The sequence below is a fragment of the Hyperoodon ampullatus genome (genome assembly GCF_949752795.1).
Source record: "Hyperoodon ampullatus genome assembly, chromosome: 13".
Taxonomy (NCBI): domain Eukaryota; kingdom Metazoa; phylum Chordata; class Mammalia; order Artiodactyla; family Ziphiidae; genus Hyperoodon; species Hyperoodon ampullatus.
The window spans coordinates 15,477,787-15,619,140 of NC_136926.1; the positions used below are offsets into that span (position 1 = coordinate 15,477,787).

Below are 141,354 nucleotides of genomic sequence, written 5' to 3' on the forward strand. Positions count from 1 at the left end.
CAGATCCCGATGCCAGTCCCATTTTATAGGTGAAGAAACTGAGGCTTTGGTCACTTGCCTAGAGTCACACAGCCAGTGAGTGGTACGGCTGGGACCAAACCCAAGTCTATGTGACTCTGTAGCATGAACATCACACTTCCTTGCATGAAAAGTCCAATATTAATCATTTATTGGGTTCCTCTGTGGCAGGGTTTTACACACCTCACTAATTTACCAACCATTTACTGAGCCCCTAATATGTGCAAGACACTGGCTGATCCTGGGGAGACAGTGGTGAATAAACACAGCTCCTGCTCCCAAGGAGTTCTTATCCCAGCCCCAAACCTTTGACAGATGGTGTTTGATTAGGATTAGGTTTGGCCACATTATACAGGAGCCCAAAATAACAATGCCTTAAACAAAATTGAACTTTATTTCCTCTCGTATATATAAAAAAATATCTGGAGGTAGTCAGTCCAGGGGCAACTCCACGAAGCCAGGGGCCCAGGATCCTTGAGTTTGTTCTCCATAATCCTTATCATGTAGACTTATGGCCCAAAATAGTTGCTTAAGTGCCAGCTATCACACTCATACTCCATCAAGCAGGAAGAAGTCAGGGCAGAAGCTATGCCCCCTCCCTTTAAAGACACGATACTTCCATTTACCTCTCATTGGCCAGAAGATAGTCACGTGGTCTGCCTCCCTCCTCTCTCCTATCTCTTCCCCCCTTCTCCATCCTTGCCTCTCCCAGTGTTGCCAAAGCCCTGGGCGTGACCACTGTGACAGCACAGGCTATGAAGGTGTTTCAGGAACACCCCATTTTCTCTGAAGTTGTCTCGGACCAGGAGGCTGTGGCCGCTGTTGAGAAGTTTGTGGGTATGTGCCAAGTCCTTTCAAGACCCAACCTGCTGATTCAGGACCTAAGTGGCTGTCCACTTGGCGTGCCAAGGGATCCCATTCACAGTTCTGTCTCCCGTCCCTCCCTGGAATTTCCCATTAATGGAAGTTAATGCAATGCGGTGGTAAAAATAGAAAGACCAAAGGGACAAATGAAGAAGTAAGTCTGATAACGTAACAGCAAGGAAAAATAACAGAGTATTTAAAATGTTGGCTCTGAGTTTCCTGGTAGCCAGGGTAACAAAGGAAACTATGTGCCTCAGTGTTGGATTCAGAGGTGGGTCTGTAACTGAGTTGGACTCTTACTGCATTCATCCTGGGACAGAGATGACAAACATAGACACACACATACACACACACTTAAGCTGCCACTTAATTCTCCTATACTCACAGTTAGTTTGGCTAATCAACCCTGGCGCTCTTGCTCAGATGATTCCTCAGAATCCTCAACATGGTGCTCAGGAAATTACTATCATTTTATCAGTGTTAGCACTGATGATGAAACTCAGCCCTGGCTCAGAACTTGGAAGTTCAATGTAGGGTAATGATGGCGGGGTGGGGTTGGTCCTGGACCAGAGTCTGTGCCCAGGGCTGAGAGCTGATTGGCTCATGCTTTACCAGTGGCCCAACTGTTCCCTCACACCCTGCGGAACTCTGGCTCTACCCTCCCCATCCCCCTCCTCTGGCAGATGACGAGAAGATCCTGGTGGAGCCCGCCTGTGGGGCAGCCCTGGCCGCCATCTACAGCAACGTGGTCCAGAAGCTGCAGGCAGAGGGGAAGCTCTGTACCCCGCTGTCCTCCCTCGTGGTCATCGTTTGTGGGGGCAGCAACATCAGCCTGGCCCAGCTGCCGGCACTCAAGACACAGCTGGGCATGAAGAGCGGGCTGCCCCAGTGAGGTCGCCTCCCCTACGCAGGAGACCCCTGGAAGGGCTGGAGTTTTATCCAGTGACTTGTTAAATATTATTCTTGTGTCTTTTGGGAGCCTGTGGCCCGGGCCAGCCGGTAACCTCATTCTCACGAGAACACTGTGCAGAGGGCCGGGACGGGAAGCAGCCAGCAAGGCTGTGAACTGAACTCTTTGGTGTCTGTGTGACTGCTCTGTGGTTCCTCCCCGCACCGCCCCCGCTGCTCTTATCCACCCCTGCTAGGGTGACAACCGCCCACATGGAATAGACCAGGTACCCAGAGCAGGGTGGGCAGGAGGGACATGAACCACAGCAGCGGGGCCTCCTCAAGATGAGATGTCCCCGACCCAGGCTTTCTCCCTGGGAAGGTGGACAGGGCCACCGTCCAGGGTGGAAGAACCATCTTGTCTCTCTTCCCAGAAAGCCCAAAGTCCATCCTTACTCACTTTTCTAATGTGCAAACTTTCATTGAAGAAGAAAAGCATTATTTATTGAAATGAAGCTCCTTTGAGTTTTTCCATCATGGCTGTCTTCCTCCCTCCCTCCCTCCCTTCCACCCCACCGTGCCTGCTGTCACCCCCAGCTCTCAACACTGAGTACCGTTCCATCCTCCACCCCACCCCCACCCCTGGGAACCCCGGGCTCCCACTTGGAGGCCAGGATCCCAACTCCTGCTGGGCTTGTGTGCCGGGAGGGGGCATCCCTGCATGGCAGGGAGCAGGTAAGGGGGAGGTGTGCTGGACACGAGGGGTTTGGGATGGGATGCGGGCCGCCAGTGGAGGCAGAAGAGTCCAACCTCATTCTGATCGGAAGTCCTTCCTGATGACAGAATGATTTTATCACAGAACCACTGGGAGCGGAGTAGTGAGCCCCCCATTCGTGGGGGTGTGTAAACTGACACTGGACACCCATCTCTGGTCAACGTCAAGCAAACCCTCTCAAACACAAACCCTCTCTTCCAAGGACAGCACATGACTGAAGCCAGCCTATAAACCAGACAGAAGAGGAACTGCCGGGGCTGCCTGGAGGTCCTGAAGGGAGCCCCCCATGGCCACTCAAGAACACCCCTGCACTACCTATAGCAGCCCCTGGGACACTAGTGGGTCCCCAAGTTCAAAGTGAAGTTTGAGAACCAACCTAACCCTTCGGGATACCACACAGATCCACATGGGCTTGCAGTCCCCCACCCACCTCAACAAAGAGCAGGTGCTGTGAAATTTCAGGGAAAACCCATCCCAGCAACAGGCCTACATGCTGATTTCCAGCCAGGAGGGACAGCACATGTACCTTAAAAACCCAGGAGAGAGGACAGCAGGAAAGGGCAGGCAGGGATGGAAATCATCAGCCCCTTGGCCCCAGAATTGTTCCCAGGGGGACAGGGCCTAAAACAGCATTCAGTTCAGGGGAACCTGCCCAGAACAGGAGTCTCCAGCTTCCACTGTCCTGCCTGAATCAGGCACAAAACCCCCAAAGAAGGGAGGCAGACATCTCTGCCCACTAAAGGAGGAGCCGCTGTGGGCCAGGGCCGACCAGCTGCCCAGACCCTTGTCCTGCAGGGGAGGGCAGAAGTCACAGAGGAGCCTGCGGCTGCCATCTTGAAGCTGAGGATTGTGGGAAACTCCCAGGACAAAGGTGCTGAGGGAAACTGCCTTTCAGGCTGCCCCTGCAAAGGTGGGTCCTGCCTTTACTGGATCAGCTGAAGCTCCAGTGGGGGACCATCTGCATGACCCCCCACTCTCTGTTCAGTCACCTTAGCTTCACACCTACCCTTAACTCCTGAAAAGCTGAAAGAGGGACCAGAATCATTCTAGGGAAGAGACAAGAGTTGCCCCTTCCTACAGAGTGGCCCTGTTTGAGTTCCACCAGCCTGAGCCTCTGATTGCTCATCTGCCAAATGGGTCTCATAAAAGCCTCAGCCTCAAGAGTGGTTGGGAAGATCCAGTGGCTGGTGCACAGTGGTGGGGGGTGGTGATCTTTGTTCTGCTGGGGCCTGCGCCATCACAAGGAGATGGGGAGGGAGAGCTGTGTCCCATGGGAGAGTCTGCAGACCTGGGCCCCCCTCCTAGTTCTGAAGGGCCCAAGACTTGAGACTTCAGGCACATCATTTCCCTTCTCCAAGTCTGCAACCTCACCTTTTAACCACATGTGAACATCCCGGCCTACCCCACCTAACAGGGCTGTTCTGAGCTCAAGAGACCTGGGAAAGACAACACTCTTAAGGGAGCTGGGAAATGTACCGGCAGAAAAGTTAATTTTTAGAACCACAAGTTGTCAATTCCCAGATAACAAGAATTGTAAAGCTATGGTGAGAAACAGCAAACTTCCCTGGTGGTCCAGTGGTTAGGGCTCCGTGCTTCCACTGCAGGGGGCACAGGTTAGATCCCTGGTCAGGGAACTAAGATCCCACAAGCCACACAGCGAGGCCAAAAAAAAAAAAAAAAAAAGAAATAGCAAATCCATCCCCAGCCCTCAACTGTGCTTTAGTTTCTCCAGAGCATTTACCAGCATCTTACACACTGTATGTCTATTTTCACTATCTACCTCCCCAATGTAAATGTCACAAGAGCAGGGATTTTTTTTGGGGGGGATACCTGTTGTTCTGAGGTATCCCCAGGACCTTATTAACAGTGCCTGGAATGTTCTAAGCATTCTATAAATTCTCGCTAATGAATGAATGTTGCGTGTGTGAGGCCCCGTGTGGGCTACGTCACAGCCACCTTTGCAGCAAATCCTCACCCTCCTCCCACCAAATGTGCACACACATGTGCGAGGAAATGCTGCTCACATGGTTATACCTATTTTACAGATGAGGTAACCGAGGCTCAGAGAGATTAAGTCCCATAACTAGTAGGAGGTGGAGACAGGATTCGAACCCAGGCCTCGGACTCCCGGGTTGTGTGCTTTCCTCTCCCTAAGTACATCGCATTGTGCGAGTCTCCACTGTAGGCTTTGGGTAAGATCAGGTGGGGAGGGACACTGTGTTGTGTTGATCTGTCCCCCCGCCACCCCCCAGTAGGATTTGGGAAGGTCTTGGTGGTTAAGAGAGCCCTAGAACAGGACCCAGAACAAAGTAGGTGTTCAATAAACATATGGATAGACGGACGGTCGGATAGATATGGATGGATGGATGAACGGGTAGATGGGTCAGTATCTGGATGACGGACGGACGGATGGATGATTGGAAAATGGAAGGATGGATGGACGGATGACTGTGAAGATGGACAAGGGGTGAGTGGGTTGGCAGGCGAATCAAGGTACAGATGGACAGACAGAAGGATGCAGAGGAGGATGCATAGGTGAATGGTCAGAACCCAAACCTGAGAAGAGACAGGGCGCCGACCCAGCCTGCCCCACTGCCCCAAGAAGCACAGCACGGGGGCCATGGCCTCTCTTTTTAATGGCGGCACAGCCTGCGATTTGGTTCCTGTAGCAGGGGACCTGTGGGCAATGCCCTGAGGCCAGGGGCAGGCCTGGGTTTGGGGGGGGCACGGGCCGAGGCTGGAGCAGGGGGCTGACACGCTTGCATGCCCCCGGAGAGAGGACACTCGGGCCCTTCCAGCCACAAGTGGCCAGAAACTTTGGTTCTTGTTTGGTTTCAAGTTCCTGTCCTCAAGGAGCCGTCCAGGAGGAGAAACAGGGGAGCTAGTTCCCGGACGGCGCAGAGTCGGGCTGGGGTCGGGAGCTGGGAGGAGAGATGCCAACCGGAGGCAACGCCCGGGTCTCGGGGGCTGAAGCTCCAGAGCCGCCGGCAGGAACAGCACTGGGAATCAGGCACTGGAACAGGCCTCTCCTGCCGGCCCCACTAGGGGCCCTGGAACCTGGTCCCAGGATCCGGCTCCCGCCCTCAGGAAGGGGCGGCCTGAGGAGGGGGCCCAAGGCTGGAAGAGAGAGAAAAGCAGGGGGAGAGAGAGAGACGCAGAGAGGCAGAGGGAGACGGGGATGGCATCACCCACTTAGGGGACAGAGTCAGGCCTGGGTCCCATCGCGTTCCGTTCCCCACCCACGAGGCCACTCAGATGAGAGTGAACCTGGGCACAGTGGCGGGGGGGCAACGCTCACATGGGGGACCGGGGCGGGGGCACAGGCAGTCGGGTGGCCCCGCTGGGGTCAGCAGAGCAGAGATGGAGCCTCAGTCCCACCAGACCTCGATGGGTGAGAACTTCCAGAGGTCAGGCTGGCCCATGTGCAGCAGACTGCTGAAGGGCGAGGTGCTCCACTGGAACGGGGGCAGCTGGTCCCACGTGGGGCCGCTGGCCGCCAGGAGACGCAAGGCCTTGGCCAGTGCCGTGCTGGTCACCTGGGGGCAGAGGGGAGGGCAGGTCGTTGAGTTGTCCCAACCTGGGAGGCTCTGCTGCTCCCCGCCCCAACTTTGACCCCATCCACAGCCCCAGGCCCGGCACCTTCACGTCGATGCCCCCATGGGAGCGCTGGTGCAGGGCCTGGAAGGGGTAGGAGCCGTTGGCTGGGTTGAGGTCAGAGCGGGCCGAGACGGCATTCTCCCCGTTGGGCTTGGGGTTGCAAGCTTTGCACAATGACAGGGGGTCATGCAGGAAGTCGTTGTACCTGGAGGCGGAAAGAGAGGAAACACCAGTCGTTCGGGGGAGCGGGGGAGGCCAGACTGCTGGCGGCAGCCCCTAGCTCAGCCGCCTGCTTTCAATGTGCCCGGCTCCCTCCCGCCGCCTGGGCTTCAGCCACCACCTCCCCCTTCAGCTGGTCACTCCACAGGCATCACTCAGCCTCGGCTCTGGCTCTGCCATCCCTCCCTCGGGGAATCCCTCTGGGCCCCCATCCCAGGCCAGGCCAGAGACCCCGTTTTGTCCCTTCACAGCATTTCCTGGAGCTCAGACGGTCCTAGTTACACGTCCACATCAGTGTGAGTCCGGGAGGGATTTCTGCATCCCCCAAAGGACAGGGGGGACACGTTCTGTGCCCGTTTCCCAGTCCCAAGCACGGAGCCCGGCACAGGGCGGTCACTCCACAGCTGTTCGTCATCCTCGCCCATGACATGAGGACAGCAACAGGGCTCAGCTGAGCGCTGCCTCGGTCCTGCTGTCCTGGTTGCTACACAGTTGCACCACCCTCCTGCCGCACCCCCACCCCGGGCTTGTTGGGAGGTTGAAATGAGTTACAACAAAGCCCCACCACATGACTCTGGCCTCATGGTCCCCCGCGTACCTCATAAGCCGGATCATGGAGTTCAGGTCGTTTACCAGCGACTGGTTCCGCCGGAAGATCTGGGCCCGGGGGCTCCCGTCGTAGGAGAACCAGTCCCCAAAGTGGGCCACCAGGGCCGGAAGCCCACTGGCGTTGAACACAGACTCAAAGGACCTGCTGGGAACGAGGATGGTCACTCACGACCCCCACTGACTTCACCCGGCCGTGACCGTGGCCAGGGAGGTGAAGGGGGCGGTCGTGCCACGACATTAACACCAACAACCACGACAGTCAGGATAGCAATAATCGTGTCTTTTGTTTGTGCTGTGGGGTGGCTTGGTGGGGTGGCCAAGCTAGGGCTCTGGGGTCCAAGAGGCACCGGTTCAAATCCTGACTTCACTGTTGGCCACCTATGGAACCTTAGGAGAGTTAGGTACTTTCTCAAGGCCTCAGTTTCATCATCTGTGAAATGGGAATAGGAGCAGTGGCTACCACGCACAGTGGCTGTACGGATCAAAGGGGATAACCCAGGTAAAGCACAGTGAGGGTCAAGAGGTGCTGCCTGTGCAGCCCAGTTAAAGCAGCTCCAGCTGGAGAGCCACGGCAGGGGTCGGCACCTGAGCCAGGCCGCCCCCTACCACCCTGCGGTGGGTGGGTGCAGACTGGGAGGCCGAACGGATGCCGACCTCACAACTGTACCCTAAAACCGTCAGGGCTTTCCTGGAGAAAAAGGGGGTAGGGTGGGTTTCTTTGTGGAGGTAAAGAATCACCTGGGAAGCACCCCTCCCCAGCATGGAGAGCTGAGCAAAGGGTGGGGAATACCAGGAAGGGGGGACATACGGGATATTGTAGCTGGCCCAGTAGGTCTTCTGGTAGAGTTCCGAGGTCCTGTCGGCCACCACCACCATGTCCCTGCAACCGGGAAGGGACAAGGGGCAGGAGTGGTGAGAAAGGGGGCTCCTGTGGGCGCTGCCCTGCTCAAGGACCCTCGCTGGCTCCCCATTGCCTGGAGCTAGATTATGTCCCCAATCTTTAGCCCCAATCAGGGGCTGCCTTCTCCTCCAGTATTGCCTTCTTGAGGTTTCCCCTCCCGCACACGATTCAGCTACCTGCAGGCCTCTGCCTTGGCAGTTCCCTCTGCTGGAATGCCCTGCCCCTTTCCGGGTACTCACGGGATCTGCTCCAGGATGGTGAGCACCCTTCTCCCAGGGCTGGGCCCGCCGGGGACAAATGCCTTGTAGTCCACGATCATCCACTGGTTGTTGTACCTGCCATGCCCAAGGAAGGAGGGCTGAACAGGCCCTGGGGTCACTGCCCCAGCCTCCCCCTGCCCCCAGGGCCACACACAGTCAGGAATCATGGGGCCGGGGTGGTCTGGGCGCGTCCGGCCATCCGACCGTCACCCGGACACTTTAGCTTGACCAGGTGTCCTCAGACTTTTCTCTCATCATGCTGCTTACCTGCTCCAGAAGAGTCTATGGCTCCCTAGTGCTTACTGGAACAAAGGTCAATTCTGCGCAATGTTCTAAGACCCTGCCCTATCCAGTTCCCATGTCTCTGGCTCATGGGGCCCCATCCACCCATGTCCATCTCCTCGGATGACCCTCTCCACTGTCCCCAGAGCTCTCAAGTTCCAAGTGTCTTGCTGTCCTTCCTCTGGGAGCCTTTCCCTGGGTGGAGAAGCCTGCAAGAGGGGGGCAAATCCTTTCCTTCCCTGTGCCTCAGTTTCCCCACGTATAAAACAAGGAGAGGACTCTGCAGAGGGTGTGGGGTGTGTGGCCCCGGTGCCACATCAGGTCTCCCAGGGTCTGAGCATTAGTGGGGAGGTTCGCTGCAGTGCCAGAAGCCCACTCACGTGCCACTGTTGAACCTCTTGAAGATATCAGCCCAGGAGTCCCCGTCCAAGGCCAGGCGATTGGCCACAACATTTCGCATCCACTCCAGCACACAGCCCTCGGGCTGCACGTACTTCCACAGGGCGGAGTTCCGGTTGCCGATGGTGGTCTCCAGGGTCACCTGTGGGAGAGCCGAGGGGGCGCTGCACGAAAGGGCCCCCTAACTCACAACCGGGGCATGGTGCCACCAAGTGGCAGCGCTGCATCAATCGTGGTTCAAATCTGTTGACCCGTTTTTTAAAACTTCATGTCCTGGCTTAGGTGCATGTTCCTCACTAGTTCTTTGGATGAGCATTGAGGGGGTTCATGATCAAGATCGTGCATCCACCTTTGCCCTGGGGAACAGCCCCTAAGAGAGCCCAGGGTGCTGCTCCTACAGGACCCACTGCCCCTACCAAGTGGGTCAACTCTTTCCCCAGAGAGATAGCATCCCATCTCTACCCCTTCCCTGCAGTTCCGCAGGGAAAGCTGGGAGGCTTGGGGTTGGTAGCCTGGTGGACTACTACAATCTCCATGAACTCTTACAGCCCTCCGGGGGAAAACACAGCAGGCTATTAAGCCCCCTTCTTCTTGAAAGGTAAACTGAGGTCTGGAGAAGCTAAAAGACTTGCCAAAAGGTCATGGCCACTACGTGGATGGGCCAAGATTTGACCCTCAGACTTCCAACTCTTAAATCGGGGCGTGGGAAGAGATATGGGAACATATGTATATGTATAACTGAGTCACTTTGTTATACAGCAGAAACTAACACACCATTGTAAAGCAATTATACTCCAATAAAGATGTAAAAAAAAAAAAATCGGGGCTTGCTCCCCTCCAGCAGGATATTAGCATGCTTCCTCCTTTTTTATACGAAGCTGGAAAACAACTAAGAGATAGCAATAGCCGTAAATATGATGTTTCAAAGAGGAATCTGCAAAGCAAGCCTCTCAACAGCGATGCCCAGGTAGGAAGAGCTTCTCTACTCCCTCCACACTGTACCCTCCTCATCACTCTAGTGTCCCACGTCATCGCCAGGATTCAGACCCGCATGGCCTCAGAAGCCCTGGAGGGCAGTTTCCTCTCTCTGCGCCAGGGGTTGTTCTCAACCTGGGGCAGTGCTCAGGGAGTCTGCAGACTTGGGTGGGGAAACATTACATCTTTATTTCCACTAATGTCAAACCGAAATGCAGCATCTCCTTCCACTGCTAATGAGGTGACACGACAGTGTTATTAGCGGTACCTGAGATCGTCACCAACAGAAATCACAGATGTTTTCCCACCATAGGACAGGATTGCACACATCTCAAGATATCGTTTACACTCCTCATACTTGTAAATTATGGCAGGTAACCCACCTGCGACTGGAGTTTCTTTCTTTTTTTTTTTTTTTTGGCCACATCTTGTGGCATGAGGGATTTTAGTTCCCCGACCAGGGATCGAACCCGTGCCCCCTCCATTGGGAGCATGGAATCTTAACCACTGGACCACCAGGGAAGTTCCTGGAGTTTCTTATTTAACGTGCTAATAAAGCAGCACATACAGGCGGACCCGAGAGATATCGCGGGTTCTGTTCCGGACTGCTGCAATAAAGTGAATACCACAAGAAACCAAGTCACATGGATTTTTTGATTTCCCAGTGCATATAAGAGTTACGATTCCACTATACTATAGTCTATTAAGTGTGCAATAGTATTATATCTTAAAACCCAATGTACATACCTTAATTTAAAAATAGAAAAAAAATACAAAACAAAAAACCAATTATAATAGTCACATCAAAGATCACTGATCACAGATGACCATAATGAATATAATAATAATGAAAACCTTAACATATTGTGAGAATTACCAGAGTGTGACACAGAGACACAAAATGAGCAAATGTTGTTAGAAAAATGGCGCTGACAGACTTGCCCGATGCAGGGTTGTTACAAACCTTCAATTTGTAAAAACTGCAATATCTGCAAAGTTCAATAAAACGAGGTATACTTGTATATTACATTAAAAGTTTACTTATATAATATTTCGATACATGCATGTCGATATAATTGGTTTCCTTTATGATCTCATATATGTTGGCTTGTGCATTTAAAAGCATTATTCTGAGAAGGGGTTCACGGCTCCCCAGACTGCCAAAGGAGTCTGTGGCACAAAAACAGTTAAGCACCCAGATGGAAGGTAAATTTCCTTCCCGGACACGTTCCGTAACTGGATGAAACCACTTCAACTGTCCTTCCCCAGGCTTCGCTCCTGCTTTCCCCACCCCAGACCGCAGCAAGGGGGTCCCCTCACCCCCTGCCTGGCCCCTTTCATGCTTCTTCCCACATTTAAGGGAACTAAATCCCACGGTCCTCTCACAAAGTAATAGAAGAAAAAGAGACCCTTCCTCTCCCCTCCCCAGAATTGGCATCTTCTGCATCTAGGATTTTTCTTTTTTAAGTGATGTTTTTTCTCCTCTGCAGTGTTACCCTGGCGACTACAGAGCTTGCTGTGTCCTCGAGGGGTGCCAGGAACGGATTTCTAAATGAGTTTGGAGCCCAGCCAGGAAAACCGATAAAAACAACACATTGTAAACAACATTTATTCAGAAAACCCAGCCAGGTTTAGAGGGGGTTTTGTGGAAAGCAAAAGGGAAGGCGGAAGGAGAAAGAGCAGAGTCATGGTAGGGAGAGAGATGGCTTGTCCTAAATACAGAAACACAAAATGAGGTCACTGGGGCCACGGATATTTCAAAAGGGCCCAAACCAGGGATTTCTGAGGAGCTGCAGGACAATAGAGAGTCCCAGGCCAGCTGCAGGGTCTGGAGGCCCAGGCGTGACCTGGGGAGTGACATTTTACAAGCGTTTCCTGGTAGAGGACGGCCTCGACCCTGGGGTGGTGGTGATGCGGGAATGTGGGGTCTGCGTCCCCCTGCTGTGCCTAAGCTGCTGGGTGCGAAGCTGCCCGGGGAGAAAAGTGACACCAGAGGATGACTCACCAGCCCGCTGCCCAGGATGTAGAAGTCATCACAGGAGAAAATGGTACCAGGGTAGGATGAGAAGATCACCCTGTTGCCGGGAGCCCGGGTAGATTGCTCTGCAGGCGGGAGAGTGAGCCCGGGGTGGGGGGGTGGGCAGGGGAGGGGGCCTGGTCAGACAAGCGCATACGGAGAACCCCACTCCCCCTCCCAGCAAGACTTGGGAGTCTCCAGGTGGAACAGCAGGCTTCAGAGGAAGCCCCTACTCCATTCTTTCTGCGTCAGCAAACCAGGCCATTTGTGTAAAAGCTAGTAGCAATATATATATATCCATATATATATATATATATAACTGTTTTGATTACTGTACCTTTTTTTGGCTTTCCCTTTTTTTTTTTTTAATTGCAAAAACCTATTGTGAAAAAGATAATTCACAGAGCAAATACCCAGAAGTCTGAGAGCACGGACTTTGTTTTTTTGGGGGTTTTGGGGGGGTGGAGGGAGGGTTTATCCCCTGCTTTACTGAGGTATAATTGACAAATAAAAATTGTCTGTGTTTAAGGTGCACACTGTGATGTCTGGATAGGCGTAGACGCTGTGAAAGGATGGCCACAGTCAAGCTAATTTACACATCCATCACTTCACATGGTTACCTGTGCTGTGTGTGTGGTGAGAACACTGAAGTTCTACTCTCTTGGCAAGTTTCAAGTATACAATACGGTGTTGTTAACTACAGTCACCATGCTGTGCTTTAGACTCCAGCATTCATTTATCTTCTAACTGGGAGATGGTACTCTCTGACCAGCATCTCCCCATTTCCCCTTCCCCCCAGCCGCCTGCAACTACCATTCTACTCTCTGCTTATATCAGTTCAACTTTTTTTTTTTTGGCCGTACCACGCAGCTTGCGGGATCGTAATTCTCCAACCAGGGACTGAACCCGGGCCCGCAGCAGTGAAAGCACAGAGTCCTAACCACCAGACCGCCAGGGAATTCCCTCGAGTTCAACTTTTTTAGATTCCACATGAAAGTGAGATCATACGGTATTTGTCTTTCTCTGACTTATTTCACTTAGCATAATGGCCTCCAGGTTCACCCATGTTGTCGCAAAGGGCAGAGTTTCCTGCTTTTTTCAGTTGAATAATACTCCATTGTATGTTTGTGTATGTGTGTGTGTATGTGTGTGTGTACGTGTACATTTTCTTTATCCATTTGTCTGCCTATGGACATTTAGGTTGTTTCCATATCTCAGCTATTGTGAATACTGCAATGAATATAGGAGTGCAGACACTTCCTCAAGATTTTATTTCCTGGAAGTGAGATGGATGGATCATATGAGAACACAGGCTTTGTGGGGAGGAGACCTGGGCAGAGTCCCGGTTCAGGCCCTTATCAACTGTTTGATTTATGTCGAGTTACTTAGCCTTTCTGAGCCTCAGTTTCCTTATCTGCAAACTGGGAATAATAATCCTTCATCCCACACAGGGCAGTTGTAAAGATTTAATTTATAAGATCGTGGAGGTAGTTTCTAGCACAACAGTGGGTACCCAGTAGGCCTACAATCAAGGTTACTGCATAACCACACCAGCACTTGTCAAGAGATGGACTTTCAGTACGAAGTGTTCTGGGGTGGGGATGAGGGCCACTAGGGATGAGAGGATGGACCAAAGGAACTATTTCTATATAACTAATGAATAGAAAAAGTAAAAAGGGCAAAGTCATCAATGAACAGCTAAAACTGGAAGGGAAAACAACCAACACCAATGGTGGTTTTTCAGGGGCTGGTGGCAGGGTGGGTTACAAGTGATTTTTATTGCTTCTTTGTGCTCTATCTTCTAACTTCCTACAGTGAACATATATGACTTGATTAATTTGTTTTAATTATTGAAAATTAGTGTAGAATACAAAAAGAAATAACACAAATATCCATCAATAGATGGATGGATAAACAAACTGTAGTGTCTCCATGCGGCAAAATATTAGGCAGTCAGAAAAAGGAATTAAGTGCTAACACCTGCTATGACATGGAGAAGACTTGAAATTATGATGCTGAGTGAAATAAGCCAGTCGTAAGAAAACCACCACTGTATGTTTCCGTTTTTATGGGATGTCCAGAGCAGGTAAATCTACAGAGATAGAAAGTAGATTAGTGGTTGCCAGGGGCTGGGAGGATGGGGAAAAGGGAGTGATTACTCAGTGGGTACAGGGTTTCCTCTCTTGGTGATGAAAACGTTTTGGAACTAGACTGAGGTGGCAGTTGCACAACACTGTGAATGTATTAAATGCCACTGAATTGTTCAGTGAATTAACTGAATTAACTTTAAAATAGTTAATTTTGTTATGTGAACTTCACCTCAATTAAATAAATAAATAAAACTAGAAAAAAACCCGTTTTTTTTGGCTGCACTGTGAGGCATGCAGGATCTTAGTTCCCTGACCAGGGATCAAACCTGTGCCCCCTGCAGTGGAAGTGCAGAGTCCTAACCACTGGACCGCCAGGGAATTCCCTTAGAAAATTTTTAAAAATTAGTGCAGGTTTATATGAAGTTCTAGAACAGGCAAATCTAACCTCATGGGAAAGAAATCAGAAGAGCGGCTGCCTGGGGAGAGGGGTGGAGGCTAACTGCAAAGGTCACAGGGAACTTTCTAGGGTGGTGGAAATGTTCTATATCTTTATGGAATGGTGTTTACATGACTGCATATGTTTGTCCAAACCCATCAAATTATATGCTCTAAATGTGTATTTAAGCTATCCATCAATAAGGTGAATTAAAAAAAAAAAAAAAACAGAACAAACTTAGTCCGGGACATCATTTATCACCCAGCAGAATGGCAAAAAAATTTGAAATGAACCATAAAACCCAGTGCTAGCAAGGCTGTGGGGAAAGACAACATATTCACAGAATGGCGGTGGAAGTGTAAATTGGCCCAACCATTTTTTGAAGCAATTTGGCCGTTATCTATCTAGAAACTAAAATTTTAATTATACTCATCTTTTAACCCAGCGTGTCCACCAGGAAAACACATCTGGGGGCCCACTTGCTTGCTGTAGTACTGTTTGAAACAGCGAAGACCTGGGAATTCCCTGGCAGTCCAGTGGTTGGGACTCCTTGCTCTCACTGGATGAGCCTCACGGTGCGGCCAAATAAAGAAATAAATATTTTTTAAAAAGAAAGAAGGGAGGGAGGGAGGAAGAGCAAAGACCTGGAAATGGCCCATATCCTCAACTGGGGACTAATTAAAATTTAACATCCAGGGCTTCCCTGGTGGCGCAGTGATTGGGAGTCCACCTGCCGATGCAGGGGACACGGGTTCATGCCCCGGTCCAGGAAGATCCCACATGCCGTGGAGCGGCTGGGCCCGTGAGCCATGGCCGCTGAGCCTGCGCGTCCGGAGCCTGTGCTCCACAACGGGAGAGGCCACAACAGTGAGAGGCCAGCGTACCGCAAAAAAAAAAAAAAAAATTTAACGTCCAGCTGTTAAAAGGTGGACCGAACATGGCAATATCAAAAGCTCTCCAAGGCCGGCTGTGGAGCAAGAGGAACAAGTAGCAAACAACCCATATAGCATGATCTCATTTATGTTTTTTTTAAAAACCCAGAAAGCAAACTTTTTAGGGCTGTGCAACTATTCTGTAGAATACTGTAATGGCGGATACATGTCATTGAGCATTCATCAAAAATCCATAAAACTCTACAAAGAGTGAATTCAAATGTAAACCATGGACTTCAGTTGACAATAATGTATAAATACTGGTTCATCAATTGTAACAAATGAACCACACTAATGCAAGAGGCTAGTAACAGGGGAAAGTGGGAAGGGAGATATATGGGAACGCTCTGTACCGTCTACTCAATTTATGTCCATGTAAAATTTTTCTAAGAAATAAAGTCTATTAATTTTTAAAAGGTCCATATATACACACATATAAATGCATCCCCCAAAATCTAGATAGATCCAAACCAAAATGGCATCAGTGCTTTCCTCTTAGGAGAGACCTGGAATTTGGGACGAAGGTATCAAGGGACATGTATTTCGTCATCTCTATTGCTGGAATCTGTGACAGTGAGGATGTATTTACGTATACATAGCATAATAAAAATATTGATAAGTTAAAACAAATGGGAAAGTGAGGTACGTTTTTTAAAAGTCTGAAAAAACATAACCAAGTGTTTGCAGAAATGACCTCTTGTGGGATGTGGGGTGTTCCAGTGACTTGCATTGTGTGTATGTGTGTTTTGCCACATTTTCCAATTTTCCATAACATACGTGTATGACTTATGTAGGTTTTTCAGATATTAAGACGATAGTGGATACACAGCCATGGGAACGACAGATCTGCAGCTACAGAGGACAACGTGGATGAAACTCACAGACGTTACACTGAGTGAAAGAAGCCAGATGCCAACAAGCCCATGCTGCATGATTCCATTTGCAAAACATTCCAAATCCATCAAACCTAATCCAGGCTGTGAGAAGTCACTATGGGCTGGGGACAGTGCCTGGAAAGGGACAGGAAGGAAGCTTCTGGGGGCTGGGAATATTGTTCCTCTGTCTGGATGTTACACACACAGGTGTGTGTTCAACGTGCAAAAATTCCAGCTGTACACTTATGATGCACACACTTTTCTGTACAAATGTCAATTTAGAAGTTTAAATTTAAGTTAATGGGCATTAGGTTGTTTCCAAACCACTAATGCAGCTGACAGCCACGTACACAATCCCCTTGCAGAAATAGAAATGTTTCTCCAGGGACAGATCTGAGCCAGAGGGTTGCTGCATCACAGGCGAGACAGATTTTAAATTTTGTTTGACGCCAGCTGGGCTCCTCTTCAAAGTGGCCGTGCCAGCTCCCACTCCCGTTAGCAGTGAATGAGGGTATACATTTCCCCACCCTCTCGCCACCTCCTGGCAACATTAATTTTTTTAAGTTTGTCCAAGAAGGAGGCACTGCAAACATTTGGCAGTGGCTACCTCTAGACTTAACACTAGGGCCAGGAATGACGGGCACACTGTCTGGCACTTGGACCTTAGTGGCAAGGTTTTCACATTTGACAGGAAGAACGTATTCATCCATTCCTGTGTAGCTGTTTGCAAAAATGGCTGTAACTCTCCCCATACTTGTATCCACGTCATCTGCAATGTGACTCTGCAGTTCCTTATATCACATGGTCGGGTCTATTTCCCCACTTCTTGAATCTGCATGGGTCACTTGACTTGCTTTGAGCAACAGAATGCTGTGCCAGTTTCAATCAGCCTTCGAGAGGCCTTCCACACTTGCCTGCCCAGATGTCACATGAACAAGCCTGAGCTAGCCTGTGGGAGGATGAAAGACCACGTAGCCCAGCTGTCACATCATCCCAGCTGACAGCCAACCCCTAGACGTGCAGACGAGGCCATCCTAGGTCAGCCAGCTCACCCCAGCTGACTACAGAAGCATCAGTGAGGCCAGCCACAATCAGCAGGCTTGTCCCAGAATAACAAAACCACCCAGCAGACCCATGGACATGTGAGCAAAAATAAATGGCTATGTTTTAAACCTTTGTTGTTTTAAATTTGGGGTGATTTGTTACGCAGCAGTAGCTTACTGATACGCCTTGTGAGATAAAAATTAAAAGGAAATAAACATGTTAAAAATAACATGAACTCTTAGAGTGGCCTTATGGTGACCCCAGTGTATACGGGGCTGAGGCCCACACCTCCCAGTACTATGCCCACTGTGTACCCACATACATGCTCACACACAGACCCACCCACATCTACCCACCTTGGGGCCCTTCTCTGAACTGGAACCAGTACTTTTTCATGATGCGCAGCATGTACTGGTAGGAGTGCCAGGTGTTGTGGGCAACCAGGAGGTCACTCTGGCCAGGCAGCAGCTTGATGAGGGCAGAGCAGGAGCCAGAGCCCGTAGCACGCTTGGTCTTGGTCTTATTCAGGGCCAGCTCTAAGTCTTCGAGGTCTCCAGAGATCTGCAACAGGCTGAGGAGGGTCAGAGTGCCAGAGGGTTACCACGCCTGCTGGGAGTGCCATTACATACCCATTTCACAGAAGAGAAAGCTGAGGCACTGGGAGGTTGGGCGACCGGTCCGAGGCCATGTAGCCAGGAAGTGGCAGGGCTGGTATTGGAACCCAGGTCTGTCTGACTATAAGGTGTGTGGCACTTTCCCCTGCCCTGTCCACTCTGGGGGTGGCACTTACAGGAACCCCAAGGGTTTGATGGTGAACTTCCCAGTTGGAAAGGTCACACTGCCTTCATAGCTGTCCTCTAGGCCTTTCAGCTGCAGGAGGGTCAGCCGCACCTAGGGGGAGGGGGAGGGGGCAGGGGGCAGAGGGAGGGTGAGGCCTCTCCCCCAGGCTCATGCCTTCTGCAATGGGAGGGGCTCCAGCAAGGGAGGCTCAGATGCACCCTCCAGGCTCCAGCCAACCCTGACCCCCCACTTAACCACCACCCACCCCTCCATGCCAAGCACCCTCCTGCCATCATTTAACTATATGTCTCCATCCTGTGGCAACCCCAAATCACCCCACTTAAGAACCCAACTCAAATCCACCTCCTCCAGGAAGCCTCCCAGCCTGCCCTGGCCCACTGTTGACTGCTCCCTGTTCTGAGTTTTACTGGCTGTGCTGCTAGCTCAGCGCACTTGTCTCATGTGGCTGACTTCTCCCCACTGTCACTGTCATTGTTCTGTAACCATGGAGTATATCACTGTGTCCCCCACCGGGCCTTGGACTGTGCTGGGCATACACCAGGCACTTAGCAAGCATCCGTAAGATGGATAGACAAAAGGACAGATGGATGGATGGATGGATGATGGCTACTGAGTTACATGAGAGAAGGACAGAGAGAAAGGCAATCATCTAGATGGACAAGAGGGTGAAGAGAAGGACAGATGTTCAGGCAGGTGCTGAAGTAGATGGACGGGACCAGATGGATTCACTCCTTCATCTGTAAATACTCAACAAACCTTCACTTATAAAGCGCCTACTATGTGCCAGCCCCTGTGCTAGGTACTGGGGATACCACAGTGGACAAGGCAGATGTGGTCCTTGCCTTGTCCTCATGGGGCCCAAGTCCAGTTGAAGACAGAATCTGAATGCCTCACAAGAGGGCTACGAAGAACTGCAGGGAGGGGACGTGGAGGTGAGGAAGGGTGGAGGTGAGCCAGGCAGATGGGGAGAAGGAAAAGTGTTCCAGGCAGAAGGAACAGCACATTTTAAAGCCCTGAGTGAAGAGGTAACATCTTGTTCAAGGAACTGGGAGGAGGCCAGGGAGGCTGGAGCACAGATTGAGAAGGTCAGTAGATGAGGCTGGGGAGGGATAGGGTGCAGGGGGGTGTGGAGGCCACATTAAAGAGTATGGGCATCACCCTGGAGAACTGGGCAGCCCCTGGCGAGATGTACGACCAGCAGCAACACAGCAGAGGGGATGCACCAACAGATGGACAGACTGAGAGGTGCCTAGGCTCTGGCCAGAAGGAAGAGGTGGAATGAAGCAGGGAACGTGGTCCGTCAGAAAGATGGCTAGGCAGGTAGATAGGAGGGTAGATGGACAGACAGGTAGATGATGAACAGAGAGAGAGACAGGCAACCAAATGGGGTATATCAACAAGGCGGGTGGATAGAATATCTGACAACTAGGCTAAGATGGGCAGGTTGGTGACAGATGAATAAATGGGAAGAAGAGAGTGAAAGATGGATGGACTTGTGGGTGCGTGGACGAATGTGCTGAAAAACTGGATGGATGGATGGATGGAAGAATAGATGGAAGGATGAACAGATGGACGAATGAACGGGTAGATGGATGCAGGGGTGGGTGGGTGGATGGATAGACGGATGGATGGGAGGGAGAAAGGGAAGGATGGGCATGGAGGGAGGGAAGGAGGGAAGACTGGATGGATCTGTGGATGGATGAGGAGATGGATGGAAGGATGGGGAGGTAGATGGGTGGATGGATGAGGGAGGGAGGGAGAAAGGGCTGGCGAAGAGGAGCAGGGGACAGACAGGTTGGCCAGCTGGGACAGTCGCCGCCGCAGTGGTAGCAGGTCCCCCGAGCAGACCCAGCCTGCTGCCCCAGCCCTCTGAGCGTGGAGGCCGTGCCCACCTGGTGCCAGTAAGCAGAGCCATTGTTCAACTCCATCTCCTTCTGCATCCACTCCAGGTTGGCCTCCAGGAACTTCTTGAGCCTCTCGCAGTAACTGACTTCGTACTCGAAGGGGCCGCAGTAATTCACCACCGTGTTCATCCAGTGCATATAGATGAGCTGTAGGGTGGACGAGGACAGGGGCGGGGCAGCAGGGCTGCGCTCTCCCCTGAGGGCCCCACCGGCCCCCACTCGGGCTCAGAGTCCTCACTCCCATCCAGGTCTCCAAAGAGTCGAGGAGCTCTGGTGAGGACACCTCCGCACCTCTGCCCACGCTGGCTTCTCTCACCCAGCCGGCTCTCACCCCCACCAGGGCCCAGTGCCTCTGGATGCCTCCCTCCTCTGAAAGCCGTCAGCACTCACAGTCTGTCCTAGATGACGCCTCCTCTGTTACTGGGGACCGCCCCCCCCATCTATACAGGTATTCGGTCACTCGACTACCTTTTTTTGTTTTTTGAGCACCTACTATGTCCTGTCCTGAGCACTGAGGACCCAGCAGTGAACCTGGCTAGAGAATCCTGTGCCACTTCCACCAGCCCTCAAGAGGCCTTCCCCACCTCCCCACCCCGATGTCACATGAACAAGCTGGGCCAGCCTGCTGGGGGGTGAAAGACCATATGAGCCCATCGTCCCCGTCACCGCAACAGACAGAGAGCCTCCCTCGGGGGCTGGTGTGCAAGCTCAGAGAGGTAACGTGGGCAAAGCCCCTGGCACGTGTGTCTGGGGTTCCTCACGTGAGAACCACTTCGGGCCTTGCCTCAGTGTTCCTGGCTCAGGCTACGGGGCCCTTGAGAGATGGAATCTTGCCTCCAATACCACCAAGCACCCAAAACAGCGTGGCCTGACCCAGTGTCTGACACCTCCCCAGACACCGAGGTCCCAGGAGGGCATCTCAAACTGCAGCTGGATGTCAGAATGAGGAGAGGGAGTTTATTAAACGCTGTCACACTGTACACCGTCTCCTGGGACGTGCTCTGTCCTTCTCACCACCATGCATCTCACACCCATCCACCCTGCTCGTTCATTTTCACTGCTCTATGATCCTGCACTGTGTGACACTACTGCAATCCGGTTACCCGTGCATCCACCGGTGGCGTTTGAGTGTGTTTGCCTTGGGGCTGCTTTGAACCCCTTAAGTACACACCTAAGGAGTGGGGCCCCTGGGTCCTAAGGCATGTGTGTATTCAACTCTACAAGTTAACGCCAAATTGCATTCCAACGTGGGTGTCACACCTTCACGCACAGTGTGGGAGCATGGCCAGCCCACCACGGCCTCACCCACTCCTGATGCGGTCTGCCTTCGGAAATCTGTGATTATCACTTTTAAAAAGCCCAAAAGCAGGTAAAGCAAAATAATATGTTGTTTAAGGTTTCATCACATGTAGTAAAACTAGTTTAACCAAAGGAAGGGAGTGGAAATAACTCAAATGTCCACCCACTGATGAAAGGATAAATAAAATAGTCTATCGCTACAATGCAATATTATTCGGCCATAAAAAGGAATAACGTCCTAACATACACTAAAACATGGAGGAACCCTGGAAACAAGTTAAAGAAGCCAGCCACAAAAGACCACATACTGGATGATTCCTTTCATAGGAACTGTTCAGAATAAGCAAATCCGTAGAGACAGAAAGTAGATTAGCGGCTGCCGGGGGCTGGGTGGAGTGGGGAAAAAGGGAGGTGACTGCTCACAGGTATGGGGTTTCTCTCTGGGGTGATGAGAATGTTCTGGAATTAGATAGTGGTAGTGGTTGTCCAACCTTATGAATATACTAAAAACCACTGAACTGTACATTATAAAATGGTGAATTTTATGGCATGTGAATTCTATCTCGATATAAATGAAAGAATGAATGAAAGGGAATGACAGCCACCACAAGTAGTGTGGTGGGTGTCTCTGGGGTAGGAGAGGCAGGGGAACGGAGTCGAGAGTCAATGGTTTTCGTAACATTCCAGGGTTTAGTTTGGGCGTTCATTTTATTACTAAGCTTCGTAACTTGGAATGTGCTGTGTATTTTTTATATGCATCGAATAGCACCCAGCGTAAATTTTTAACAAATACATGTGAGCCTTTTCTCCCCAACTAGATGGAAGGCGGGGGGTGGGAGAGCCCCCTCTACACACATCTCAGAAGCCTCCAAAGCTCCCTGGGGAACACACCTGATGGGCGGGGGAAACCCCGGGGTCCCGCGGTTGGTCCTTACCTCCTCGGACACGGCGGCCTCCACCACGCCCGCTGCGTAGGCCTGCAGGCTATCGTTGTAGTGGCCGTTCGTGTGCAGCTCCAGAAAGGCCCACCTGCAGGCGTAGGAGAGGGGACACTTGGTCAGCGAGGGGGCGAGCGTGAAGCGGGCCCTCAGCTCGGCATGCACCTGTCTGCAGTTTTAAACCATAGAAAACAACGCAGTGACGAACTGCCATTCACATGAATGTCTGTCGGTCTGTCTCTGTGCACGTGTCAGGCTAAATCCCTAAAAGAGGACCTGCTAGGTCAAAGGACACATGCATTTTTAATTTTAATAGATACTGACAAACAGCCTCCCCCAGGGCTGTACTAACCTTCATTCTCCGCCCCTCCCCCACGATAATACCAGCTAATATCTACTGAGGGTTTCTTCTGAGCCAGGCACTGTTCTAGTCACTTCCGTATCTATTAACTCATGTACTAGTCCTCATGACAATCCCACAGTCCTGCAAGGCAGGCACCGTTACTGTCTCCATCGTACAGAACGGGAGGAAGTTCAAGCACAGAGTTACGTACCTGCTGTGGTAGACGGCATCGCAGCCTCTTCCCCCCACGTCCATGCCTTTTGCTGTGTGGCTTTACATCCCTCCCACCACTGGCCAAATGTCCTTCCCTGTCCCCTTGATTTGGGCTCAGTCATGTCATATGACTTGCTCTGGCCGATGGAATGCGGTAGAAGTGACTTGTCTCAGTTATGAGATTAGCCTTCAAAGGGCCTCCCGTGTTTCCACTTGTGTCCCTGCTATGGCCACGAGAAAAACATGCCCGGCCAGCTCACTGGTCCCAAGAATATGAGAGACACGTGTTGCTGACCAGGTCTGCAGAGCTACAGCATGAAGCAGAGCTGCCCCAACTGCTCCAAGGATCCATGAGCATAAACGGTTGTCGTTCCAAGCTGCTGAGTTTGGGGGCAGTTTGTTATACAACACTGTTGCCCAATACTAGCTGATAACACACACCAAAGGTCACAGAGCTAAGAAGGGCAAAGCTAGGATTCAATTCCAGGCAGGCTGGCTCCCAGGAAGCAGATTCTGATCAGGAGGTCTGGGGTAAAGCCCAAGACTCTGTATTTCTAACTAGCTCCCAGGTGATGCCTGGGGTATATACTGCATTTCTACAACATACAAACTCCTGTCTGTGCACTTCCCTGCTTAAAATCAATCTTTTTCATCCTTACTAAGGTGACAGTTGAAAAATTCAATCACGTAATTATAATCCTTTAATGAGTTAAGCTACATATATTTTCTTATTTCTTATTGGTCATTTATAGTTCTTTGGTTCATGTCCTTTACTCATTTTTTCTCTAACGTGGTTTTTTTTCATCTTTATTATTATTATTTTTCGGCTGCACCATGGCTTGTGGGATCTCAGTTCCCCAACCAGGGATTGAACCTTGGCCACGGCTGTGAAAGCACCAAATCCTAACCACTAGACCACCAGGGAATTCCCATCGCCTTTTCTTATTGGTTGGTGAAATTCTCTATATACATATTAGCCCTTGGCTTGTCACTAATATTGAAAGTACCTGTATTTTAATTTATTTTTGCTTTTGTTTTTGCCATATGGTAGTTTTCAGTTTTGTCCTATCAGCCTTTCCTTTATGGGTCTGGATTTCATCCTTGCTCCAAGTACACAAAGAATATTCACCCAAGTGACTTCTGTAACTAAGGAAAACACTTGTGAAGTCAATTTCTATTAAGAAAATGAGGGCAACAGAAGACACTAATGAGACCTTGAAGAGGCTACACAACACGGAGAGCCAGGCTCAGCCAGGACTGTCGCACAGGAATTTGGCTAAAAAGTCACCAAAGAGCTCCAGGACAGGCACAGCTCTGCCCTAGAGAAGACACAGGAGAGGAAATGACTATCAAAATACTCACACCCAATAGTTTTGGCACTCAAGCTTCTTTGAGCACCTACTGGGTGCCAGACACCGAGGGTATACAAGAATGAATATATGTAACTGCTATGACGAGAAAAGGAATAAAGTACCCTGAGGAGGTACGCTCCTGCTGCTACTGAGTAAAATCTAGGAAGGCTTCACAGAAGAGGTGACAGCTGCTCCAGGTTTTGAAGTTTAAGTAGGAGCTTGCAGGGAGAAGGGGGGTGGGGGGGGAGGAGAGGGAAAGTAAAAGAAGGACGCCTGAGCTCTGAGAGTTCCAAAGCAAAGAACTTGAGCTACAAGATAAAATGGACCTGTGGGGACTGGTAATGAGGCCCTGCTATGGTGGATAACAATAGCCCCCAGTGCTAAGCACATCACATGTCTACTTTTCTCTCTAAATTCTCCCAAAGACCCTATGACATGAGTTTGATTCTCCCAATTTACAGCTGTGGGACCCGAGGCTCAGAGAGGTGAAGTCACTTGCCCAACAGAGCTGAGACTAACATCACAGAGCGTGATGTGCTCTGAGCCTCTACCTTAACTGAGTTTTGTGGGGGATTGTTTTGTCCTTGAAGGTGAAGGAGTTAGTTCTTATCAAACAAATCTAAGAGCCATGAATTTCCGGCTAATGACTCACATATAACCACAGATATGGACAGAAAAACACAAGAGACTAGAATAAAGGTTTTAAATTTCAAGGAGAGTGGAAGACAAAGAGAGTCTGGGATTGTGGGTCCCTCAGGCATCGTTTGAATCCCCAGGTCTCTCTCTTATCAACTGTGTACCTTTGGGCAAATTGCTTAACCTCTCTGGGCCTCAGTTTCCTCACCTGTAAAATGGGCAAAGCGATTCCCATTTCAGAGGGTTGCCATGGCAGGTGCCAGAAGAGAACTCATGTTTTATACTCACTAAATATGTGTCTCATCATGAACCTGAGAGGGGAGGTTTGGAGCAATCCAGTAGACTTGGTGATGGGAAGAAATTTAAAACAGGGTACAGAATGTAGTTCCCCTTGTGATTTAAAAAAAAAAAAAAAAGCGGGGGAATCAAGGGAGAACATACACAACTTACATAAAACCAAAAAGGCTGTTCAGATGCCAAGTCCTGGTTATAACTGAGAGGCCAGTGGCCTTCTTCCAGACAGCGCCTGCTTAAAAGCTCTCCTTCTGCAGAGAGCAGGCTCAGTCAAGGCCACAGTGCTGAGGCCCTGAAGACAGGCAGCAGCTAGGAACTCACCCTGTGACTGGTGCTCACACAGCCCTCACGGATGTGTATGAGCATCCTTGTTCACAGCAGCATTTTTTATCTTTAACATCTTTATTAGAGTATAATTGCTTTACAATGGTGTGTTAGTTTCTGCTTTATAACAAAGTGAATCAGTTATACATATACATATGTTCCCATATCTCTTCCCTCTTGCATCTCCCGCCCTCCCACCCCCCCATCCCACCCCTCTAGGTGGTCACAAAGCACCGAGCTGATCTCCCTGTGCTATGCGGCTGCTTCCCACTAGCTATCTGTTTTACATTTGGTAGCGTATATATGTCCATGCCACTCTCTCACTTCATCCCAGCTTACCCTTCCCCCTCCCCGTGTCCTCAAGTCCATTCTCTAGTAAGTCTGCATCTTTATTCCCATCTTGCCCCTAGGTTCTTCATGACCCTTTCTTTTTTTAGATTCCATATATATGTGTTAGCATACGGTATTTGTTTTTCTCTTTCTGACTTACTTCACTGTGTATGACAGCCTCTAGGTCCAACCACCTCACTACAAATAACTCAGTTTTGTTCCTTTTTATGGCTGAGTAATATTCCGTTGTATATATGTGCCACATCTTCTTTATCCATTCATCTGTTGATGGACATTTCGGTTGCTTCCATGTCCTGGCTATTGTAAATAGAGCTCACAGCAGCATTTTTGACAAGAGCTGAGGAAAACAGGACCCTCCCAAAACATCCAGTGTTAGGGGCCTGATACAATCATCTGTCCATATATGCGGTGGGTTTCTAGAACCATGTGGCAGACCGCCATGTGCTGATGAGATGTCAGACACAACGTTTTTTTTAAAAAAAATAAGATTAGAGAAGGACAAACGGTGGACTCAGGATAACCTCAAATACAAACACATTACACGCACACACATACCAGTACATATACACATGTATGTATGTATGTATGTTTAGGCCTGTTTATGCATAGAAAATTCTAGAAGAAAGAACAGTGGTTATATATAAAAAGAAACAGTGGGGAGTGCAGTTTACCTTCCACATTCCACCTCACCTTTCTAAACTGCTAGAATTTTTTTACCATGGAAAGTTGTGTAATTCTTGTGTAATAATGACAAAGATTTAAAAGAGAGCAGTGTGACTCTTTCAAGCTGGACAGAAAGGAAAAGGATGAGTGGAGAGTGACAATTCCCCCCCCAACCCCCCCAGCCAGGCCACAGTACTGTAAATATGGAATTAGGCACTGCCCTTGTTGGAGAGAGTGCCTTCTGCATTCCTCTCTGAACCGCCTCATTCCAAAGGGCAACTAGGGTGATTCAGTTTGGATGGGGTTTGTGCACTTTGCTCGAGTTCTCAGAAAACCTGGCTACGCACGTGTCTGCCTATCTTTCCAGAATACCTTGGAAAGAGAGTGATTCCCATTCATGAGGGAATTTCAGTGCTAGAGCCCCTCTGGCTGATCTCTGAGGATCCCTCTGTTCCCTCGGGCCCTAAGCCCTAATCAAATGATTTTCTTCCAGGCCCCAACAAGGCTGGTGCCATCCTCATCTCAGGGCGTGAGGCAGCTGCCGACAGCCACCTGTAGGAAGTGTCCGGGCAGAGATCTGAACCTGGATCTCTCTGATGTTAAGCCTGAAACCCTGTCTCTACCACATCTCCACACTCTCCCAGCCTCAGCTTCCCCATCTGTCAAACGGGAAGGCTTGGACATCAGCAAATGGATTCTGGAATCCCTCACTGCTGTGCTGGCTGACAACTTTGGGGGACTCTACCCCAGTCCCTGGCCAAAACAAAACAAAAAAACAAACCACTGGAAAGAATGTGTTTCTAAAGCAAAATGTCCCCATTAGACTGTTCTTGATTCAGAGATCATGTCCTTCCTGCTTGTTTGGTTCTAAAATAGCTGATCTTTTATTAGATGAAATGGGCAGAGATCAATAAATATTGTTCTGGTTTGTTTTTAATGCACTTGTCTGGCAAAAATAAAAAGTTGGCTGCACTGAATCTATTTCCCCAATCTTTTTTTTTTTTTTCTGGAAAGTGTATGGGCCACACTGTGGTTTTATGTCAGGGACAGCTAATACCTCTGAGATGACTCCAGGATCTAATGAAGAGGCCACGTTTGGGAAAAGCCAGACCATTCTTGTGAGATAAGCAAGGGGTCACAAATCCCCCCTCACCATCATTGTCCCTTCAGTGTATAGTGTGCCCTGGACACCCGCTACTATGTGGGATGTACCACCTCATCTGTGGCTATCACTCCTTTTCCATTCTTGATGGTGTAAGTTTATCTTTTGTGGCTTTTCAAAGAAACAGTTGGATAACTAATAAGAACCTGCTGTATAGCACAGGGAACTCTACTCAGTACTCTGTAATGGGCTACGTGGGAGAAGAATCTAAAAAAAAAAATGTAGATATATGTATAACTGATTCACTTTGCTGTACACCTGAAACTAATACAACATTGTAAATCAGCTATACGCCAATAAAAATTTTTTTAAAAAATTAAAGAGAGAAGAGAAGAGCTAACACCCATCCTTCTCAAACTCTTCCAAAAAATTGCAGAGGAAGGAACACTCCCAAACTCATTCTATGAGGCCACCATCGCCCTGATTCCAAAACCAGACAAAGATACTACAAAAAAAGAAAATTACAGACCAATATCACTGATGAATATAGATGCAAAAATCCCCAACAAAATATTAGCAAACAGAATCCAACAACACATTAAAAGGATCATACACCATGATCAAGTGGGATTTATCCCAAGGATGCAAGGATTCTTCAACATAGGCAAATCAATCAATGTGATACATCCTATTAACAAACTGAAGAATAAAAACCATATGATCATCTCAATAGGTGCAGAAAAAGCTTTTGATAAAATTCAACACCCATTTATGATAAAAACTCTCCAGAAAGTGGGCATAGAGGGAACCTACCTCAACATAATAAAGGCCATATACGACAAACCCACAGCAAACATCATTCTCAATGGTGAAAAACTGAAAGCATTTCCTCTAAGATCAGGAACAAGACAAGGATGTCCACTCTCACCACTATTATTCAACATAATTTTGGAAGTCCTAGCCACGGCAATCAGAGAAGAAAAAGAAATAAAAGGAATACAAATTGGAAAAGAAGAAGTAAAACTGTCACTGTTTGCAGATGACATGATACTATACATAGAGAACGCTAAAGATGCCACCAGAAAACTACTAGAGCTAATCAGTGAATTTGGTAAAGTTGCAGGATACAAAATTAATGCACAGATATCTCCTGCATTCCTATATACTAATGATGAAAAATCTGAAAGAGAAATTATGGAAACACTCCCATTTACCATTGCAACAAAAAGAATAAAATACCTAGGAATAAACCTACCTAGGGAAACAAAAGACCTGTATGCAGAAAACTATAAGACACTGATGAAAGAAATTAAAGATGATACCAACAGATGGAGAGATATACCATGTTCTTGGATTAGAAGAATCAATATTGTGAAAATGACTATACTACCCAAAGCAATCTACAGATCCAATGCAATCCCTATCAAATTACCAATGGCATTTTTTACAGAACTAGAACAAAAAAAATCCTAAAATTTATATGGAGACACAAAAGACCCCAAATAGCCAAAGCAGTCTTGAGGGAAAAAAGCAGAGCTGGAGGAATCAGACTCCCTGACTTCAGACTATACTACAAAGCTACAGTCATCAAGACAATATGGTACTGGCATAAAAATAGAAATATAGATCAATGGAACAAGATAGAAAGCCCAGAGATAAACCCACACACCTATGGTCAACTAGTCTATGACAAAGGAGGCAAGGATATACAATGGAGAAAAGACAGTCTCCTTAATAAGTGGTGCTGGGAAAACTGGATAGCTACATGTAAAAGAATGAAATTAGAACACTCCCTAACACCATACACAAAAATAAACTCAAAATGGATTCGAGACCTAAATGTAAGACTGGACACTATAAAACTCTTAGAGGAAAACATAGGAAGAACACTCTTTGACATAAATCACAGCAAGAACTTTTTTGATCCACCTCCTAGAGTAATGGAAATAGAAACAAAAGTAAACAAACGGGACCTAATGAAACTTCAAAGCTTTTGCACAGCAAAGGAAACCATAAACAAGACGAAAAGACAACCCTCAGAATGGGAGAAAATATTTGCAAACGAATCAACGGACAAAGGATTAATCTCCAAAATATAAAAACAGCTCATGCAGCTCAGTATTAAAAAAACAAACAACCCAATCCAAAAATGGGCAGAAGACCTAAATAGACATTTCTCCAAAGGAGGCATACAGATGGCCAAGAAGCACATGAAAAGCTGTACAACATCACTAATTATTAGAGAAATGCACATCAAAACTACAATGAGGTATCACCTCACACCAGTCAGAATGGCCATCATCAGAAAATCTACAAACAACAAATGCTGGAGAGGGTGTGGAGAAAAGGGAACCCTCTTGCACTGTTGGTGGGAATGTAAATTGATATAGCCACTATGGAGAACAGTATGGAGGTTCCTTAAAAAACTAAAAATAGAACTACCATATGACCCAGCAATCCCACTACTGGGCATATACCCAGAGAAAACCATAATTCAAAAAGACACATGCACCCCAATGTTCACTGCAGCACTATTTACAACAGCCAGGTCATGGAAGCAACCTAAATGCCCATAGACAGACGACTGGATAAAGAAGATGTGGTACATATATACAATGGAATATTACTCAGCCATAAAAAGAAATGAAATTGGGTCATTTGTAGAGACGTGGATGGATCTAGAGACTGTCATACAGAGTGAAGTAAGTCAGAAAGAGAAAAACAAATATCGTATATTAATGCATATATGTGGAACCTAGAAAAATGGTACAGATGAACCGTTTTGCAGGGCAGAAATTGAGACACAGATGTAGAGAAGAAACGTATGGACACCAAGGGGGGAAAGCGGCAGGGGGGTGGGGGGCTGGGATGAACTGTGAGATTGGGATTGAGATGTATACACTGATGTGTATAAAATGGATGACTAATAAGAACCTGCTGTATAAAAAAATAAATTAAATAAAATACAAAAAAAATAGATTAAAAAAAAAAAAAGAAACCGTTGGGTGATATTTATCCATTTTACTGGGCTGGGTTTCTGCCTGTTGGTGGTAGATTTGGGTTGTTTCCCAGTTTCCTAATAGGTTAGTTCCATTGGTATTCACTTCCTCTCCCAACTTGAAGGCTATTTAGGTCAATCAGCTGGTTGGGGGGCATCAGGTCAGAAAAGGAGGAAAAGGTAAGGTTGGAGGGTTCGGTCTCCCCAGGACCAAGACCAGAGCCAGGCTGGCGCAGGCGCTGCTTCTGGGTGCATCTCTGATCCCCTAGCATTAAATCCTAAATGTTTCAGGCTCCATGGGGAGTGTCAGTCCAGAGTCAGATACAGCACGAGTAAGAGGAAAGATTATGGGGGAAGGAAACGTGCAAGTTATCCTGACAATCCCAGGATCTGGTGAAATCTGGGAGCCAGAAAGGAGGAAGGATCCCAATTCTAGGTGAACAGAAGAGTCAAACCATGATTTCCACCCTCCAAAAAATAAGACAGTCACCTGCAAATCAGCAATTTTGCTGCTCGGGCGCCAGGACACCCCAGATGTCTTTCTTACATCTCACTCCTGAGTTCTCAACAGGGTGTCTTTGAGGGCCTCCGTATCCCTGCTTATAAATTGGGGGCTTCCCATACGGTTTCCCCTACATCATAGTCCCAAGTGCTGTCAAACCCACAGGGAAAGGGGCAGACTGGACAGAAAAGATGCTGGAACAGTGAAGTGAGAGCAAGAAGTGTGGAAGAGACCAGGCTCACTTCTCAGTTTCCCCACCTGCAAAGTGGGGGCAGAAGACACGCGCCCCTTTCTCTTTCATTCACTCCTTCCTTTAGTAAATAAACAGAGGTGCTTTCTGTGATCCCCCGAATTTCACTTCGAGCCCCACCTTCAGGAAGGAAACAGGCTCAGAGAGATGAAGTGATTTGCCCAAGGTCACACAGCGCCAGAGCTGAGCCTGGAAGAACTTTCCATCCAGCACAAGCAGGGGAGCCCTCTCCCCACTTCTCTGTTTTCCATAATTGACAGCAACACAGCCTAGCGGGGAACTGCTGGGGCCAAAGCCCCCTCCCCATGCTGAGCCTTACCTCTGTGCCTGCTCACTAGCATCCAGAGATTGTCATCTCTCTTAGCTCTGCTAAGCAGGGGCCCAAAACATATGAGTCAGCAGAGACTGGGTCACCAGATTCCAGAGTCACGTCGCCACAGAGCTCTGATTCCCTCCACAGACGCCAGCCCACTCTGTGGCTTCCTCTCCCTGGGAGCCTTCCCAGATTAGCCGCACCCAGCTCCTGTGTCTGCAGCAAGTCCTCTCCCCACAATCTCTGGTCTATCTAATATACTCCCAAGTGCCACAAAGCACCAGAACGGGGGTGTCCACAGTGTCCTATGTCTCCCCAACACCTGCAGAAATGAATGCAAGCCAGCCAAATGGATGGGGGCAGCAGTGGGAGAAGCCATGCCTGCTGGAGGGGGTAACGTATTCTAAGCACTCGGATGACTCCAGGATGGGATAGTTCAGGTGGGGGAGGAGGTGGAGGGGACACAGGGTTCCCCAAGATTCCCCAGCACAGCGTGGATCCAGGGTCTGGGCCTTGCTGACAAGGCTTTGAGGCAGATGTTCCCCACTCCCAGGATTTTCCCTCCTGGCACCGTCTCCCTGACTGAATGGGGACCCCCTCAGCTCTGTGTCCCCATAGCCAAGAGCACCAGGTGAGTGAATGAATGAATGGGCACCAGCCCTGGTACAAGGCCTGAGAGGGGCACCACCCAACTACCCAGCCAGAGCACATCATCAAAATCCAAGCCACAGATGGGGAAATGAGAGCCCAGACAGGCAGAGGAGTTAGGTAAGAGCCATACAACAGAATGACAGCCTGGGTCCCGGTGATAAGGATAGTGACGGTGACTGCCAAAGATGGAGTGCTTGGCTCCATACTAAGTATCTGGCCAAGCGACTTTCCCCTGGACCAGGAGAGAGGAGGGAAGCAAGGAGCAGAAGCCAAGCAATGATACAGTCTGGGTCTTTGTGAATTTAGGGACCCTCTGTTTTCAGACTGGCCTGGAATCCAAGCTCAGTCCGGCTGCTCTGGTTCTGGAAAGAAGGCAGGGGGGCTGGCACCCATGGGGTAAGCTAAAACCAAGGAAGTGAGAATTTCTCCTCCCCGTGAGCTGAGGGATGCTGCATCAGCCCCACCCAACTACGGTGCAGCAGCCTCAGAGGTGGGACACTGACCCCCAGGGAGACAAGGATGGGACTCTGTCACCGCAAGAGGCTGGTCCTAGGGGCAGGCGAGGTCCGGCGCCCACGCAACTCCCTCCCCCGGCTGGTCCGCGCGAGATGAGGCCAACCCTTACCCGGTCTCGCGGATGGCGTTGGTAAGGTTGGCCCAGGCCACGGCGTCAGGGTGGCGGCCATCTACCAGGCGCAGCTGGCCCGTCTCAGGGTCCAGGAGCACCGAACGGCAGCGGGAGGCGGGTGGGACCGGCCTCCCCGGTCCCCGGTGACCCCTCGGGGTCGGGATCGCGCCGGTCAGGCCGCTCAGGAACAGCCCGACCAGCAGAGCCAGCACCAGGGCCAGCGCCAGCGCCCGCGTCAGCGCCCGGGCCAGGCGGCCGTCCGGGGATCCATACATGGGGTCCACCATGACGGTGCGGAGCGGGGCGCCGCAGCCCGGCTCACGTGACTACACTCCGCTGCGGAGGGCCGGGCCAGGGCTGGCTGGAAAAGGAGGTAGACGGTGGAGGGGCGGGGCTTGGGCCGAGCCCTTCCGGGTGGGCGGGGCCTGGGGGCGGGACGTAAGGGACGGGGCCATCTTAAAGGGGCCCGGCGCCCTCGTCAGCCTGCTCAAACCTTGCAGTGGCACTCTACCTCCGGGCTTTTTATTTTTCAAAAGTTTGAACCTCAAGAAAAGTTGCAAGAATAGTAAAGTATAATAAATATCCATATGCCTGTCATCAATTGCTAATATTTTGTCACATTTTATTAAGTCTCTTCATACTTATATGTAATTTTGCTCAACCATTTGAGAGTTAATTGAAGACATAGTGACGCATCAACCCTAAAAACTGCAGGTGGTCACATAAGAGAAAAGACACTATCCTTCATAACCACAGTACCACTCAGGAAATTTACCATTTACTTAATACTGTTGTCTAATACAGGGTCTTTATTCGAATTTTACCAGTTGTCCCAAAAATACTTTCTCTGTTTTTCTTTTCTTTTGACCCAGTATCCACTGCTCACACAACACAGAAGAATAAACTCCTGGGACTTCCCTGGGTGGTGCAGTGGTTAAGAATCCGCCTGCCAATGCAGGGGACATGGTTTCGAGCCCTAGTCTAGGAAGATCCCACGTGCCGCAGAGCAACTTAAGCCCGTGCGCCACAACTACTGAGCCTGTGCTCTAGAGCCTGCGAGCCACAACTACTGAAGCCCACGCACATAGAGCCAGTGCTCCACAACAAGAGAAGCCACCGCAATGAGAAGCCCGCGCACCACAACGAAGAATAGTCCCCACTCCCCGCAACTAGAGAAAGCCCGCGTGCAGCAACGAAAACCCAACGCAGCAAAAAATAAATAAATAAATTTATTTTAAAAAAAAGAATAAACTCCTAAATGATGAGCATCTAGATGTAAAAAATGAAACTGCAATTCCTAGAAGTATATGTATGGGTGAATTCCTCCATAACTTGTGTGTGGGGAAAAAAGGCCTCTAGGGGCTTCCCTGGTGGCGCAGTGGTTGAGAGTCCGCCTGCCGATGCAGGGGACACGGGTTCGTGCCCCGGTCTGGGAAGATGCCACATGCTGCGGAGCAGCTGGGCCCGTGAGCCATGGCCGCTGAACCTGCGCGTCCGGAGCCTGTGCTCCGCAACGGGAGAGGCCACAACAGTGAGAGGCCCGCGTACCGCAAAAAAAAAAAAAAAGGCCTCTAACTATGACTCAAAACCCAAATGCAATAAAAGATTAGTACATTTGACTACATAAAACTTGCGAAGTCAAAAGACAAGTGACAAACTGGGAGAAGATATTTATAACATGTATCATGGATAAAGGGCCATTCTCACTAATATATGAATAACCCTTTAAATTTGAGGGGAAAATGTGAAAACCAGATAGAAAAATGGACGAAAACTATGAACGGACAATTCATGAAAAAAGATGTTAAAATGATCTTTAGGGGCTTCCCTGGTGGCGCAGTGGTTGAGAGTCCGCCTGTGGATGCAGGGGGCACGGGCTCGTGCCCCGGTCCGGGAGGATCCCACATGCCGCGGAGCGGCTGGGTCCGTGAGCCATGGCCGCTGAGCCTGCGCGTCCGGAGCCTGTGCTCCGCAACGGGAGAGGCCACAACAGTGAGAGGCCTGCGTACCGCAAAAAAAAAAAAAGATCTTTAAACATGGAAAATGCTCACTTCGTTTACCATAAGAGAAAAGGACAGTGGTGTTGGGCTGGGGGCAGGGAAGTGGGTTTGGTGGCCATAGCACTGGGAGGAGAAAGGCCTTGATTTGGGGGGCAGTAGTTTGTGGGAGATGGGAAGGATGTTGAGAGATAAGTGTCTTGTCTCCTTCAAGCCTCAAAAGGGCCTGCAGCAAGTAAGTAGGCTGATGGGATTCTACCCTGGGCCTCTTTGCCTCTGAATTCTAAGCATTTAATTTCTTAGCTATATGGACTCCTATAAACCTGGCTTTGGAAGCTAGTGAACCATTGTGGATCTCAGCCTGCGTGGAGAAAATGTTCAAATGGCCGTGGGTCATCAAGAACAAAAAGATTCTCCTTGAGTGATGAGAAACCTCCAGAATACTCCCAGCTGAGCCCTGAACCCGAGCAGCAGCCCCCTACCCCAACTTGGGCCAGGTGACCCTCACTGCAGCTGTAATGATCCCAGTCCCAGAGAAAGAGCCTCACCATCAGGGGTTACAATCCCACCCGAGAGCCTGGCAGACATAGAAACCCCTCAGCTACAGCCCCCAAGGTCCCCATTGATTAGCCCAGCCCTTGGGCCTTGGCTGAAATGAAGACTCCAGTCTAATAACTATCATGATTTCAAAGTAGTGATAAGTCAAAGATTAGTGTGTTTAGCCACTGTGATTCCAGGTTTGTCTGTTGCAGCGGCTGGCATTAAATACCCTGACACCTTCAGACCCCAAAGTTAGAAGAGAGCAAATCACACTGGTAGAGAGTAAATGATGGGCTGTCATGCCTTCAATTAAAAACAAAAAAGCAAGCTAACATGTACTGAAGTTATTATGAACCAGACATTGTTCTGAGCACTCAACGTTCATTAAATCATTTAATCCTCATACTCCACACCTAGGGGACAGGTATCTATTATTCATCATCCCCATTTTACAGATGAGAAAGCAGAGCTACAAAAAAGTAAAGTAACTTGCCCAACATCACACAACTAGGAAGAGTAGAAGCTAGGATTTCAACTCAGACAACCAGACTCCAGGGCCCATGTGTTCATTCCTTACCTAAAAATGGCAAATGCAGGATCCACTGAAATGCTGCCACTGGGGTGTGCAAGGCACAAACAGGATCTGTCAGTGACTGCAGCCACAGTGAAACTGCTGAGGAGAAGGGCAAAGGAGCAATGTAGGGGCTCAGAAGTTCTCAGCTGGGTAACTACGATAGGTTGAATAATGTCTTTCCAAAGATGTCCACATCCTGATCTCCACAAGTGACAAATATGTTACCGCACATGGCAAAAAGAACTTTGCAGATGTGATTAAGTTAAGGACCTTGACATGAGGAGATTGTCCTGGATTATCCAGATGGTGGGCCCAATGTAATCGCAAGCATCCTTAGAAGAGGGAGGCAGGAAGTCAGAGTGAGGAAAGGCGGTGTGATTGGAAGATGCTACGCTGCTGGCCTTGAAGATGGAGGAAGGGGCCACAAGCCAAGGAACACAGTGGCCTTTAGAAGCTGGAAAATGCACAGAAACAGACTCTCCCTTGAAGACTTCAGAATGAATGCAGTCCTGCCAACACCTTGACTTTAGGATTTCTGACCTTCTGAACTGTAAGATAATAAATTTGTATTGTTTAAAGCCACTAAGTCTGCGGTCATTTGTTACAGCAGCAATAGGAAATGCATACAGTGGCCTTGGGCAAGGCTTTTTGACTTTCTGGACCTCCAGAGCCTCATCCATATAATGAGAAGAATGATATCTGTCTCCCTTGCCTGTGGGGATACTTAAACAAGACGATAAATGTGAAAAGGCTTGGAAAGTATCCTATAAATGAGGATTGAATTTTCCAACCCATTTCAGGATACCCTTGACCTCTCTCTCTTTTTTTTTTTTTTTTTTAGCTGTATGTGGGCCTCTCACTGTTGTGGCCTCTCCCGTTACGGAGCACAGGCTCCGGACACGCAGGCTCAGCGGCCATGGCTCATGGGCCCCAGCCGCTCCGTGGCATGTGGGATCTTTCCAGACCGGGGCACATACGCGTGTCCCCTGCATCGGCAAGCAGACTCTCAACCACTGCGCCACCAGGGAAGCCCACCCTTGACCTCTCTTACTGGCTGTTAGCTTTGGGGTTGAGAGCTCCTCCTCTTCCCTCTCTCCTTCCACCCCCGCTCTCTGCTGGGGAAATCTCCACAGTCTCCCGCCTGCAGAGTCAGCTTCTAGAACAGCAGATGGCTGTCCCGGTGTCAGAGGGTTGGCCAGAGCCCAGGCTGGGAGGCCATGGGACAGAGCCAGATTGTCACATCAGAGAGGACAAAGGCTGGTGGTGGCCACTTCTTCCCCTGTAACTGGGCTGCCCTGTCTACCTGACCAGCTAGGGTCTCCCAGATAGCCTGTTCATGGTCAAGGGCACTGGGCAAGCCATGAAAGCTAAGCCTGCAAAGGAGACCCAAGCCAACTCTCCACACACTTGGTTTGCTTTATCGAACTCTTGCCTCTACCAAGTTTAAGTCATCCATTGGTTCACTCCTCAGCGTTTAAGAAGCATCAAGTACACACCAGCGCTGTTGGTTGCCTACCCAGCAGTAATTCCTCTATTTTCCCTTGCTACCCAAATTCATCCACTTGGTGTCAGGGGATGAGTCTTGATTGGTCTAAGCCAATTCTGGCATCCTGTGTCCCCTTTCCAGTGATTGGTCTAGAGGTGGACATGTGACCTTATTCTGGCCAATTAAACATAGAGAGCAGTCTTCTAAGGGATTCTGGGAAGACTGTCTTCCAGTCTATTCCCAGACTCTCTATTAAGAGAGAGACGGGCAAAGAAAAGACCTTTTTTATATTCTTTTCCCTGGCCACTGCTCTGGACAGTATTGTTGTCTGAGATTGTGATTTCTGGAGTTCAGCAGCCATCTTGTAACCTTGAGGTGACAATGCCAAGGCTGAAATATCAACACATCTAGGACAGAAAAGCAGAAGGATGAAAGAACCTTGAGAGCTGGGATGGGTAATTGTATGTGTTCCCTTGGCCTGGCTATAGTGCCCACATGTTTGGTTATACACCAGTTGAGATGTTGCTGTGAAGGTATTTTTAGATGTGATTAGCATTTAAATTGGAAGACTTTGAGTAAAGCAGATTACTTTCCATAATGAGGGTGGGCCTCATCCAATCAACTGGAGAGAGAGAGAGAAAGAAAGTAAATACGGTAAAATGGTAACATTTGGAGACTCTGAGTGAAGGATATACAATAATTCATTGCATTCTTTGCAACTTCTCTTTAAGTCCAAAATGAATTTTTTTAAATAATTTTCTTTTTATTTATTTATTATTTATTTATGTTTGGCTGCATTGGGTCTTCGTTGCTTCACGTGGGCTTTCTCTAGTTGCGGTGAGTGGGGGCTACTCTTCGTTGCGGTGCACGGGCTTCTTATTGCGGTGGCTTCTCTTGTTGCAGAGCACAGGCTCTAGGCGTGTGGGCTTCAGTAGTTGTGGCACACGGGCTCAGCAGTTGTGGCTCGCGGGCTTAGTTGCTCCGCAGCATGTGGGATCTTCCCGGACCAGGGCTCGAACCCGTGTCCCCTGAATTTGCAGGTGGATTCTTAACCACTGTGCCACCAGGGAAGCCCCTCAAAGTGAATTTAAAATAAAAATTTAAACAAAAAAGAAAAAGGGGGCTTCCCTGGTGGCGCAGTGGTTGAGAGTCCGCCTCCCGATGCAGGGGACACGGGTTCGTGCCCCGGTCTTGGAGGATCCCACATGCCGCGGAGCGGCTGGGCCCGTGAGCCATGGCCGCTGAGCCTGCGCATCTGGAGCCTGTGCTCCGCAACGGGAGAGGCCACAACAGTGAGAGGCCCACATACCGCAAAAAAAAAAAAAAAAGAAAAAAGAAAAAGGGAGCCAGGTACAAACTTGATTTGTTTGATACAAATGCCTGAGCTTTCCTTGGGAGCCCAGGGTTGGAGTACCAGCTCCCAGAAACCCAGAGATGATCTCAGGTCAGTCACGGGCCCTTTCATACTCAAAACCAGTCCTTTTTCAACAAAGGTGGCATGAGGATTAATCCCTCTGAGCCATGAGAATCCTTTGCGAACTGTACAGCATCACATACACACCAGGAGGGAGAGTTGTGGTAGTGATGCTTTTATTACAGCAAATACTCCCTCCCTCATTTTTACTTTGGGAGGATTTGGATTTTCATAAATAGGATTTGCTGGAAGCTATGTGTGCCCATAGGAAGGCAGAATAGGACACTGGCTTCAAATCCTGGCCACTATTTAGTGGCCATCTGACCTTGAGCATGCAACTTGAGTTTTCTGTGCTTCAGTTTCACCATCTGTTAAATGGGGATAGTAATATTATATCTCATAGCATTGTTGTAAAACTTAAATGGGTTAAAATATATGTTAAAAAGTGGAGGACGGCGCCCAGCACAGGCATAATGCTCTGTGACCATTAGCTGTCATCATCACCACCATCATCACCAAGATTAATAGGATTGCTGTCAAGATCCTGGGCTGTAGAGAGACACACAACTAAGTTTGAGCCCTTGATGTAAATATTACTGGCTGGTGACATTGAAGTTAGTTACTTGTCCCTCCAACCTCTGTGCCTCAGTTTCCTCATCTGTAACTGTGGATGATGCTAACACTTTCACTTGCTAACATGAGGATTAAATGACGGCAAACATGGAACCCACTTAGTCTGGTACTGGGCACACATAAGCCTTCACTGAATGGTCAGGAGGAAAATTACCTGGAACACCCATGAGGATGGTTACTATCAACAAAATAGGGAATAACAAGTGTTGGTGAGGATGCAGAGAAATTGGAACCCTTGTGCACTGTTGGTGGAAGTGTAAGATGGTGCAGCTGCGGTGGAAAACAATACAGCGGTTCCTCAAAAACTGAAAGTAGATTTACCAAATTGTATTAGTCAGTCCAGGCTGCCATAACAAAATACCATAGACTGGGGGGCTTAAACAACAGAAATGTATGCCCCGAAGTCTAAGATCAGGGTGCCAGTTTGGTGAGGTTCTGGTGAGAGCTCTCTTCCTGGCTTGTAAATGACCACTTTCTCGTTGTGGCTTCATGTGGCCTTTCCTCAATGTGTGAATGAAGACCAGGAGAAGAGAGAGAGAACTCTGACTCTTCCTCTTTTTATAAGGCCAGCAGTCCTATCAGATCAGGACCCCAATATGACCTTGTTCGACCTTAATTACCTCCTAAAAGCCATGTCTCCAAATAGAGTCACATTGTGGGGTTAGGGCTTCAACAAATGAATTGGGGGAGGGGGAAGAGACACAAGTCAGTCCATAGCACATATGATCCAGCAATTCCACTTCCGGGTATAGACTGGAAAGAATTGAAAGCTGGATCTCAGATATTTGCACACACATGTTCATAGCAGTACTATTTACAATAACCAAGAGGTGGAAGCAAACAAAATGTGGTGTGTACATACAGTGGAATATTACTCAGCCTTAAAAAGGAAGGAGATTCTGACACAGGCTACAGTATGAAAGAATCCTGGGGAAATTATGCTAAGTGAAATAAGCCAGTCACAGAAAGACAACTACTGTATGAGGCCATTTATAGGAGGTCCCTAGAGCAGTCAAATTCATAGAGACAAAGTAAAACGGTGATTGCCAGGGCCTGCGGGGGGTGGGGAGCAATGGGGAGTTGTTTAATGGGTATAGAATTTCAGTTTTATGAGATGAAAACGTTCTGACGATTGGTTGAACAACAATTTGAATATGCTTAACACTACTGAGCTGTATGCTTACAAAGTGGTTAAGACGATAAATTTTATGTTATGCGTTTTTACCACAACAAAAATAAAATGAATTACCTGGAAATCCCTCCAGCATTAGAGCAATGACCCAAAATAGGCCACCAGGGGGCGCTATGCTTCCATTTCTATTCACAGCCCTCCCCGCCGTTCCCTCCCCGGGACGAAACTGGCGGTTTCTAGAGGGAGGAAAAAAATGCACTAGGATCCTGGAGAAAGTCAGAGCTCCTCTCTGCTCCCCGCCTTCCCCAGATGGACCAGCTCTGCATAAACCCCAGAGCTGCACCGCATCCCTGCCACGTGCCCGCCACAGCCGACTCTGAACCCCGTTCTTTCTCTGGGTCCCTTCCCTCTGTGCTGGAGACACAGCGGGTCCTGGATGGAGTGCGTCCACCACGCCGAGCTGCCCGCGGGCCTCCAGATTGCCCAGGGGCTGGAGAAGAGGGAGAAGTGACAAGGACTCACCTGCCCCAAGTTACCCAAAGATGAGAGGACACACCAATGGAAATGAGGCAGAGACCTCCTATCCCAGGTGCAGGGGCTTCACCGTCGACCAGACATGGGGTTTTCCCACTCGGCCGCTCACTTTGTATGTCATAACCTCCGTGGGTCTCAGTCTCCTCATCTGTAAAATCTATATTAATACCCAGGAGGATGGAAAGAAGTTAATAAAATCCTTAATGCTTAAAAAGCACTCAGTAGATGGGCTAATTACCATTCCATGCCCCGTATCTGATGCTGGCCTGGGTCTCCTCCCATCTCCAGGTGGTTTTCTACTGCACAGCATCCACTCTCGAGTTTGCACTTATCTCTTGAGAAACCTCTCCCAAAGTAACCTGCACCACGGTCTCCTGGACCAGACAGGGTCAGTGATTTAACCAAGTAGGACTCACTGGGTTGCAAGTAATAGAAACTCAGTTAAACTACCTCAAGGAAACTGAAGTGTCTCATGGAATCCAAGAAAAAAATCGAACAGCAAATTGCTGAGAAGAGCAGATCCAGGATCTGGGCTCTTCGGGGAACCCTGGACCATCCTCCCTGTCCCCTCCCCGAAGCCTGCTTTATTCTCTCCTCCATGCAGGACAAGTGCCCACACTCCCTCCCTCCAGCCCACGGACCCTGCTGCCATTCCTAGAGCATGCCAAGCACACTCCCACCTCAGGGCGTTTGCACTTGCTTTGCCCTCTGCCTAGGACACCCTTCCCTACATCTCTCCTGTGGTTCACTACCCCCTCCTTCAAGTCTTGGCTCAGAGGTCACCCCAGTGGCGCCTTCCTTGATTAACTGATTGAAAATTGCAAACTGGGACTTCCCTGATGGTCCAGTGGTTAAGATTCTGCACTTCCACTGCAAGGGTCTCCATTGTAAGGGGCACGGGTTCAATCCCTGGTTGGGGAACTAAGATCCCACATGCCAAAAAAAAAAAAAAAAGAAAGAAAATTGCAATCCACCTCCCACCAGCAGCATGCTCTAGCCCCTCTCCTGCTTGCTTGTTTTTTTTCTTTAACCCAAGTTCACAAAAAAATAAAGAGGGGGTAATCATAACCCTCGATTCATAGCTTACTCTCATCAGCATTTAATTTTTAAATTTAATAATATAATAAACACCTGTGAAACCACCACTCGAAACAAAAACTATAGCCTTGACAATAACCTGCATCTAACCAGATGGTTCTCCCGGCCCCATCATAACCCCCTCACCATAATCTTCATCCTGAATCCTATAGTGATTCTTCCCTTGTTTCCTCTTTATAGTTTATTATTGCATATGTGTGTGTATGCTTTTAGTTGCTTTTAACTTGATAGGAAGGATACCGTGTTTACGTAATGGGACATTTTTCATTGGATATTCTATCTCAGAGATCCATCCACATTGCAATGTGTGGTTATATTTCCTGTGTTTTGACTGCCAAGTAATATTTCATCATGGGAATTTACTCATTTGCTCTCCCATAGATGGGCATGTGGGTGTTTCCCAATTTTGGCCACTTAGTCGATAGCGCCCCTATGAATATTCTTCCATGTAATTCCTGGTGTAGATGGGCCAGCATTTCTCCACAGTGCATACTTCGGAGTAGAATTGCTGGGTCGTAGGATACGTACATGCTCGGCTTTAGGAGATAAAGCCAGACTGTTTTCCAACATGGTAGCACCAATTCACACCCCCACCAGCAATGTTAAGAAGGCTTTATTTTTCTCCACAGCACTTACACTTTCTGATATACTATGTATTTTACTTATGTCTTTGTTTACTGTCTATCTCTGCCCTCCACCCCACTAGAATGTCAGCACCAGGAGGGCAGAGGTTTTTGACTCTTTTGCTCATTATTGTATTCCCAGTGCCTAGATCAGTGTGTGGCACATAGTAGATGCTCGATAAACATCTTCTGATTGGACGAACAAGCGGATGGCCCAAAACGAGAGCTGAGAGCTCATACTATGTATTATCGGCCCAATTACCTGGGCTGATTTAACCCTCTCTCAGTTTCAATCGCCCCAATTCAGGAAAGGACAACTGGCCAAAAACTACTGATGCCAGGACCCCCAGTCCAACTAAATCAGAGTTCCTGAGGGTGGGACTTGGGACATGGATAGTTTTTAACCACTCCCCAGGAGATTCTCCTGTGCATCCAGAGTGAGGCCCAGAGCTCTAAGGTAAGCCATTTGTCTCACTCAGAGATACTCAAGCCCCACACAAGTCCTGCTGGATCCAAATTTTAGGGTGAGGCTCAGGGATCTGTGTTCACCTGGCAGCAACCCCACGACCTGGACATGTGGCCATCAGAGCAGCTCCCACACCGGCCGCTGTGCCTGTGGACACTCCTCACCCACCAGGGCCAGCTGTGTATGTTACCATTCTGGGGTTTCTCTAATTCCACCACCAGTTCTCAGCTGGCAGCGAATGACCTTGTACCACTCGCCACCCCACCTGCATCCTGCAGGCCAGAGGAAGTCCCCTGTTTTCAGCAGAACGCTCTGAGTTCCAGGGGCCCTGTTTCAGTCCCCAAGACACCCAAACAATCTTTCTTGCTCTGTTTCTTATTTCCCACTTAAACTTTCCCCCCGCTGCTGTAGGAAAGGTCACAGCTGGTCCACGCACCAGGATGTAGGGAGCTGGAAAGAAGAATTCGGAAAAGTCTTAACTCACTTGGCTCTTCCGGGTGGAGGGCAGGGGTGACATCTGCCTCCCAGGACTCATGCCCCGATTATACATGACCTTGGTATGGTCTTCAGGGTCACCCATCCTGTTCTGTGTCCCAGAGAAAACGGTTCCGACATCTTCACTTCCCCCTCTGGGGCACTTAGCCCAGCACTGGGCACACAGTAGGTGCTCAATAAAGTCTAGTTACTGTCAGGCTCTTTCAGACACAACTCAGATTACATTAAATCCCCTTCAGTAACTCCCCATGGCTCTCAGGATAAAAATCCCAAACCCATGCTAGGCTCTGCATGGTGGCCCTGCCCACCTCGACTTGCCCCACGCTCACCCCTGATCCATTCTCAGTGGCCAATGCAGCCTCCTCTCTGTTGCTTTAACACACCAAGCTCTTTCCCACCTCTGGGGCTTCGCACATTCCTGCTCCTCCTCCCACTGGCTTAGCCACATTAAGACTATGGATCCTTCGGGGAGTAGCTGAAATGTCACCTCTTCTGAGAAGCCCTCCCTGACTCCCCAGACCTAGTAGGACCCCTGGTAGAGGCCCTCATGATATCCTGAACTTCTTCATAGCTCTTGCAAAATTTTAATCATACTTTATGTGATTCTTTGATTCACAGCTCACTCTCCCACTAGACTCTGAGAAACAGGAGAGCAAGAACCATGCTATTTGGGTTATCTCTGTGTCTCCACAGATAGCCTAGTGCCTGGCTCATGGGCTGGGTCTGGTATTTTTTGGATGGATAGATGGACAGATAGATGAGTGGATAGATGGATGGAGGGATGGGTAGGTAGGAGAAAGGGAGGGAGGGAGGGTACTTGTACAGCTGAATGTACAGATGAGTGGATGGACGGATGGATGGATGGATGGATAGTTGGATGGACGGATGGATGGATAGGAGAACAAAAAATGAGTCATCTCTTTCTGCCATATTCCCCTGCTGCTATAATGGTGCACATGAACATCCTGGCCAATGCTCTTAAGAGCATCAACAATGCTGAGAAGAAAGAAAAACTCCAAGTTCCTTTAGGTCATGCTCCAAAGTCATCGTCTGGTTTCTAATTGTGATGATGAAGCATGGCTACATCAGCAAATTTGAAATCACTGATGATCACAGAGCAAGAAAGTCAGTGTGAAACTCACACACGGGTTAAATAAGTGGGATCAGCCTCGGATTTGACGTGTCACTCAAAGATCTGGAAAAGTGGCAGAATCATCTTTTCCCAACTCACTGTACTGATGACCTCAGCTAGTATCATGGCCTCAAAGAAGCAAGACAGAAGCACACAGAAGACAAAATCCTGGGATTCTTCTACTAGGGATGCCATACATATATACAATACATTTTTAAAAGAGTTCAGGATGGATTGCTTTTCTTCTGTTGGCTTCTCCACTGGTGTCTGAGTACCTCCCCAGTGGATTGTGAGCTCCTTGAAGGCCAGATTCCTTTCCCCTCCTTGGAATCCCTGTCTCCCAGGATGCCTGGGGAGCAGGGTTTTGTACTTCCAGACGCTCCACAATCCAGCTGAGAGGGGCCATTAGGGCCACACTGCACCAGATCCTCAGGTGGTTGCCATTCATTCGTCGCTGAACAAACACCATGGCAGTACGGTGATGCGGGTGGTGCAAAAGGGTTTGGGGTTCACATCCCAGCTCTGCCGCTCACTCCCTGTGGGAACTTGGGCAAGCCACCTAACCCCTTTGAGGTCCAGGAGATTTTTTCTACCTGTAAAATGAGGGCAATACTACCTACCCTGCAGGACAACTGTGAAGAGGAGCGAGCATTATGTAAGTGCCTTGGCACATAGTAGGCACTCAATAAACGACAATGCTTATGTAATAAACACCAGCCACACCACACAAAGATGAATAAGGCACAGTCTCTGATCTCATGGATGTCTCACTCTAGCAGAGACAGATTCCACTGAAGCGGCTAGTTGTGATATAGGGTGTCACATCAAGGTATGTGCAAAGGAACACAGAGGAAGATGGGATGAGTTCAGAGAAGGTTTCCTGGACGAGGTGACATTTAGTCAGACCTTAAATAGCATTATACAGTCTGTAGTCTTGGCTTCTTCTTTCCAACTTGCTGCTAAATTTCCATGTGACCTTGAGCCAGTTTCTTCTCTACCCTGAGGTCCAGATCCCCTTCTGTAACATAAGGTTGTTCAGCATCAGCTCCAAATCTTTTGGGTCACAGCCTCGTTTGAGAAAAATCTGATGAAGCCAGAGCCCTTCTAGAAAAAATGCACAGACATATAAGTTTGCCTGTAAATGGGAGGACAGGGCTCGTGGACCCCTGGAAAGCCATTGGTGAACCCTAGGCTAAAATCCCAGAGCTCAGCCATCCTGTTGGAGCGGTAGCACTGCAGAGCTGGCTCTATACAGAGCCTCTGTCTTTAGCCTGCAGCAGGCAGAAGCAAACAGAATCATGCCCAACCTGGAAAAGCCCCTTGAGCACTGGACAGCAGGAGATAGCAGGGGTCCCGGGGCGCAGTGTCGGGGGAAGATCACTCCAGCTGTCTGGGGAGCCAGAGTTCGGTTCTGGGAAAGCTCCCCTGAGCAGTCTGCCCCTGACCTTGCCTAGTTTATCACCAGCTGCCCTGGAGAGGAAGAGGAGCGTGGGCTGCACTGGACAGGCTCCCAAACAGGCCAGTGACCTCCATCTGCCACCCAGGCTGGAGTTCCCGGACGCATCCTTCATCTTCCCTAATCTAAACACCCGCAGGCCCCGGGTGGTCCATTCCCCCTCCAAGATGATGTGTGTTCTCAGTTGCATTCAGCCTGCCAGAGGAGGGAGAGCTGGTCATTCCATTAACACTTGAGCTGCTGCCACCACCTGCCTCCTTTTCCATCCAGCCAACCCTCACCAAGCATTTGTCAAGCACCTGTTGTTTGCAGGCATCCCTTAATGAGATGACGGAGGGCCTACCCTTACCCTCCTCCAAGGTCTCTGCCTCCTGGCCTAGGTCCACCCCACCCTCCTGGAGGCAAGATGTTGTTGCCATCCCACTTACCTGGAGCGGGTTAGTTGCCTTGGGGGAGTGGGCTCTCGGCTGGCTAACTGGGTACCGGGAGGAGGATCAGCGCTGGGTGCTGTCTGGGCACTGCTCTAAGCTGCGGTGTGATCCTGGGCCTATTTCTTACCCTCTGTGGGCCTCAGTGGTCTCATACTTACACTTCAGATTCTATGATTCCCTCTGCCAGCCTCCCCTCACTCCCCTCCCCCAGAATAGTGGAAGGAGAAAAGAAGCCTACCCTAGAACGCTTTAAGATCTTTCTTTAAACAATCTCTGGATCGTATTCCATTCGTTCAAGCATTTATTGAGCATCTATTCTGCACCAGGCCCTGGACTGGGCAACTGGAATGTAAAGATGACTAAGATTCAAGCAGGCGTTCCAGTGGACACCCCACTCCATGCCTTGCATCCTGCTTGGGTCAGGAGACCTCGTGGGGTTCCAGGTGGGCCTAGCCGAGGATATGGGGCGCCCGGCGACTCGCGTGTCAGCGCCGCTGGCGCTTAGGGCCGCGATCTGTCTCCTCCCCTTCCTCCTTCTCCGCCCCCTCCCCCTTCCCTCCCCTGAGCACGGCCGAGGCCGCCTCCCACCCGCGGGATCCCGGCGGCCGGCAGTAGGCTCACGCGTCCGTCGGTCGGCAGGGTAGTCTGTAAGCGTGCGGAAAGCCCAGCGCCCCGGAGCGCGGCCTGGGAGGCAAAGGGCACGGAGGGGGGACAGCGGCTCCCTCCCACTCCGGGGGGAGCCCAGGAGGCGGTGGTGCTGAAGCGTGAACCGGAGAACGAGGCAGAGCAGAGGAGAGGCGGTGAGAGCGCGGGGTGCTTAGGGACCCCACCCCCGGCTCCTTTGCGAGGCCCGCGCGCGCTCTGGGGAGGTCTGGGCTGGGGAAGGAGGGCTGTTGCCCCAGGGAGGGAGGCATAGACGAACCACCTCCCGGCTTCGCCTCCTCGGTGACGCGACCCCCGAGGGGCCCTGGGCCGAGCCTGCAGCGCCGCGCATCCTGGCACATCCCCGCGCACCCTGCATCCCTCGGCCAGGAGCGGGCCCCGGGGGAGGGGAGCGCTCAGGGAGCTGAGGAGGGGGCGCAGCAGGCGAGGAGTTTCGGGAAATCGCGCCCCCGCCCCAGCCCTCCCTTCAGGCCTGCCCCAAGGGAGCGCGACCAGGCGACCCCCTTTAGCCCCCCTTGCTGCCCCCCCCCACATCGGTTCCCCATTGTTCTCAACCCATCGCTCTCCCGGGAAGGGGGGAGGGGGTGCCGCGCTCTATTCTTAAAGGGCCCTCTCCCCTTCTTGTCTCCTGGCAGGTCGCGAGCACGAGTGGGGTGGGGCGTGCCCACGGGCCCCCGCCCCCCTCTTCCCCCAGCCCAGCTCCGGAGCCGCAGGCCCGGCCGGAGGGCAGGGAGTACGCGCCGCACCCCTCCCCCGTGCGTTCTTCAGCCACCCAGGCCTTCCAGGACGCCGTGGATCGGGGACAACGGGGACAGGGACGCCCCCTTCAGCGGGAGCCGTCGGGGGGGGACGGACCTGAGACAAGGCAAGCAGCCCCACTGGAGCCAGGCGCAGGGTCTGGGGCGCAGTGGGGAGCGCAGAGGGCTGGGGCCGGGCCTCCTGGTGACAGGCCCTGCTCGGCCAGGAAGAACGGGAGACCAGCAGGAAAGAGCCCGGACCTAGAGTAGAGGCGGCTGCTTCACTCCCTTATCGGAGCCCAGGGAACCAAGGAATCTAGAGCACCGCTTTCCCCATCGTGAGAAAGACACTTGCTCTCCAGAGCACCACCTTTATCTGAGACGGCTCTGCGGGAAGGGGTCTTGGAGCCTGGAACACCAGCCCACACTCCTTTAACTGAGGCCTCTGGGCCTCACAGAGGGCCGGGAGTTAGAAAGGAGGCCGGAGAGTCCTTGCTGCCCCCCTGGGGAGAGAGGAAGTTCCCCAGCTGCTCCCAGGCCCAGGAGGAGCTGGGCCAGTACTAGTAGGGTCCTGGCCCCTGAGGCAGCAGCGGCCATGTCACGACCAGGCCAGGGGGTGATGATGCCCGTGAACGGGCTGGGCTTCCCACCGCAGAACGTGGCCCGGGTGGTGGTGTGGGAGTGGCTGAATGAGCACAGCCGCTGGCGGCCCTACACAGCCACCGTGTGCCACCACATCGAGAACGTGCTCAAGGAGGATGCCCGTGGTTCTGTGGTCCTGGGGCAAGTGGACGCCCAGCTGGTGCCCTACATCATCGACCTGCAGTCCATGCACCAGTTTCGCCAGGACACAGGTGAGTGGACTCGCTACCCTCCCCACCCCACCACCACCACCACCACCACAATACCGCCTTTCTTTTCATGGCGGGATGCTGAAATGCCCCGCCCCCGGCATCCCTGAACAGGGAGCACAGAACTGCGGAAGACCAATCTGCTGATCCGACCCCCTCCCCCTAAAAGGGACAGTCTAGCAAAGTCCTGTTGAAGACCTGGGTTCCGATCCAGCCTCTCATATTAGGAGTGGGGCTGTCGGCAAGTTACATCACCTCTCTGAGCCTCAGTCTCCTCATCTGCAAGATGGATGGGTCAGTGTCTCTCACAGCTGTGTGAGGATCCAATAAAATTGTGCTCACTGAGCAAAGAACCTAGAAGATCATTAGCGCTCAATCATCATAGTAAAAAGGCTTTTCATGCACTTCCTCATTTGATTTTTTCCAACTGTTACAGCCAGTCTTACTATTATGTTAGTGATAGTAGTGGTAGTAGTAGCCATCCCATTATACAGATGAAGAAACTGAGTCTCATAGAAGTTGAGTGATTTAAACTTAAAGCTGGGATTTAAGCCCAATTGATTTCCAGAACTGAAACTCTTAACTGGTATCTTATATTGGCTCTAAGTATTGGTATTGTTGGGGTGATGTGATGGTGGTTGTAATGATGGGGGCGGTGAGGGTGTTGGTGGTGTTGATGGTGGGGGGGGTAATGATGGAGAAGATAGTGTCAGTGGTAGTATTGTGGAATTTGTGGTGGTGGTGTTGATGGTTGTGTTGGTGGTGGTCTTGGGAGTGGTGTGATGGTAATGATGGAGAGGATGAGGTCGGTGGCAGTCTTGGTGCTGTGTGATAGGTGATGATGGTGATAAAAATGGGGAGGTCCCACTCTCAGCATTTTTGTTTGCCACCACTGCGGCGATCTCCCTGAGTCATTGTTGCCTGGTGGTCTCTACGACAAGCTTGGTGGGCAGTGGGGAATGGTGAGGTCCTGCTTCATGGAAGCTGCCAAGGAATCCTTGGCACGTTCACCCCCAAGGACCAGCTGATGGAGGTTTGAGGGAATTACAGTGAATCCTTAGATAACAAAACTGCATGTAACAACCTTGGGGACAGTAGGACACTTTCCTTCTCTCTTAGAGCTGGGCTGTCCAATATGGTAGCCACTAAGCCCATGTGGCAATTTAAATTTACATTTAATTAAAATTAAGTAAAATTTAATTCCTCGGTCTCCCTAGCCACATTTCAAGTGCTCAATAGCCGCATGTGTCTTGTGGCTACTGTATTGGACAGCATAGATCCAGAACATCACCATCACCAAAGAAAGTTCTAGTGGATAGCTCTGCTCTAGAACATTGCTTGGTGCCTACAGGGTGGTCAGCAAGTGTGGAAACACAGGCAAAATCATAACAGATGGTTTGTTGATGTTACTTTTCAGTACGTCTGTGTTCCAAAACACCAGGTATTGGCAGCAGTCGCTGGTGGTACCAATCGTTCATTCATGCCATCGATTTACTGACCTCCTGTTGGTGTCAGACCCCGTGCTAAGCCCTAGAATACTGCAAGGAGCAAGACAGCCAAGGTCAGGGAATTCCCTGGTGGTCCAGGGGTCAGGACTTGGCGCTTTCACTGCCGTGGCCCCGGTTCAATCCCTGGTCAAGGAACTAAGATCCTGCAAGCCACGCAGCACGGCCAAAAAGAAAAAAAAAGACAGCCAGGGTCCTTAGGAGAGGTCTATTTGTGGAGGACCTATGCTGGAGATTCCAATGTAGTCGGCAAGTAAGCAAACACATAACCACACAGATAATCAGTTGCAGGTCTGAGAACATGAAATAAACTTGGTCTAGGAGTGGTCAAGAAGGCTAATCTGAGGAAGTCAGGTTTGAATAGAAATCTAAAGAATGAGTGTGGGAGACAGGGTTCCCAGCAGAGGGAACAGCCAGTGCAAAGGCCCTGTGGTGGGAAGGAGCAGAGTACGTTCAAATCCATTGCGTTTGGAGGGCAGTGGATGAGGGGAAGGTGGTACACGATGAGGCTGGGGCAGGGACCAGACATACAGCACTGGACAGCCAAGAAAAGGGCTTTGGATTTTATCCTGAGAGTAGAGGAAGTCACCATTGAGTCCTGGTGCCAATTCTTCCAGAGAGGCAGTCACTGATGGCGAATTGCTAGGCGTCCCCTGCCCCATTCTCTCTGGTTTATCCTGGAACTGTCTCTGGTGGAGGGCAGGGGTCTGACAGCAGAAGCAGTGTGTTTTCTCCTTGGCTCGGTGGTCTGCATTCTATAGGTTCAAAGCTATTGCGGGGGGGGGGCGGGGGCGGATTTTCCAGGGCGTGACTTATGGTCCTCAGAAGCAGCGAAAGCCCCACCCGAGGTTGCCAACTTGGCCACTTTGCCTTTGATCTCCACACTCCTGTTCGGGGCTCCTTTTCTATCCCCACACCCCCACTTGGGCTCCTAATGCCCCAAACTCCCTCCATTCCCCCTTTCAGCAGGTCCCTTACTCTCAAGGGCACCCCTCTTATGGGTCAGCCTCGCTGGATCCCCCAGAAGTTCAGCTTCAGTCGTCTTCCCACTGCCCCCTCCGGGAGCTGCTCACTCCACACCTGCCCTGTTTGCCGGAAAAGGGAAAAAAAAATACTCATCCCTCCAAAGGCCCCTGGGAGCTTGCCAAGACCCCCCAGCAAGGGAGGAAGGCCTGGAAACCTATAGGGCCAGCAGGGGACCTAGGATGCCTGGAAAACTGCTAGAGGGAGGGACAAGATGTCTCCCACCAGACATGTTATAATGTGATCGCCCACTTCTCCCAGGAGCAATACAAAGTCAAGGAAGGACATCTTGTCCTCATAGTTAATGGTCCAGGAAAGAGCCTCAAGCAGGCGTTGTCACCCGTCCAGACCTCAGTTTCCACAGCTATGAAATGGGCAAGAGTATCGCTTTGCTAGCAGGACTGTTGAGTTGATGGAGAGAACCACACATGTTATTTTATCCCATAGACCTTAACTAATTACCCACATGTGCCTAGCATGTGCTGAACACTACAGATGCATGAAAGATGAGTCGGAGATCCTAAATCTTGAAGATCATGGTACACAGACACACACACACACAAACAATATAAAGTTGTGAGACCCAAAGCTCACGTGCATGTACTGAAATGAACACAACCTCTCTCTAGATTTTCTAATTGTAAAATTCTTGACCGGTTCATTGCAGCTGAACTTTAGGGTTTTGTGGGAGGTAGCAGCATGCCCCAGCACCCTGACTTTGGAGCTGCAGACTTTCTGATAAGGTCAGATAGTAAATAGTTTAGCCTCTGTGGGCCCTACAGTCTCTATTGTTAACTGCTGCTATAGCTTAACTCTCCCGCTGTAGTTTGAAAGCAGCCAGACAGTATGCAAATGAATGAATGCGTCTGTGTTCTGATAAAACTAGTTGCAGCCACTGACATTTGAATTTCCTATCATTTTCACGGGTCATGAAATCTTTTTTTTTTCCCAACCATTTGAAAATGTAAAAACCACTCAGCTCGTGAGCTGTGCAAAAGCAGGCAGCGGGTGGATTTGACCCCCGGGCTGCAGTTCACCAACCCCTGCCCTAATACATTCTTAACCTGCCCGTGGGATAGGAGAGCAGTGGTGCCATGGGATGCCCAGCGTGGCCTATACAGAAATACTCGCCTCGTGGCATGTGCCGAGGTGCACACGTGTGTGCATACACACACACAGCACCAATCTGCTCGACCCACAAATGCCCTGTCCATATGCCTGTCACGCGGCCAGCGGAAGAAAGCCCAGATGTCAGGCTTGGACCACAAGGGAAGGGCCAGGCCTGGTCCCATGGGGGCTGCTGTTTGTTCAGCTGGTGCCCCATCACCTCTCCCCTGCTGGGCTGTTTTCATCACTCTCTACAGGGAGTGAGGTTCCCTTTGAAGCCCAGCAGGTCTGAAACCCAAGTGGCAGGGATGCTGTGACCCTGGTGTTCCTTTCACAGGCATATGACCTAACCAATTCCTAGGCAATTTCCAGATTTCTCCATGAGCTCACATGGCTGGGGGCAGGGGGAGGGCCACCTTTCGGACGGACTGGTGACTCCCATTCTCTTCTCCCACTGCTGCTGGGGGCACTTATGGCTGCCTTCTGCCCATTCTGTAGATGGGACAGCTGAGGCTCGGTGAGGCCAGGCTGGGGACCATCCACAACTGCTGTCCCCACGACTCAAAGCACAGCTGTGCCTGGCACTCCCAAGCTGTCAGGCTGGAGTCACAGGTGGCGGCTGGTTTCAGCATCTTCCAAGCCTACATCATCCCTTCTCTGGGTAGCTGGGGCTCTACTCAGCCCTGGTGCCCTTATGGGAACATCCTGTCTGAAGACACACTTAGGCTGTTGGAGACCAGGTGGGGCCACCCAGTGGGAAGAGCAGCCATCACTGGGGAAGGCACCGCCAGAATTTAGACTCCTAGGCAGGTCGTTATATCGATGGAGAGACAGAGGCCCAGAGAGGGTGAGTGACTTGCCCAAAGTCACACAGTCGATCACTCTTCTGGAACCCAGGCCTCTCAGACAGGTCTCAAGGTGGAGAATAAGGTGACATTCAACCAGCCAGCTGAGAGAGTCCGCTCCCCCTTCTCCCTTGAGAGCTCTGACTTGTTGCCAGATTCTGCACCAAAGCGGGAACAGCCTGTGCAACCCCAGAGGCCTCCAGGGCCCAGCTACCCGGTTACAGGACCCCTTGGGACCCTCTCACAGACAACCTGGAGGGCCCCAAGGGGCTGGGCCTGACACCAGGGACAAGAAGGGCGATGTGCGTTTGGACTGGGTGGGGTCCGTCCACTGGTGGCCGCAGGTCCAACTAGTCCATACGTGGGTGTCTCCCACCACCACCTGTCACACTGCCTGCATCTCCACCCTTACAGATCCATCCTTTTGCCTCTGGCTGCTTGTCTGGTTCCTGGAGTCTCTTCTGGTACCATAAATTCATCATCACTTTTATTGGACAGTCATTGGTGCCTGCTCAGTACCAGGCCCTGGGCTGGTTCCTAGGAACTCAGAAAGAAGGACAAGACCCCTGCCAAACTGATTTCAGGGTCTAGTGAAAGCAAAGACAAATATCAATACATATCATGGGAATGGCAGTTGAACTCCCAGATTCAGATATAGATCTGAATTCCAGCCTGGCCCCTTGCTGGCTGTGTGACCATGCGCAAGCCCCTTAACCTCTCTGAACCTCAGATTCCTGCTCTGTAAAATGGGAATAAGAATAGTTCCTACGTGAGAGGATTATTACCGTGAGGACTGAATGAGGTAATGCAGGTAAAAGCATGGAGAATATTACTTTGCTCATAGTACTCACGTTGAAGTAGGAAAAAGACCTAAATACCTCATAGGAGAGGTACAGGTTGCCCTTGGCCAAGTGATGTGGGCAGTGTGTGCCTGGGGCCTCTGAGACGGAGGACTTTCTGGAGGAGGAATCCTCCAAGACTCTGTATGGTTTGAGGAACACTTCTGGCTAGAGGAAACCCAGGCCTGAGTGGAAAACGGAGGCAGTGACAGAAGTGGGAAGAGGTAAGGAGAGGAAGCGAGGCCTCTTGAGTCCCACCGGGCATGGCCGGGCTGCCAGCTGTCACCCTTTAGCGGCCAGGCCCCAGGGGACCCAGAGTCACACTGCAGGACCAGCCTCGTTCATCATGGGCCCTTGGAGGCCAGAGCTGAAGCAGGCTGGGCAGGGGCTGACGCAGGCCCTTCCTGACCCATTTTATATCTAGCAAAGGTGAGGCTCAGAGGGTGGGGAGCCACCTGCCCAAGCCAGGAAGAGATGGATCGGAGATTCAGATCTAGGTGGTCTGCAGCGCCCGCCCTGCGCCAGGCCTGGCTGCCCCAGCACCTTGGACAGCGCCGCCCCACGGCTGGACCACTCCTGTGGGGTGTGGGTGTGAGAGATCCTGGGTCAAACCCTCCTCAGAGCCTCTCCTCTCTCCTCTCGGTGTACCCTGCCTCTGCTGCTCCCCCCTCCATCCTTTCCTGCTCTCTCCAACCCACCCCCACTCCTCATCGGTCCAAGGGAGCGAGGGTCTGACCTAGAGATGAAGGAGGTGATGGAAGCTGTGATGCGGAAGTGTGGGGCTGGAGCAGGAGCGGTGATGGGGAAGGTGATGAGAGCCGTGGAGCGGGGAGGGGCCGGGGAGGCGATGGGGACTCTGACTGGAGCTGTTGATGGTGGGGTGGAGCTGGGGGTGTGATAAAGGGGGCCGTGATGGGGAGGGTAATAACGGCTGTGATGGAGGGTAGCGAAGAAGGTGATAAGGAGTGCAAGGGGAGGCATGGGGGTTCTACAGAGGGGGTGATGGGGGATGTGATGGGAGGGTAATGAGGAGGGGCCAGGATGGGGAGGTGATGGGGCAGGACTGGTCACAGCGGAGCTGCCCATTCAGGCTGTGGGCAGGGGGATCCCTAGTTCCCTCCTCAGTGTGGTATGTTCAGGGTATGGAAGGTGCCCAGGGCCCTCCCACGCCTCCCTCCCCCCACATCTGTGTCTCCCTGGGCCTCCCTCCTTCCTCTCACTCCTGCATCACACCCAGTGGTAGCCACTCTGCAGGACAGCCTCCAGGTCCCAAGACTGTTGCCCCCTCCATGAGTCCCCCTGGCCTCCCAGTCCACAAAGGCACCCCACCAGCCACCAGCTGCCCTTGGCTGATACCAGCTGAGAGCAAGGGGCCCCAAATCTGGAACTGGCTGCCTCAGGGAGCCTTGCTGGTGAGGCCCAGCCTCTGGATTCCCTCCTTCGCAGCTCTCTGGTAACTGTGGGGTGGGGTGAGGGTATGAGGGGGTGCTGGCTTTTGACTTTGGGTAAACCACACTCTCTCCATGAGCCTCAGTTTCCTCCTCTGTAATATGGGCCCAACAGGACTATCTCATGGGATTGTGGTATTAATTTGTTCATTCATTCAGCAGCAATTTAATGAGCACCTACTATGGGCCAGACACCGTCCTAGGCACTAGGGATGCAGCAGTGAACAGGACAGATACAAATCGCTGCCCTCAAAGCCCTTGTGTTTTGGTAGGGGTGATGGGCATGATACAGGAGGCCAGACACCGAGGAGGTCTGGGATATGGGGCTGTTCCTGATCTTTGGGCTCCAGGAGCAGGGAGGCTGGAGACTGAGTCTCCCCCAGGTCCTGTGTAGCTGCATCCTTGCTCTGTTACCCTGGCCAAGCACATCTCCCTCTCTGGGCTCCTCCCATCGTCCCTCTGGAGCTGCTCCAGGCTGCCACCTCCACCTGCCTGAATAGCAGTGGCAGGCGGGTGATGGGCGATGGGAAGGAGTCTGGCACTGGGCCGTGGAGCTAAACGCCCTGAAATGCAGAACAAAGGAGGAAGCAATCAAAGAAGGCAGCGCTGGTGACCGGGACAGTCCTGCCAGCAGCTGCAGCGTAGCCACCTCTTCTGCCGGTGACAGGCTGGGCCCCGCCGCCACTGAGCCTTTGTCCCTCTCCTGCCCACTGCAAGCAGGGTTCACCTGAAATTGCACATTCTGGAGCTCTCCCCAGGTTCCTCTCTTCTAGGGAACAAAGGTTCATTCATGCCAAGGTGTTAGTCACCTGGGGCTGTGAAAATAAGAGTCAAGGAGCCTGGGGTCCACATCTATCTCTAAGTTGTAGGTGATTTGGACAAAGCCGCTTTCGCTTTCTGGGTTCCAATTTCCCCATCTAGAAAGAGGCTGAAAATTCAGATGCTTCCAGGGCCCAGGCAGCCAGTAGAAGTGTGTGCAGTGGCTGGGAAGGTAACGGCATTCAACTGTTGTTCTCTAGTACCTGGTACACAGTAGGCACTCAGTAAATACTTGAAAACATGAATGGAGTGACTGTGACTCAGCTTCTGCTAACTGTTGCCAAGAAGACCAATCCTTGGGGCTGCCTCTTTGGATACTTGGTGATTTTTGAAATCCAGACTTGAGTGAGTCCACCCCAGTTTTTAAATGCCTGGTCATTATGTTTACAAGATGTAAATAGCGTGGCGCCCAAGACAAAATCAAATTCACCCTCAACTTGCAGTCTCCAGCCTAGTCATTTGTAGTCCTCAGGTAGGTTCACTTGTGTGTATTTGGTCATTCATTCATTCACCCACTCATTCATTCATTTAGCTAGCATTTTCCAAGTACCTACTTCCCTGTGCTCCTGGCTATGAAGGGATGCTAAGGTGGCTGAAAGCCAGCCCAACCTTTGAGAGGCTTCCAAGTTGGAGGGAACAGACACCTCAACACTTAGTGAGCTCTGTGCTTTAATGGTGGTACTGTAGGTGGAAGGTGCTATGTGAGTCCCAAGGAGGGAGTGATCCTCCCTGAGGATGGCAGAGAAGATTTTAAGAGGACAGTGCTTGAGCTGAACCATGACAAGTGTGTAGGAACTCGGCAGGGAGGGAAGTGGGGTGGTGTGGGTTGAAGGACATTCCAGACAGAGGGAACAGCACGTGCAAATACACAGAGGCATAGCCATGCGTGATGTGTTCAGAGAATAACTAGAAGTTTGGTGTCGTTAGAGTGTGAGGCTATGCGGACAGCTTGTAATGGGCCTTGAAGATGAGCTAAAGAGCTTAGACTGATTCCTTCCTAAGGGCACTAGGGAGCTATTGATGGCTGCTGGGCAGAGGAGTGATGTGGTCAGACTTGAGTTTGTGAAAGATCCTCTGGCTGCCTTGGGAGAATGCAGTACAGGGTGCGAAAGGTGGAACCTGGGACATACGACGGAGGCTGCTGCAGTAGTCTAGGCAAGCAGTCATGGGGCTTGGACCAGGGTGGTGGCAGTGGAAGGGGGGGAGAAGTTCAAATCTGGCTGGGTTGAATCCTGGCTTAATAACTTAGCTGTGTGATTTGGGTAAATCACTTCACCTCTCTGTTTTGGCAATTGTACAAGGCAATGGTAATAATGGTACCTGTTCTGTAGAGTGTCATGTGGATTAAGAATTAACATGTGGGGCTTCCCTGGTGGCGCAGTGGTTGAGAGTCCGCCTGCCGATGCAGGGGACACGGGTTCGTGCCCCGGTCCGGGAGGATCCCACATGCCGCGGAACGGCTGGGCCCCTGAACCATGGCCGCTGAGCCTGCGCGTCCGGAGCCTGTGCTCCGCAGCGGGAGAGGCCACAACAGTGAGAGGCCCGCGTACCGCAAAAAAAATTTTTTTTAAAAGAATTAACATGTGAAACACTTAGCGCAGTACCTGGCACAGAGCAGACCCTCTGTGAGTGTTTACCATCATGATGAGGAGGAGGAGGAGGATGTCTGTTTCACAGATGAGGAAGCAGAGGCTTGGCAGGATCGGGGCAGCTGCCCAACACCACTGAGGGCTCCAGGAGACTCTGCTTCTTCTGCTTCCTACCCTCTCATTTCCGTCTCTCAGCTGCTGCTGCCGTGCCTGGGGGTCTGAACCCGAGTGTGTTGGAAGCCAGGTGACTGGGAAGCCACACACACAGCCCATAAAGTGGGCAAAGCCAGCTTGCAGCTGCCAGCAGCCTCCAGAGCGAGGGCCTTTTGAAACCAATTTGAAGGTGGTAGCCTCTCCGAGTGCCGTGCAGCCCCTCAGCCTTCCCCAGGCAGGGCTGGGGACCCCCTCCCCTCTCCTGCCCAGCCGCCAGCAGACCCTGGGGAGCCTGGGCCAGCTTCAAATGTGCAGAAACCGCTAATGGGCCGTGGCTCTGTTGACAAGTCCCCTGGGAGAGTCTGGAGGGAAACAGAACACCGCGGGATTATTGATCACAGGGCGGGAGGGAGAGGGAGGTGCCCCGGGTCCACAGACGGCAGTTCGAATCCCAGCCCAGCCACCACCCACAGGTGGACCTCCAAGTCCTCCCAAGGAGCCTCAGTTTCCCCATCTGCCAAATGGGGCTAACAGTAGTGCACAAAACCTCTAGAGCTATTGCGAGGACTGGAGGGTGCACATAAGCCCTTAGCACAGTAGCTGGCACAGAAGAATTCGATGAAGCAGGATGATTATTGTTATTGCTGTCAGGGGGTTGGCCAGCCACGCAGATAATCAGTCGAGGGGTTAAGGGAGAGGGCCGCTATTCCAGAAGGCCATATAACAGTCTGGGTTTGAACCTCAGCTGTGTCCCTTAATTACCGTGTAACCTCCATGCCTCAGTTTCCTCCCCTGGAACGTGGGCTAGTACAAGTGGAGCAGTGAAGGGAACATCTGGAACCGGGTGGCCTTGGGATGGCTTCTGGCTGGACCACTTCCTTGCAGATAACCTTGGACATGTTCCTACCCTGCTCTGTGCCTCTATTTCCTTGCCTCTAAAATGGGATGGTGAATTCCCTGGCGGTCCAGTGGCTAAGACTCGGCGCTTTCACTGCCAGGGCCTAAGTTCCATCCCTTGTCAGGGAACTAAGATCCCTCAAGCTCCACAGCGCGGCCAAAAAAACATAAAATAAAATGGGATGGTAATATCCCTACCTCATAGGGCCATTGTGAGGATTAAATGACTTCACATGAGCCTGGGCCACAGAAGTGTGTTCTCTGAGCGAGAATGAAGGTTATGATGACTTCTGGGTTGGGGGAGGAATCAGGAAACTACCCCATTGGGGCCTGGCATCCAGTGGGTGTTGAACTCATGCTTAACCCACTGCCCAACCCCCAGTCACAGGCCTCAGCCAGCAGCGGGACTCCCCCCACCTGACAGGATGTCCCATGACTGCCTCCCACGGGCCCCCCTTCCCGTCAGGGTCTGGGTGCCCCCAAACTGAGGTCACTTCCCTCCGGGAAGCCACCCCCAGAGGGAGTGGTTTGTTGCTGAGCCTTGGGACTGGCTCAGCCCAGGGAGGAACACTTTGGAGACTAGAGGGGCAGACAGGAGGGCTCAGAACCCTCCCGTCTCTCTACAGAGTCAGCTTTTTCTTAAAGCCAAAAGCTGGAGGGCTGAGACACCCACACACCCCGCCTTCAGGCAGAGGGGTCAGATCAGGACCACGTTCTCCAGCCAGAAACCTCTCACGGTGAAACAACTGAGGGCAAAGCTGAGGTAGTGAGTTCCCCGTCGCTGGAGGTATCCTAGGCTGGGCTACCACTTGGCTGAGTTAAACCCCTTAGAACCAGTCTAACCTGGCCTTCCCTTTGCTCTGTGAATAAAGCATTATCCCCAACCCTCCCAAGATTTCACTCTTCTGGGACCTCAGCTGTCTCCTGTAAAACGGGAATAATTCTGGTCCCTCCCTAGAAGGAACCGTGTGAGGATAAAATGAGTTAATGCAAGGAAAGTGCTGAACACAGCCTCTGGCACATAGTGGGGACTCAGTAAACGTTAGCTTTATTGGTATTGCTGTAGCTGCTGTCTCCCCACCCCCGCCCCCCGTCCCCCGTCCCCCGTCCCCCATCCCCCGTCCCCCCCCTCTGCTTCTCCCTGTTTCCTGGCCTAGCTCTCTCGTTCTCCCTGACTGTCCCTGACTATCTCAGTCTCTAGGCTTCAGGATTCTGTTTCTTTGTTTTAATATTTATTTATTTATGTATTTATTCTGGTTGCACTGGGTCTTAGTTGCGGCATGCCGGATCTAGTTCCCCGACCAGGGATCGAACCCGGGCCCCCTGCACTGGGAGCATAGAGTCTTACCCACTGGACCACCAGGGAAGTCCCAGGATTCTGTTTCTTTAAGTCTCTCTGCCCCCCACTCTCCTGTATCTGCCTTAGCATTTCCCATTTTGATCTCGGCCCTCTGTGCATGTGTGTCTCTCTGTCTCTGTGCCTCTCTCTCCCTCTTTTTTTTTTTTTTCAAGATTTTTTTTTATGTGGACCATTTTTTTAAAGTCTTTATTGAATTTGTTACAATATTGTTTCTGTTTTATGCTTTGGTTTTTTTGGCTGCGAGGCATGTGGGATCTTAGCTCCCTGACCAGGGATCGAACCCGCACCCTCTGCATTGGAAAGTGAAGTCTTAACCACTGGACCGCCAGGGAAGTCCCCTCTCTCCCTGTCTCTTGCTCCCCCCACCTGTGTCTTGATCTCTCTTTGGTTGTCTCTGCCCCAGGCATGAACTGGTCACTGGCTGCAGTGGCCGCAGCCGTCCCCACACCCGGTCTCCAGGGGCCCAGCTCCTGCAATCCTCCAGCTGACATTTGGCCAAAGCCCCTTTCCCCTCAGTTCAGCTGGAACAAGATTGGAATTTTTCAACCAAACATTCCTAAGAAACGAAGGAGTGGGTAGGGGGGACAGGGAACAAAAGCAGACACAGAAACAGGCCCAGAAATAGTACGTGCTTGACACAGGTTCCTAACTGCCATGGGGACACAGACCAGTGGTGGCCAGTGCAGCTGGGTACCCGTGAGGCCACAGAAGGGGAGTAGACACAGCAGAGCCGGTCCATGTTAGAAAGACCAGCCGTGCATCCAGGCCACCAGTCTGAGGCCCTTCCCATCTCCCAGGCTGAGGAACCTCCAGCCTCATCTTAGACCCATTGTTCTGGCCGAAAATCTAGGCCAGGGCCACTGGGGAAGAGAAAGAGTGTTTCCGCTGCTGCTCCCTTGGAAATCTGGAGATCGCAGCCCAGGCAGGTCACCAGGGAACCAGCTGGCCCCCCTCGGCCTGGTCCACGGCCAGCGTGAGCTGGGAGGTGGACGGACAGGCAGGCAGGCAGCACTGGGCGCTTCAGGGTGCAGGGCCCAGCGGGGAGGACGGCAGCTGCCCTAATTACTCCAGCTCGCCAGGTTCCGATCTCGTTTGAAAAGGACTCCAGGGACGCAGCCTTTAATAACTACCAGTAAACAGGCAGGAAAATCAATACCTGCTAAATAGAGCCCTGGAGAGAGGGACGCCTGGGCCGGCTGGCCCTGAGCTGGCTGGGAGGAGCTCCCAGAGTCCTTTGTTACAGAGCTGGCCAATGCTGACCTTAGGAACCCTGTCCCTCCTTCCCCGGGGACCCCTTGTGCACTCTGGCCTCTGCTCCAGTCTGCACTCCCTCTCTATCAAGACCAGCCCCTCCTCCTTCCCACTCCCTCTGAGCCCCGACCTATGCCAAGTAGGTTGCCTGTTTCAGTAGGTTGCCTGTTTCAGTTGCAGATGCCTCATTTGCGCCTTGTGCCTAGTGCTGGGAACAAAAACATAGATCTGACCTGGTCCTTGTCCTCCTGAAAGTCATCAACCAGTGAGGGAGATTAAGAACAAAAACAAATCACTTAATGATAGTGCAAAGATATACATGCAGTAAAAAGCTGCATGTGCTAGCTATAGCAGCAGAACGGAAAAGCACTTCCTGGAGGAGGTGGGCATGTAGAGGGTTTTGTTGGGTGAATAGGAGTTTGCCAAGTGTCCAAGGGCTGGGAAAAGGTGAATGTGGGTAATGTATATAATAACAACAGCGTCCTAGCTAACATTCCTCAAGCACTTACCGTAGCCAAGAGCTCTGCCAAGCACCTATGATGTGCATTATCTTACTTTGCCCCACAGTAATTCCTTGGGGGTGGGTATGAATACCCCATTTGACAGATGAGGACACTGAGGCTAAATGTGGAGCCAGGACTGGCATATGGCCTGTGAGACTTCTGAGTTGTTTCTCTCAACCACTTCACTCTGCCCCTCCCGCCCCTGACCCTGGCCTGCCCAGCTCAAGACCTGGCACACAGAGGTGATTAAATATAGCAAGTTCCCACCCCCTGCCTTCCCATTCAGGGGTTACACCTTCCATGTAACACAGCACCCCAACCCTTAACTGGGAGGCTAATGGTGGTACTTTGGACACATCGGACCTGAAGATCATCTGTCACGAGCCCTCATTTTGCAGATGAGGAAACTGAGGCTCTAAGCGGGGGAGACCAGGACTCAGGAGCAGAGTGGGAACAGGAACCCAGATTTTCCCTCTAACTAATCCCCTCTCGGGCCTGCCCCGGAAGAACACCGTTGTCAAGGAAAAAGTCAATATGCGCACGCTGCTAAATTAAAATGATAAAACAAACTGGAGAATGAGGCTGCCCTGGAGGCCTGGGAGGGGGGAGTTTTCATATGATTGACTGGCACATTACAGGAGCCCGGGGACTCCACGCCCACCACGCCTCTCTCATTACAGCTACAGCTCTGTGCCTCGACTTCCCCAGCTCTCGGAGTCTGGGAGGTTGGCAGGGAGCAGGGGGTAGCCCGTAGCCCTTGGGCTTCGAGCAGAGGACTAGCTGTTTCAGCCCTGGGTCAGGACCCAAGTGAAGGTCAGATAGAGTCTGTGCCCAGGAGAGAGAAGCTTAAGCAAGGCAGGGGAAGGAGGGGGTCCTCAGGATGGACCATGATGGGTCCTCATCCATCTGGCTGCAGATTCCAGGGCCAGGCACCCTGGGGTTTTGCCAGTTGACAGTGGAAACACTCCCCATGTAGGGAGGGCCCACTGCGTGCTAGGCACTGTGCTAGGCACAGAGGATAGAGCCTTGAGTAAAGCAGGCAAGATCCCTGACTTTGTACGGAGGAGACAGAGTAAAGCAAGTCTGCAGATGAATGTATCATGCAGGTAGCACTGAGTGCCAGGAAGAGAGAGAGAGCAAGGGAAGAGGATGGCCGTGGAGGGCAATGGAAGGGTGGCGTTTCCAGTGAGGGGATGTTTGAACAGAGACCTAAAAGAAAGGAGGGGGAAAACTGTGAGAACGTCTGGGAGTGGCTAGGTCATATTCCAGGGGGAGGGGACAGCAAATGCAAAGGGCCTGAGGCTGGACGTTGCTTCAGATGTTTGAGGAACAGCAATGGGGCCAGGGAGTGAGTGAGAGGTGGGCTTTATAGACCTGTGGGACTTTGTAGAGGCTTTATAGACAATGTGGTGCTTTGTAGGTCATGGCCAGGACTTTGACTCCAAGTAAGCAGGGAACCACAGGAGAATTTTGAGCCGAAGAAGAACGTGATCTGACTTGCACTGAATGAGATCCCTCTGGCTGCCGTGTGGGGAAGAGACGACAGAAGGCAAGGACTGAAGCAGTGACCAGTAATGAGTCTACTGCAATAGTCCAGGCAAGAGAAACACAGTGGCTTGGACCAGGTCGATTTGGTGCGATGGGGAGAGGGAGAAGTGGTCAGATGTGGGATGTATTTGAAGATAGAGACCACTGGATTTACTGATAGATTGGACGTGGGGTATGACATGAGAAGTCAGGGATGGGTCCAAGGATTGGGGGTTTGGGGCTTGAGCAAAAGGAAGGATGGAGCTGCCAGTAACTGCAACAAGGAAGGCTTCGGGAGGAGCAGGTTTGGGGTGGCAGAGCTGAGTTCGGGAAGCCCACTGGACCTGCATGGGAAGGTGGAGAGGGAGCATCTGGATACACAAGTCTGGCTCTAAGGGGAGAGGATATTGGAATCATCAGAGTAGAGACACTATTTGTCTTGATGGATCCTTTTAGCAACCTTATAAGGAAGGTCTGCTTGTGCCCATTTTAGAGATGATAAAACTGAGGCTCAGAGCCATTGAGTCACCCGACCACAGACACACAGCTGGAAAGTTGGCCAGTTGGGGCTTGAAATGAGGTCTGTCTGCCTCCCAGCCCTGGTGCCCCACCCAGACCCTGTCCTCTGTGGGTATTCTCACCAAATCCTCCCAGCAGCCCCGTGTGAGAGGAGAGGGGCTGGATTATCATCACCTTCATTTTCGAGATGGGGCCACCGAGACTTAGGGAGACTTAAGGGACTTGCCCACAGTTGAGGAGCAGTCAAGCGTGCAGCCTTCCTGCCAGTGTGCCACGTGAACCAAAAGAAACTCTCCACACTGGCCCCAAGGCACAGAGCAGGCTAAAGGCACTGAGAAGTCTTGCAGCCTGGACCTTGTTCATCTTTTTTTAACCCAGTGTCCATGGAGCCTTGCTCTCAGGAAGCATCTAGAATTGGGAAGCATGGAGCAGAGGTTGGGAGCCAAATTTCAGGGCCCCTGTTTTCAAAATGGGAGCATGAATACCCACCCGGCTGGGGTCGTCACGTGGTTATGTTCATTTTGAATGACGGCTCAGCACGAAGCCCTCCACAGAGCAGACAGGCAGCATGTTTGCTAAAAGAAGGAACAAATAAACAAACAGATGCATGAAAAAAGGAATAAATACGTGGATGAAGGAATGGACCGATGCAAGGATAGCAAAAGGCGTGAAAGAATAAAATAACTGAACTCAGAATGGATCAATATCTGAACTAATGAATTCATTCCCACATTCAGCAAATATCTAGTGAACACCTACTGTGTGCAGGCGCTGGGGATACAGCAGTGAATAAAACGAAGTCCTTGCCTTGTGGCAGTGACAGTCTTTCTAGTGGGAGGAGACAGACAGAAAGCAAGATATATATGTCACATATAAAGTATTCCAGATGGAACAGGGAAGGAGAGAGGGGAAAGGAGGAATGTGGAAGGGTGCACATTTTTATACAGGATGGTCGTAAGTGAAGGAATGACTGAAATCATGGATAAAGTTGCTGCAGGAGAATAAGTGCAGGTATGAAGATGGCAGGCATGGGTGAATGAGCTGAGAGAATTACTGAATGAATGAACTGAGGGATACATGAATGCACAAACCTAGGCATGAATAAAGGAATGCACGAATGAAAGAATTAAGGAACGCATAAATGAACTTGTGCTTGAAGTAATGAATGAATGGATGGACTGATGAACGGATTACTGAATGAGTGAACTAATGAAGGAAAGAAGGACCGTCGGTGTCGGCACGGTCGTGGCCTCTGTTGATCCCGGCTCCCACCCCAGGCTCTGACTCTGCTTCCCACCCCCTCCTTGTCTAAACGGCCCACACCCCCTTCTCCCTTCTCCTCCCCCAGGGCCTGTGATGGGCCACTGCTTCAGTGCCTGTGTTCACCCTTGAGTGGTGGGGGCAGCTTGCGACCCCTGCCCCCCCTTGCTGACTTGCATCCCCGTCCTGACACCCCGCTTCCTTGCCTTGCACACCCGCCTCCCCGGGCCCGCGCTCCTCTCGCCCCAACCCATATGGGCTGACCCTCAAGCTCGCCCCTGCCCGTACTGACCCTCCAGCCCGTGCTGACCCCGGTGTTGTCCCCCGCCCCTCCGGCCCGTCCCGATCCCCCTGGCCGCGGATGTTAACGGCCCTCCGGTCCTGACTCCCGTCCCCCTTGTGAGCACAGGCACCATGCGGCCGGTGCGGCGCAACTTCTACGACCCGTCGTCGGCGCCGGGCAAGGGCATCGTGTGGGAGTGGGAGAACGACGGCGGCGCGTGGACGGCCTACGACATGGACATCTGCATCACCATCCAGAACGCCTACGAGAAGCAGCACCCGTGGCTCGACCTCTCGTCGCTCGGCTTCTGCTACCTCATCTACTTCAACAGCATGTCGCAGATGAACCGCCAGACGCGCCGGCGTCGCCGCCTGCGCCGCCGCCTGGACCTCGCCTACCCGCTCACCGTCGGCTCCATCCCCAAGTCGCAGTCGTGGCCCGTGGGCGCCAGCTCGGGCCAGCCCTGCTCGTGCCAGCAGTGCCTGCTGGTCAACAGCACGCGCGCCGCTTCCAACGCCATCTTGGCTTCGCAGCGCCGCAAGGCGCCCCCCGCGCCCCCCGCGCCCCCGCCGCCCCAGCCGCCGCCCGGAGGACCAGCGGGCACGCTCGCCGTGCGCCCCAGCGCCACCTTCGCAGGCGCCGCGCTCTGGGCCGCGCCCGCCGCCGGCCCCGCCGAGCCCGCGCAGCCCCCCGGCGCGTCCCCGCGGAGCCCGAGCGCCCCCAGCGGCGCGCCCACCCCGGGGCAGAACAACCTCAACCGGCCCGGGCCCCAGCGCGCCACCAGCGTGAGCGCACGCGCCTCCATCCCGCCGGGGTAAGCCGGGCCCTGGGCGCAGGGGTGGCTGCCCACTGGGGCTAGGAACAAAGAATTACAGTAATTATAATAATCACAAGTAATATCTAGCATCTATTAAGTATTCACTTTGTGCCAAGCGTTAACTGAGCACCTTAATGCTCATTTATCTCCAGGCATAAGGACCCTGTGAGGTAGGGAGCGTCATCATCCCCAATTTACAGATGAGGAAACGGAAGCATGGTGAGAGTAACATTTCCCAGATCACACAATTCACAGTGATGGGCCCAGAGCAGCAACTATAATGGTGTACAGTCCATGTTTATTATTTACTAAACTCTTTATCTACACCACCTCATTTATTACACACACACACCCCAAGATTCCACCATGCACCTGTTACAGATGGGGAGGTTGATGCTGGGAGAGGTATGGCACCTTCTGAGGGCCATCCAGGTGGAGAGCAGGGATTGGAATTCACACCAATTCCAGGATTCTGTGCTGTGTTGTCTTCGAATTTTTAGAGGGTTTCCACCCCTGTCCCATCTCATGTGGAGGCTCAAGCAAGCATTAGGCCTTTGTCCAAAATATTTCCCCTATAGGCCACATCTAAATATCACCATCACTTGGGGCTAATACTGTGATTTTCAAGCTGGGCTTTAGGGACTCCTGGGGTGACCCGAGTTAGTGGCAGGAGAGGGTGGTGGTTAAGAAGTCAGGCACACAAGAGCCAGCCTCTCTGCTCTTGTTTTAACCAGAGCAGCCCTTTTTGGAATCTCTTTTGTGAACTGGCTTTCCCATCAGGATTTCACTGAGGAAGGGAACCCGGCTCACAACAACTTTGGAAGTCCCTGGGTTAAGGCATCGAGGCCCCGGGATAGGGACCCAGTGAGCCTGTCGGCTCCCCACCCTGGAGCCCAGGTTCAGTTGATCTCAGCAGAGGACCAGGCCCTGAAGTGGTGGGAGAGAGAGGGAGGGGCAAAGACCTTGACCTTGAGATAGACCAGAGGGAAAAGAGCAGCCGGGGTGTGGGTCGTGCTGCCCAAAAGGCGGAACGGGCACCAAAAGTCAGCTCTGCTCTTATCCCTCTGGCACGGCCCAGGAGAGCGACCGTGCTGATCTGACCTCAGCAAAGGTCAGGCATGGAGACAACCTTTGAGGTCACCGTATCCAGGTCTCCCCTTTCACCAACAGAAACTGAGGCCTGGGGAAGGGAAGGGACCCTGACTTAGGCCGCCCTTCTGAACCTTTGAGAGTCTGACTGCTTGGGTTCAGATCCCCTCTTGGCAGCCACTTATGAGCTGTGAGATCTGGGGCAAGTCCCTCCCCTTCACTGAGCCTCGGTTTCATCATCTGTGAAATGGAAGCTGTGTGCCTGATCATAGCACCTACGTCGCAATAGTCCTGCTGTGGCAGCCAGGACTACCATTGTTATCCAGGAGTAGGGTTGGTAGGGGGGGGAGCTGTGATTCTCCACGGGAAGGACTACAGCAGCCGCCACCTGCCAGCCTCGCCCTCCCTTCCCCTCCTCGCCACCTTCCCCTCCAGGTCATCCCTCTTATGGCCCTACCGTCCCAGGGCCCACAGAGAGGAGCCCTGAGGAGGTCGGGGAAAGCATCTTGGGGAGGCATTGCGGGAGGGACTTACCCATCTGGGGATCACAGACAGGTTTTCACTGTGGCTCCTTGTAAATTGCGACCTGGCTCTGGCTCCCTTATGAAAAGAGAGGGCTGGAGGGCCCCAGAATGACAAGAAGAGTAGAACAGCAAGTTGGAGTAGATGCAGGAGGGGGCAGAAGCGGGAAAGTCCCAGGGGCCTTTGCAGCAAGAATTCAAGAACCTTCTCTCCGGGGCTGTATTGTTGAAACCCACTAGTGGATTATGAAATCAGAAGGTTGTAACCAGAATGTTCTGGGAATGGAATGGAATAGAATAGAATAGAATAGAATAGAAAAGAAAATATTGGCATGTGTCATACATAGTAACAGTAAGAATTGTTCCGTGAACCTTTTGCATGATTTCTACATGTGTTTAATGGGTCGCCAGGTGAAATGAATTTCTTAGTCACTGATGAAACTTTTGAAAGCCACTGTTTTAGGGCAAGCTGGGAATTGCTCAGTTTTAATTGCTCAGTATCGGTTCTCCAATGTGTACCGTGGGTGCATGTTTACAGAGACCAACAAGACAAACAGGGTCCAAACTGCCAGACATACAGCCGGCAAACGAGTAAACGAACACAATTGCTGGAGAGAGAGGGAAGTGCTGGGGAAGGTGGTGGGATGGGGTGGTGTGGTTGAGAGGGAACGGGATAGTCAAGGCAGACCCCACCGAGGAGGTAGGTAGCCGGGCCTGGAGAAAGGCTGTTCCAGACAGAGGGAACAGCATGCACAACTTCAATGGGGCTTAAAGGACACGGCATGTTTAGAGAAGGGCTAGAGGTGTGGGGAGGCCTGGAGTGTGAGGTGCCAGAGAGAACCGAAAAGGGCATCCCAGGCAGGGGCAGTGCAAGTGCCAAGGGGTGGGGGTGAGAATAAATCCAGCAGGTTCTGGAGACTGCGCAGGGATAGAGGTGGAACGGCAGGGGCTGAGATTTTTTCCATGTTGGGAGTACAGAGCCAGATTGCCGGGCCTGAGGTGGGGCCTGGGCTTGGTGCTGCCAGCAGTAGGGAGCTATAGAGTGTGCTTGAGCTCAGGAGGGCTCTGGAGAGAAGACAGATTTCTCCGTGGGGGTGCTGATCATTAAACGTGTCCTCCTGTGACCTGCCAGCACCCTGCTGTCCCCAGCCATGTGCCCCCTACCCAGTCTGTATCACTCCCCCTCCTCTTCCTGGGAGCTCTTTCTGACCCTCTCTGAAACCAGACATTGGCCTGGAAAGGGGACATGGGGGACTGATGGGGCTCCCTCGTCCCTCCCTGGCCATGAAGACCCTGCCCAGTCTCACCCCTGCCCCTCTAACAGACCCCCCGCAGCCAGACAAGCCTGGGTGGAGGCCCCCCAACCCTCATCTCCAAGGAACTCCAGCTAAAAATACCCCTGGTTCGGAGTTGGCGGGGGTAGGCACAGGACACGTGGAGTCTCCTGCTGAGTGAGGGGAGTGGGAGGAAGGAGGCATGGGGATGGCAGACCCTGGTTCCTCCAGACTGAAGCTTCCCGTTGCCAAGGCAACTGAGGCCCTGGCGCAGCCTATGATGGGAAAGGGATGGGGTCTCTGAGGAGCTAGGCAGCCAGGCCCCCCACCTCCACCCTGATCCCCAAACCCCATAGAGCCCCTCATGGCCCTTCTCACGGTCTCTCTGCCTCTGTGTTTATGTCTGTCATTGTGCCTGGGCTGCTATAACAAAGTGCCACAGACTGGGGGGCCCAAACAACAGAAATGTATTGTCTCGCACTCTGGGGGCTGGAGGTCTGAGATCAAGGTGTCAGTAGGGTGGGTTTCTTGTGAGGCCTCTCTCCTTCGGCTTACAGATGGGGACCTTCTCCCTGTGTCTTCATATCATCTACCCTCTGTACCTCTGTGTCCAAATTTCCTCTTTATAAGGACACCAGCCATATTGATTAGGGCCCAGCCTAATGACCTTGTTCATAACTTGATCACCTCTTCAGAGATCCTGTCTCCAAAGTGTCTGGGGGTTTGGGGGGCGTTAGGACTTCAACACGTGAGTTCTGGGGTGAACACAATTCAAGCCACAGCAGTGTGTCTGTGACTTTCCTGTTACAGCTTTCTGAGTCTCAGCCTCCCTTTCAGTCTCTCTCTTTCTCCCTGTGACTGTGTCTCCCCCCGTCTCTGTCTGTCTGTCTGTCTCTTGTTCCTTCTCTCCTGCCTCTTTCTTTCCCTCTCATCCGCTCTCTCCCTCCCCTGCTCCCTCCTCTCCACCCTCCCTCTCTCCTGCCGAGAGAGGTGCATGGCTTCCCCTCCCTGGCCTCAGTTTCCCCATCTGCCAAACGGAGCTAAAATCGCCCCAATCCACACGTGCTGGCTCAGCAGAGCTGATGCGCGTGCAAATGCATTTCAAATCACCGCACGTGATCCGTGTGCAAGGGAGGGGTGAACTCTGACATCATTCTTTGTCATTCTTCTCACCCCCCCATCCTCATCTCAGGACAGAGGTCCAGAGAGGGGCACTGACTTGCCCCCAGGCCACACAGCCAGTGGGCCAGAGTGTCCCCCTGGCCAGGGTTTTTTTCCACTCCCCCCTGTGATGGGGCGGGAAGCCAGCTGGCAGCCGGGGCCTGGGGGACAGACACAGAGGGGTGGGAAAGATCCGCCCTGTCACCTGAGAGGGCAGCATCCAGCACTTTGGAACACAGCTGTGGGACAGACTCAGAGTTTCCAGCCCACGTGGTGGAAGGGAGAGGGAGGAGGACAGCTGCAGGCCTGTTTCCATTTACTGAGCGCTCAGTATGTCCCAGGCTGCATCTCACGGCGTTTACATGCATCGCCTCTCTTGATGCACACAGAAACCCAAGGTGGCGGGTCCTATCATCCCCATTTTTCAGATGAGGAAACGGAGGCTCTGAAAGGCTGGCACTTGATCAAGGTCACGCGATTAGGACTCTGATTCAAAAACCCCCGTCGGCCACGGTACTGGGGTACCCCACCCCCCCGTCTGCCCACTCCAAGTTTCCAGCCAGGGTCCCAGAGACCTGGCCCTGATTCCACAAGGTGTTGTGGAGTCCAGGGAGTAGATGGACCCATAGAGGCTGAGTGTGGGCCCAGCTTCTGTGTCTCCTCTCACTGTGTGACCCCAGTGGAGCTCATTGCCCTCTCTGGTCCTGTTTTTGCACCTATGAAGTGGGGCTGGCAACAAAGACCAACATGGGGGCAGATATCAGAGTGCCTGCATTTTCAAATCTGCCCCTAGCAGTGGGAGGGGGGCTTACCCCTGCCCCTGCCGTACATCCCTATCAGACTGCAGTGTTGCCAACCTAATCAGTGCCACTGCTTGGAGCCCTGGAGATACAACCATGAGCAGAACAGACAATCCCTGCCCTCCTGGAGCTCACATTCTAGTGAGAGACAAACAATAAACAAAATAAATAAATTCTAGAATATGGTAGAGAGTACTAATGATTACAGAGGTAAAATAAAGAAAGGAAGGGGTGTAGGGGGTGGTGGGAGGGATGTAATTGTAAACAAAGAGGTCAGAAAAGGCCTCGACGAGAATATAACATTTGAGAAAGGATTGAAGGAGGTTGAGAAGCAAGCCACACAGAGAACTGGGGGGAAAGCATTGCAGACAGAGGGAACAGCTTGTGCAAAGGCCCTGAGGCAGGAGCAGGCCTGGTATGTTCGAGGAGGCCAGTGTGGCTGGAGAGGCTACAGGGGATGTGGGGTGGGAGAAGAGGTCAAAGATGAAATGGGGCCAGTCCTGCAGGGCCCCGAAGGCTGTGCTGAGGACTTCAGCTTTTACTCTGCATGGGATGGTAGCCGGTGGGGTTGGGAGCTGGAGCCAGACTGGTATGACTCTGTTGTCACAGGTTCAATCTGGATATGGAGAATAGGTGGGGAAGTGGGCTTTGATGTGGTGGGTGTGTTTGGGTGTTTTCCTCCTTCTTTTTATTTCCTGCAGTGATTTTACATTTATGTTCTAAAGAATCCACATTTTGTTTCTCCGGCTCTTTCCTGGGTATGACTTTTAAATGCTTCAAAAGTAACACAGTCCCGAAAGGCACAACATGAAAAGTCTCACCCTCACCATGTCCTCAGGGGGCCCCTGGCCTGCCCACCCTCCCCCTTTTCCTGTCCTGGCTGGAGTGCCTTGGCTGTCACCCTGCCTCTCCTCTCGCTGGGCTCCCCCAGCGCCTCACCGCACGGTCAAACCAAACTGCCCCATCCCCCCCGCCCCCCAGACCTGAAGCACTTCCTGCCCGGCTCCCTGGGAGGCCAAACCACACACTCCTGTCTACGCGTCTGCCCCGGGCCGGCCGTGGGAACCAACCGACAGCCCTCCCCTCCCCTCCCCTCCCTTCCCTTGCCTGGGCTCCACCCCGCGCCGACGGAGCAGGGAGACCAGGAGGGTGGGGGAGGGTGACATGGAGCCCCCCAGGCCTCTGGATAAACCTGGGCCCTAAATGACAGCCACCCCTCAAAATATCGCTCTAAGGGGACTTTAGTACCGTTGAACCCCTAGGAGTGGACGGGGTCAGGGGTGAGAGGTCCCGTTTGACAGAGGGGAAACTGAGGCCCGTAGACGCTCAGCAGCTTGTTCAGGCAGGGGGTGGGGGTGGGATGGCTGGAGCGAGGAAAGGGGAAGCGAGCCAGGCCGCGGCAGCCGTTGATGGTTTGTGGCTTTTGCTGGACCCATGGGGCACCCTGTCTCCCAGGAGCTTGCCGTGATATTCTCAGCCCCCAGACTCTACAGAGGGGTTGGGGGTGCAGACCTGGCTGACCCCGGACTGCGGGGGTCAGGGGTTCAGGTACAGGACGAGTGGGCACTGAACGGGGGCAGGTGACAGGAGCAGGCCCAAGGAACGGGGTGGGGGGGCCCAGGCGCTATTCAACTTCCTTCTCCCCATGACATGGCACTCTCACTTCTGCCCCATCCTCACCCACTTGGACCCAAATGACTGAGGCCTGAGCCTCCAGAGGCTCCCCAGGGGGCCATGGGGTAAGTGCCAGGTGTCTGGAGAGCATCTGAGGCCAATCAGAGGACCTGAAACCACCATCAGAGAATGTGACATGCCTGGGGCCTGCCAGGGGCATGGAGGAGAGGGAGAGGACAGGGAGGCCAGCCTAGGTTGTGACTTCCTGCGGTTCTGGGGTCCTGAGCCCCCTTGTTGCTTGGGACAGAGAGGAGTGGCCAGAGCAGGCAAATGTATCCACTCATGAAGCCCTCACTGCAGGCCTCCCAAACCTGAGCCAGCTCCAGGGTCCAGGTCAAAGGCTTTGGCCCACCTCTAGGGCACAGAGGGCTCAGAAGGCTGGCTCAACACCAGGTGACCCCACAGATCCGCCTGGTGGGCTCAGCTCTGGCCTCTGACTCAGAAACTCCAGGACCACTAACCAGCTGGTTGACCATCGTGAAGCCACTTCCCCTCTCTGGGCCTCATTCCGATCATTTGCAAGATAAATGACAAACAGATTTCAGTTCATGTGCTGGCTCTGCTTGAATGGAAATGACTTCCTGGAGCACTCTTGACAAGGATTCTGAAGTTGCATTTTAGCTTAGTGGAAAGGAGTGCTAGGATTGATTGGTGATGCCTGCCATGGGTGCTAGATAGGCAGTAATGGTACCCATGTCATGTATTTGCCATCCCTGCTCCAGCCTTGTCTCTGGGGGCACATTTGGTGTTAGAACTACTGTTTCTTTTTCTTTTCCTTTTTTCTTTTTTTAAATTAATTTTTATTGGAGTATGGTTGCTTTACAATGTTGTGTTAGCCTCCACTGCACAACAAAATAAATCAGCCATACACATACAGATATCCCCTCGCTTTTGGACTTCCCTCCCATTTATGTTACCACAGTGCATTAGGTAGTTCTATACAGTATGTTCCCATCAGTTGTCTATTTTATAAGTAGTATCAATAATGTATATGTGTCAATCCCAGTCTCCCAATTCCTCCCACCCCACCCCTTTCCCCCTTGGTATCCATACATTTGTTCTCTACATCTGAGTCTCTATTTCTGCTTTGCAAATAAGATCATCTATACCATTTTTCTAGATTCCACATTTATGCATTATTATACGATATTTGCTTTTCTCTTTCTGACTTACTTCACTCTGTATGACGCTTTCTAGGTCCATCCACATCTCTACAAATTACCCAATTTCATTCCTTTTTATGGCTGAGTAATATCCATTGTATATATGTACCACATCTTCTTTATCCATTCGTCTGTTGATGGACATTTAGGTTGCTTCCATGTCCTGGCTATTGTAAGTAGTGCTGCTATGAACATTGGGGTGCATGTGTTTTTTTTAAAAATGAATTTATTTATTTATTTATTTATTTATTTATTTATTTTTGGCTGTATTGGGTCTTCGTTGCTGCGTGCGGGCTTTCCCTAGTTGTGGCGAGCGGGGGCTACTCTTCGTTGCAGTGCGTGGGCTTCTCATTGCAGTGGCTTCTCTTGGTTTTTTGAATTATGGTTTTCTCTGGATATACGCCCAGTAGTGGGATTGCTGGGTCATATGGTAGTTCTATTTTTAAGAACTACTGTTTCTAAGGATACCAGGCACCCCTCTGAAGAGACCAGAGAACTAGTAGACCGATTCCTTAATGGGCTCAACTCCTCCATTCAGTGCTTACTGAGTACCCATTTGCACCGAGTTTCATCCTCAATCCTGGGGTCACAGGACTGGGTCAGAAGCTCACAGTCTGGTGGAAGAGATAAGAGTGGAACCCCACAACTAGGAAGTAAGACAGGAAATGTGTCCTCAAAAAAACAAAAGATAAACACAGTCCCCTGGGAATTCAAAGAAGGCGTGGTTATGTATTTGCTTGAGGTCGATCAGAAAAAGCCTCATGAAGACAGTGACCTTTGAACCTGTCTTCAAAGGGAAGATGTGAATTGGGAATAGACAGTATGAACAGACAGGGGAAACAGTGTGACAAAGGTACGCAGACAGGAAAGGGCAGGGAACAGTGTGAGGAACAGCAACTAGGAAAATCTCCCCAAGTTATCTCATCCTGCCTTTGAACATTGCCTCCCAGCAAGGGCAGGTACGAGGCATCTCTGTTTGCTCTTCTGTGGCAAAGGAAAGAGAGGGAAGCCAAACACCCTAACCCTCTTTCCCAGACTCGTCCTGGGGAGATTTTTTCCTCAGATAACAGCCTCCTGCCTCAGTCTCTGAGCCAGGGTGAGAGAACTTGGTTTCGTGTCACATGGCTGAGAAGACAGACTCTGGAGTCTGACATCCTGGGCTGACACTTGGACTCTACCACTTATTGGCAAGTTACTTCATCTCTCTGGGCCTCAGATTCCCCCTCTGTAGAATGGGATATCACAGACTTATTGGGACAATTAGATGAGGTAGGGAAGGTCTACAACAGAGTCTGGGACATAGCAAGCTCTTGGAATTATTGACCCCTAGCCCATCTCTGTGTGGCATGTTCACTGAGACAGTTCCCAGGAAATGTCTGGGTTCCCCCAAACCTTACCATGGAATCTCTGCCTTGAGTTGGATGGGGAGCATTTCTGGGAACTTCTTAGAGAAGCTTTGCTTGTGCTGTTCCCCCGGATGCCCACTTAGTGTGCTCACTTTAGAATGAAAGTTGGCACAGAGTGTCCGAGGGCCTAAAGGCTACAGAGGGGCTTCTCTGGGGCAGCTGCTTCAAGGCTCACTTCCAACGTGTGCAAAAAATGCACGGGGAGACTGTGCCCGAGCACGTGAGCGTGAGTCATCGGCTTGGAACATCCCCGCAAAATCCAATCTTCCTTCCTTCCTTCATGCAACAAGTGTTTCTTGACAATCTACTATGTGCCATGTACTCGAGGTGATGGCGGGTGGTGAGGAAGGTCTCTCTACCGAGGCAGCGCTGAAGCAGACCTAAGGGAGCCACTCAGCATCTGCGGGAAAAGCCTTCAGGCGGAGGGCACAGCAAGTGCAAAGGCCTTGAAAGGGCTCAGCATTTTAGAGCAGAGGTGTGTGGACTAGAGAGATGGCGGGGGTAGGAGATGAGGTCACAGAGGCAGGGAGGGCCTGGTCATGCTGAAGACTTTATAATATCAGGCTGTGATTAATGCAATGACAAAAACCATGAAGTAAAGTAAGGGCAAAGGCAGAGGGCTTCTCTAGAATAAAGTGGAAGGCAAGATCTCTGATAGGGTGACCTTTGAGCAGAAGCCTGTGTGAAGTGAGGGAGCAGAGCATGAGGATAATCTGGGGAAGAGCATTCTGGGAGAGGAATCAGCAAGTGCAAAGGCCCTGGGGTGAGGAGATGCCTGGTATGTTTGCAGAATGGCAGGGAGACCAGGGAGGCTGGGGTGGAGTGGGTGAGGGGTGAGCATAGGAGAAACAGAGTTCAAGGGGTAGGTACTGGCTATACTGCGTATGGTAAAGAGGTTGGATTTTACTCTAAGCAAGGTAAGAGCCACAGGGGATTGAGGGCAGTGGAGGAACAGGATCTGATGCAGGGGTGGGCAAGGCAGCGGGACCCATCCCTGCCCTGGGGCAGCCGGGGCTGGCTTCTGGTCAGAGCAGATTTCAAGGCCTGAAGGATTCCTCTGACCCTTTGCCAGGCAGGGCCCCAAGAGGGCGGAGCAGAGAGTGAAGGCCGACCCCCCTTCCGGGAGGCCTGTGGGCAGCAGTCTCCTGTCCAGGGCAGGAGGATGTTCTCACTGACTCGGAGGAAACAGCGCATCCCACATCAAAAAGGGGCCTGGGTGGCTCCCACGCTCTGGCATCGTGGGAACCCAGCTACCCTGGGTTCTCGCAGGGGGCCCGCAGATTGAGAAAGGCTGGGGGCCACCTGGGGACTGTCCCCCAGCTTGCCGACGGGTAAATAAAAAACAGCCCCACCATCACGCTCCACTCACAGCCCTCCTCCCAGGAGCAAGACTGATTTTTGTAACCCACGGCTCCGTGGTTTTTAAAGCGTGCCAGAGATTGAAGGGCTGCTAAGATCTAAAATATTCCCTTTCTGGGGTCCCTCCTGCCTAACTCCCTGGCCAAAGGCTCAGCAAGACTAGCGTCATGAGCTGGACCAGACTTTGGGCATTGTATAGACCTGGGGTAGCCAACTGTTCTTGCTGATTGGTAGAGGCTGCCTGGAGAGCTGTGCTGATGATTCTGCTTGGCTTGAGAAAGTGCTGTGATGGATTAGTGATGTCTGCCACAGGTAGGAGACAAGAAGTGGTGGTACTCGTGCCAAATACTTTTCTTTCCACCATTTTACAGATAGCCCTGGAGAGAAGGAAGGATGTTTTCTCATGAGATAGACAGGAAGGAAGGAAGGAAGGGGATGGGAAGACCTGGATACGTAGAGGACCTTAACAGTGTGTCTACACTAGAAATGTTTTAGGGACTTCCCTGGTGGTCCAGTGGTTAGGACTATGCATTTCCACCGCAGGGGGCATGGGTTCAAACCCTGGTGGGGGAACTAAGATCCTGCATGCCTAATCATAATAATAATAATACACTAGAAGGGCTTCCCTGGTGGCACAGTGGTTGAGAGTCTGCCTGCCAATGCAGGGGACACGGGTTCAAGCCCTGGTCTGGGAAGATCCCACGTGCCACAGAGCAGTTGGGCCCGTGAGCCACAACTACTGAGCCTGCGCGTCTGGAGCTTGTGCTCCGCGACAAGAGAGGCCGCGACAGTGAGAGGCCCGCGAACCGCGATGAAGAGTGGCCCCCACTTGCCACAACTAGAGAAAGCCCTCGCACAGAAACGAAGACCCAACACAGCCAAAAATAAATAAATTAATTAAAATAATAATAATAATACACTAGAAGTGTTTTGAAGGACAGTTCAGGAAGAGGAGAAGCTGGAGGTCCTCCATGCTTTCCTGTAAGAGGATGGGGAGGGATGAGACTAGGGTGGTAATACCCCTGCAAGGAAGGTCCTGGAGGATTATGACAAGCCCTGGGAAGGGGCAGGTGGGCACTCAGCCCCCGCCCCTTGGGCCCCAGCAGGCTGCTGAAGGAGAAAATTAGGACACCTCCACTCTCACCCCTGCACCAAACTATGAACTTTATGTGTTTTAACTCATTGAACCTTCACAAGACTCTATCCCCATTACAGATGGGGAAACCGAGGCACAGCATCTTTCCCCCCTCCCACACCTCAGCTGTCCAGCCTCTGGGGGCCCCCAGGGGTACCTGCCCTCCGCTGCACCTCCCTCAGGAGCTGTGTTCAGCAACTCTGGGTCACCAGAGTGTTTGGTGACCCCGATGTCTGCTCCAGATGCTGCCACCCCCAGTCAGAGGGGTCTGGGAGGAGTGCCCTGGACGACCAGGTGTAAGCCCGTGCCACTGGGCAGCCACAGAGTGGACGGCTGTGTGCAGTGCATGTGTGTGTGTTACTGTGTGTGTAAAGTGTAAGTCCCCCAGCCGAGTGTCTACCTGTCAGTGTTGGGGAGCATGGGTCATGGTGTCTGTGTGTCCCCACGTGCAGGTGGCAGGGTCCCTTTGCAGGCTGCAGACTGTTGGGTGCTTGTGAGGACCAAGGTGCCTTTACCCTGAATTTGGGGGAGGGGCAGCTGTGGCACGAGCTGGCTTCTCCTGTCCAGTTCAGTGTCCTCATGGTGTGTGCATGTGGTATCTCTGTGTGCTGTTCCCTGGAGTGTGTGTGTACGTTTGTATGGTGTTCTCCATGCAGAGGTGTGTGTATCTGTCTGAACCTGTGTGTGTTCATGGGGTGTGTTCCCTGAGGTGTGTCTCTGTGTACCTTTGTATATATGCGTGCATGGTGTGTATTGCCTGGTGTGTGTGTGTTTGCATGCAAGCGTGTGTGGCACGCTCCCGAAGTATATGTGTGCCTGTGTCTGTATCTGTCGTGTGTTCCCTGGAGCATGTGTGTACATGCGTGGGGGGCATGTTTTCAGGAGTGTGTGCCTGTTTGAGCAGCGTTCTCCATCTCTGTGTGTGTGTGTGTGTGTGTGTGTCCTTGTGCATTTGGCGTGTTCTCCAAGTGTACATGTGCATGTATATATAGCCCATGTTCCCCAGGGTTATGTGTGTGTGTTTCTGGACCCACTGCAGCAGCATGAAAACCTGCCAAACGTACCATTTGCTTAAAGACACTTTCCAGCCAGCTTCCTGGTGCCGACTGTACCTGCTGGGGCAGGTGTCCAGGTAGCACTGGCCAGGCTCAGACCTGAGCAGGCAGGCAAATGGGGAAGGAGCTGCAGCAGCTCCTTCCCCAGCTGTCACTGCCTGCATCCCTTCCTGCACTTCCTCCTGGCACATCCCCAAGCCCCTCAGGCTGCCCCGTGGCTTTTATTACACTCCTTCTCTTCATCAAAAGTTACCCATCCAGGCTTCCGTGCCCATCAACAGGAAGATACCAGTTCATCCACAAAACTAAGCCCTGAAGTCTAGACTCAGGCGGGCACACCGTACAGATCACAACAAGATTTCTCCTTCAGCCCTCCCGACAACTTTATAGGTGAGGTATTATTGTCATCCCCATTTTACAGATAAGAAAACAGAGGATCACAGAGTTTAAGTGACTCTCCCAAGCTTATCACTGCAATACTTTCATGGTTTCCTATCCAAGATGGAGAGAAGTTACACCGTAACTTACTGGGTTCAGGTGCAAGAGAGGTGAAATTAGCCAGGATTACACAGCGATGGTGATGATGGTGGTAATGACGGTTAAAGCTATAAGAGTCTTTGTTAGGTACCAGGAATTGTGCTCAGTCCTTGACATGTAGAATTTCATTGACTCTTCACAGCAAACTTACGGAAGGTGCCATATTATCCCCATTTGACTGATGGGGAAACAGGTTTATGAGAGGTGTGATGATGTGTCACGTGCCATCCAGCTGCTTAACGGTGGAGCAGAAATATGCAAGTAGCTCTGGATGATTCCAAAAGCCAGTCCTCTTTGGAGGGAGGGGCAAAGAGGGGAAGCAGGCTACATTTTCCTAGGGCCTCTTCATTTGAAGAGGTGACAGTGCCTTAGTCACAGGAACTGACATCAGTAAATATTCCAGAGGGGGGAAATGTTCATCATCAAATGTCTTTGGGAAACCTGGATTTACCATTGCTAACCATATATCCTTATGCAGGACTTATCAGAGCCTTTAATATGCCCATATGTGTTGTGAATTTCCAAGTGGGAGACAGTGAAGTGTTTCCTAACTGATCCCTAAATCCTCCTTTCCCAGAACCTTTTGTGGGGATCAGTGCTCCATATAGCAAAGTTTGAGAGCAGCTAGAATGGCTAAATCACAAATAGTTGGGTTTCAGGCACAGTGGCCAATGAAAGGGAGCAGTTGGGAGCCAAGTGCTCTCACCAGGGAGGAGGCCAGCTGTGGAGTAGAGGAGGGTCAGTACTAAGTCTAGGGGTTCATTCCATTATCACAGGGGCGGAGGTCCTGGTTACACCACACCCCATAATAGAAGGATGTCGGAGTAGGAATGGAGTTCCCTGGTGGTCGTTCTAGGCACAAACAGGTCAGAGTATGGCCACGAGCCAGAGCCAGAAGGCAAAGCAGAGTCCCCTGATCTTCTGGTGTGGGGGTGCTGCAGCCTCTTCTCTTCTCCCCTCAGGGTCCCTGCGCTCCCGGTGAAGAACTTGAATGGTACGGGGCCAGTCCACCCGGCCCTGGCAGGTGAGTCCAGTCCGGCCCCTTGGCTTCGGCCCTTGGCTCCGCCCCCTTGGAGGGCGTGGCCAAGAGGACACACCCCCTGCCTTTGGGCCATAACACTGGGGTCCATGGGGCCCGCAGAAGGGACTCCATTTGGCTTCAGCCTTGGGTGGGCGCTAAGTGGGCGGGGCCCATCGGGCACCCCACCCACCCATCTGAGGATTCCTGGGCTTACCAGGTGGGCGGAGTCTGGGGAGAGACCCCATGGGTCCACGCGATGTTGGGAGAGCAGGGCGGGCGGGGCCTGGATGAGCATCCCGCCCCCTGACTGTCGCCGCCGCCCCCCAGGGATGACGGGGATCCTGCTCTGCGCTGCGGGGCTGCCTGTGTGCCTGACGCGGGCCCCCAAGCCCATCCTGCACCCACCGCCCGTGAGCAAGAGCGACGTCAAGCCCGTGCCCGGAGTGCCCGGGGTGTGCCGCAAGACCAAGAAGAAGCACCTCAAGAAGAGTATGCCTCCCGCGCCCGACCCTGACCCCTGAACTTGACCCCGCTAACCTTTGACCGCAACCCCTCTGGCCCTTCAACTCCAATTTGGAATAAGACTTGTGGCCCCATCTCAGTTCTGGTTCCCTGACCCCATTCGCCACCAACTCCGATTACATCAAACCTCAAGCAACCCTTGACATGTGACTCCTGCCAACCCTTACAGCTTCTGACCCCACCCCTCTGACCCGTGACCCTGTCCTCAGCCAAGCCCTCAGGACTAGACTCTGGGTACCCTCAAGCCCACCCCCACTCTGTCCTTGCAGGTAAGAACCCTGAGGATGTGGTTCGAAGGTACATGCAGAAGGTGAAGAACCCACCTGATGAGGTGAGCCCCTAGGGGAGGGTACCTGTGTGGAGGTCAGGCAGCCTCACCTCCAGAGAGGGAGAGCCCAGCCCTCACCTCCTCACTTGGTTCTAGGTGTTACAGTCTCTTCTCCCGGTTTGTGGGTTTGCCTTCTCACTTTCTTTACAGCGTCTTTTGATGAACAGAAATGCTGCGTTTAACAGAATCACATTGATCAATCTTAGTTTTCACAGCTTTTTTTTTTTTTTTTTTTTTTTTGGCTGCGTTGGGTCTTCGTTGCTGCGCGTGGGTCCTCTCCAGCCGCAGTGAGCGGGGGCCACTCCTCTCCTCGGCGTGCAGTCCTCTCACCGCAGCGGCCCCTCCCGTTTGCAGCTTATTTTTACCTATATTTTCCACCAAATGTGTTTAAGTTTTGCTTTTGATAGTTAAGCCTTTAATCCGTCTGGAGGGGGGTGTGAGCAAGCCACCTCTTCCTCTTCATGTATCTGAATTCAGTACCTGGGGGTGTCCTCTCCTTTTGATAGATGGGGACCAGAGAGGGGGCAGTCTCTTGCCCTTGGGGGATAGGGGGTCTGGCCCCTGCCCAGGAGCAGCGCTGACTGCGGAGGGGTGTCCCGCCCTCCCCAGTCCTCAGTCTCCCGTCTGTGCTCCCTCCCCCAGGACTGTACCATCTGCATGGAGCGGCTGGTCACGGCCTCTGGCTACGAGGGCGTGCTTCGGCACAAGGGCGTGCGACCAGAGCTCGTGGGCCGCCTGGGCCGCTGTGGCCACATGTACCACCTGCTGTGCCTCGTGGCCATGTACTCCAATGGCAACAAGGTAGGCTGGGTGGGGCAGTGGGTGGGGGGTAGGCAGGGGGGCCGGGCGGGGCCAGGACACCTGGGGACCTCACGGCCGCTCTCCCCCACCCCAGGATGGCAGCCTGCAGTGCCCCACCTGCAAGGCCATCTACGGGGAGAAGACGGGCACTCAGCCACCCGGGAAGATGGAGTTTCACCTCATCCCCCACTCGCTGCCCGGCTTTGCTGACACCCAGACCATCCGCATCGTCTACGACATCCCCACAGGCATCCAGGTGAGCCCCCAGGCCCCTGGCTTTGAGCCCTCCCGAGGCCACCGCCACCGCCGCTGTCTGTGGTTCAAGCCCCTGATGCCTCTCCCACAGGGCCCCGAGCACCCCAACCCAGGCAAGAAGTTCACTGCAAGAGGCTTCCCACGCCACTGCTATCTGCCCAACAACGAGAAGGGCCGGAAGGTGGGTGCCGTGAGGGCGCGGGGTGTGGGAGCAGGCTGGGCCCCCAGCCGCCATCAGCTGGACCTGTGGTCCCCGTTCTCCCCAGTCCCTGCACCAGCACTGACCATAACCACCCAGTGTGTGTGTGTGTGTGTGTGTGTTTGTGTGTGTGTGTGTGTGTGTGTCTGTGTTTGTGTGTCTAGCCCTGCCAGTCGCCTCACACATCTCATCTCATTCACCAGCCTGCAGAAGTCAAGATCTTGACCTCATTTTAGAGATAAAGAAACGAAGCCTCAGAGAGGGCAAGTAACTTGCCCAAGGTCACACAGCTAGTAAACAGTGGAGCCTGGATTTGAACCCAAGCAGTCTAGGTTCTTCACTGCCATGCTAGAGACTGTCTGCTTTTACTTTTTGTTTTTCAAGAGAAGCCAGAAATTCTGATTTTCATGTGAAATCCCCGGGTTTTTGAATATTGCCAACGAAGTCACAAAGTGGCTGTTTGATACAGCATGAGGTCCAAACCAAACACAGCTGAGGGCCATCAGTTTGAGACCCTTCACCCCAAAGAAACAGGCTGATAACATGGAAAGTGCTTTTACTGGGGAGCTCAGAGTGGGAGTCAGTCTAGGGAAGGAAGTGGCCAAGCTGGGCAGCCACAGGGAATCCTGCAGGGGAGCCACAGTGTGGTCAGGGAGGGACTCAAGCTGTGGGTGGGGCTGGCTGTGACCCTCGCCTGCCCCGCCCTCTAGGTGCTGAGGCTGCTCATCACCGCCTGGGAGCGGAGACTTATCTTCACCATCGGCACATCCAACACCACGGGCGAGTCGGACACCGTGGTGTGGAACGAGATCCACCACAAGACCGAGTTTGGATCCAACCTCACGGGCCACGGCTACCCGGACGCTAGCTACCTAGACAACGTGCTGGCAGAGCTCACAGCCCAGGGTGTGTCCGAGGCTGTGGCCAAGGCCTGAGGCCCAAGGCTGCCCACCTTCCCTCCTGCTTTGCCCTGGTCCAGCACATGCAGCACATGCCTCCCTCCGCCAGGTGTGTCCTGGCGGCCCAGGTTCAGGGCTGGGGAGGAGCCTGCAGGAGGAACCAGAAGCATTCCCGGGATTTGGCTGGTAGCTGTTGGGATGATGGGAGGATGGCAGGCCAGCCGGCTTCGACCCTATAGCTACCTGAGAGGGTCGCAAGGGTGTACCGGAAACCACAGCAACCTCCCTACCAAAAAGACAGAGCCCCACCCCCTCACGCAAACACACGTGTCCTGTTGAACACATGCACGCACACCCACGTGCCTCTACTTACCCCCAGACTGGGGGGGAAGAGACAGAAAGACCCCTGTGATGATACTCCATGTGGATTCCCATCTGTGTCTCTATCGCATCTGTACAGGCTTGTCTGCAAACAAAAGGACTCGGGTCAAGCACTTAGGGGCCTGGTGAGGGTCCGGGAGAAAAGGGGGCACTTGGGAGCCTCAGCCTCCCCCCATCTCTGCTACCCACTAATGGGCAATTGTGGGCCCACAGGGTGGAAGCTCCCAGAATATTCAGCAGTTTTGCCAAGGGGCGGGCCAGGGAGACAGACGAGGAGAATCTTATTTTGTGCTTGTGTCTCTTCATCCTTCTGGGACCCTGACCCCCTTCTTCTCCCCTGCCATCCCCAGGCCTTACGTCTGTCCCTGATAAAGGCACTGTTTTCCTTTCCTCCCCACCCCATCCTCTCCACCAAATCGCTCCCAATGTCAAGATCCAAAGGCTGGAGCATCTGGCTTCAGGAGTGAGGCAAGGAGGCCTGGCTTAGGCCAGCAGGTTTAAAAAGCAGACCGGACAGCAAAGAGTCCATTTCCCTTTCCTTGGGAGTGGGCAGTGGGGTGGCTGATGGTCTCGGCCAACCAGGGGCCTGTTGCCCAGGCAACTCACCAGCTCTGCCTCTGTTGATTGGCTGCCACGGCGGAAGTCAGCCAAGATTTAAAGGGACGCCAGTGATTGCTCTTTTGAAAATCTACCAGTCCCACTGTGGGTGGAGAAATAAATGGTCTTTCTCCTCCTCCGCTGGGTCTTTTCCTGTCAAGAAGGGGTGTGCGTGGCTCTGTTTCTGGGGGCTTTCGGTCCATCCCATGGGGTAGCTTGCAATAAAATGAGGACCCAGGACCATTGCCCCGTCAGCCTTGGGCAGCTGGAGATGGAGGGTCTCCATACTTCTCTTGTCCTGGGGCAGGCAGGGGGTGTGATGGTGGCAGAGGCAGACCCTCCCAATCCTAGTCCCCAAGAGGACACAGGTGAAAGCTCTGCTCTCAAGCACGGGCACGGCAATGCACACAGCTGCTCCCTGGTACAATTACCAGGAATGAGGAACTTGGGCTGGGAGCTGTGAGCCTCCTGGAAAGTATGGAGGAGCCGGGAGACGCCGCGATCGGCTCGTTGGAACCTCAGAGCCCCAGCCTCTGCCCTCAGGGCGGAGGACCAGGTTCTGTCTAGGGAGAGACAGGGACGTATCCCAGGATCTGCAGCAAGTCTCCTGTCAGTCTCTGCAACATCCCAGGATGCTAGGAGGCTGTGGTGGACGCCGCGGCTCCAGGCGACCCCTTCCGGCCACGCTCAGGATAGCACTGCATCTGGTCCATGTCACCGCCACCACACCCCACTCCCCCAGCCAGATAGGCTTAGGTTTCTCTCCTACCCTCTAGTCACACAAAACTGGAAATGAGTCTTTGGAGGCCCTTCCAATTCTGCCAGTTGGGTGTTCCCAAGCATTTTACCTCCTGTGATTAATTCTCAAACAAAATCTCACCTCAATATATAAAATCACCCAGCCCCATGGTCCTCAAATCTCATGTGCATCCACATCACCTGTGGAACTTGTTTCAAACCCTGATTCCTGCCCTCATGCTCCCTCAGATTCTGATTCAGGAGATCTGGGGGCGGTCCCAGGAATCTGCATTTCTAGCAGACAACCTGAGGGTGGGCTTTGAACCACAGTCTGAGAAATCCCTCCCTGGCTCCCACGCTATCCCCATGGAACCCATTTTGAAGACCACACATCTAGACTCGCTCCCTCCTCATTTTATACAGGGTAAACTGAGGCTCAAAGAGAGGGAAAGAGCCTGGTCCAAAGTCTCCCAAGGGTCTGAGTCACGCACGCTGAGCTCTCAGCCTCAGTTATTCCTGAGGGCACCTGATTCTGGAGGCTTGTGGTTAGGATTCTCGGCCAAGGACGGGGTTCAGGAGGATCAATGTGGCTACAGGGATTGGCAGACATGAAAACAGGAAGGGCTGGGCCTGTTTAGTGCCTATCTGGGGCAACAAGGCCACATGGGCATCAGGGATTCAGGTACAGCTGTATCCAGCAGCTCAGGGCCAGGCTGGTCATGTCAGTGTGGGTAGAGGCCAGTCGTGTGAAGCAGAAACCTCAGGCTGAGACAAGTGGGTCAGGTTCCTTATTCCATCCACTCCAGAGTGCCTCAACCCAGAGGGTAAGACTCATTCAGTGCAAGGATGGTCCCCTGCCAAAGGGTTTCCGTGCCTGGGTTCTGGGCTTAGGACATATGGGATTAGGATATCTCCAGGAGCCTGCAAGCCACAGCATCCACAAGGTACTGGACAGCCACGAGGAGACTCCTGGGCCAGGGGACGCTGAGAAGGGCCCACCGGCTCTTTCCGCCTCCTTTCAGGCTGGCTCTGGCATGTCCTCAGGGCCTCAGGGGGCCTGGGGCCACCTTCCATTACTCCTGAGGCTGGAACTCCTCGTGGGCTTGATCCAGGTCTGCGAGCACCTCCAGCAGACGGGCAGCTGCCTCTCTCTGGTGAGCCAGGGCATCAGGACAGGCCCCTGGGAGAAAGAAAAGGAGGCCATAGGGGCTCAGTGAGGCCAGGGCAGGCTGCTGTAATTCAGATCCAGTGGCTTCCTCAGGCTCCATACGTGCCTGGTGCCCTGAGATCCTAAAATGTGCCAGGGCCACATACACACAGCCCTCTGGCCTGCTGGTGGATGGGAAAGAGGAGAGTGAGCAGGGAGGACAGGGCGGGGTGCTGAGCAAGTTGTGGGAGGTATCAGAGAGGACAAAGAAAAGGGACCTCCTTATCCCCTTACCTTCCATGACACTGGAGCCCTTCTCTCTGTCTGCCTCGGGAGTCGTATCCAGGGTGGAATCCTCCAGGAATTTCATCCTGAAAGTTAAGAGGGAGAAAACCAAGCTGGTTCCTGAGTCCCAATGCTGCTCTCGAACCCAGAGATTCTGCTGGTTGAAGGAGACATTACAGGTTCCCACTAAACCATCATCATCATCACAGCAAACATTTATAGCATGTCAGATCCTATTCTAAGCCCTTTACATGTATAAACTCATTTAATTAGCACAAAACACATGTAGGTACTTACTGTTAGCTCCGTTATACAGATGATCACTGAGACACAGAGAAGTAACGTAACTTACCTAAGGTCACACAGCATAATAGTAATTGTTACCCTTTATTGAAAGCTAAGTATGTGGCCAGGCACCTACAACGTGCTTTACCTGTATTAGCTCATTTGTTCCTTAGGACAACCCCATGAGGTATGTACAGTTGGTACCCTTATTTTCCAGATGAGGAAACAGATAGAGAAGGTATGCAACTCGCCCAAGATCACACAGCCAGTGAGTAGCCAGTCCAGGATTTGAACCCAGGCAGACCAGCTTCAGAACCCACACTATGAGTTGGAACAAATCTCCGTCACTGAATGACAGTGATCCTGAGGCCAGCCAGCAAGGTGGAGGGACACATCCAAGCTCTGTGCCCTGTGTCTCTGGAGTCCTGGGTATCAAGATCCCAAGATCCATGGGACTTCCCTGGCAGTCCAGTGGTTAAGATTCTGTGCTTCCAATGCAGTGGGTGCGGGTTCGATCCCTGGTCAGGGAACTAAGACCCCATGTGCTGCGTAGCGTGACCAAAAAGTAAAAAAAAAAAAAAAAAGATCCCATGATCCAGTTCCACATTAGGGTCCACCTGCAGATGCTTCCCAGTCCTCCCCTGGAGCCTGCACCCCCAGAAGCTCATCAGATGCACATGGAAAGAAAGAACATGTGGACGTGGGGAGGGCACAGTGGGTAGCTGCCCCAGCAGGTCATAGTGAAGTGGGTTGGGTGGTGGGGAGGACCCACCTGAGCCGGTCCCGCCCTAGAAGCAACTGCCGATACACCATTTGGGTCTCAGCATCGGGATCCAGTGGGTCACTCCAGTCCCCCAGGGTGACGGCTGAGTGTGTGCGGCTGCAACCGGCAGCTGAGGGGACACGGCATCATCATTAACCTCCCATTCCCCTTTCAGAAGCCCCATGGCCAAGCCCTGGCCCTTCTGCCTCTAAAATCACCCTTCAAACCTACTACTTCCCTCAGCCCCACTGCCTCAACCTTCGCCCAGAAGAGCCATAGTCTCACTTCTCTCCATCCCCCTCCCACATTCTAGGCTCCAGCCACAGACCTTTTTCAATCCTTCAGCCCACGTTTGCTCTGCCTGAAACACTCTTCCTTCCTCCAACTTCACTACTTAACTCTTATCCATCTCAGGTCACATTTAAGTAGTACCTACTCCAGGAAGCCCTCCTTGCTGTCCTACCCTGGGGCTGGGTCAGAGGTGTTCTCTGGAGTCTCAAAAGCCACACCTTGGCACTTGTAACACTGTATTACAATGGTCTGGTTATTCACTTGTTTTCCTTGAGAGCAAGCCTGATGTCTGTGTACCACTAGACGCCTGGCGTTGAGTGGGCGCTTAAAAGATATCTGTGTGCCAGGCAGTGTTCTAATCGCTTTGCATATGTCAACTTATTTACTCCTCACAGCAATCCTACAAGGTGGACACTATTATCAACCCCATTTCACACTTGGGGAGACTTTAAGGCAAGAGAGAGGTTAAGGAACTTGCCCAAGGTTGCAGCGCCAAACCAGGATGAGGTGGGACACTCTCTGATTGACAGGCGTGGAGGGCGGAGCCTGAGTCCGCCCCGCCCCGCCCCCTCACCTGAGCGCTCGGCCTGGAGGCAGCAGGTCCAGTGCGCACTGCGGAACGCACCGGGGTGCCAGGCGGCCAGCTTGTCCGGATTGGGGGCGCTGGCCTTGCGCAGGGCCGATAGCCACTGGTTGAGCTCGTTCACGTTCTTCAGGGAGTTGGTGGGGGGCGGTCAGAGGTGGGGGGGACCCAAGGGGCTCCCTCCCCTCCTCCCTCATATTCGCGGCGCCTCACCTTGCACTGCAGGTAGGTGGTGTGCAGCGCTCCCGCGCCGTCCTGCGTCACCACCTGCATCACGTGCGGCAGCTGGAAGGCGCCCTCGTCCACGCGCTCCACGGCGCGGATGTGCGACACCGGCATGGAGGATCGCGTCTGTGAGAGAGGACTGTCGCTGCCGGGGGGGCCGGGGGCTGGGGCTGGGGTGGCTGCGCCCAGGGACAGCTTTCCTGTGGGTGTGTGCCCTGGCGTGGGGACATTCACCCCGCGCATCTGTGCTATGTGCGTGTCCACGTGGCAGTCCCGTTGAGTCCTGCAGTCCTGTCCCGTCACTCTCTAAGTGATAACGCCTCTGGACATCAGTTTCCACCATCCTCATCCTCATCCTCCTCATCGCAACCCCTGACAGCACTTGAGATGTAGTTTAAGCATTATACATTTCTCAACTTATTTCATCATTCCAACAGATTTCTGAGGCTGGGTCTATGATTCCTCCCAATTTATAGATGAGGAAGCTGAGGCACAAGAGGATTAAAGGACCCTCCTGTGGTCACTCAGCTGGTGGAGCCAGAATTGAAACCCAGGGAGTTGAACTCCAGAATCTACACTCTGCTGACAGAATAGAAAGAATAAGTTGTGGGCACCCTCTCCAGTGTTAGCTATTATGATCTGTAGATGTGCGGACACAGAAATGGGTAGATCCAGTGTGTGTCTCAGTTTGTGCTAGACTTGAATGGCAGCCCCATGAGAGCAGGGAGTTTATGTCTTTTTTACTGTGGTATCTCCAGTGACTAGAACACTGCATGGTACATAGTAGGTGCTCAAATAAATGCTTGATGGATGAATGAATGAGTGAACCAATGCCTGGATGTGAGTGCCTGTCCAGCCGGGCATGTACCTCTGGGGGAACAGATCCAATTTTCTGTGAGTCTCTATGGTATGTGGGCAGAGACCTGGCTGGTCACATCTGAGTGGGGTTAAGCAGTGTCCATGCCCTGTGCATGTCCACATCTGGGAGGATACGTCCCAGCCACCATAGGTGCATGTTCTGAAGAATATTTGATGCTACGTGCAGGTGTTTGCCTGTCCGTGTCCTGTGCCCACACTGACCCAAAGATATGAGCAGAGCCTGGCCTCAGAGTTTGGACTTGCTAAGCTGCCACGGGGCCTTGGGCAGTCCTTGTCCCCTCCTGGACCTCAGTATCTCCCTGGGTACAAAGAGGCAGCTCTATGAGTGAGGCCACCCCTGGAAAACCCTCCACCGTGGGCTGGAGCCCCACCTGACACTCAGGACTCCTGGAGTAGGACAGCATCTCCCCGCTGAGCCGGAAGTAGCGCTTCTTGAATGCAAAGCGTGTGGCCAGGCCGGCGGGCTCTTCCTTGCGCTTGAGCAGGTAGCCTTCTCGAACGGTCACCGAGGGCGGGACCAGGGCCCTGGCTGGGCCCCCAGGCTCTGGGAAATGGGGAGGAGGGACTGTGAACCCTTCCCACTCAGGCTCAACCTGCCGAGGGCCTCATGGAGGAGCGTGATTCTTGGCTCCCCTAGAGGCAGGAGGATGGAGGAGATGACTTTGGACTCCACTTGCTCCATAGGGAATGGGGGCTGGGGGTGGCAGGGAGTGGGAGGCCCAAAGTTGGCCTTGGCGATCCCTTTCCAGCTTGAGGGATGTGCAGGCAGCCAGCAGGGGGAGCTACGCCTTATGGAGTCAGTCCAGGGAGTGAGCCGGATCTAGCCACCCTTAGGGGTCCAGACACAGGCCCTCCCCAGCACACAGGGACCTCATCAGGCCACAACCAGGCCTCCACATTTCGACAGGTTGCTCCTATGTGACTTGGACCCAACTGTCTCATGACCCGGGCCCCACACTCTGATATAGACTCACCCCCAACTCCTCTGCTTAAAACTATCCCGTAGCTCCATTTCACTCCAGGTGAAAGCCAAAATCCTTCCAGCAACCCCACATGATCTGACCCCCTCACTCTCTTTCACTCCCTCTCATTCATTCTTCTTCACTGGCCCCCTCACTGTCACTCTCTGTCCCCACCTCAGGGCCTTTGCACATGCTGTGCCCAGCCTGGAACACTTCCCCAGGATCCTCACGGCTTGCTCTCTGTCCTCTTTCAGGTCTTTATTCTAATATCACCCTAGTAAGGCCATTCCTGGCCACCCTCTCTAAAAGAATGACCTGCCACCCCCAGCCCAATATTCCCTTCCCTCTTTTATTTTTTCTCCTAAGCACTTATCACTCCGTTAACACATGTGATTTGGTAACTAATCTTGTTTACAGCTTGTTGTCTCCACTAGAATAAAACTTCCACGAGAGCAGGAGTTTCTTCTGTGTCATCCACTGCCATTTCCCCAGCACCGGGAACAGTGTCTATTACAAAGTAGGCACTTAATAGATATTTGTCAATTGCATGAGTACCATGCCACGATTTCCACTCACATCTCCACGCGGGCTGGAGTGGTCTGGAGGGCCTGAGTCTGTTCGTCTGTGGGACCTAGCATGGTATGTGCCAGGAAATGCTAGTTGACTGACTAGCTGACCCACAGGTCCACGGTCTCAGTGCTAGGGGTGGGGGAGGGGTGGTAGACGGGCAGGTCCCGAGGGTCCAGTGGAATGACAGGCTGGCTGTGGCAGGGCCACAGGAACTCACCCTCCTTCCCATCCACATCCACCAGCTGGTCCAGGAAGTCTCTCACACGCGAAATACTCTGCAGCAGGAAGGGGTGTAGGGGGGCCATCCACAGCTCCTTGCCCTGGCCCAGCTGCTGGCCCAGGTTTCCAATGCTCTGCACAGCCTGGAGCAAAGAAGCAGGGACGCCAGCGCCAAGGTCACTGCAGTGAGGAAGGCCTTCTGCAGACCCAGAACAGAGCCCCCGAGTCCTGGCTCCCAAATCAGTGCTCAACAAAAGGAGAAAACTCCTAGCAACACCTGCTTTAGACGATATCTGTCCCTCTCTGTGCACAGACATGTATCCCCAGTGCTTTTATTTTGTCCCCTCCTGAACCCAGATAACCCCATTCAGGACTGCTTGATCCCATCGTGCATACTCGGGCCCATGAGAACCTCAGAATGTGGCCCCTTTGCAAAGGATGGTCTAATTCATACTAAGGCATAAATGACTGCTAGCCTGCTTCCCGCTTTCCCCCTGGAAGGGTAGGGGTTTTGTTCCAAAGAGGGAATTAGAAAGAGAAATGAACGCTTTCACATTCAGGATGGAAAGCTGATGGTGCTGTTTCAAACAGAGGTTTCTCTGGGTCTCATTTGGGTCTTCCACGGGTCTGGCCTCCACTCTGTTCCTCCCATGCTTCTCACTGGCTAAGGGCACCCAAGATGGGGGGCTCCACTGCCGGCACCTTGGCAAGCAGCAGCAGTGAGCGGCTGGTCTGGGGATCCGCGTGCTGGTCCCGAAGGTCAAACAGCTTCGGGGTGAGGATGGCAGGAGCGAAGAATCGCAGGAAGAGAAAGCCACTTATGGCCAGGTTCTTCACATCCTGCGGAGAGGAACAGCAGGTGAGAGGGGTCCCTCAAATCCACTTCTCAGCTGGGGAAACTGAGGCAGCAAGGACTAAAGATTGGCGGCACAAGGGGAAGTAGAATGGGAGACAGGTCAGGAGGCCATCCTGGTCTGCTGAGGAGGTTTTTCCTCTCTGGGCCTCAGTTTTCCCACCTGGAAAATGGAGTAATAATACCAATCCTGCACGATCAGACTTAGCCAAACATCCTCAGAGTCTGCTTTGTGCCAAGCACTGTGCTAAGGGCACAGCCCTATGAAAGGGGCATTATCATTATTCCCAGTTTACAGCTGAGGAACCAGAGGCTCAGAGGTGTCAAGTGACTTGCCCAAGGCCACACAGCTATAAGTGGCAGAGCCAGGATTTGAACCCAGGCAGGATTTGAACTCTGCTCTTCACCACACTCTCCTGCATTCAACACTAGCTACTGAGTGTCAAAAACTAAGCCTGAACTGTCACATTTACTCCTAAAGCAATCCCATGGGGGTAGATACTATTATCTCTGTTTTCCAGATGAGGAAACTGAGGCTCAGTAGTGAACCAGTTCAGCTGGCTCTCTGGCACATCCCCCAGCCCCAGCCTCTGCCCCCTACAAACTGTAAAGTATGGCACCCCTCTGTGTGAGACCCAGGCCTGGCCCACCTGCATGCACATAAGGCTGGTCCCCCCAGCTCCAGCAGAGGGGACTTGGGGAGAAGGTGTCTCTCTATCCTGGGTGCAGGCTCCCCGCAGGGGGCTCCTCACCTACCCCTCACACTCACCAAGCTATATTTAGCCCGAGAATGTGCTGCAGTGTTTATTTAGGGGTTGTATTCACACATAAGACAATACCCTCTCTGGGTGTGTGGGAACTTCCCGGGGGCACCTCTGCGTTCACAGTGAGCCCTGCCAGGAGCTGGGCACCTGGAACTGCCCAGAGGTGAGGGTGGAGGTCCCACTCATCTGGAACCCTGAACTGCCCCCAAGGCTGCCCCCCCAGCCCGCCATGTTCCAGGGTAATTTTAGTCTTTGATATCAGCTCATTAACTCCCTCCTTTCTTGAGAAGGAGGAACAAGTATCAGAGCGGCAAAGAAAGGGGCTCCCTTGGGTTCCCATGACCCCACCCATCCTCGTGGGCCTGAGGAAGTCCCTGCTCCCTGCCCGTGGCCTCTGCCTACCATGGAGGCTGAGAACTGGGGGACACTTGGGTGCCACTGACCTTGGTTCCTCCCACAAGGGCCAGGCTGTCTGGGGCGCCGGCCTCCTGCTTCCCTCCCTTCCTCCCTGCCTTGGCTGTGTCCCACTTAGCACCTCCACTGGCAACCCAGGCAAGAGCCCTGCGCTGTGGGGTACATCACCCATGTCCCAGTTTGGAGGCCCAGAGCTCACTCCTCAGGCGGGGATGAGGGAAGAAGGAAGAGATTCCCACTGCGAGTCTGGAGGCCTGGCCTTGAGTCCCCGACTCTTGGCCAAGGTGCCTCACCTCTCTGGGCCTCAGTTTCCCCATCTGTAAATGGTGAGAAGTGTGGCATAAATCAGGACCTCTTAACCCAGGCTCCAGGGGTTGGGCCATTACATCTCCAACATTTAGCAGGTCCTAGATCTTTCTGCAAAGTGAACCCCAGTCTGCATTTCTATTATGTCAGTGCTGTGTAAGACCTAGCCTCACTCGGTGTCATTTGTAAGCAAGGACCGTGACCGCCACCTCGGAAGGCATGCTGAGCATTAAACCTGGGCGTCTCAAACTGGCAACCCACAGGCCAGTCCAGCAGCAAACGTGTAATGATTGGCTCAAGGTATTATTGTTGTGTTATTGTTGTTAGGTAAACTAGTGCCAAAATTTAAAAAATAAGATTCCAGGGCCTCCCTGGTGGCGCAGTGGTTGAGAGTCCGCCTGCCGATGCAGGGGATACGGGTTCGTGCCCCGGTCTGGGAGGATCCCATATACCGCGGAGCGGCTGGGCCCGTGAGCCATGGCTGCTGAGCCTGTGCATCCGGAGCCTGTGCTCCGCAACGGGAGAGGCCACAACAGTGAGAGGCCCGCGTACCACAAAAAAAAAAAAAAAAAAAAAAAAAAAAAAAAAGATTCCACACATAAAATCCAGACTGTTGGATTAAAAACCAAAAAAACTCTGAAGATCTGGCAACACTGGGTCCCCATTCCTACATGGCAATAATTGATTGTCTGGATCTGCCCCTTCAAGACAAGCTGTGGGAGCTCCAGTTTGCCACAGTCCCTACCACTCCCTACTGCACGACACCTTGACTGCTCTGTTCATTTACCTCACCTGCCTGAACCCTACAGCACCTAGAGTTCAACTTTTGTATCAGTATTAGAAAAGCACTAGCATGTGCAGGGATTTATTTTTAGACTTTATTTTAGGTGTCTGCTACTGAGTACTGTGTGCCAGCCATCTCTGTCTCTTTGTCTCTCTCTCTCTCTAATAGCTGGAATTTAAGAAGTACTTGCTTTGCGCCAGACTGTATTATTTGGTGGTTATGAGCACAGATTCAGGAGTCTGCCTGGGTGGGTGCCTATCCCATCACTGCCCCCTCCTAGCTGTGTAACTTAACCTCTCTGGGCCTCAGCTTCCTCCTCTGTAAAATGGAATAATACTGGCACCCGGCTCGTAGGGTGGAAGTGAAGACTAGACGAGGTAATAAATATGTAAAACAAGGTCTGACTCCTAGAAAGGGCTATATACAGTGTTAACTGCTATTATCACCATCATCATCATCATCGTCATCACCCCTGGGTCCCAGATCCTATCAGAACACTGTCCCCACTTCTGCCAAGACACACAGCACTTCAGCGTAGGCAGCCCAGGTTATGTCCCGCCCCTGCCCTTCCTCTTCCTGTGACCGTAGACCAGCTACTGCCCCTCCCCAGCCTCAGTCTCCCCATCTGCCCAATGGGAGTGCCTGGCCCACCTTGTGCTCTGCCTGGGGAAAGCGCTCCTCCACACACTGGCGCAGCTGCTTGAAGGCGAGACGGATGGCGGGCGGGCAGCGCCCCACAGAGCCCACAATGGTATCCATGATGGGCCCCAGGTAGCCCTTCAGCAGTCCCAGGCTGGCCTCCCGCACGTGCTCCTCGGAGGGCGCACCCTTGAAGGAGATTCTCCTGGGGGAGCAAGTGGAGGGCTCCGCCTCAGAGCCTGGCATCTGCCTGCTCAAAACACTCCATGGGCCCCCACTGAGCTCAGAGAGCACCCACCTTCCCATCCCATCTCCACGGCCTCCCCTCCTACCATTCCACTGCAGCTGCTTCAACCCACGGAGCTTATTTCTGTCTTGGAGCCTTTGTACCTGCTGATCTCCCTGCTGGGAATCACCTCCTCAAAGAGGCCATCCCTCCCCCACTGCTCATCATCACGGACCCTGGTTCAGTGCATTTTCAGCGTGGACCTGCCAGACACACACTCCTGCCCCAGGGCCTTTGCACTTGCTGTTCCCCTTGCCTGGAACACTCTTCCAGCAGATCTGTGCATGACTCCCTCCCTCAACTCCTCCAAGTCTTTGCTTCCATGTCCCCTTCTCTGGGAGGCTGTCCCTGTGACCACCCTATGGAATATCGCAAGCCCCTCCCCTGCTCTGGCTCTTGCCAGGACCCTCCCTCACTTTATCTCCCTCCTTTCCACTGATCGCCTGCAATAACCTTCTTCTTTGGTTTATTATCTGTCTCCCCCGAGAAGAGGGATTTGTGTCCATTTGCTCCCTGCTACGAACTCAGCATTCAGCCCAGTGCCTGGCACATAGTAGGTGCTTAACAATTGTTTCGTTGAATGGACGATGGAATAGCACTTTTCTATCTGCAATGATCGTGTTCCCTTCCTTCCTGTCCCCATGCAGGTTTAGGGTCTGTCTTGCCTACCCTCAGATTGTGAATTCCATGGAAGCCAGGCTGGGGGTTCTCAGCCCCACTGTGCCCTGGACCCAACAAGCTAAGCCCTGAACTGTCTCTGGCATTGAATCATTTAATCCTAATGGCAACCCAATGTTAGATTAAGTAGGCTGATTGTTCCCGTTTAACAGATGAGGAAACTGAGGCTCAGAGAGGTCCCCTTGCAAATAGGTGGCAGAACAGAGATTATAACTCAAAATTGCCAGTTCCAGAGTCTGTCTGCAACCCTGCCCTGCCCAGGTTCCTGGATGCTCCAGCTCCCTGCGGGCACCCACTGACTCCCATCAACCTTGCCAGGTGTGCTGGGAAAAGCCCTGGCCTAGGGGTTTCACAGATGGACTCTGCCCTTCTGCTCAGGGCCTGGATTCAAATCGCCACTTCGCAACATCCCAACTGTGCAACCTTAGGCAGGTGACGTCCCCTCTCTGAGCCTCAGTTTCCTCATCTGTAAAAAGGGATCCTAATACCTGCCTCTGAGGTGGTCGGAAGGTGTGGGCAGCACTTGCTGGGCAAGGCCCAAAGTGAAGGAAAGACCCTCTCCTGCCTCCACCATGGTCCCCAATGGACTGCCCAGCAACCGGCTCGGATGGCTTGGCAGGAACAAGCCCGCCCACCCTAGCTGGAGGAGGAAAGTCCTGGCAAGAAAGGAGGATCCCAGGGGCTTCCCTGGTGGCGCAGTGGTTGAGAGTCTGCTTGCCGATGCAACGGACACGGGTTCGTGTCCTGGTCTGGGAAGATTCCACATGCCGCGGAGCGGCTGGGCCCGTGAGCCATGGCCGCTGAGCCTGCGCGTCCGGAGCCTGTGCTCCGCAACGGGAGAGGCCACAACAGTGAGAGGCCCGTGTACCACAAAAAAAAAAAAAAAAAGAAAGGAGGAGCCCATGGGCTTCCCTGGCGGTCCAGTGGTTAAGACTCTGCACTTGCACTTCAGGGGGCGCGGGTTCGATCCCTGGTCAGGGAACTAAGATCCCGTATGTTGCACAGTGCGGCCAAAACAAAAAAAGAAAGGAGGAGCCCAGGGAGGCGTGAACTGACTCCCCCGACCCCGTCACTGCCCTGCTCCCTAACTCCATGTCATCGAGCGCTGCAGGATGCCACCTCTGCTCGCAGACCCACGCGGGGCCCTCCCCCAAGGGCCTCAGCCACCACCACCACGATAACAGAAATAACTAGTACTTACGGAGTATTAGTTAATGCTGGGCTTTGTGTGTCTTAACTCAGTTAATTCTCATGACAATTCATCAGGTAGGTATTCACGGGAGTTTAACTAACTTGCCCAGCAGGTGTGGCAGAGCTGGGATTTGGACCCAGGGAGCTCATGTCTCAGAGTTCTGCCCAGAACCACTGTACGACACCGTCTGAGGGGCTGGGCGCTTGCAGGGGAGGCTTTGAGGTAGAATGTGGGGCTCCTGAGCAGTCGTGCTGGAGGGAGGGGTGGGGGGCAGTCGGCAGAGACCCGGCCTGACAAGGCTGCAGGCAGACAAGGGGGCCGCGGAGGGTTCACGCCTCAGGCTTGGCTCACCTGGTGCGGCCCAGGTCCATCTTGCACGGGTCCAGCTCCATGTACTTCTTCTCCTCGAAGACGCGGTTAATCACCGGCCTCAGGACCTCGTGCAGGTAGGGCATGCCCACGAGCTGGGGGCAGGGGGGCACCACACGGGGCGGGGCTGAGGGCGAGGCCAGGGTGTGCCCGTGAGCGAGGGGCAGGGGGACCACGCAGGGGGAGGTTCAGAGCGAGGCGGGGGCCTGCCCAAGGGCTGGGGTTGGGGTGCAACTCAGGGCTAGGCCAGCCACCAGCCACCAGCACCCCAGCTCAGCCACCCAGTAGCACCTGAGGCTGGCCAAGCTCTGGGGTCCGAGTAAGCACTGGGAAGGGAGTTCCCTTGAGGAAGCTGCCGCCAGGCCCCCCCAGGCCTTCACCTACTCACCTTCAGAAACTGTTCCATTGACTTGGATGCCAGGGAGTTAGAACGGAAGAGGGTGTTGGGGTCAGCTGGGAGGACAGAGGGAAGTGTTTGCTGGGATTATGGGGGGCTGAATCCACCTCACCCCACCCACCCAAGGTGGGGGATCATGATTCTTCCAGCCTCAGGAATTGAGGAGATTTGCAGCATCAACTCCGTTCACAGTGCAAAGGCCCAGAGTGGTTAAGTGAGCTGCCTAAGGTCACACAGCTCATGAGTAGCAAAACCAGGGCCTGAACCCAGGACCATGCTCCCGGCTGACTGGGAGTGCACAGCCCGTGCCACCTCCGACACATACAGACACAGCAGCCCCTGCCCTCTGCCTGAGGCCCCCCCATTTCTCTCCCAGAGACGCACTGCAGACTCATCCTTGGGGAGTGATGCCTGAGGGTCATGCAGGCAACTCACTGGTCCGTGCCACCTCACGCCGGGTGAGATAGTCCAGAAAGGGCCCAGCCAGGCCCTGGCCAAGAAAGAGCTTCACCAGCTTGGTGGCAAGCTCCTGGCGGCAGTCCCCCGAGGTCAGCTCCTCCAGGACGGCCAGGGGGCTGGCAGCATCTTCCTGCACAAGGACAGGAGGCAGGAGAGGTGGCCTGGGGCCCTGGGACCCCAAAGCAGAAAAGCCCAGCTAGACATCCCTGAAGCAAGGGGAGGCCATGCTCCAGATCCCTGCCCACCCGCAGTGATGCACCCACCTCTGCCGGCCCCAGCACAGACTCCATGAGCAACTCCCTGAGTGGCTGGTAGTACTGGGAGGGCAGGACGCGGTCCTCCGTCAGGCGCACCTTCAGCCGCAGAGCACCCAGGCTTCCCCTGGCCAGGGCCAGATCACAGGTGAAGGAACGTAAGTATGTATGGGCCAGCGCGGTGAGCCAAGATAGGCAGGTGTGAGTACAGGTAAAGAGCATAGATATTTGTAAAACACGACAGGTGTGGACAGGTGTGGCCGGTATAAACAGGTGTGAACAGATATCAACCGGTATAAATACTGTAATAATACAAGCTGAAGGTGGTACCCAACATGGTTCCAGCCCAGCCTCCTCCCTCTGCACCCACGTTTACCCAGAATCCTCCTCTGCTCTGGGAAAGGGCAGGAGGTGGAACCAGCCATTGGGCGGGTTCTGCTGTAGGACCTGCGGGGGGAACTCCACCTGCGGGGGGGACACACAGACCCTCAGCAGAGCTCTGCCCCACCCAGCCCCGGAAGAAGAGGTCGGGCTGCCCACCCAAGGACGGGCGGCAAAGCCCGCCAAGGGCTACCTCCTCCTCCCACACCGTATCCTGAGAGCCTCCAGGGGACACTTAATTTACAGTTGAGGAAACTGAGGTTCAGAGAAGTGGAGTGACTTGCCCAAGGTCACACAGCTGCTAGAGACAGCATGTCTGGACTGAGTGTATTTTCAGCTTCGTTTAGGGACGAAACTTGCATCTATCAAAAGGCATAAAGGGAATTCCCTGGCAGTCCAGTGGCGCGGCCAAAAGTAAATAAATAAATAAATAATATCCAGAAGGCCCACAAGCCCCACCTCCCTCTCTTTTTAAATCACAACTTTACAGAGATATAATTCACATCCCATACAATTCACTGATTTAAAGTGTATAATTCAGTGGTTTTTAGTATATTCACAGAGTTGTGTGACCATCACCACTAATTTCAGTGCATTTTCTATCAGTTCCCCCACCAAAAAAAAGCCTATACCCATTAGCAATCACTCCCCATCCCCCAGCCCCTGGCAACGACTTATCTACTTTATGTCTTTATAGATTCGCTTGTATTAGACATCTCATATAAATTAAATCATATAAGATGTGGGAGGTTTTGGACTGAATTCTTTCACTTAGTATTGTGTTTTCAAAGTTCATCCACGTTGTAGCATGTGTCAGTACTTTGTTCCTTTTATGGCTGAATAATATTCCATTGTGTGGATATACTACATTTGTTTATTTGTTCATCTGTTGATAGACATTTGGGCTGTTTCTACTTTTGGCTATTATGAACGATGCTGCTACGAACATTAATGTAACCTTTTTGGTGTGGATATAAGTTTTCGTTTCTCTTTGGTACACACCTAGGAGTAGAACTGCTGGGTCATGTGGTAACTCTATCTTTAATCATTTGAGGAATTGCCAGACCATTTTCCAAAGCCGCTGCACCATTCTACAGTCCCACCAGGAGTGCATAACCAAGTCTTCCTCTTATTTGCTCTAATCTTGCCTCTTTTTAAAAACTGTCAGCCTTTGAAGTTCCCTGGTGGCCTAGTGGTTAGGATTTAGTGTTTTCACTGCCGTAGCCCAGGTTCAACCCCTGATTACGCGGTGCGGCCGAAAAAACCCCAAAACTGTCAAGCCTGAGTATACATCCACTACTACTGAGAGGCAAGAAAAATCACACGCATTTTACAGATGGGAAAACTGAGGTTCCAAGAGAAAGACCTTGAGCCCAGTGCTTCCAGGAGTAAGAGTTAGACTTAGATTCTGGAATCAGAGAGACCTGAACTCAAATCTTGACTCTGTCATTTCTTAATCATATGACCTTGGGAAAGCCACTTAACCTCTCTGAACCTTCATTTTCCCATCTGTAAAATGGGGACAACAGTGGTCCTAGCCTCTTAACAGTGGCCATCAGGGTTACATACATGATGTGATGCTGGAGAAGCACTTAGCACAGGGCTAGCACACAGTCATCGTAGGTACTCTCATCCCAGAATAAGAATCTGGGCCCACCCTGTGACCTTGGACAGGTTCCTGCACCAGTGGACCAATGGCACTCCATCACCCAGGCCTGGCCAGGGGACCTGATGAGGCAGCCTTCACACCTACCCTTCCAAGCAAGCCCGAAGATGCCCAGCGCATCTCCCCCTTCCCCCTCGGAGGCAGTGGGAAGCCATGGAGGGTGTCAGGGGAGGGGGTGTTGGGGGGGTGTGCTCACCATGCCCAAGAAGTCATTCTTGCCAACCATGTCCCAGTCCCAGAGCTCCACGCGCAGCGGGGATGGGGAACCTGGCATTTCCCGCAGCTCCAGCACCTCATCCCAGTGTGGGAAGCGAGTCTTCTTGATGGTCTAGGAGAGGAGGGAGTGAGAGAGAGCGCTAATGGGACCACTGTCCCCATTTTACAGATGGCAAAACTGAGCTTCAGAGAGGTTAAGTGGCTTTCCCAAGGTCATCTGATGCCCCACTCTCCCGGCTCCGCTACACCACTTACCGAAGTCTCCAAGCTCTGGCTGCCCCAAAACACACGTGCAAATGGGTCAGATGTGCCAGAGATGTCTCGGGGGGCCAGGTCCCTGGGGACAGATGAAGTAAGGGGTGGGGGGTCACAGGACCCTTGAGGAGCAAGACCCAAGCTGGACCTTGGAAAGGGGGTTCAGGGTAGACCATTCAAATGCTGCTGGTTTCCAAGGCAACGAACTACCCCATTGTAGGGATCCAGCGAGGAGCATCCCTCACCAGACCCATCCAAACCCAGTACCTTCCTATTGACTAATGCTACCCTACGAGGACACGCTACTATGCCCCTATTTTCTAGGGAAGGAAACTGAGGCACAGAAAGGTCAAGTTGAACATCACAAAGCAGCAGGTGAAGGTGCAGTGAGGAGGGGGAAGGGAGCCTCAGTTTCCCTGGAGCCCCTGGATGGGAGACCAGATGCCAGATGCCAGGGTTCAAAGCCTGACTCTCCCATTCACTGGCTGGGTGACACTGGGAAAATTTACTTCACCTCCCTGAGCCTCAGTTTCTTCATCTGGAAAATCGGAGTAATAACAGACCAACCTCACAGGGCCAAGGGTTAAATGTGACAATATGTGTAAAGGGCTCAGCATAGCAGCCAGCAGGTGGTAAGTGCTCAGCTCACTCAACAAACACTCATGCCCACACCGTGCCTAGGACGAAGAAAAGGCATGAAGCAGGGACCCCCTGCGTCTGGTTGCCATGACAATTCAAAGGCTCACCCCAGTCAGCCTCCCCCACCCCTCCTTCCCAAGGTCCCCCAAATCCAGGGACATTCCCCCACACACACACCCAGGGGCTGCTTGTTTCCTCCCACTGCTCCTCTCCCACCCCCGCTCGGCATCCAAAGCCTTCTCTGGTTTCCTAGGAGCCAGCCTAGTTGCTAAGCGACTGCAATCAGTCCCTCTCCTGCTTGCAAGGATCCTGCACAGCTTTGTGGCTGGGGAAGAGGTCATGGGCACAGAGCAGATGAGGTGTCCCTGCCCTATACTGAGTCCTTTTGTTTGTCCCGTGCCTGCCTGCTACTCCATCCAGACTCCAGGGAGCCCCAGCTGGGGACAGAAATCTGGAGGTTGTAGGAGAGGCACAGAGAGGGCAAGAAAGGGCTTTAAGGTCACAGAGCAAACTAGAAATAGAGATCCAGCCCAACCTGAGCAAGGATTGGCCTAAAAGTAAGGGTCGAGGGAGTAAGGTGTTGAAATAAAAGGCAGAAAACAAGATAGGAGATGGGAGGGAAGAGAGGAGTGGAAGTATTTAAGGAAATAGAGTAATGGGGGAGCTGAGAAGCAGAGAGGAGTGATAAATAGACAAGAAGGAAGATGAATATCCCAGGAGCTGGTGCCCCTGGAGGTTCATCTGTGGGTTTTACTGGTCCTGCATCCATCTCCTTTCTTATGTTTCTTTGGGACAGGACCTACCCCTCCCTCTCCCCCAGTCCACATGACTTTTGTGGGTTGATCCCTCCTTCCACTGCAGGAATGGGCTTGGAACTCAGGCCTGACCAATCAGAGTCAGTGTAATTGGTTTAGTGATAGGCATGTACCCCAGACTGGGTCAATAAGAATTAGTCCCAGGATATTGGTAGGAAATGGTGAAAGACAGAAGTTCTTTTTCCACTGGAGCTGCCAAGTTGATACGATGCCAGTCTGGGGCTTCTGGGATCATCTTTGCCCCTGCCTGGGGAGAGACTGTCTGAGGATGAAGTTAGTGCAAAAGACATCCAAGGAATCTATTTCTACAGATTCCTGATGTCACTCTTTGAGCACCTGGATCCAGCCATGCCTGAAGCTACATGTCATTCATACAAGCCAATCTGCTTAAGCCAGTATGAATTGGGCGTCTATCACTTACAATTTGATTAATACACCTCCACACTCATCTGTCTGGTCATCCTGAGTATTGGCCTTTGGTTGCTAGTCACTGGGGCCCCAACAAAGATTTTGCTTGTGCTTTAACCCAAGAAATTTGCAACCTGGTGAGCTTGGACCGTTTGCCTGCCAAGGATCCTGGTTGTGAGCCCAGAAGTGTGCCAGGAGAGAGGTGGACTCAAGGCAGCTGGGAGGACCCAGTGGATTTCTGCTCATTCTCAGACCATCCCCCCATCCAGTCCCCCATCATGACCATACCTGGCCTGGAGCACGTGACAGCGAAGACAACGGCCCCTCACATCCTCCAGCATCTGCACGGCCAGGCAGATCTCACCCTGCACCTCTGCATCAGGGTCCACATGGCTCAGGTTGATCCAGCTATCAATTCCTGGAGGGCGCAGGCACTAACATTCATTAAGCACCTACCATGGTCTAGACATTGCATTAACTTAAAAATTCAATTAACATTAAAAAGGTATTGAGTCTTGGACCTCTCATGTTAGCCTTCTGTTGTAGGTACTGTAATTATCCCTACTTCCAGATGAGGAAAATGAGGCACAGCGAGGAAGAAGCTTCGCCCATGATCCCACAGCTAGTAAACAGCAGAGCTAGGATTTAAACACAGGCAGTATAGTTCCAGGGCCAATGCCCCTAACCATGTACTATCACACTCTTCATCCTGATATATAAAGCCCTGCATCATTTAGTCCCAATATACTCTCCCCTCAAAAAAAAACCTTGGGGGCTTCCCTGGTGGCACAGTGGTTGAGAGTCCGCCTGCCGATGCAGGGGACACGGGTTTGTGCCCTGGTCCGGGAAAATCCCACATGCCGCGAAGCGCCTAGGCCCGTGAGCCATGGCCACTGAGCCAACGCGTCCGGAGCCTGTGCTCCGCAACGGGAGAGGCCACAACAGTGAGAGGCCCGCGTACCGCGGGGGGAAAAAAAAAAAAAACTTGGACATTCCTATCTCTGAGCCTTCATTCAGGCTCTCTGCTTGAACCAGTCAAGTCAATCTTAGTCTCAGTCTTAACCTCTCCCTCTCTCCTTCTCCCTCTCTCATTTCTCTCAACACTTTAGAGATATTGTTCCACTGACTTCCAGCTTTGATTGTAGTTATTGGGAAGTCATTTCAGCCTAATAATTGATCTTGTGTGAATGGTCTATCTTTTCCAAGATTAAGGACTATGGCTTTGATGTTTGCTGCAGTTTCCCCACAATGTGTCTAGGTAAGGATTTTTTTTTTTTTTATCCTGCTTAGTACAGGTTGTGCTTCTTCTACTTATGGACTCATGCCCTTCCTTGAGTTTTGGAAAATTCCAGGTCGTCAATTTTTTTTTTATCATTTCCTCTCCCCAGCTTTTTCTATTTTCTGCTTCTAGGACTCCAATTAAATGAATGTTAGACCTTCTCAGTTATTTTCTATGCCTTCAACTTCTCTTTTACACTTTCCTTCTCATTTCTCTGGGCTAAGGTTTAAATAATTTCTTTCTGAATGAACGATCTGCTGTTGAACTCAGCCACTTAGTTTTCAATGTCAACAATTGTACTTTTTATCTCTAAAAGTTTGATTGGGTTCTTTTCCAAATCAGTCTATTTTTTTAATGTATTGCTTTAATTTATCACGGTTATTGCTGGCCCTTTCTGGTGATTAGTTTATTTATTGATTTTTTTAAATTTCTATAATCATAAATACAAAACCTAAAGTCTTTATGGGTCTAAATCTGACGGTCATTGTTTCTGCTGACTCTCGCTCATGGTGGCATGGCACAATTCCTTGAGTGTGTGGTGTTCTTTGATTGTGAAGTCATGCTTGTTGGAGCTCACTCTGTGGGAAATCCAACATGAAGATGCTTCTCCCTGAAGAGCAGTGGTGGTTGCTTACTCTGGAACCTTTTAAGGGTCTCAATCTAATGGGGAATTCTCAGATTCAGTAATATCTACCTTCCCCCTACCCTAAGATTCAGTCTGTTTGTTGACTGCAAATTTGATATTGACAATTACTTTCAGGGAAATCCTTCCTTATTCCCTTGCTTGTTGCTCACCACTCCCCGTTAGGTTTTAGCTCATGATTTGCAGGAGGCAGGGGGAGGAACACTGAGGGTTTTTTTTCCTTCTTTACATCCTTCCCACAATGTATTTGGAATCGCATCTAATTCAGGATCTCACTGTTATGTGGCAGGAGGGCCCCTCTGAGGATCTAGTTCCCTCATGCTGCTGGAAGTGTTAAGTTGCATCTCACCTCTCTAGCTCCACTGCCACCCCCAAGTCCAGGATGCCATCAGTTTTTCTCACTTGATTATTGCAGCAGATACCTAATTGATCTCCCACATCTACTCCTGTCCCACTGTGATCCAATATCCATACAGCAGCACAGAAACCTTCTGAAAATGTATCTAATCTCTTCTGTCAGTGCATCCTCTGATATTATGGCTCCAATCTCTTCACTCTCTTACTCAGGGACCATCGATGACTCCCTAGTGTCTCCAGAAGAAAGTCCAGACTCTGGCCTCCTCCCCAGTCAACCCCCATCAAGTATTCCACCTGGCCTGGCTTACACCTGACCTTAGAAGAGAATCCATGGAGATGTGCCTTAGCATCTTTGCCAGAGCACCTTTAAGAACTAACTCATTCCCCTTCCTCCAGGAAGCCTTCCTTGACCACACTCACCCTCACTGCCCTCTATCATGTCAGTGATGCCTCACATACCTCCACGCCACATTGCAGTCGTTTTAAAAAATAAAAGGCACCCACAGACACATGACAGTTTTGTTTTTTTCTTCCTCCCTGTTCTGGGTAAATGCGTTTTCTTTTTCTTTTTTTTTTTGCGGTACGCGGGCCTCTCACTGTTGTGGTCTCTCCCGTTGCGGAGCACAGGCTCCGGATGCGCAGGCTCAGCGGCCATGGCTCACGGGCCCAGCCGCTCCGCGGCATATGGGATCCTCCCAGACCGGGGCACGAACCCGTATCCCCTGCATCGGCAGGCGGACTCTCAACCACTGCGCCACCAGGGAGGCCCGCGTTTTATTTTTCTATCTGTCCATAAGTTCCTTGAAGTTAAGCCTTATATGTCATTAATTTAATTCCACCCCCTTGGGTGGATGTTTGAGGCACACTGGGGACAGCTCAGTGGACAGGTTAAGAACACAGACTTAGGAGGCAGGCACAGCCTGGTGTCAATTCCCACCTCTGCAACATCTAGGAGGGACAAGTCACCCCACCTCTCCGAGCCTCACTTCCCATCAGCTGTGAATTTGAGATCATTCTGGTGCATACTTCATTTGGTGTTGTGAGGACTAAATGTAAAGTACTTAGCACTGTTCCTGGCACATAATTAAGCCCTCATTAAATAGGAGTCATGATTATGATGATTGGCACATAGGCTGTCAACTAACGCTAATGAAAAAATATATTATTATATTATTCAGTAAATGGTGTCAAGACAAGTAGTAGTCATCTAGACAAAAAGTAGTAAAGTTTAATCCCTACCCCATACTTTGTATCTGGGTAAATTCCAAATAGATGAAAGACTTAACTGCAAAAAAAGGAAACAAATTGTTGCTTGAAAGAATCTTGTAAAAAAAAATTGTCTTAATCTTAGGGTTGAGAAAGCCTTTTAAGGGGCTTCCCTGGTGGCACAGTGGTTGAGAGTCCGCCTGCCGATGCAGGGGACACGGGTTCGTGCCCCGGTCCGGGAGGATCCCACATGCCGCGGAGCAGCTGGGCCCATGAGCCATGGCCGCTGAGCCTGTGCGTCCGGAGCCTGGGCTCCGCAGCGGGAGAGGCCACAGCCGTGAGAGTCCCGCGTACCGCCAAAAAAAGAAAGAAAAAGAAAGCCTTTTAGGTATCACAGAAAATCAAGAGCCAAAAAAATTTTTTGACTACAGAAAAAGAAACAAATGTTCTTCTGGAAAACATTGTAAGCAAAGTCAAAATATAAGCCACAAGGGAGAAAAACATTTTGCAGCTAATATGACAAAGTTCATTTTCCTCACATGTAAAGGGCTCCTACAAATCAGTAAGAAAAGGCAACAACCCAGTGGGTGAACAATACACATACAATGTGAATAGACAATAGACAAAAAAGGAAATAAAGTGACTCTTGAATATATAAAAAGGTCTTCAATCTCACTCATAGGTTCAGACCTCTAATGGAAAACTGATGAATTCATAAAAGTGCTAACAAAAGATCAAGATGAAAAAAAATTAATTACATGGGACTGGGTGAACTGATGAGGATGATTATAATTTTTGTGACTTTCTGTTTGAATAAAAAAAATCTCACTCATAGAGAAATGCAAAATAACCCACACTAAGAGGCAATTTTTTTTACCTATCAGATACAAGATCCAAAAGTTTGGTACTTGTTGGCAAGGGTACAGGATGGGTTAAACTGTTAATTCCTCCAGGGAGGGTAACTTAATTACTATAATAACTATCAAGTGTGCTAATGTGGGTAGTCTTTGATCCAGCAAATCCACCTCTAGGAATTTATCAAGCTGATTGATGTAACTTGCATATATGTGTGCAGTCACGTTTGTACAAGGTTAGTCATTGCAGCATTGTTTGAACTAGGAAAAGACTGTCAACAACCCAAGTGTCCATCAAGAGGAAACCAGCCAAATAAATGATGGCACATCCATCAATGGATGGCACAATGGAGTGCCATGAAGTCATATGAAGATCAAAGAATGCAGAAGCTCTGGGGACACCATTATGGAAAGATCTCCAAGGTACATGGTGAAGTGAAAAGACAGGGTACAGAACCGATGAGTTTAATAGGCTACCATTCCTAGAAGCAGAGAATATAAACACATATAGTATAGTGTGAAGATCACAGACTCTGGGACTAGACAACTTGGTTCAAATCCCAGCTGTCCCACTTAATAACTTTGTGATCTTGGGCAAGTTATTTAACCCCCTGTGCCTCAGTTTGTTCACCTATAGAGTGGGCATAACAAGAGTACCTATCTCTTAGGGTTATTATGATAATTAAGTGAATTGATACACGTAAAGCACTTAGAAAGCGTTCAGCATACAGTAAGCACTATATGTTTTTACTGCTATTACTATTGTTACTTGCTTGCATATATTTAAAATGTCCCTAGAAGGACATACAAGAAACTGACAACACTGAGGGTGAGAATGGAGTAGCTGGGGGGACTTCCCCGGAAGTCCAGTGGTTAAGACTCCCCGCTTCCACTGCAGGGGGCGTGTATTGGATCCCTGGCTGAGGAACTAAGATCCCACATGCCGTGCAGCGCGGCCAAAAAAAAAAAAAGAATGAAGTAGCTGGGGTAAGAGGGACAGTTTCACAGCTAATTTTATCTTTTGAATATTGACCTATGTAAATAAGCTAACTGCTCAATAAACGAACTACATGAAAATGAAAAACAAAAGCAACAACCAAGATAATTTTCCCCTGAAGGCTCTGTGTTGCCCCGTGCTGCTGGCTGTGCCCTTACAACTGCCACCCCCTCTGCCCTCTGCCCGGCCGGGGGCCAGTGCCCCTCACCCACCTCGGGGGTCAGCTGCAATGGCCTCCCTGCTCAGTGAGATCTTGCCTATGATGTCGTCGTGCCTGCAGAAAGGCAGGCAGATGAGGGTCCAACTTAGGGACCCCTGCCCCGCCCGTGGAGAGGTGGAGGCAAGGCGTCAACGGCTGGGTGGGTGGGTACTATGTATTGGGGTGTCCCGCCTTCCCTCAGATATCCAGGCTTGGGTCCCCAGCACACACACCCCACGGTATCCTCGTCCAGCACATAGAAGGCCAGCTGGTGGAAATCCAGGGGCAGGTGCACTGTGTACTCCTCCCCCCAGAAGGGGCTCAGGCTTCGCCAAATGGTTGCTGTCCTGCAAAAGGGGACATGGGGGGCTGAGGGCCTTTGGGCCACACAGGCAGCAGATACCTGGGGACACAAACACACACACACAGGGATCCAGACACATACTCACCCAGAGCTACTCAAATACACTCAAATACAGCTACAAACACACACACTCATACGCTCAAGAATCCAGGCATGGAGACACACACAAATACACACACAAACCCTGACCCTCACACACCCAGGGACCTCAACACACACGCATGCACACACACACACACACACACACATCACACACTCCCATGGGGATACACACTGAAACAGAGATATTCACAGATATACCAAGGAAGCCAGAGACACAGAGACACATTCACACATATACAGATATACATATGCATCCTCAAAATTTTCTAGAAACACACATTTGTGTGTTTCTACATATAGACACGTACAGACACACAGGGAGAAAACAGAAACATTCACACAGAGACACAGAGAAAAGAAATGCCCAAACATGGAGACACACATAGACCCACAGACACACACTCACATACATAGGGTGATATGCAGCAGAGATACACACACAGAATCACACTGTCACACAGTAACTGACAAGACACACAATTCCACCCATCCATTCATTGATTCACTCCATAAACACTCACCCTGACCTATGTGCCAAGTCTTGGGGGCTATGGGGAATCAGAGGAAGAGGTGCCAAGGTCCCCACCCCCACAGAGCCTCGCTCAGCAGACTGGTGCTCCCTCCTGAGCCCTTGTGACATAGTAAAAGAAGTTCTGTGATTGGTTAGCTCAGTGGTGCCCACTGGGGTGAGGATAGGAGGGGTCAGGAAAGGCTTCCTGCAGGAGCTAGTCAGGCAAAGCAGGGAGAAGGGATGAGAACAAGTATTCCACATGGCTGGAAGAGCACGTGCAAAGGCCCTGAGGAAGGAATGGTGAGTTTGAGGAACAAGAAGATGGTGGTTGGGAGGCAGGGAAGTGTGAGGGGCCAGGAGACCATGAAGTCAGCAGGGGCCAGTAAGCAGGGGGAACCCCAGGAGGGTCAGGGACCAAGACAAACCCATACATCTTCACCACAACACCTCTGCAGATGCACTTCCCTTTATGCAATGGGGGAAGAAAAGAACCTACTTTGCCCAGTGAAGACACACCAAAATTTACGGTTGCAAAATTTGGTCTGCACACCTGCCACTGCCTTCCTCCTTCCTTCCACACACTCTTCCCCCACAGAGTATGAACGTGGACACACACACATACACACACAGCCCAGGGCCCCACCATCAGACGGACTCTCCTCTCCAAGCACCCTCTTCCCGCTACCCTGACCTCTTCTCGGCTGGAAGTCCCCTCAGGCTCCCCAGCCCCCGAGCTGAGAGGCTCCTCAGAGCCCAGAGGGGGTGACAGCCTGGGGTCACACGGAAAATCAGTCTGTGGGTTTGGGGGTGGTGGCACAGAATGTGATAAGGGGCAGCACAAGCACAGAGAGAATGATGGGGGGTGGTCGGCTGGTGTGCTGCAGGCTACCCTCCCCCACACGGGCTCCCTGCCCCCAGCTCCCGGCCCATCTGGACCAGAACTGGTGCCAGGAGGATCCTGAATCCTGCTGTCTCCATAGGAACCGAGGCCTCAGCCGCCGGCCCACCCACACCCTTCAGGCCTGCGGGGGCTGAGAGCCGTCCTTCAGCCTGCAGGGCTGGCAACCAAGCCCAGCCCAGCCCAGCCCAGCCCGATGTCTCCCCAGCCCGAGACTCATTCACACACACCAAACATCTTCACATCCTCACATGTGTTCACAGTGGCGCCTGTGTACCCAAATAAGCAGACATTGGTGCACACATGCGTGTACACGGCAGCCCATGTGTGCACACACACGTATACCCCCCCACGCTGGTACACAACGTGAACCTCTGAGCCTGCACACCCCCAGGGACACGCACCAGTGGTCGCAGGCATTCACACCAGCCCTCCGACACCCCGACACACACTCACAAGCAGGCCCAGCCAGGTGCACATGCACGTCCACACACACACACGTACACACCCCGGTGCCCGCAGCACCCAGCAGGCCCGGAACCAGCCAGCCCAGCCAAACATGAGATGCCCGTCCCGGGGGAGGCCACTGCGGAAGGTACAACCTGGCCGCCACTGAGTCAGCCCCAGGACGCCAGCAGGGACATCATCAGGACAAGGGGGAAGGGGGAAGATGTCGGCCAGTTGGTGGGACCAGATGGAGAGGGAGCCGGCGCCCCCTCTGTCTGGGCCCATGGCCAGGGCACAAAGCACCCACCATCAGGCCTGCGAGTCCCCCCTTGGGGTGAATGTTGCCCTCCCCCAGGTCCTCTTTTCAACGTGAATTCTTGTACCTGGACTCCCCGGGTCAAGACGGAGCCCCGGCCCCCAACCCTGCTCCCTTTGCCCTCCCCTCCTCACCTGGCCACCACTTCGTCGTCCACTTTCACTATGCAGTAGGGGTCACTGCTCCCAGACCTGCGGAAGGAGGAGGTTTGGGGAGCGGGCTCGAGAGAGCAGCCCTGGGTGGGGATCCCAATCTGCCTTCATTTTACAGATGGGGGCAATTTGCCCAGGGTCATACAGCAAGTTCAGTGGAGGCAGGACCTCTGGGGACCAGCAGACGGTGTCATGGCTGCCCAGCCCACCCACTGCGGACCTCCTTGAATGGACCCTGGGCTTCCACCCAAAGAAATAGAACATTGAGACATGAAGCCAGAAAATTTGGAGTCCCGGTCCCAGGAAGCCCGAAGCGGTGGTCCAGAGCACGTGCTCTGCTGGGGAGTCATCCCTGGCCTCAAGTTTACTAACTGTGGAACCCTGGCAAGACCCCTTCCCTCTGTGGGCCTCAGTTTCTCTGCTCTGTAAGTCGGGTGTAATATTTTCACATATCCCCTAGGGCGGTTAGAGGAGCTAATGAAGCTAATGCATGGTGCGATGCATCATGGCCGACCCCAGAGCTTTCCCCACAGGTGCCTGAATGCCACCCTCAGGGTAAGCATTGCCCTCTCCATTGGGAGTTTCCCTGGGAGGGGACTCCCCATAGCTCAGCCTTCAGCGGGGATGGACCTCAGCAGCCGCTCTCACGGCAGGCACAGACCAGGGCACCCAGACCTCAAAACAACCAGTAGGAGAAATGTGCTGCATCCCCTTGAGTAGCCATGAGCCATAGGCCAACCAAAGCCAGTTCCATCCCCTCTTCATAGTAAGAGTTACTAGTCCATCCCAAGCTATCGACCAGGGGCCCTAATCTCTTTCCCCCACCCCTGCCCCCTTCCCATCACACAGACTTCCTTTGTCTTCCACTAAACTCAGTCCAGCCTCAGGGCCTTTGCACTTGCTGTTCCACCTAACTAAGACACCTGCTCTGTTCCTGATCTTGTCATGGCTGGCTCCATCTTATTATTCAAACCTCAGCCCAAAAGTCACTGCCTCAGAGAGGTGGTCTTTGATCACCACCATCCTCCAACAGTAGATAGTGTAAAATTGATCTCCGATCCCTCTGAGCATGTGAAATCATCTTGCTCCGTTTCTCTCTGTTTAGTGTCTGTCTCCATGGCTCCCTGCAACTTCCGAAATCTGATTTCCTTGGGGGAGGAGCTGTATTTCCCCACCCCCGTCTCCCCCCACCACCGCAGAGTCAGAATTCGAACCCAGGTCTGTGGGGCTCAGCACACATGTTCTTAACCAATGCCTGCACCCCAGCTCATGAACCCTTGCCCAAATGGCCCCTTCCCCTGACACCCCTGCCCCCGACCTCTCTCTGCTCCCTCTCTCAGTTCAGTTCGTCACTGATCCACAAACGCCTTGGGGATTCCCAGGAAGAGGGACGCTGGCACCACAGCTGCTCCAACCTTGTCTGCTGGCTGAGCCCTCCCCATGCCTCGGCTCCCTCTGTGGACTCCTTCCCCTAGTTCCCTCTGCTGGGTGTACCTCCATTTCCCCATCTGCTCTCCATCCCTGAACACCTCAGACTGCTTGGTGTCCTGTGTCTCTGAACTCCTCTCTGGGTTCTACCTCTGACCTCCCTTCTGCGTAATGCCCCAGGCCTCAGTTTTCCCATCTGATGTATCCCAAACCCATTGGGCTGAGTAACCCTGGGAGCCTCAGTTTTCCCATCGGGCTCCACCCCCCTGGATGCCCGTGGCTGGTAACCCCCTCTATCTCATTTCTTTCTCTGGGTCCTCTCTCCCTGAGCTTCTTTTAGACGGGCTCCAATCCCTCAGTTTCCCCAGCAGCAGATGTGGGGCAAATGGGCTGGGATCCATAGAAAAGGGCTGGGAGCCACGCCCCCTCCCGTCTACCCGGCCTGACCCCTGGGTCCCTCATGGGAGCCAAGCACGTCAGCTCCAGGGCTCTGACGCACAAGGGCCTTATCAGGCTCCTGTCAGGCAGGGGCAACAGTGGCGGAAGGGGGCTGCCCCTTCCAGACCCTCAGTCTCTCTAGACCCTTGGCCTCTCCCACGGCTCCTGCCCTACCTCAAGCATGGGAAAGCAGGCCCATCGGCTACGGCCTGCCCAGTCTGGTTGGGGCACGGGGGCAGTCAGGGCTCAAATCCCAGCTGTGTGACCTTGGGCAGGTGACTTTGCCTCTCTGTGCCTCGGTTTGCCCATTCGTAAAATGGAAATGCTAATAGGACTACAGGAAGTGTTAAACACAGGACCTGGCCCATAGGAAGCCGTCAAAGACATAGAGCTGTTATTATTAATGACAGAAATAACTCTCAAATTATCAGCTGAGGCCTCCTCCCAAGCCAGGCCAAAACCCCCTCAAACCTGGTGAGGCTTCAGGAAGAATCCGGGCCCTCTCCCTTAGGAGAGGCGAGAGAGGACATACCCATCTAAGAGTCCCCACGGGCATGGAGATCCCAGCACGCTCTGAGGGAGCCCCTCTGAAGAAGGGCACCAACAGCCAGGGAAACTGAGGCAGTGTGGCTGGATCCCCCACTGGGGCTTAGTCACTCTCCTCCCTACCCTGGTTCTGGGGCGTGGCCCACCTCAGAGCTCACCTTGGCCCGGGGAACTTGGGGGAGGAGGGGTGGCCAAGAGACGCAGGAACCAGGTATGAGTCAACTCCCTCCCCAGGAGAGGAAGAGGGAGCCCCGCGAGCCATGTCCGGGTCCAAGGACAACATCCGTCACTCCCTCATGGCCCCCACCCAGGACTGGTGGAGGGGCCAGAGCACCGTGAGATGGAAACCTGGTTTCTGGAAGGTTCTCCCCCTCAGCCCCCCAGCAGCTGCCAGGTCCCCACTCCTGACCTCACTGCCTCGACAGTTCCAGAATCACTAATTCTCGGGTGCTCTGAGAGGGCATCTCATAAGAGGGGAATCAGGGGGCTCATCCAGATGCTGCATTTGCACAGCAAGCGAGCTCTCTGCTTTCCTCAGGTGTGTGTTTTTGGGGGGTCGCTGATGAGGATGCGGGGAGCTAGAACTGCTCTATGCAGCTTCCCCCTTGACACAGCTTCAGGGATGGGGAGGGGGGATGTTCATGAAGTCAAAGGTAGGATACTCCTCACTGGGGGCCCACAGCTGGGGGAGTGAGAGCATAGCTAAGCCCCAGCCTGTGCGAAGGCTCAGAATCCACGTTCCTGCTCGCCCTGGCCAGCGGGTAAATGCTAAGGGTTCTCCACCCTCAGCTGCATGCGGCTGGGAGACTCTTGTCCAGGGTTTCCATTGCCCAGACGGGAAATCCAAACCCAAACAGGACTAGATTCAAGGTCACAAAGCCAATGTCCTGCCAAGGATCCCACACCTGTTTCAGGTGCTGACACCCTTACAGTCCCTTCTGGGCTCCAGGCCAGGCTGGAGGGGGGGACCCCTCTCCCCATTCTGCTGATTCAGCAACTGCTGACTCAGCCCTGAGGGAAGCACAGCCGAGGACTGGTACTCAGGGGAATCTGAGGGTCCTCCAGCCCCATCACACCTGGCTAGGGAGGGGGCTGCAGGGGGAAGTTGGCTCTTCAAGCGGCTTAGCATCCAGAGAAGGTCCCCACTGGGCTGGGAGCTGCTGGCTGGGGAGCTTCGGGTTTTGGGTCAAGAGGACCCCAGTTTCCCCCAGGCCTGGCCGGTGGGCCACCTGGTGACACTCTGCAAACCTAAATACCAGATGCACACAGAGGAATCCTGGGGCCACCTGGATCCCAGGCCCTCTGGGGCTCCTCTCCAGGGTTCTCTTAACAGGTGCCCACCCAGGCCTGGAGAAACCCCACCTAAAGCCCCTCCCCAGCTCTGACAGAATCCGACCCTCTAATCCCCAGGGCTGAAGCCCTGGAAGACCCCCTTTAGTACGTCCCAGGAACAAAGACACCCCCTTCCTGGGGGCGGGGCGGGGCATCTGCTAAGTCTTGGTGTCCCCTCCCACCAGGAAGCGATGGGCGTGGGGCCTCTCGCCCCATGAAGGTGGATCTGCCCCAATACTCGGTCTCAGACAAGAACCCCCGCCCACTTCACCGACCTTCCCTGGCACGCAGAATGGGCGACCCCCGCCCCATCCCATGCCCGGCACGCCCCCCATCCCCGACTGGCCCCGGGGATACTCACACGTCCTTGGCGGGCAGCGCCCGGCCCTCCACGACGCGGACATTCAGGGAGCTGCTCTTGGCCATGGCGCCCAGCCCCAAACTTTCCGGCCAGGAGGGCGTCCAGGTTCCGAGTCTGTACCGCGGCGGGGAGGGCGACTACGTGTCACAAACAGAGAGCCTGGCACCCTGTCCCGGGATCCCAGCGCCGCCTGTCCGACACGCGGGTAGCTGAGCGAGAGGTTTCCGAAGGAGGAGAAAGGAAAGGTGTCCGGGGAGGGGGCGCCCCCGCCAGACTCTACAGGTAGGAGCTGGGCGCCGAGCCGGCTGGGCGCGCGGGGGACACCGCCAGCCCTTGCCTTCTAGTCCAGCGCTCCCGGTGGGCAGGCGGGGAGGGCAGGGGGCGGGAGGGGCGGCCCAGGGCCCTCCCCGCAATCCCGCCTCCCGCGGGCCCCCCCCCACGCCAGTTCCCGGGCCCCCTCGCGCGCCCTCTGCCGGCACCCCAGCCAAGCGTGCCAGAGCGCACCGGCCTCGCAGCCCCGGGTGCCTGGAGGCTGGGACTGCCAGGTGGAGAGCCGCCCACGGCCATGATGCGTGTGGCCGCAGGCTCCTAGTGAGTTGGCATCGGGCTCAGAAGACACAGTATGTCCCCTGCTTGCCCTGCCTCCAGCACGTTCACACCTCCCCGGCTCTCCCCTGCCTACCATCCCGGCGCCGCCTTCTCGGTCCGACCTCCTTGCCCCATCCCGGAGCAGTATCGGAGATAGCGGGAGGCGTCGCTAGAGAGAGTCACACCCTCCCTGGGGGTCCTTTTCAGAGTCAAGGGAGGGGCCGCGAACATCCCCTTCCATCTCTTTTAGTTTCCAATTAAACCCAGACTGTGCGAGCGGCAGATCCCGCGTCACTGGCTGGCACTGCGGGGGCGGAAGCCGCGGCCGGAGGGGGGAGGGGAGGGCTTGAAGATCACCACCACAGCGATGGTAAAAGTCATCTACAATTGTTTGAACGCTTACTGTGTGCCGGGCACTGCTCTAAGCGTTTTACGGGAATTTCTCACCTTCGTCCTCACAATAATTCTATGCGTTACTTACTATTGTACTAGTTCCCCCACCCCCCTTGTATGGATACACAAACTGAGGTTCAGAGGGATTAAATAGCACTCGGAAGGTCTTACAGTCAGTCATTGATTTGCCTTTCTGGATTTGAATGCTGGCTCCGCCACTTGGTAGCTGTGTGGTCTTGGGCAAGTCTCTTAACCTCTCTGTGCCCTGGTTTGGTTTTCTCATCGGTTCATGTTATTATAGTATCTCGCTCACAGGGTTTTGAGAGAATTAGATGAGATAAAACAGATATGAAGTAAGCCGATACAGATCTCAGAACACCGACAGGCACACAAGAAGTTTTCAGAAAGTGTTTGCTATTATCATTATTGTTCTTCAAGGCATAGCTCAAATATCACCTCTCCTAGGAAGTCTTCCGGGATGTCCTCCCATGCCAGGCAGAGGTTTTCTCCCCTTTTTCTCTGCTCCCACAGCTCCAGGTTTGCACAGTTTTCGAGTTTTAAATGTGATAATGTGACTGGAAAGGCCTGTCCCAGGACAGATACACACACACTATCTCTCCGCATGAGTTTTTTGTTTACCTAAGAGTTCTCAGAAGGGACTCTTTCTGGTCAGGTCAGCCAAGGGCTGGGCACCAATGAGAAAGCTCTACTTATTGATTTCGGGAGTCAACGCCCAGACTGACAATTCCGGGAGGGCTCTGCCCAGCCACAGGAGCAGCCCCGTGATCTGCTTCCCCGTCTCCCTCCTTGACTTCCCACCCAGCACTCCAGCCAGGCTGGTGAGAAATGCAGATCCCTGGAATTCTCTCCCTGGCTGGCCTCCATCTGGTGAGTCCTTCCAAAGTCTGGGCCTCAGTTACCCCATCTGGGAAATGGGCCTAGCAGGGCTGGCCCCAAGGCTTAGAAGTATTGCAACATCCTTCAACAGGGTATGAGGGGTGATGCAGCATTGATTCCAGAGCAGTGGTAGCCCTGAAGGAGTAGTTAAAGCCCCCCCATAATCTTTATCAGTTACCCCAGATCCTCAGGAGGAGAAAATGGTACTTGTTATGCGACTGCTACTTCAGGACAGGTGTCCTGCCTCTCCCCGCCCCCACTCACCTAGGTGGGAGCTTGTGGCGAAACCTTTTTCTTCTGAAAAAGAGACCTCAGATAGGCTATCCAGCCCCCAGGGACCCTTGATGGAACCTGGGGGCCTTGTCCTAGGGCCACCTGGGATGCCAGCCAAACCACCACCAGCCATCTTGGCCCAACTTCCGGAGCTGAGCAGGAAGTCACATTCCCAGACTCCCCTCCCCAGGCTCCCAGGGGGGTTACAAAGGCTATGGACTGTGCCAGCTAGGCCTCCAGGGAGCTAGCTCTGTCACCTACCCAATATCCAGCGTCTGACCCTGCAATTTGCCTGGAGTTGTGGCCACAGTCTCCATACTTTCCAAATGGCCTGGCTACCTCCTGTTGTTCTGAGAAGCTTTGACCTGAAACTGGCAGAGGGTTTGAGGTCTCCTAGGGCAGTTCCTGTCAAGGAACCAGAGGGGGAAATGTGGCCCAGAGGAGTGTGACCTGCTAGAGGCCATTTGGAAAAGAAGAAGGCAGGCTCCTGAGAGCCCATGCCTGGGCTGTCATGTGGAAAGGGTCTCACCTTTCTCGTGAGATTGTTGTAGAGTTAATCAAGACGGCTGTGTAAGGCACCTGGCATCAGTCCTGGCACATAGTAGGTGCTCAGGAAATGGTTAGCTGCCTCCCCTTCCCCATCCTCTAAGCCTCTTCAAGACAAACCCACTATCATCTTCTTGTCAACTCTGTGCATAATCTACTGCCCATGGGATGCACATAGCAGGTGCTTCGTAAAGCCAAGTGGGAGGAGATACTGGGCTGAGGATTTAAGAGCAGAGGTTTTAGCGTTCAGCCCACCTGGGATTGAATCCTGGCACCTACAGGTATGAGCTGGATGCTCTTGGGCAAGTGAGTTACCCTCTCAGTGCCTCAGTTTCCTCATCGGTAAACTGGGAATAAAACTAGCGCCCACCTCATAGGCTGGGTGTGAGGATGGGATGAATTAAACGTCAAACGTTCAGCACAGCCTGGCATACAGCAAGTGCTCATAAGTGTCACGGCCATAATGGAACATCCTGATCCCACCACTGTGCCTGACCTTGAGCCCCACTGGGTGACTGAGCTCTGAGGCTGGGTCCTAAGGACTTTGTGGCTGGGGCAGAGCGCCAGGCCCAGCCCTGAATTGCAGGGAAGGATGGAGCGGCCACACTTCAGTGGAGCCAGTGCGGCTCTGAGTTGCTGAGCTGGGGGAATCTGGGGGTTTGCATCCCAGCTGTGAAATCTGATAGCAAGATCTCAAGATTGGGCTCCTGCACCCCGATGGGCCTCACTACCCAGGATGAGTCCCACCCCCTTCGTCTGAGATGCTGGGCCTGGGGCCCAGGGAGGGCTCACAGACACAGAGTGGAGAGGGCTCCTTATCCCAGAGTGGAGATCAGGCCTGGGCACTGACAGGGGTGTGCTGAAGCTTGCGCCTACTGGTCCCTGAGAGCCGGCTGTGCCCACGCCCTTCCAACCCCGTGTTCAGCAATGCCGCATCAGGAACTTGAAATCAACCACAGGAGGAGAATTTGCACCATGGAAATCAGCAAATAAACACTACAATTTGTTTTGGAGAGGCAATTTAACAACACACCGCTGGGTTCAGGATTCCCTGGCTGCATGGCCCTCTCGACCCCATTCCTGAATTCAACACCTTTAAGATTTTATTCATATTCCCCCCACCCCACCCCCTGATCCTACCTTTGCCCTATCCTTCCACCAGGAAAGTCTTTACATTCCTTTATCTACCTATTTCCTGGTTTAAGTCCCACAGATACAACTAAATAAAAATTATGACGGGTGGGGTGAAATAAAGTGCAGATAATGTAAGAGCAGTGCCATGGAACACTAGATAGCTGTGTGGGTTGTTTTCAATATTTGTTTATTTATTTGGCTGTGCCAGGTCTTACTTGTGGCACATGGGATCTTTGTCGCGGCATGCAGGATCTTTACATGCGGCATGTGGGATCTAGTTCCCTGACCGGGCATCGAACCCGGGCTCCCTGCATTGGGAGCACAGAGTCTTAGACCACCAGGGAAGTCCCAGCTATATATAGCTGCAAATGGCATTATGTTCTTGAAGACTATTTAATGACAGGAAAAGTGCTTTAAAAAAAAAAAGCAGGTCATAGGGAATTCCCTGGTGGTTCAGTGGTTAGGACTTCGTGCTTTCACTGCCGAGGGCATGGGTTTGATCCCTGGTCTGGGAACTAAGATCCCACTAGCAGTGTGGCGCAGCCAAAAAGAAATGCAAGTCGTGGGAAAAACACAGTATATACAACCTTATATAGGCATGATACTGATGCCATAAAGTATTATATATATATAAAATTCTTTTCTTATATTATTCCTTTCATATATATAAAATGTTTACATATTATATATAAAATTCTTTTCTTACTTAACAAATATGTATTGAGCACCTACTATGTACTAGGCAGTGGGGATACAGTGAGGTACACACAGCCCAGCCCTGCTCTCATGGGCTCTCGGGAGGGTGATACAGACAAAAGTAATGGGCAGCTAGGAACAGACTCTCAGTGGGAAGTACGAAGTGATATGTAGACAATAAAGCAAGCACAGAACTGGAGGGCTTTCTCTGACTTAATGGCATGTGCTTCTTTTTAATCAGAAATTATAATCAGACAATAATTTGTACTTCCTCTGGTCTCTGAAAGCCCCGCTGCCCTTGCTTCGTAGCTCTGCTCACAGCCTCCGGGAAGCCTGGAAGGTGGCAGGGGAGGCAGTGATGACCGCCCCCCACTGCCCGCCTGTTGGCACCTCTCTGTGACCTTGGTCTCTTGTTCCCTTGTTTTGTGGGGATTTACATGCTGTCTTATCTCCTAAATGTCAGGGACAATGACTGATTCATGCAGTGCCTCCCACGCCAGTTGGCACATAAGAAGGACTCAGAAGACACTGTCTGGGTTAAAGAGTATCCAATTCCCCTCGAGGGCTGGAATCTGGCCTCTCTCCTTGTGGCAATGGTCGTATTCCTTTTTACTCCCTTCCTCCCCACGGTGCCTTAACATTGCCAACTCACCACCTCTCCGCTACACCTTCACCCCCAAAGCGGGAGACAGACCCCTCCTCTGGCTCCGCAGACCTGTGCATCTCTAGACGTCAGTTTCCCCTGCTGGGAGGTGGCACCATCCCTTCTGAGGCCACCAAGATCGGGACCCGTTGGGGGTGAGGAGCGTGTTCTTTATCTCGGGAACACAAAGCCTCGTTTGTGAGTTCCAGGCACGATTCCGGGCAGGAAGCCACGTGGGACAGGAGGCAGCAGGATTTCCAAAGCCCCTCTTGCGGGCTGGCTGCCAGGAAGCAGGGCCTGTAAGTCCCCTCCTCCCACAGCCTGAAGACAAGGTGTGCGTCTGCACGGTGCACCCGGCTTCCTCCTTCCTCAGCCCCACTCCACAAAGTGCACCCCCTGCCCCCGCTTTGGAATGGAGAAGTAGGAAGGGGGAAGCTGCCCAAGCGTGAGACTGGGGGTTGGGGGAATGGAGGGGTGGGGAGAGTGGATATTTCCAGAGCTTGTGGCTTTGTGGCCAAGGGCAAGGCCAGCTGAGAAGTTGTGTCTTGCTGTCACTTAGCAGCTCCACCCACCCCATCCCCCAGGACATGGAGACAGAGACAGGGGGGAGGCCCTGCCTCAGCAGCTTGGCAGGGGAGCCCCGGAAGCATTTGGAAGCAATGCCCCATTTAACAGGGAGGAATGCTGTGGCCTGGGGTTGGGGTCGGGGTGGGGGGGGTAGATCCACTGGCCACAGAGCTAAAGCCACAGCTCCAGCCTTCTGAAGACAAGTGTGTAGGGACCTCACCTCCTCCAAGCCATGAGTAGTTCCAAAGCAGGGATGGGTTATCTCTATATATAAACAAACTCCAGGGCCCAGCACCTCTCAGCCTGTGCACTCTTGGAGGAGTCACTTAACCCCCCTGAACCTCCATCCCCTGTTTGTCACTTCTAGCCCAGGTATTGCCCTTCCTTGGCCCTGTGCAGTCCTGACCTGTACCCTCATCCTAGAATTCTGCACACCAACCTACAGACCTTTGTTCTCTTCTAGGAGGGGCCATATCCTCTTGCCTCAGGGCCTTTGCACATGCTGTTCCCAGTACTTGGAATACCCCTCCTCTCCTCTACTCACCCCTCCTCACCCTTCAGGGTTTACATGTCACTTCCTCAAGGAGGCCTCCCTGACTCCCCCCTTGCACTTCTGCATCTCCCCTGGCAATCCTGTCAGCATGTAACGACATATTTGCAGGGTGATTTGATTCATCTGGCATCCTCATTAGCCTCTAAGACCCATGAAGGCAGGTTTTGTCTTATCCACTGCTGTATCCTCACACAGTGCCTGGCACATAGAAGGTGCTCAATAAACACTGTTTAAAAAACCACCTCCAAAAGAAGAGAAATTAAGAAGGGAAGATTCACACCAGCTTCAAGATGATGGTATTCTCTAGGGATGGAAGGAAGGGAATGGGTCTAAGGAGGAAAAGATCCAAAAAGGGCTCAACTCTATCTGGAGTGCTGTGGTTAAGAGGGTGGCCTCCACACCCAGATGGCCTGAGTTCAAAACCCGCCTTAGACTTGACACCAAAAGCACAATCCGCAAAGGAAAAAGTGGCAAATTGGATCTCATCACAGTTTAAAACTTTGCAAAAGACCATATGAAGAGAATAAAAAGAGAAGCTACAGACTGGGAGAAAATATCCAACAGAGGGCTCTCTGGAACATCCAGACCCGTATCTAGAATACTCAGAGAAGTCTCAAAACTCAACAGTTTAAAAAAAATCCAGTTAGGACATAGGCAGCAGACTCGAACAGATATTTTTCTGAAGAGGATATACAGATGGTGAATAAGCACATAAAAATATGTTCATTATAATTAGCCAGTAGAGAGATGCAACGTAAAACCACAAAGATATCGCTACACACCGATCAGAAAGGCTAAAACAAAAAACAGTGAGGGCAGTGAGGATGTGGAAAAAACTGGATCACTTACACATCGCTGGTGGGAATATGAAATGGTACAGCCATTCTGGAAAAGAATATGGCAGTTTCTTAATTTAAAACAAAAACAAAAACAAAAACCCTAAGCAGGTACTTACCATATGACCCAGCAATTGTGCTCTTGGGCTTCTATACCAGAGAAATGAAAACTTATGTTCACTCAAAAACCAGGACAGGAATCTTCACAGTGGCCTTATTCATAATAGCCAAAGATAGGAAACAACCCAAATGTCCTCCAACATGAGTGATTAAACAAACTGAGGTATATCCATCCCATGGAATGTTACTCAGCAATCAAAAAAAACAAACACCTGGGGGCTTCCCTGGTGGCGCAGTAGTTGAGAGTCCGCCTGCCAATGCAGGGGACGCAGGTTCGTGCCCCGGTCCGGGAGGATCCCACGTGCCGCGGAGCGGCTGGGCCCATGAGCCATGGCTGCTGAGCCTGCGCGTCCGGAGCCTGTGCTCCGGCAGGAGAGGCCACGGCAGTGAGAGGCCCGCGTACCGCAAAAACAAAACAAACAAACAAAAAAACACCTGTAACAACCAGCATGGATCTCAAGAGAATGATGTTGAGGGACTTCCCTGGTGGTCCAGTGGGTAAGACTCCATGCCCCCCAATGCAAGGGCTCCGGGTTCATTCCCTGGTCAAGGAACTAGATCCCACATGCATGCATGCCACAACTAAGAGTCCACATGCCACAACTAAAAGATCCCACATGCTGCAGTGAAGATCCCGCGTGCCACAGTGAAGACCCGGCGCAGCCATAATAAATAAATAAATTAAATTAATATTTTTTAAAAATAAAAAATAAAATTTCTTCATCCATAAAAAAAAAAAAGAGAGAATGATGCTGAGTTGAAAAAAGCCAATCTCAGAAGGTTACATAGTATATGATTCCAATTACTATACAACACCCCTGACATGACAAAGTAATACAGATGGAGAACAGATGAATGGTTGCCAGGGATTAGGAAGGCAGGAGGGAGGGGATGGGCGTGGCTATATAAGGCTAGCTTGAAGCATCCTCGTGATGAATGCTCTGTATCTGGACTGTGGCGGTCATAGGAATGGACATGTGATAAAATTGCATAGAATGAGGGAATTCCCTGGCAGTCCAGTGGTTAGGACTCCAATCTTCCACTGCCAGGGGCCCAGGTTTGATCCCTGGTCGGGGAACTAAGATCCCATAAGCCGGCTATGTGGCCAAATAACTAAATAAAATTGTAAAAATTGCATAGAACTAAATACACATACACACACACACACACGAGTGCTTATAAAACTGAGCATTTTGAATAAGGTGGGTGGATTGTATCAATGTCAATATCCTTGTTGTGATCTGGACTGTTGCTGTGCAAGATGTCACCACTGGGGGAAACTGGGTGAAGCAGTATGGAATCTCTCTTTTTATTTCTTAAACTGCACAGGAATCTACAATTATCTGTAAATAAAAAAGCTGGGGCCTCCCTGGTGGCACAGTGGTTAAGAATCCGCCTGCCAATGCAGAGGACACGGGTTCGAGCCCTGGTCTGGGAAGATCTCACATGCTGCGGAGCAACTAAGCCCACGCACCACAACTACTGAGTCAGTGCCACAACTACTGAAGCCCGCGCACCTAGAGCCCGTGCTCTGCAACAAAGAGAAGCCACCGCAATGAGAAGCTAGCGCACTGCAATGAAGTAGCCCCCGCTCTCCGCAACTAGAGAAAGCCCGCGTGCAACGAAGACCCAACACAGTAACAAATAAATTTTAAAAAAAAAAGCTGTATCCATACAGCTACCCATCTTTTAGAATGACTTTTACAAAAACTGACTGTACCAACTGCTGGTGAAGAGATGGAACAATCAGAACTCTCGTGCATTGCTAGTGTGAATATAAAAACTTTGAAAAACAGGTTTGCAGTTTTTTATACAGTTAAACATGCACTTACTATATGACCCATCAATCGTACTCTTATGTAAATATGCAAGTGAAATGAAAACTTCTGTTCACAAAGAAAAACTGCACATGAAACAGGCTATATTTATAATTGCCCAGAATTAGAAATAACCCAAGTAGAGGATAAATAAACTATAGTATGTTATCAAATACTACTCAGCAGTGAAAAATACATGTCAATATACACACGTCAATATGAATCTCAAATGAATATTGCTCAGTGAAAGACACCAGACTCGAAAGGCTATAAAGTATATAAATTCCATGCATGATAGTCTAGAAAAGGCAACTCTATAGAGATAGAGAACAGGTCAGTGGTTGCCAGGGGCTGGGTGGGGACAAGGGTTGATTACAAAGGGACATGAGGACTTTTTGGGGTGATGGAAATATTTTGCATTTTAACTGTGATGGTTACACGACTTTACACATTTGCTAAAACCCATAGAACTGCATGTGGAAAAAAAATGAATTTTACTCTGAATTCTACCTCAGTATTTTTTAAATCAAGAAAACTTAGATCATGAATCTTGTCACTTTGCATCAATTTATGCAGAAAAATAGTATGTACAACTTAATGCAAAATGCTCAAAGACAAAATGTACATTATTTTAGCTCCATCTTTCTTTTTTTTTAATATGCTCTAACAAAATGTTTGGGGGTTGTTTTATACGATGTAGACATTACAGTAACTATAGTTTTTTTTGTTTGTTTTTTTTTTTGTGGTACGCGGGCCTCTCACTGTTGTGGCCTCTCCCGTTGCGGAGCACAGGCTCCGGACGCGCAGGCCCAGCGGCCATGGTTCACGGGCCCAGCCGCTCTGCGGCACGTGGGATCCTCCCGGACCGGGGCACGAACCCGCGTCCGCTGAATCGGCAGGTGGACTCTCAACCACTGCGCCACCAGGGAAGCCCTAACTATAATATTTTTAAAACAGTGTTACTCTACTCCCCTCACACCAGTCAGAATGGCCATTTAAAAAGTCTACAAGAGGGGCTTCCCTGGTGGCGCAGTGGTTGGGAGTCCGCCTGCCAATGCAGGGGACACGGGTTCGTGCCCCGGTCCGGGAGGATCCCACGTGCCGCAGAGCGGCTGGGCCCGTGAACCATGGCCGCTGGGCCTGCGCGTCCGGAGCCTGTGCTCCGCAACGGGAGAGGCCACAACAGTGAGAAGCCCGCATATCATAAAAAAAAATAAAAAGGAAAAATAGACGATTGGAAGCAAAGAGGACAAGACGCTCGTGTTTGTTATTTCCAGTTGGCGGACGCATGAGTATTTGTAATATTACTCTGGGTACTTTTCCCTATTACCACTCCCGGCAGCGCTGTTTTAAAGATTAAATTAGATACCGTAAGTAGAGTACTCAGGGCAGTGTCTGACCCACTGTAATTGCGCAAACTATGTCACCTCCTCCCCTACCCCCCGTCCTCCAAATGCAGATTATGGGTCCCTTCCAAGTTGGTTTCCACACGGTGCTGATGGCCCCTCTGCTTTATCTCCCTAACCAGGCTGGGGGCTCCGTGAGACAAGGCTAGGGTAGCGCCATCCCCAGCAATGGGAGTGGACCATCAAAGGGCTGGAACGTAGTAGGACCTCAGCACCTTGCCAGGGAGTGAATGCCTGCCCCCCAAGGACCTGACAAACAGTGGGTGCCCAATAATTACTCATTTGAACAGACATCTGAGCACACAGCCACATTAGTGAGGCCCCATACCACCCATCCAGGAAGAGGTTTGACCAGACATGGGGCACCGAGGGGCAAATTCTTGGCCAGGAGACCCACGTCCTGTTCACTGCACCCCAATTTAGATTGGGAGTTCAAGGCTCCTCCAGAACGGGCAGAAGAGGCTCCCCTCCCTGCAGCCCCCTCTCTCTCCCTCTCTGGGTGGATTCTCCAGGCCTCAGGCAGGCAATGGAATGTTGTGTCGTTGGTTGCCCGGGCGACCGAGGCTGGCTGGGCGGCAGCCTTCCGGGAATACTGAGCGTGCAAACCCTCCATCAGAATCCTCCAGGGCCTCCTCTAGGCTAGTGCAAAACTCCAGAAAGAAAGCAAGCCTGGGGCAATTGCCAGGAGAATGGCAGTGCCCTGGGAGAAATATTTCCGACTGGCCTTGCAAGAGAAACTGTCTACGTGAGTGGTGTGGAGTGGCAGGGAGGGCTGAAAGGAGGGCAGGAGCAGGTGGGATAATCCCTCCCTTCCCCCTACCCCTGGGTTCCGGCTTCCTCGGGCAGTTCTTGGTGGGGGATTATTGCCCCCACTTCATAGAGGCAGAAACTGAAGCTCCGAAAGCAATGCAATTTCCGCAAGGTCTCAGGGGTAGTTAGGGCAGAGCTGGGTCAATGGCCCAGGTCTCTAACCTGTTCCTGATCCCCATCCCTAGTTGATAGCCAGCTGAGATTATATCGTTTGATCCAAGGTGGGAAGGAATTACTCTTTGAGCTCTTGCCCCCTCTCACTGCAAACTGCATTTTAAAGGAAGGGTGGAGGAAGCTTGTCCGGGGCCTGCCTTGTTTCAGCAGTGTGGCCGGGGGGTCCCATCTTCAGTCTCAGAATCAGTAAAATGGGAGGGTTTCCCCTGGACCAGAGCTGGGAGAGCCTTGCCTAGTGGAATGGCAGTGCATCCCTTCTGCTCCCTACACGGCCGACCTTGCGGAGCTGTGTCCAGCCCCTCCTCTCCCCTGTCAGCCTGGCTCCGGATCCCAGCCTGCCCCTGGATCCTCCCCGCAGAGGTCAACAGGCAGCTCAGTCTCAACTTGGCCTCGGCGAAGAGCTGATCTCCCTGCTCCCCACTCAGCCCACCATCAGCAACATCCTTCCAGCATCTAGGTTCCCCTTCGACTCCTTTCTCACCCTCTCGTCAGCCCATCAGCTCTGCCCTCCAGTGGTATCCAGAACCGACCCCTCCATACCTCTCTACTGCACCCTCCCAGATCAGAGCCCCATCCTCTCCGCATTATCCTGGGACCCGTCCCTGGTCCCTGCAGCTGCCCTGCCCCTCCTGTTGTCCTTGCTCCCCACAGGAGCCAGAGGGGGTTCCCTCCTCTGCTCCAAACCCTCCCATGCCTCCCACCTCACTCAGAGTCAAGGCCAAAGTCCCCCCTCACCACGGCCCACCGCAGTCTCACCCTCACAACTTCCCTGATCTCAGTTCCCATCTCTCTGCTCCTTCCTCCCCTCCAGCTGCACTGGCCTCCTGGCAGCTCCTTCTACACACCAAGGTCCTTCCCTTGGGGGTTGGCATCGGCCATTCCCTCGGCCTAGAATCTGTTCCCTGCGGTATCCACATGGCTCTCTCCCTCTTCCCCCTCAAGTTTCTGCTTAGATGTCCCCCCACAGAGACTTTTCTATCTCCCTATTGAGAGATTTCCTTCAGTCTGCTGAATTTTTCATCTTACACCTGCCATGTCCTAGCATTATTTATTATCATTTGCTAGCTTTTTTTCTGTGGCCCCCAGCGGGATGGCAGCTCCTGGAGGGCAGGGATCTGTCTGTCTTGACCAGGGCTGCATCCCCAGTGCCCAGAACAGTGCCCGGTACAGAGTAGGTGCTCAGGACAATTTGTTGAATGAATGAAAAATTCAACAGCCAGGAGGTGGCTAATTGGGGTATGTGAGGCACCAGTGGGGAGTTTGGGGGCCCTGACTCTTGCCTCCTTCACCCTCACCTCTTCCTTGAGCCCCTCCAGGAAGATCCAGGGGCAGAATGTGGACCACGTCCCACCGCCACTGCTGCGTCTCTTGGAGAAGAGGCAGGAACTGGTGGATGCGGACCAGGGTCTTCAGGCCCAGAAGGAGGTGAGCCACTCAATGCAGTCCCTGAAACTTTTTGGGACAAAAAGTTTAAAAAAAGATGGGAATAAAAAGATGGGAAAGTGATGGAGCCAACTTATTACTACAAGGTCTGAGACAAATCACCATCCTGAGCCTTGGTTTCCTCGTCTGTCAAATGGGGATCAAATGAGATCAGTGGTTTGTGCAAATAAATGTGCATTGAGCAGCTACTGCATGCAGGGCACTGCACTGGGATCTAGAGGTCTCACCACAGTCCCTGCCCTCATGGGTTCACAGCTTAGAGAAGGGGACAGACAAGTGTCCAGGTGGTGATGGCTGTGAGGGGGGAAGCACTGAGCAGGGGCTGTGGGAGCCCAGAGAAAGCCCCTATCTCTACACAGGGGTGGTCATGGAGGGCTTCCTGGAGGAAGTGATGTCTTAGGGAACGCTGAAGGGCAAGTCGGCTTATCCAGCAAAGGGGGCCAGGGTGAGGAGGGAGAAACAGGCAGAGGGAGCAGCATATACAAAGACAGGAAGGCAAGGACAAAACACAGGTGGGTAAGAGGCTAGAAGACAGTATCGGAGGAGAAAGGGTAAGATGAGGCCCCAAGGAAGAGCAGGGAGGCTGATACGCAGGGGCTACAGGAGGGAATTTGGGCTTCATCGTGGGTGGTGAGAGCCACGGGTGGATTTGAGCAAGGGTTCAGTGACACGATTAAGGGCAAAAGGGACTTCCCTGGTGGTCCAGTGGTTAGGACTCCACGCTTCCACTGCAGGGGGCATGGGAACTAAGATGCCACATGCCGCAAGGTGCAGCCAAAAAAAAAAAAAAAAAAGATTAAGGGCAAAAGATGAGCGAGGTTAAGTGTGAGCGTGAAAGCGCTGGATGACTTGAAACCCCAAACACACACAGACACCCACTCCTTACCCCCCAGGTGTTCCAGACTATGCAGGCATCCCTGAAACAGCGGTGGAAACAATTGGAACAGAAAGAGCAGGAGTTAAAGGGGTCCTTTGTCCGCTTTGAAAAGTTTTTGCAGGTAGGTGGAGCCTGCTGGGGGGAGGCAGGGCAGAGGGTCACAAAGTCACAATCCTAAAGGAGCCAGACAGGTCACATAAACTTAAAAAGTGGGCTTACCAATACAAAAGGGAGTGGTGGGAAATACACACTCACTGCCTGAAGCATTTTTAAAAGCGTGGGAGAGGAGTGAGGGACCAAAATCAGAGATTCTGGCTGGATTTGGCCCGCGGGCCATCTGTTTGCAACCCGTGACTCAGCGTGCGAATGTTGGGGCGGAGTGGATGCGGCAAGCTCCGCAGGCTCCCAAGTCCTGGGGGTCGTCGCCTCCTCTCCATCCCTCCTTCCCAGGATGCCGAGGCCCGGCGCAGCCGCGCACTGCGGAGGTCGGAGGAGGAGCGGCAACTGGCGGGCCGCCGGGAGGAGGAGGCGCTGCGGCTTCGGGCTCAGCTGGAGGAGCTGCAGCGAGAGCGCGCGCGGCTGCAGCGCCGGCTTTGGCGCCTCGAGCCCTGCGCGCGCCTGCTGGGGCAAGTACTGGAGCAGCTGCCCGAGGTGAGCGCCCTGCGGGAGGTTTTGGTGTTCAGCGCCACGCGCAGCCCCAGGCAGCCTCAGGGACGGCTTTGGAAGTGTGCACTACTGGAGCGCTGACTGTATGCCAGGAGTCACCACTTATTGAGCACTAACTGTATGTCAGGAACACGCTTTGTTCTTGAATTCTCCCGAAGGTCCAGTGAAGTGAGTCTTGTTATTGCCAACCCCATTTTACAGATGGGGCAACTGAGGCTCAGAAAGATAACTTACTCAAGGACACACAGGCAGGTGGGGGGAGGGGGAATCCAAACACTCAGTATTAGTTGAATGAAACAGTGACTTAGTATTAATCACAGGCAGTGAAGCTTAGCTAGGCTTGATGGTGGCGGTGGGGAGGGGCCGGAGTAATCACACTTCTGGGGCAGGGGCTGTGTGATGCCCCCATTTCACAGTTGGGCTGAGGAGGCGTGGGGGGTGGTAGGGCGGGGAAGGGCAGGGGGGGCTGCTGTCCCGGTGAGTCCCCCTCCCGACCCCATCCCAGTTCCAAGAGGTCCCCGAGCTGGTGGCGCGCTTCGACGGCCTGGCCGACACGCAGGCGGCGCTGAGGCTCACGGAGCGCCAGCGGCTCGCGGAGCTGGAGGAGGCGCGCGCGCGGCTACGGCGGCTGCGGGACGCCTGGCAGGACGAGCTGCTGCGGCAGGGCCAGCGGCGAGCGCAACTGCTGGAGAAACTGGAGGCGGCGCGGGAGTGCACGCTGCTCTGGGTACCGCCGCCGGGAGGTGGGCGCCCGGGACCCCAGCCTCCCACCGCCGGGAAGAGTGCCATATGGGGCAACGCTACGCTCATGGGCAGGTTTCAGGCATCGGAAAGCACTTTAGGGCGCAGGAGTCCCTTCCTATGAGAACTTGACACCCGAGTCCAGCACTCCTTTCCCTGATAGCACCTAGGGGCATCTATGACTGGTGGGAAGTGGACGCGAATGTGGCCCCAGCCCTCCTCAGGCCAGCTCACACCTTAATGGGGAAGGGGGCGGTGTTCTCCAGGAATCCAAGTGTATTCAGATCCAGAACACCGCGGCTGCGAAGACCCTGCTCCTGGGACGCACCAGGATGGCAGCACTCAACCTGTTCCAGCTAGTGTGCCAGCACCAGCGGCGGCCACCTGCCCTGGACATCGAGGACACCGAGGGGCAGCTGGAGCAGGTGAGGATCCTTTATGTCACCTCCAGCCCCCTAACCGTTGGGAATATCATGGTGCCTGAAATCCCACCTTCTCTGGGTTAAGCATGACCCTCTGCGATCAGAGCCCAGTCTCCTAGCTCCCTGGCCGCCTAGCCCCCTGCCTGGGAGCCCTGGGTTTGTCTTGGCTCTGCTGGTCACCTGCTATGAGGTCAAAAGGAAGTTGGATCCTCTCTGGGTCTCAGTGCCCTCACTGTGCAGGAGGCCGGGATATATACTGATGGGTACAATACAGTTATGCCAAGAGTTCTTCTGTCTCAGGATCAAAAGCACAAACGTGACATCGATAAGAAACCAGGAGATGGAGACTCACTTTTCATTAGTCCCTGGCCCTCTGGCTCCCGCATGATCAGGCCTTGGCTTCCCTGGGGAGCGTGAGGGCAGCGTTGTACAGTGGTTTTTCTTTCTGCACAATGGCATTACAAATGTCATCGTGTACCAAGTATGCCCGGCTTTTCTATTCACTCGGGTTTGCAAGGTGGTAGAACATGTGACATGGTTTACAAGAGGCAGGGGGTTTCTGACTTTGGACACTTCTGTTGATTCTAGTTGGTCTCCAAAGCATGGCCCCTTTGAGAAGTGGAGGAAACACCCCCGCCTTTGCCCCATCCTATACCACTCCTGTCCTGCAGCCAGAATTCCAACCAAATGCCAAGAACTGGGTCCCCAGAGCCTACCTTTGTGCCACATCCTGAGTCGGGTGGATTCGTATGTACACCACTGTTCTCTCAAGCGTGGCCCGGGTACCCCAAGGTACGAAAGACGACTCTAGGAGGGACAGAGGCTCGATATGAAGCAACAGGCAAAAGCCAGTCCTTTTTATTTTATTTTAATAGAGCTTTATTGGAGTATAATTGCTTTATTGGAGTATAATTGGAGTATAATTGGAATACTGTGTTAGTTTCTGTTGCACAACAAAGCGAAATCAGCCATATGCATACACATGTCCCCATATCCCCTCCCTCTTGAGCCTCCCTCCCATCCTCCCTATGCCACCCCTCTAGGTCATCGCAAAGCACCGAGCCGATCTCCCTGTGCTATGCTGCTGCTTCCTACCAACCATTTTACATTCCATAGTGTGTATATGTCGATGCTACTCTCACTTCGCCCCAGCTTCGCCCTCCCAACCCATGTCCTCAAGTCCATTCTCTATGTCTACCTCTTTATTCCTGCCTTGCAACTAGGTTCATCAGTACCATTTTTTTTTTTAGATTCCATATATATCCATTAGCATATGGTATTTCTTTTTCTCTTTCTGACTTACTTCACTCTGTATGACAGACTCTAGGTCCGTCCACCTCACTACAAATAACTCAATTTCGTTTCTTTTTATGGCTGAGTAATATTCCATTGTATATATGTACCACATCTTCTTTATCCATTCATATGTTGATGGACATTTAGGTTGGTTCCATGTCCTGGCTATTGTAAATAGTGCTGCAGTGAACATTGTGGCACATGACTCTTTTTGAATATGGTTTTCTCAGGGTATATGCCCAGTAGTGGGATTGCTGGGTCATATGGTAGTTCTATTTTTAGTTTTTTAAGGAACCTCCATACTGTTTTCCATAGTGGCTGTATCAATTTACATTCCCACCAACAGTGCAGGAGGGTTCCCTTTTCACCACACCCTTTCCAGCATTTATTGTTTCTAGATTTTTTGATAATGGCTATTCTGACTGGCGTGAGGGAATACCTCATTGTAGTTTTGATTTGCATTTCTCTAATAATTTTTAGTGATGCTGAGCATCTTTTCATGTATGTCTTCCTTGGTGAAATGTCTATTTAGGTCTTCTGCCCATTTTTTAACTGGATTGTTCGTTTTTTTTGATATTGAGCTCCATGTGCTGTTTGTATATTTTGGAAATTAATCCTGTCTACTGTTTCATTTGCAAATATTTTCTCCCATTCTGAGGGTTGTCTTTTTGTCTTGTTTATGGTTTCCTTTGCTGTGCAAAATCTCTTAAGTTTAATTAAGTCCTATTTATTTTTGTTTTTATTTCCGTTACTCTAGGAGGTGGGTCAAAAAAGATCTTGCTGTGGTTTATCTCAAAGAGTGTTTTTCCTATGTTTTCCTCTAAGAGTTCTATAGTGTCTGGTCTTACATTTAAGTCTTTAATCCATTTGGAGTTTATTTTTATTTATGGTGTTAGGTAGTGTTCTAATTTCATTCTTTTACATGTAGCTGTCCAAGTTTTCCCAGCACCACTTATCGAAGAGGCTGTCTTTTCTCCACTGTATGTTCTTGTAATTTATCATAAATTAGGTGCCCATATGTGCGTGGATTTATCTCTGGGTGTTCTATCTTGTACCATTGATCTATATTTCTGTTTTTGTGCCAGTACCACACTGTCTTGATTACTGTAGCTTTCTGGTATAGTTTGAAGTTGGGGAGCCTGATTCCTCCAACTCCATTTTCCTTTCCCAAGATTGCTTTGGCTATTCGGGGTCTTTTTTGTTTCCATACAAATTGTAAAATTTTTTGTTCTAATTCTGTGAGGAATGCCATTGGTAGTTTGCTAGGGATTGCATTGAATCTGTAGATTGCTTTGGGCAGTATAGTCATTTTCACAATATTCATTCTTCCAATCCAAGAACATGGTATATTTCTCCATCTGTTTATGTCATCTTTGATTTCTTTCATCAGTGTTTTATAGTTTTCTGAGTACAAGTCTTTCACCTCCTTAGGCAGGTTTATTCCTAGGTATTTTATTCTTTTTGTTGCAATGGTAAATGGGAATGTTTCCTTAACTTCTCTTTCTGATTTTTCGTTGTTGGGGTATGGGAATGCCAGAGATTTCTGTGCATTAATTTTGTATTCTGCAACCTTACCAAATTCATTGATTAGCTCTAGTAGTTTTCCAGTGGCATCTTTAGGATTTTCTACATATAGTAACATGTCATCGGCAAACGGTGAGTTTTACTTCTTCTTTTCCAATTTGTATTCCTTTTCTTTCTTTTTCTTCTCTGATTGCTGTGACTAGGACGTCAAAAACTGTGTTGAATAAGAGTGGTGAGAGTGGACAGCCTTGTCTTGTTCCTGATCTTACCGGAAATGCTTTTTCACCATTGAGTACGATGCTTGCTGTGGGTTTGTCATATATGGCCTTTATTATGTTGAGGTAGATTCCCTCTATGCCCACTTTCTGGAGAGTTTTTATCATAAATCGGTGTTGAATTTTGTCAAAAGCTTTTTCTGTATCTATTGAGAGGATCATATGGTTTTTATTCCTTAATTTGTTAATGTTGTGTATCACATTGATTGATTTGTGTATATTGAAGAATCCTTGCATCCCTGGGATAAATCCCTCTTGATCATGGTGTAGATCCTTTTAATGGGTTGTTGGATTCTGTTTGCTAGTGTTTTGTTCAAGATTTTTGCGTCTATGTTCATCAGTGATATTGGTCTATAATTTTTTTTGTGATATCTTTTTCTGGTTTTGGTATCAGGGTGATGGAAAGCCAGTGCTTTTTCAACCAACCATCTGATCTTACCAAGGAGAAAGGTTCAATGGCAGGGGGTGGGGTGGGGGGGCAGCAATTATGCCTTTAACCTCATAATACTCCCTGGTCTCCAGGGCCTGGGGGCCCACCCCCTCTGTGGGCAATGGTAGCTGCCAGAATTGAGTAACCAGGTTTCATTTTGTTATTTTTCCGGTTACCCCTTACTTATGGCAAGGAGTAATTTAATCTCTTTCCACTTTTGGTAGAGATATAGTTTCCTTGTCAGATGTTTACTTCGGTGAAGGAAGAGCCCAAGGATAAGTTTGCCATCAAGTTCTAGGTCTTGGCAGTGGATCCGTGGGTGTTCATTAAGTTTGTAACAATAAACAGGTTAGTTAAAATAAAGGAGGGTGCCCCATGGAGAAGAATAGGTCATATACCAGTGAACACGACTAATCCAATTAAAAGGAAAAAAATAAAAAAAGAATTGATGCAAGTGAAAATACTAATTCAACTATAATACAGGTGATAGCCATCTAGAAAACTGAAGATGCCCACTAATCAACTGTTTGGGAAGCCTGGACTGAGGCTTCAAAAACCCAGAATGGGGGCTTCCCTGGTGGCACAGTGGTTGGGAGTCTGCCTGCCGATGCAGGGGACACAGGTTTGTGCCCCAGTCCGGGAAGATCCCACATGCCGTGGAGCGGCTGGGCCCGTGAGCCATGGCCGCTGAGCCTGCGCATCCGGAGCCCGTGCTCCGCAACGGGAGAGGCCACAACAGTGAGAGGCCCGCGTACCGCAAATACAAAACCAACCTAGAATGGTTTAGGCCATTGTTTGGGCCATCCCTGCCCCAGGGAACCACCATTATTGCTGTCTAATAAGGGTCTCTACCCCCCACCCCTGCTTTGCAGCCTCTGGGGTTTTGGGGGGTGGGGACTGGACACTCAAGAGGCTGGGATTTGACTCTGGCTGTGTTGGAACCCCCAGGTGAAGCTCTTCATCCTGGACCTCTCCGCCATGCTGGCCGGCCTCCATCAGGCCAAGCCCTCCGTCCCCGCCTCCTGACCCTGACCCAGGTGAGCAGTGGGGGAGGTGCCGCCAGGAGGTACACAATTCCTGCGGGGTACAGGCTGAGTGGCTCTCACCAGAAAGACGGGAGGGCTGTGCCCACTCAGATTGCAGTGGGGTGGGCATGAGGGGCACACAGCAAATACTAAATGAATGTGGGCTACATGGAGGGCACCAATCCCACATCCACCATGTGACCTGGGACCTGGTCCTCCCACCCAGGGCAGATGGGGGATTTTTTTTTTCCTCTTAATAAATTTATTTATTTCTGGCTGCGTTGAGTCTTTGTTGCTGCACAGGCTTTCTCTAGTTGTGGCGAGCAGGGGCTACTCTTCGTTGCGGTATGCAGGCTTCTCATTGCGGTGGCTTCTCTTGTTGCGGAGCACGGGCTCTAGGTGCACGAGCTTCAGTAGTTGTGGCACGTGGGCTTCAGTAGCTGTGGCTCATGGGCTCTAGAGCACAGGCTCAGTAGTTGTGGCACACGGGCTCAGTTGCTCTGCAGCATGTGGGATCTTCCTGGACCAGGGATCAAACCCGTGTCCCCTGCCTTGGCAGGCGGACTCTTAACCACTGCGCCACCAGGGAGGTCCCCAGTTGGGGGCATTTAAACAAGCTGATGTTTGTCAGATGCTTGGAATGGGGCCTGGCGCACAATTTCTGGTAAATTCTAGATGAGTGTTCGGTAAGTAAAGTAAAATAAAGGAGGACCAGCGAGAGGGTCACACGGCAGACACCCATCCCCAGGGCATTTGATCACAAAGGCTCCTCCGTCGTGGACTGGCGCTGAGTGATGGCCATTCTGAGAATGCAGCTACCGGAGGCTGCCCTTGACCTTCCCAGGACCCCCAACAGGGGCTGAGGAGCACAGGGCTTAAAGCAGGACAGAGGCCAGGACAGGTTTTGACCTCTGGGTGTGTGGGGATAGTGCGAACTCCTTCACAGCCGGGGAGCGCACTGCACCCTCTGCCCCCAGACTGTACGTGCTGTCTCCCTCCCACCGTCCAGTCCCAGCTGCAAGCCTGTCCTGGTGGGAGGAAGGGGACCGACTGCCAGCTTTGGGGCGTTCCCATCTGAGCAACCGATCCATCCTCTGAGCCTGACTTTCCTCACCTGCAAAATGGAGGCTCCAGCAGAGCCCACTCGGGACTTGCCCACGTGCTCTCGGCTCAGCCGCACACTAGCTGGGATTCTAGTACCCGGGTCTGTCCCTTCCAACTCAATGCTCCTGGTCCACTGGAGGCGCTCAATAAAGGTTTATTACATTAAAAATACACCACTAGGCCTCAGGCACTCAGGGCTCACACCCATGTGGCCACCACCTCTGAATCCAGAACACACAGAAGCAGCAGCAGCCGAGTTGCCAACTCAGGTCGTGGCCTGCCTGGCCTTGCTGGCAAACTCCCATGAACCCTTCAACACCCTGCTCAAACATACCCTGTCTTAGGCAGAGGCAGCTGCTGCCCCTTTGCGGCCGTATAGCAAGCACTCCTTTGCACGGACCACGGCTTCTGCAAGGAGCCCCCCAGCATCCAGCTCGGGGCCAGGCACACAGTGGTACACGGGGAACACTGCTGATGTCCACGCTTGGGCCAGGTGAGGAACCACGGGGCTGTATCACCTTCCTTACAGGCTCTTCCTCATCTTGCCCTTCTTGGAGTGGGTGCCCCGGCCGAAGGCGCCCTGCTGCAGCTCCCGGGCGCGGCGCCGGTTGCGGGCAGAGAGCTGCTTGAGGCCCCCACGCTGCAGGAAGCGCAGCTTCTGGGCTCGGCACCGCTGCTTCAGGATCTGCTGCTTGGTCTTGAGCTCTGAGCGCACGCGGCCTGTGGGGGCACCAGGGGTGCGGGGCTGGGATGCACCTGCCAGGATGGAGATTCAGGGAGTTCAGGATTTGGGTCGACTCCCAATGTCTCCTCCTCCCAGAAGCCTCCGGGATGCTCCCCTGTCCCCGCTCTCGTTCTGTGTTCACTGCTGTGGCCCCAACATGTGTCAGATGGTAACTGCTTAATAAAGCTTAAGTAGTCTACTGTAATGGGCAATAGCATGGACCCTCTAGCCCAAACTGCCAGGGATCAAGTCCCAGCTGTGACCTCTTGGACCTTGGGCAAACTACTTTACTTCTTTGTGCCTCAGTTTCCTCTCCTATGAATTAAGAATAAGAGCACCTACCTCATAAGTCCTAATGTGGAGTACATGGGTTACTATGTGTGCAGGGTTCAGAACAAGGCCTAGTCCACAGACAGTATGGCCTCCTAAGTGTTAACTATTACAATCAAATCATTCAACAAAGGCTTTTCAGTGCCTCCTCTATGCCAGGCACTGGGGACCCAGACTCCAAACCCTGTCTCTCTGGACTACATGCTCTAGGCTTGTTAGATGAAAACAGGCTGTAGCTTAACCTCTCTCTGGCAGGAGAGAAATCAGAGAAGGCCAGCGAGGGGAAGGGACTTATCCGAGGTCACCCAGCAAAGCGGCACCAGCAGCAGCAGCAGTGGTTGGTGGCCCCACCCGCCACCTCCCGGCTCTCTGGGCGGGCAGGTCTCACCCCCGCCCCTGGCTCCCCACCAAGGCCTGGCCCCTCCTCTTCTGTACTCACCTGCCTCACCCAGCTCCTCCCCTCCCACAGCAGTAGCCTTGCAGGGCTCCCACGCAGATGGCCATTAAGGCCGCCCCAGATGTCTCCACAGGGGCCAGGCCACCTGACAGGGATCCACCACCCCCAGTGAGGACAAAGCACAGGGGGAGAACAGCTGCTTTTTCCCGAAGCTCACAGGCCACCCTCACCACCCCGGGTCCAGCAAGCCCACAGCGGCAGCCGGCTTCACTCCAGATAAAACTGGGAGCTGAGGACTGAGGGATGAGGGGGTCCGGGGGAGGCAGGGACACGCCCACGGAAAGACAAAAGAGAGGAGGAAAGACAGAGACTGGGAGGGGTGTGTGTGTGCGCGTGTGTGTGTGCGCGTGTGCGTGTGTGTGGAGAGAAAGGAACAGGAACAATGAGAGAGATGGAGAGAGATACAGAAAGACAGAGACAGATGGGGAGAAACAGAGACAAAGAAAGAGACAGAGAGATGGACAGGGACACAGAGTCAGAGGCAGAAAGAGAAACAGAGACCTGGAGAGAAAGACACCTACAGAACAAGAGAGAGGATGCGTCAGAGAAAATCCAAGACAGAAACAGGGAGAAACAGAAGAGGTATATCCACCGTCAGAGAGGAGATGTCAACGGGGACAGAGGGAACGTGCAGAAAACAGAGGCGGCCCTGGGTGAGGCAGAGAAGAGGGGCGCCTGGAGCCGTGACAGACAGCGTCCCCAGGCTGAAGCACACAGACTCGGACGCTGAAGAGGCAGTGAGCAGCCCTGCGGGCTCGAGACAAGCAGGGCCAGGGCCCAGTGGAAAGAGGCCCAGGACAGGTTCAAGCTCCCCAACCCTGGCTGGGGGGGCCGGGGGAGGCAGCAGGCAGCCAGGGGACCCAGGGCCAGTCACTGCGACTTGTTTCCTGGCCTGAACGCCGGCCATTCTCAGTCTTCTCGCCCCCAGGTCATGTGCGGTGAGGCTCCAGCACACAGCCTGGCCCCAGACAGCAAGCGGGAGCCCCTCTCTGACAGCAAGCTCGGCCCCAAAGGTGGGGCTGCAGTGGGACGGGGCCCAGGCTCCAGTCTCCTCCCTTCAGAGTCCCGAGTGTCACCACTCCCAAGGTGCTCCTCTGCCCTGAGGGGCCGACCGAGGTCCTGGCACGCGGGGCAGCCGGCCCCAGCCGAGGTCACTGAGCACAAGCTCCTGCAGCAGAGCCGAGTTCAAATCCCACCTTAGCGTGTCACTCACTGAGGGACCCAGGCCAGATCAAGAGGACCAAGCGCCCAAGATGACCAAGTGTGCTACCTGACAACCTGCGTTTTACGGACGATCCTACCCCGGCTCTCACCTGGCCCTCGGCCGCGCTTACCACCTCTGCGCCCTGGGCCACGCCGGTCAAATGTCCCTTCTTCTTCTGAGTCACGATCATCAATTTTCTGCTTCTGTTTCCACTTCTGGTAGCTGGGAGGCTGCATTAAGGAGGCTGTGTGCAGCATCGAGACAGAGATGCCCTAGACAACCGTGGGCTGGGAGCAAGGCCCCCCCGCCCCCCAGAGGACACAGGGCTTACCTCTAGGGGGTCTGGTGGCTAAATCCACTCGACCCCGCCCCCCCAGCCCCCACCTGTAGGAGCTGGGGTGGCTGAGGAGCCAGACCATGCCCCTTCCTGAGCCCGCCCCCCACCCACAGTAGATGTGGATATAGAAGGCGCTTGCTTGGCCCCGCCCCCTCTGCCCCCCACCCCCCTCCAGGATACAGGTCCCTCTTGTAGGAGCTGCTGATGTAGCGCCCACTCTCCGTCTTGATCTTTTTCTTGTCCTCCTGTCCCGACTGTCCCACAAACCGCTTCTTCTTCCGGTCCCTGTGGGAAGAGTTGGGAGATGTGCTGTGGAGGGAGGTGGCCCGCTTCCCCTCCAGGCCTGTTTCCCCCTGACCCTCTCATTGGGTTGTTGGAGGATTTAAGGAAAGCAGCATGCCGGGCGTCTGGCAGGCAGCAGGTGCCCCCTAAAGGCCCGTTCCCTGGCCCTCCTCACCACTCCCTGGCAGCCCAGGTCTCAAAAGGCAGTGTGGCGGTCAGGGGATTAGCTCCAACCTGGGGGCCTGGGTCAGGGACAGGGGACCCTGGAGGGTTCCCAACCCCCACCTGGCCACCTCCTGGCTCTGTGATCCTGGGTTGAGCCACATCACTTCTCCAGAACCAGAGTCCAAATGGGCAAACTGGGTCATGAGCCCCTGTCTAGCAGGACTAGCCCCCCAAGAGGACAGATGGGGTCAAGATCCCTGTTGTGCATGACCACATGGGGGCAGGACAGGGTGGGCGTCATAATCTGTGCTGTGAGGACCAAATGAGGGGTGAGGGTGTCATAGTTCCTGCTCTAGGGGATCAAACGGGAGTCAGGATAGGAGGGGGTCACCTTTTGTGGGGACCAAGCGGCAGACAGGTGGGCATGGAAGAGGTGTGCCCACTGGCTCACTCACCACTTGAGCTGCTGCTGGCCCCTGGTCAGGCTCTGGCCTTCGTCCCCCATCAGGTCCAAGACAGC

The 141,354-nt window shown here is 52.2% G+C and overlaps 6 protein-coding genes and 1 pseudogene across 9 annotated transcripts in view; 4 read left to right on the forward strand and 3 right to left on the reverse strand.

Annotated features, from left to right (window-relative positions):
- The window catches only part of SDS (serine dehydratase), a gene marked incomplete at its 3' end in the record, with an annotated part of 3,875 nt that extends 2,101 nt beyond the window's left edge, over positions 1-1,774 (forward strand). Inside the window, exons 6-7 of the mRNA XM_079717110.1 lie at positions 731-855; positions 1,566-1,774. Of these exons, the coding sequence (XP_079573236.1) occupies positions 731-855; positions 1,566-1,774 (334 nt within the window). The remainder of the gene's footprint in view (positions 1-730; positions 856-1,565) is intronic.
- A 3,402-nt stretch (positions 1,775-5,176) lies between these two features.
- PLBD2 (phospholipase B domain containing 2) lies at positions 5,177-33,030 on the reverse strand (the record flags this gene model as incomplete). The annotated part of the gene is made up of 12 exons (XM_079717983.1): positions 5,177-6,081; positions 6,185-6,347; positions 6,960-7,112; positions 7,779-7,850; positions 8,111-8,206; positions 8,794-8,954; positions 11,793-11,890; positions 17,538-17,752; positions 17,972-18,072; positions 19,875-20,033; positions 22,121-22,214; positions 32,741-33,030. The coding sequence occupies 12 exons, from the start codon at positions 33,028-33,030 to the stop codon at positions 5,914-5,916; spliced, it is 1,770 nt and encodes a 589-aa protein (XP_079574109.1). The 3' UTR covers positions 5,177-5,913.
- Positions 33,031-44,682: 11,652 nt separating this feature from the next.
- Positions 44,683-45,053, forward strand: LOC307062402 (small ribosomal subunit protein uS8-like; annotated as a pseudogene). The gene has a single exon. The product of its transcript is annotated as a small ribosomal subunit protein uS8-like (transcript).
- Positions 45,054-48,749: 3,696 nt separating this feature from the next.
- Positions 48,750-83,985, forward strand: DTX1 (deltex E3 ubiquitin ligase 1; the record flags this gene model as incomplete). The annotated part of the gene is made up of 9 exons (XM_079717669.1): positions 48,750-49,008; positions 66,060-66,747; positions 80,887-80,948; positions 81,273-81,434; positions 81,737-81,798; positions 82,438-82,596; positions 82,691-82,852; positions 82,943-83,032; positions 83,761-83,985. 9 exons carry the CDS (start codon positions 48,750-48,752, stop codon positions 83,983-83,985), a joined length of 1,869 nt encoding a protein of 622 aa, XP_079573795.1.
- Positions 83,986-86,738: 2,753 nt separating this feature from the next.
- On the reverse strand, positions 86,739-116,144 carry RASAL1 (RAS protein activator like 1; the record flags this gene model as incomplete). 3 transcript variants are annotated; one of them, XM_079717112.1, is made up of 21 exons in its annotated part: positions 86,739-86,845; positions 87,107-87,183; positions 88,155-88,275; positions 89,011-89,146; positions 89,233-89,370; positions 90,495-90,667; positions 91,873-92,017; positions 92,577-92,714; positions 95,647-95,839; positions 98,142-98,254; positions 98,548-98,612; positions 98,992-99,145; positions 99,279-99,396; positions 99,646-99,734; positions 101,513-101,644; positions 101,788-101,869; positions 103,938-104,067; positions 109,198-109,259; positions 109,418-109,531; positions 111,957-112,013; positions 116,080-116,144. In XM_079717112.1, the coding sequence occupies 21 exons, from the start codon at positions 116,142-116,144 to the stop codon at positions 86,739-86,741; spliced, it is 2,409 nt and encodes an 802-aa protein (XP_079573238.1). The 3 variants fall into 3 exon arrangements, with proteins under 3 accessions (XP_079573238.1, XP_079573237.1, XP_079573239.1); XM_079717111.1 differs by having other exon boundaries at positions 101,779-101,869; XM_079717113.1 differs by lacking the exons at positions 101,788-101,869; positions 103,938-104,067; positions 109,198-109,259; ... (1 more) ...; positions 111,957-112,013; positions 116,080-116,144 and having other exon boundaries at positions 101,518-101,613.
- Positions 116,145-127,237: 11,093 nt separating this feature from the next.
- On the forward strand, positions 127,238-136,239 carry CFAP73 (cilia and flagella associated protein 73; the record flags this gene model as incomplete). Its single annotated transcript, XM_079717114.1, has 7 exons — positions 127,238-127,293; positions 128,849-128,957; positions 129,869-129,973; positions 130,303-130,503; positions 131,024-131,245; positions 131,526-131,684; positions 136,155-136,239. 7 exons carry the CDS (start codon positions 127,238-127,240, stop codon positions 136,230-136,232), a joined length of 930 nt encoding a protein of 309 aa, XP_079573240.1. The 3' UTR covers positions 136,233-136,239.
- A 1,234-nt stretch (positions 136,240-137,473) lies between these two features.
- Positions 137,474-141,354, reverse strand: part of DDX54 (DEAD-box helicase 54) — a gene marked incomplete at its 5' end in the record, with an annotated part of 20,974 nt that continues 17,093 nt past the window's right edge. The window contains 4 exons of the mRNA XM_079717277.1: positions 137,474-138,091; positions 140,160-140,272; positions 140,568-140,672; positions 141,290-141,354. The exon at positions 141,290-141,354 is cut by the window's right edge and continues 49 nt beyond it. Of these exons, the coding sequence (XP_079573403.1) occupies positions 137,859-138,091; positions 140,160-140,272; positions 140,568-140,672; positions 141,290-141,354 (516 nt within the window). The 3' untranslated portion in view covers positions 137,474-137,858. The remainder of the gene's footprint in view (positions 138,092-140,159; positions 140,273-140,567; positions 140,673-141,289) is intronic.